Below are 144179 nucleotides of genomic sequence, written 5' to 3'. Positions count from 1 at the left end.
AATTAGTCTTTTTTTTTTGTAATGTTCAAGTTCAACTTCTTTCTTACCCTTAGAATTGATTCGTCATCTTTCTCATAAGGTTCAAGAATAGGTTTTTTAATAGCCTTACCATTATGAAGAGTCGTGACTAATTTGACTTGATTAATGTGTTGGCTTTTTGAGCTACCCGTACTAGAGTTTTATTGTCCTTAGGGAATTGTTGTTATTGAGAATTTGCAAGAGTATTATCTTTCAAATATATTATTATTTGAGCATTTTGAGTATCAATTGACTCTTGCTCTTCAATAAATGTATGCAGTGTTTCCTTAAGTTTTCTTAGATAAAGTAAGTGTATTAACCAAAAGAACAAAACAACAGCATAAGGTAAGGCCCACAAAGCTTGGATAGGCAAACAAAACCCACTTAACCAAAAAAAAACATGAAATAAAAGGGTCATACACGAGAGAAAGTGTAACAACCTAAAATTTCCATGTAACTTTTATATTTCTAATCAGAATGTCAAAGTATAATGGGGTAAATTATTTTTTTATACAATTTATCTAACAATACATTCCATTATTGATCACATTTGGTTTACCAGATTTACAACAGAGTTTTTTTTTCCGGTAAGTTGACGTATGTATTAAAAGAAGAAGATACAAACATTATAAGGGGCATACCCCAGATTTACAATGATAACAGAAACATAAAACAACAGATGGCTACAGGCTAGCCACCGACCATAAAACTGAAACTCCACTAGATTCGTTAGGGAAACCAATACAACCAGCTAACTAACAAATTAAGAATCTATGGTATTCACCCTCCAAGCTCGTTGGATCCTTTTGTTTTCATTTGTTGGTACGACATTCCTCATCAAATCAAGCTTATCACGAATGATACATTCGATTTGATTAAAGACCAAATTCGAAGTTCTAGACATTCCAGCAAAGATCCTTGCATTCAGTTCTTGCCATACATGATACACTGTAGCTGCAAAACTCAGTTTACGAGAAAAATTGACGAAACTCTTGTCATGCCAAGAGACAGTGGCCCATCGAATCCATTCATCCCAGCCTTTTGTCATTCTTGGAATGTCGCATTAGTATAGGAGCATTCAAAGAACAAGTGGTTGTTATCCTCATTGTTGCGTAGACAGAGTGAGCATCTATTGGGACCATGTATACCAAACCGATGAAGTTTATCTTGTGTTGTGAGTTTCTGTTGGACAGCCATTCATAGAAGAAATGAATGTCGTGGAACAGCATTCTTGAACCACACAATGTCATGCCATTCAACCATCTGACGATGACGTCTTAGTTGTTCCCAAGCTACTTTGATCGAGAATTTGTGATTTGGCGAATCCAACCAAACTATCTCATCCTTTTGCCCCATCTTAGGATTAGAATTGGAAGGAATAGCTTCTATAATGGGGTGCCAGCCAATAGCTTGGGTGGTAGGAGTTTTCCATTCTGAGTTATGAATTAGCACATTCACCTTCGCGTTCTTGGCCATACCTGAATCATAGATGAATCTTTCCCCGTAAGAATCCGCGAGTGGGCTGTGAGGATGCCAATTGTCAAACCATAGAGAGGTTGTCATTCCATCTCCTATGATGTACTTCATCTTCGGCCATGCTAAGGATCTGAGCTTTAGAATCTTTCCCCAAGCCCAAGAGCAATTTTGTGGCGTCTTGATTGTCCAGAAATTCCTACCTCGCAGCAGATTGGATCTGATCCAAGTAGACCATATTGAGCCATCTGAGTCATTGCACAGGTTCCAAATGTGTTTCAATAAAGCAATCTTGTTCCATTCTGTTATCTTTTTTATTCCTAGCCCCCTCTCCTTTTTTGGAAGACATACTGATCCCAAGCCACTTTAGCCCCAGTAGTTCTCATATCTGAACCTGACCAAAGAAAGGATTAGACTCCCATCCATAAGAATCCACAGGGATAAAAAGATTCTAGCTGGGAGAATCAAAGTTGTTTTGCCATCCTTAGTTGGTCCATATCAGACTGCTTTTATCTCAGGACGGCGAATCAGTGATAACATTCTTTTGTCTCAGGAACTAATGAAAGGCTATCATAAATCTACGGGACCTGCTCGTTGTGCTATGAAAGTTGATCTGATGAAGGCTTATGACTCGGTGCGGTGGGATTTCGTTGACGCCATGTTAATAAAAATGGGATTCCCTAGAACAGTCATTGATTGGATCATGGTTTGTGTTACATCATGTCAATTCTCTATCAACGTCAATGGTGAGCTTGCAGGTTACTTTCAAGGGGGAAGAGGGCTGAGACAAGGGGATCCATTGTCGCCATATTTGTTTGTCCTATGTATGGAAATCCTTTCGGGGCTATTCTGCAAGATGAGTGCCAACCAAGAATTCAAGTTCCACTGGAGATGCAAGAAGGACAAAATTTCTCATCTTTGTTTTGCTGACGACTTGATGATTTTTAGCAACGGGGATGTAAAGTCAATTCGTATGATCAGAACGGTGCTCACAAAGTTTCAAGACCTATCAGGTCTGTATCCAAATCCAAACAAAAGTGACATCTTCTTGAGCGGTGTGTTAAATGCTGAGAAGGAGCAAATTATTCATATTCTTGGGTTTAGAGAGGGGGAGCTCCCTATGAAATATTTGGGAGTACCTCTTCTCTCATCCAGACTAAAGGCTGTTTATTGTAAGGGCCTTGTGGATCGAATCACCTCTAAAGTTCGACATTGGACTTGTCGAACACTCTCGTATGCAGGACGGGTACAACTGATTAATTCAGTCTTATTTTCCATACAGGTCTACTGGGCATCTCTCTTTCTCTTACCTGGGCAAGTAATTAAAAATGTGGAGCAAATTATGAAATCCTTTCTTTGGTCAGGTTCAGATATGAGAACTACTGGGGCTAAAGTGGCTTGGGATCAGGTATGTCTTCCAAAAAAAGAGGGGGGGCTAGGAATAAAACGGATAACAGAATGGAACAAGATTGCTTTGTTGAAACACATTTGGAACCTGTGCAATGACTCAGATGGCTCAATATGGTCTACTTGGATCAGATCCAATCTTTTGCGAGGTAGGAATTTCTGGACAATCAAGACACCACAGAATTGCTCTTGGGCTTGGGGAAAGATTCTAAAGCTGAGATCCTTAGCATGGCCGAAGATGAAGTACATCATAGGAGATGGAATGACAACCTCTCTATGGTTTGACAATTGGCATCCTCACAGCCCACTCGCGGATTCTTACGGGGAAAGATTCATCTATGATTCAGGTATGGCCAAGAACGCGAAGGTGAATGTGCTAATTCATAACTCAGAATGGAAAACTCCTACCACCCAAGCTATTGGCTGGCACCCCATTATAGAAGCTATTCCTTCCAATTCTAATCCTAAAATGGGGCAAAAGGATGAGATAGTTTGGTTGGATTCACCAAATCACAGATTCTCGATCAAAGTAGCTTGGGAACAACTAAGACATCATCGTCAGATGGTTGAATGGCATGACATTGTGTGGTTCAAGAATGCTGTTCCAAGACATTCATTTCTTCTATGGATGGCTGTCCAACAGAAACTCACAACTCAAGATAAACTTCATCGGTTTGGTATACATGGTCCCAATAGATGCTCGCTCTGTCTCCGCAACAATGAGGATCACAACCACTTGTTCTTTGAATGCTCCTATACTAAAGCGATCTGGTGGGATGTTTGTGACAGATGCGACATTCCAAGAATGACAAAAGGCTGGGATGAATGGATTCGATGGGCCACTCTCTCTTGGCATGGCAAGAGTTTCGTCAATTTTTCTCGTAAACTGAGTTTTGCAGCTACAGTGTATCATGTATGGCAAGAACGGAATGCAAGGATCTTTGCTGGAATGTCTAGAACTTCGAATTTGGTCTTTAATCAAATCGAATGTATCATTCGTGATAAGCTTGATTTGATGAGGAATGTCGCACCAACAAATGAAAACAAAAGGATCCAACGAGCTTGGAGGGTGAATACCATAGATTCTTAATTTGTTAGTTAGCTGGTTGTATTGGTTTCCCTAACGAATCCAGTGAGGTTTCAGTGTTATGGTCGGTGGCTAGCTTGTAGCCATCTGTTGTTTTATGTTTCTGTTATCATTGTAAATCTGGGGTATGCCCCTTATAATGTTTGTATCTTCTTCTTTTAATACATACGTCAACTTACCAAAAAAAAATAAGAATCCACAGGGTTGACTCCCATCCATCACCACTACTCACTGTATTAGACCATAATGCCTCACGTAAGGAAGCATTATTGTCTCCGTAAATAATTGAAGTATTGAAACAGATATTGGTAGCTAATATAGTGACAGAAACATGAATAGCCTGGTCTGACATTCCGAAAACATCCGCCTTCACCGAATCAGCATTCCAACAAACCCAAATACGACCACGACAAGAAAAATCATAATTATACAACACGGACCAAGAACACAGAAGAAGTTGAGAAACATCATCTTTATTCTTGTCTTTAACTCGAGTTTCAACCAAACCAAAAAGAGCTATCCTCTCTTGATAGATGAGCCGACGCAATGCTGAATGCTTTATAGGATCATTCAAACCTCTAACATTCCAACATCCAATAATCATAGGAAAATAGAGAGGAGTACAAATAGCAACACAAAGATTACCTAGACGTGCCTCTCGGAGAGGAGCCAGATTTCTTATTCTTCTTTGAAGAGGCTTTTAAACCCTTTTTCTTTCTCTCTAGAGAGTCTTTAGCCTTAATAGCTAACTGATTAACAGTTTCCCTTTCGGTGGAATTCAGGGTTTGAGGAGTTGTCAGGATCGTTGACGTCAACTCCTTATCGGTTCATTCCCCATCTGTATCACCTCCCATTGCGTCCATATCTTGATCTAAAGCAGTACTTGTAGCCTCTTGTTCCTATTTCATGTCTTCTCGTAAACTCTTCAAGATAAGAGGAGAGGAAGGATTTTCATCTTCATAACAATCAGCATTGCGCACATCTGATGCCGCATGATCATTCATATTACAATCAGACATATGTATACCAGATGTTGAACAACCATTCTCATTACAATTACCCACTTTAGATGCCAAGGGATCATTCTCCCCACTCACAGAACCCTTCTTTTGTTTACCAACTACCTGCCATTGAAACTGATTCTGCTTATTATCCGCATATTTATTATCCGCATATTTAGAGTTCATAGCTCCTATATTCCTCTTACCCTCTGCCACCACTTTAAGATTATCAATGTTATTAGTAGCACATAGTGCTGTGGTGTGTCCAAAGACATTGCAATTACTACACTTCGATGGTATTCATTCGTACTCAGCTGAAATTGTTATGAATAACCCATTTGGACAGCGAAGGTCATATTCCTTAACCAGCATCTTCCAAGCATCTATCTCAACGCAAACTCTTGCGTAACTAAGCCTTTTACGTAACAATGTAGTATGATCCGCATGAAGGGGGACTCCAATAGCACTCGGTACACAGCTCAACCCCTTAATAGTCCAATACTCGAGAGGGACATTATACAGCCTAATGGTCCTTTTCAAATTTATAGAAAGGATTAATGATAATGCCTATAAAGTGGATCTACCAAGTGAGAATGGTGTTAGTGCAACATTCAATGTCGCTGATCTTTCTTTGTTTGATGTAGGTGATGATTCGAGGTTGAACCTTTTGAGGAGAGAGGGGATGATGCGATCCAAGTACCCAAGGATCCATTAGAGGTTCTGGCTGGTCTAGTTACAAGGCTTAGAGCTAAGAGGTTTAAAGAAGTTTTCAATGGACTTCTTCAAGATACGTGGACTAAGGTGGACTTAAAGAGGATATTGAATAATGAGGAGCAAGCCGTGATTCATGTTCAAGACGGGCTTGTTGGTGGAACCAAGACCATTACACAAGGATTAGAAGTAGAAGACTAGTTTCGGTCAATTTGACCTTTCATTACCTTTTTTTTTAAAATCATAAATGGAGCTACAAAACTAATTTTGAGGGGATTTCAATTTGTATAAAAACTAGACTTCTATACCTTTCCAACGATATATGGCATGCCTTCTAATTTTTTAATACGAGAGAGAAACATCCATTTGAAGTTGGGTTCGCGAATTCCATTCAATTTCACTACGGTTCGCATCACCCAACTCTCACTACGACTTACAATATCAATCAATAAAGCCTCTATTTAAGATGAACTATTATCTTCATATATGATTAAGGCATTGAATAATTATTAGTGTCCAAACATAGTGGCAAAAACATGAATAATCTAATCTGATTAACCCATCATATCCATCTTAACCACATCATCATCCCAACATACCCAAATTCGACCATGGTATGAGTAATCAAGAGGAAGCCTTAGTACATTTAATCCATGTGCAAGAGAGGCCCAATCCACCCTTATTTGGGTAATGAAATTTTGAGAACAAGGCTACCAATTTTGTATCAGTTTCAGACATCCTTGTTATGTCATGTTTTCATGTGTTTTTTCGATTCCTAACTAGCTTTGGATTTTCTATTATGTGTGGGAACATTAATTATTTCCTTTAAATATTAGAATTTATTATTTTTATTTTATTTTTTTGTCAAGTGAGGAGAAAAAACAGTAAAGGAAATAAAGGAATTCAATATGACTTAGGAAAAACATGTGATGGCAAAGTTTCCTTGTTGTGCAAAGAGAATAATTCAACAACTTAATTGTGTTTCATAGGAAGGATACCAAGAGGTGGCAAAGAGGAACATTAAAGGCAGCATCATTTTCCTTCCAAAAGAACATTAAAGGCCTCTTTAGAATCCTATTCTAACTTGCAAACCAAAGGGAAGACAACTTCTCCTTTAGTTCCTAGGATTATTGGGCAACATTATAGGCTATAAATAAGTCTTGTATTATACTTACAATGTTTTTTTTCTTCTTAGGACTTATAGGCTTTACTTTTATTTTGTTAGCTACAGCCCAAGGCTTTTTTTTTTTTGCTTAATTAATACTCTGTTTTCTGCTAGGATTCAAGGCTTGTTTGGATTAGGGTTTGGGCTTACTAGTAAAGGTTTTGGGTGATTTTTTGTAAGTGGATCAATTAAACCTGCAGAAGTAAATCCATTAGGGTTAATTTCTTAGAACTATTTAAACACTTGTAAGCCTAAATTTTGAGACCTTTGATGAATAATACCTCTAAACTTTTTAGTTTTAACAAATGAGAGAGATTCTTGTATTCTTTGGTTCTTGAACGAACTTCATCTGACATATCAAAGATTAACTCCCTTGGACGGGTTTCTATTGTGTCACACTCCTATTAGACCTCTTTTGACTTTTCAGGATTAGATATCAATCTTAATTATAGGTTGCATGACCACATGATCACAAAGTCTGCAACACTAATCATTCTCATCATTCTTAGAGCCATTATTTCTTTTAACAACTTTCTGCCATTGAAATTGATTTTGCTTGTTATCCAAAGAGATAGTTCTAACAACTTTTTCTTACTAGTCTCTTCCACCATTGAAAGTTTATCAACTTTATTATTAGGGCATATTGTTGTGGTGTGTCCAATGATGTTGTAACTATTACATTTGGAAGAAAGCCATTCATAATCAATTGAAATGTTTATGAGAGTTCCATTTGGACAATGTAAATCATAGTCCTTAACTAGCATCTCCGAGGCATCTATCTCGACACAAACACTTGTATAGTTCAGACTTTTAATTGATAGGGTATTAAGGTTAGCATGAAGAGGAACCCTGATTAGTACTTAAAAGTGCATTTTTATCAAGGTTTTATATCATCATTTTGCACTTGAAGTATCAATAACTCCTTAACTAAAGCATGTTTTATAATAACAGATCTAATAATATAAGATACCTTTAATTTATGGTAAATGTTCATCTTAAATGCAGGCCTATCACATAAATGAAAGAATTGATTGATGAGTTGAAGTACTGAAATTGAAAGGACAAAGAGATGGCTAAACTTAGAAAAGAGATGTTGGTGTAGTTCAAACTGGAACATTGTTTGGTAATCGGGTCATATCTGGAGCTATAGATCTCGGATTTAGGTCTAATTTATATGGATGGAAAGGTAAGACATAGACCTACAACTTTCATGGGGAGCCCAAGATTTAAAAAGGCCGTTTTCAAGTCCAAATTGTAGCAACAACAAAGAAGTCTGAATCTGTCCTGCAGCCCAGACACTGTTCAGTGTTCAGCCCATATCTCCAGTTCTAGAAGTCCAAATGATCTCAAATTTTTACCCTGGAAAGATAAGACAATTTTCTAGAACTTTCATGATTGAAGTCTGTTCATATTATGACGTTATCAATGACATTTTTGGCAGACAAAAAGATAAGAATTTTTTTTTTTGGTAAGTTGACGTATGTATTAAAAGAAGAAGATACAAACATTATAAGGGGCATACCCCAGATTTACAATGATAACAGAAACATAAAACAACAGATGGCTACAAGCTAGCCATCGACCATAACACTGAAACCTCACTGGATTCGTTAGGGAAACCAATACAACCAGCTAACTAACAAATTAAAAATCTATGGTATTCACCCTCCAAGCTCGTTGGATCCTTTTGTTTTCATTTGTTGGTGCGACATTCCTCATCAAATCAAGCTTATCACGAATGATACATTCGATTTGATTAAAGACCAAATTCGAAGTTCTAGACATTCCAGCAAAGATCCTTGCATTCCGTTCTTGCCATACATGATACACTGTAGCTGCGAAACTCAGTTTACGAGAAAAATTGACGAAACTCTTGCCATGCCAAGAGACAGTGGCCCATCGAATCCATTCATCCCAGCCTTTTGTCATTCTTGGAATGTCGCATCTGTCACAAACATCCCACCAGATCGCTTTAGTATAGGAGCATTCAAAGAACAAGTGGTTGTGATCCTCATTGTTGCGGAGACAGAGCGAGCATCTATTGGGACCATGTATACCAAACCGATGAAGTTTATCTTGAGTTGTGAGTTTCTGTTGGACAGCCATCCATAGAAGAAATGAATGTCTTGGAACAGCATTCTTGAACCACACAATGTCATGCCATTCAACCATCTGACGATGACGTCTTAGTTGTTCCCAAGCTACTTTGATCGAGAATCTGTGATTTGGTGAATCCAACCAAACTATCTCATCCTTTTGCTCCATTTTAGGATTAGAATTGGAAGGAATAGCTTCTATAATGGGGTGCCAGCCAATAGCTTGGGTGGTAGGAGTTTTCCATTCTGAGTTATGAATTAGCACATTCACCTTCGCGTTCTTGGCCATACCTGAATCATAGATGAATCTTTCCCCGTAAGAATCCGCGAGTGGGCTGTGAGGATGCCAATTGTCAAACCAGAGAGAGGTTGTCATTCCATCTCCTATGATGTACTTCATCTTCGGCCATTCTAAAGATCTGAGCTTTAGAATCTTTCCCCAAGCCCAAGAGCAATTCTGTGGTGTCTTGATTGTCCAGAAATTCCTACCTCGCAACAGATTGGATCTGATCCAAGTAGACCATATTGAGCCATCTGAGTCATTGCACAGGTTCCAAATGTGTTTCAAAAAAGCAATCTTGTTCCATTCTGTTATCCGTTTTATTCCTAGCCCCCCCTCCTTTTTTGGAAGACATACCTGATCCCAAGCCACTTTAGCCCCAGTAGTTCTCATATCTGAACCTGACCAAAGAAATGATTTCATAATTTGCTCCACATTTTTAATTACTTGCCCAGGTAAGAGAAAGAGAGATGCCCAATAGACTTGTATGGAAAATAAGACTGAATTAATCAGTTGTACCCGTCCTGCATACGAGAGTGTTCGACAAGTCCAATGTCGAACTTTAGAGGTGATTCGATCCACGAGGCCCTTACAATAAACAGCCTTTAGTCTGGATGAGAGAAGAGGTACTCCCAAATATTTCATAGGGAGCTCCCCCTCTCTAAACCCAAGAATATGAATAATTTGCTCCTTCTCAGCATTTAAAACACCGCTCAAGAAGATGTCACTTTTGTTTGGATTTGGATACAGACCTGATAGGTCTTGAAACTTTGTGAGCACCGTTCTGATCATACGAATTGACTTTACATCCCCGTTGCTAAAAATCATCAAGTCGTCAGCAAAACAAAGATGAGAAATTTTGTCCTTCTTGCATCTCCAGTGGAACTTGAATTCTTGGTTGGCACTCATCTTGCCGAATAGCCCCGAAAGGATTTCCATACATAGGACAAACAAATATGGCGACAATGGATCCCCTTGTCTCAGCCCTCTTCCCCCTTGAAAGTAACCTGCAAGCTCACCATTGACGTTGATAGAGAATTGACATGATGTAACACAAACCATGATCCAATCAATGACTGTTCTAGGGAATCCCATTTTTATTAACATGGCGTCAACGAAATCCCACCGCACCGAGTCATAAGCCTTCATCAGATCAACTTTCATAGCACAACGAGCAGGTCCCGTAGATTTATGATAGCCTTTCATTAGTTCCTGAGACAAAAGAATGTTATCACTGATTCGCCGTCCTGAGATAAAAGCAGTCTGATATGGACCAACTAAGGATGGCAAAACAACTTTGATTCTCCCAGCTAGAATCTTAGCGATGCATTTGTACACTGTATTGCAGCAAGATATAGGACGAAAATCAGTCAACCTTGTAGGATTAGCAACTTTAGGAATAAGAGAAATGGATGTAGCATTCATTTCTTTAAGCATTCTACGAGTCTGAAAGAAGGATCTAACAGCGTTGATTACATCTTCCCCAACTATGTGCCACATTCTTTTGAAGAAACCTGCGTTAAAGCCATCCGGACCAGGGGCTTTGTTGTTCTTCAAACTAAACATAGCATGCTTAATCTCCTCCCTTGTTACATCTTGTGCGAGTAGATGCTGTTGCGTTGAAGACAGTTTCAAGTTAATTGCCGAGTCCATCACTTCCTCGTTCAGAACCCTAGGCATCTGATCCACTCCTAACACACGATGGAAGTATGCAATTACTTCTGATTTGACTGCCTCGTGTCCTTCGACAACCTCTCCATCCTCCCTTGTAAGTGATAGAAGCTTATTTCTATTCTGTCTTCCATTTACTGATTTGTGAAAGTAGCTAGTATTCTGATCCCCCAAGCTAAGCCATTGTATCCTTGCCTTCTGTTTGAAAAAACTCTCTTCAGCCCTGACGGTAGAAGCGTATAGACGAACAACATCCCTTTCTCGCATGCGCAAAATTGGATTCTCATGCGCTGTATGCAGAGCCTGTTGAGCTCTATCCATTTTGTTTTTTGCATCTTTAACTCTATCTGAAATGTTAGAGAAGTGAGCCATATTGAAAAGTTTCAATTCCTGCTTTAGCTTTCTTAATTTGCAACACAGCTGATACATTGGACAACCCCCCGAATTCTGATCCCATACCTTCTTCACCAAGGGCATGAACTCGTCATGATCCATCCACATATCGAAGAATCTGAATGGTTTCTTTATGTTCTGATCATTGCCAATAACCTTTACCACCATAGGAGAATGGTCTGACATACCCGAAGGCAAAAATCTCGCTTCCGATAATGGAAAGTTCAGATTCCACTTCTCATTAACAAGTACTCTATCTAGTTTCCGCATGATCAGATTCTCAGGACATTGGTTCGACCAAGTATAATGCATTCCTGAATACCGAAGATCATCTACTTTCGCTTCTCGAATACATGTATCCAATCTGTCCATGGTACCAGCCCACGTAGTAGACCCTCCTAACCTGTCCGACTGGTTGCGGATAGCATTAAAGTCACCCATAAGAATCCACGGGGTTGACTCCCATCCATCACTACGACTCACTATATCAGCCCATAATGTCTCACGTAAGGAAGCATTGTTGTCTCCATAAATAATTGAAGTATTGAAACTGATTTTGGTAGCTAATATAGTGACAGAAACATGAATAGCCTGGTCTGACATTCCAACAACATCCACCTTCACCGTATCAGCATTCCAACAAACCCAAATACGACCACGACAAGAGAAATCATAATTATACAAGAAGGACCAAGAACGCAGAAGAAGTTTAGAAACATTATCTTTATTCTTGTCTTTAACTCGAGTTTCAACCAAACCAAAAAAAGCTATCCTCTCTTGATGGATGAGTCTACGCAATTCTGAATGCTTTATAGGATCATTCAAACCTCTAATATTCCAACATCCAATAATCATAGGAAAATAGAGAGGAGTACAAACAACAACAAAAAGATAAGAATTGTCACCAAGTCAAGATGTGGCCACCCATTCATCAATTAGTCAACAAATCAATAGATCTGAATTTTGGCCTATAAAAGGAGGCATTTGCCATGTCTTTAGGCATCTTGGTGTTCAGATCAAGATCATGCTCTTGCTCTCTCTTTTGTAATACTTAAGTTTTGTTTATATTAATCACTTGTTTATGCCTTTCATTTCCTTTTCTTTACTTAGTTAACTTCTTTCTAATTTATGTTCTTATCTTGTTTGTTTATGTTTCTTTCTTTCATTATATGTAGCTAAGTTAATTATGTCAAGGTGAAAAGGGTACACTAATGGTGTAAGAATAAGTATAATATAAACTTAATATGGACTTTAATGTTGGATACTAACATGCTTTGTATTTGTTATCTTGTTCACTTTTAATGCTTTGCTTGTTAAATGGTTAATCTAGATTTATATTGTATAACACTTGGTTCAACAAATACTTGGCACTTTCATAGCCCATATTGTATGGTATAACCGACACCTGAGCTATGAAAGGAACTTGATTTGTTGTTAACATAAGTTATAATCATGAATGCCTGACAACATTTACAAGTATTAGCATTATTCGAATAAGATAACTAATGTAATCATGTTAACAATTTATAATCTGATTGAAACCTCCTTGTGTGTGGTTTCCAATTGAATAATAAGAGTTTATACTATACTTGTTTGAAATACCATTTGTGTATCCTCTAACCTTGAAATTTGTTGTTATCATTGTTTAATCCTTACGTTAATCTTCCATCTCAAAGTTCTCATCAACTTCTTCTTCTTCTTCTTCTTCTTTATTATTATCATTATTAATAGTATTATTGGTATTATTATTATTATTATTACTACTACTATTACTATTACCATTACTATTACTACTACTACTACTACTACTACTACTACTGTTGTTGTTGTAGTTGTTGTTGTTACTATTATTGTTGTATTATTGTTGCTTATAATTTATACAAGTAACCTCCCTGTGGTTCGACCCCGGTCTTGCCGGGTTATTTATTACTTCGGCACTCCTGCACTTGGGAAAAGATATCAATCTTTTGGTCGTGTCAAACCCCATGAGTTCTAGCTACACTCCAAAAGAACATTATAAAGCTAACCCAACTAGAACTTTAGACAAGTCATCTTTAGAAATTTGCATCTTTGGTTGCGAACGTTTCATCACCAAATGTTTGTTTACCACATGACACGAAGCTCTATCCAAAACAACATTAGATCAACTAAGTCAAAATTGAAGAGGAAAAGGCTGTTATTTGACGATAAAATATCTGATAACCTAAATGAGCTCTAAATTCTGTTTGCAATAGAGTTAACTACTAGAAATGGTAGTTTTTTACCCACAAAATGACCAGCTAGAGTGGATTGCCAAAGTTCACAACCTTCTTCAAACATATCTAGAGAAGGAGCTACTTTCACACGACCAGATTCTAGAGAAAGGGGGGAGTGTAAGTTTCGGTTGGTATGCATCTCAATGCCATCTTTAATGTCATAAACCTTAGCACATTTAAATACATCTTTAGAAAACTACTTTAATGCCATGCTGGACATTTATGTCTAGTGGACGAAGAGGTGGAATAGGCTTAACAATCAAAGGAGGCAACCTATTATCCATTGTTGGTATGGACCCTAAGAGATATGTCCCTTTCAAAGTAGAGAATGTTTTCCCTGATTTGGCTAACTAACTCTGTTGATTTTCATTTGTGTTACTTAAAATGGTAAAAGTAAATATATTAGTATGCATATCAGGTTGTTGTTCTGAAACTTGCTTTCTTAGTAAACCATTCACACGTCTAGCATTAAATGCTTGCCCCTGATTTACCCTAACTGCCCTAAAAGGAATCTTCAGTCCCATGTCTTCCTCTAACCCATCAACATTTGCAGAACCCATCAACTGAATCAAGCCTTCAGTATTAGCCTTCTTTTCATCAGAAAACTAAGAGAGCTTCATATTATGGCTATGCAACATTTCCTGGAGCTCCATCCTCAAGTTATGTCCAGTTTCAACATCTCAATGTTTCTTAAATTTAGACTTAACCATCGGGACTTCCATAGCTCTTGGCTAGGAATTGAACCAAACTCGATCGTCTCCTATTATACCACGGGAATCTTTGTTTCTGATCGTGTTGGTGACACCATTTTGACATTCGAAGTTTGGGGATGCAACAATAGTAGTGTAGTTGCTTGAATAACCAAGTCCGCATCCATATTAACCATCTCTCCCCTCTTAACATCATTTACCTGATTTTCTTCTAATTGTCTCATTTGAACATCCCACATCTACAACTATATTGACCATCTCTCCCCACATAATATCACTCACTTCCTTTGTTGCAATAGAAGAACTCAAAGATCCTTGCATGAAAACCATGCGAAAGAAGAACCAAAGTTTGAAGAAACTAAAACTAAGGATGTCTTGAACGTAGAAAATTACCTAATCTTGTACAAAACAAAGTTAAATCATAATCAGATGAAAAAAAAACCACATCTAATCATGAAGGAAGAAGGAAAAAAAAGGAGTTTTTGAAATAGACAAGCGTATTGATTCAACATACTCTCCGAATGTACAAAAATAGATTAATTTCACTGACATTAAGTTCCAAGTTTCAAATTAGAAAAATTATGGTGTTCCTAAAAGGGTGGTTGTGAAGATTGGGCATTATTGATATTGCTCTTTGAATTGAAATTTGGATGATTCCTCCAACCAAGAGTGTACATTTGCGAGTATGGATTAAGATTAGGCCTTTGAAAACTATTTAAAGTATTGGCTTGTTCATGGAGACATTCTTTGAAATATGACAAAGTTGGATAATCATTGGTTGAGTGTTCATTAGTTTCATAAATTTGACACATAATTTCTTGAAAATATTTTAATTGACCACTCTTTTTCAATTCTAGTACTTCGACTTTTCTAACTAAAAAGCTTAATTTAGCTTGAAGGTCATAATCATCCATGAGGTTATACATGCCTCCATTTACTGTAAAGGGTTTAGTTTTACTTGATGCCTCACAAGTCCTTAAGGTCTCTTCATTTTAGCGTTTTCAGATTGCTTCATCAGGGTCTTTATCTTCAAGAGTTTCATTGCACATGAATTCCACTATTTGCCTAGTTTTTTAGGTGTTATACCTTCAAAGAAGTGTAAGATTAATCTCCATGTTTCAAAACCATGGTGAGGACAAAGTATTAAGCAAGTCTTTATACCCATCCCAATATTTATAAGATGTTTCTCCTAGTTTTTTAGTGAAGGTGGTGGTTTGTCTTTTGAAAGAGTTTGTTGGGTGAGAGTATAAAAACTTTTTAAAAATTATTGTTGCATTTCATCCCAAACTCGAATAAATCCTAACCTCAGATTTTATAACCATGTTTTAGCTTTACTTTAATTTGTAAAGTAAATTTAATTTGTAGCCATGCTACAAATTATATAACATCCCCATTTCTTGGACGAACACACCAATCATGAAAAGGGAAAAACATGGTGAATTTTTTTTTTCCAAATTCATACAAAGCTTACCAAAATTTCTATTGAAATTTCAACAGATACATAATAATACAGTTTATGTTTAGACATTTGATTTAAAGGATGCTACTACAACTCAAGTCATATAGTTCATTAGTCGCCCATATCGGAATTGACTAATCAAGTTCGTTGTAATGCTGATATCAATGTAATTGATTGATATCATTGACTATTTCTACCCGAAATAGTCAATCAACTTTTTCATAAGACCTTGGAATATTTTCGAGTATGTCGATGTCAAAAGTTATTGACATCATTAGCTTAACATCAGAAATAGCCAATCAAGTTTCATATCGCCAATATCGATGTCAATAATCGATATCATTAACTATTCTTACCCCGAATAGTTAATCAAGTTTAATATTTTTTATTTTTAGGGGTGATCATGTCGATATTAGTAAACCTTACTAACATCATTAGCTTCCATACCCAGGACCGGCTAATCAAGTTCGAGAAGCAATCATCAATGAAATCCATTAATATAACTCATGTTCTTAATCAAATCAATTACCCAAATCCATTTTTATTTCTCAATTATTTTTCTTTATCTTTTCTCTTCATGGCTTCACCCATATATGTAAAATCCAAGAATTGAACAAATTATCAAAATCATTGCTATGTAAAAAGAATAGGTATAGATCACCTATGTAGAAGCTCTGCTCGCTCTACCTTGTTGTTGTTTTACCCCTCATGTGGTCCCTCCTTGAGGAAATTCAGATTTCAACTCAAATTTGATTGAATATTTTAGTTTCTCCTTCCTTGCATGCAACCGACCCTCTCCTCATCTTTCCCTCACAATTTCTTCACTTGTTTCCTTACTAATTCCTTTGACAAAGAGTGTTCTCTCTACTTAGTAGTTTAAAGTTTGTAGTCCTAACAATTTGGTGTTTTTCTCTTAATTTGCTGGTGGAAAATTGATACGATCCGGGCAATAAAAAAACAATCAGATTTGGATTCTGACGTAAAATGTGCAACTGTCTAGTTTCACGGTAACAATCATAATTCTCAATCTGACCATTTGATCGGGCTAGAATTTGATGTGGAGTCTCCTGACATGTTGTCATCCCTTAGATTAAACTTGCAGGTCAATCGAAGGTTGGGAAGGCACCAAAATACTGGTCATCAAAGGCTGTAAGAATTTTGTTATTTACTTCTTTTTCACTTGTGGACTTCATATTTGGCTAAAAATCTTTTCCTACAAGGATGTGGCAGCTGGTTTTAGGAATGTTCTAGTCTTGCAAGGATATTTAATGGGCAACAACATAGTTTCCATGTGTAGTATGGACTTCACATTAATCTGGGAATCCTTATGGTATATGAAAACAATTATTCTATCTTTATTATAGTAGAAATTCATAATTAAATAAGTTTTCAAGTAAGCTAAGCATACTTTACAAATAAGGAAACTAAAGACAAGGTAACTTTAGATGTGATTCTCCTATTTTATATGGGACTTCTAAAGGGCAGCAAATTTGATCCTATCATATTTAGGATATTAAATTTGAATTTATTATTGTTATTATTATTTTATTCCTGGTTTAGGGTTTATTTATATTATTTGGGTTTAATTGTGAGTGGGCATCATATAAGTCCACATAAGGGGTCCATTATGGTTTGTTTCAGTCTAGAGTTAGTATAAATAAAGTCATAACCACACATGTAAGTTAGACAATTCAGATTAATAAAACTTCTTGTTTGTCGCAATTTGTGTGTGTGTGTGTGTGTTGGTGAGATAATCTCCCTTCCTTGGTTCTCTAAAGAACTTAAAAACAACTTATCAAAGAAAAACTGACTTCGTGGCGTTGTTCTTATACTTCTTATTCACGAATTAATATTCGTTGAGTGGGGGTTTCCGTTACCAATAGTGTTGGTGCCTAAGTACAAGTTATCTTTGTGTCACACTCTTATCAAACCTAATTTACTTGGCTTTCCAGAAATTGATGTCTTTGCATGTGATTTGCTTGACCGTGTGTTCAAGAGATTCGCATCATTTTGTAAATTGAGTGATATTATATCAAATAAATCAATATATGACCCTTTACACGAGAAACGTTGACTTTCGGTATAATCCCCGCACACAATTGCGCTATTAGGACTAAAAGTGGTAAGAAACTCTTATGAAAACTTTATTGTAATTATGAACAGAAATCTCCAAATAAGTAGTCTAAGACCCAAAATAATTCAAGTAAATTATATGGTATGTAAAATTCGGATTTTGGCGTGAAATTACTAACTGTTCAATTTTACAATATCGAACTTATCTCCCAATCCAACCGTTGAATCGGGCTTAAATATTATGTGGGGTCTTAAGAAATACTATTTTACCTTGGGTTAGGATTTGAGGTCAATAAGAGTTCGGGACGATCTTGAAAGTAAAGACACAGTGTTGGGTCAGTGCAATAAACCAAAATTGGGGGGATAAGTTGGGGTATAATAGTAATTGACCCAGAAAATCTAATGTAACTATGGTAGATGCTACTATTCATGCTGGATAATAGCTAAAAAGAGAGGAAGGGGCTTCTCTTCAAAAATCATTTGAGAAATCCTTTTAAATTGTGAGATTGAAGCTTGCAAGTAGGTTTGTGAGGAAATAAACAAATTTAGGTTGAAATTAGAAAGCTTGGTCAGAGGAGAGGAACTGAAGGGAAAAGTATGGGTGATTGATGCAACCATATTATTCAATAGTTTCACCCACATTTAACTAGTGTTTTGCCTATGTTTTATATATAAAATGCCTTGATATTTTTTGTTTTATGTTTTGAAGGCACTTTTGGATGAAAGATGCAAAAAGGAGTAAATTGGAGATAATTGGCAGATTTGACCTTCAGTCGATGTTTTGTGCAGAGCGTGAGCTCTAGAGGTTGAAATGAAGTGATTCCAGTGGAATTAAAAAGGTAACATCCATACCTTTCTGGACATCTAAGGCAAGAAAATAAAATAAGGAAGAGCATGGAAATCGCAGCCTTCAAAGTCAAATCTCGCAATCTGCCAGTGTTGACCTTTGGCCATTCCAACTTGAATATCTGGAGCTACATAAGTCCAATTGATGCAAACTCAATTTTGTTGGATTCATGACTCAAAGTTATATAAACGCTCAAAATTCCAGCCAAAAACGATGTCATATGAGGGAGATATGATTTTTTAAAGATGACATCTGAATTCTGCCAGCAAACAGGTTTCGTGAAGAAACGAGTCCAAATTACGTTCCGAAGCATCTAAACCGATATCCAAGTTTTTATTTCAACAATTTAGCTCCTCTAAGTCAAAGCTTGAAGATTTCATGCAAGGCTATTTCTTTTTTTTTAGGAAAATAGTTATTGAAGTACTTAAATGTAAACAGTCTACTTAATGGAGGACTATTTTGTAAAATAGAGACCTAGGGTTTCCTAGGATATAAAAAGAATGAGAGAAGAGAAGTGGGGCAGCCAGCCAAGGAGAGAAAAATGCCCCCTTCCTATAAGAAACCCTAAATTATGCATTCTTCCTTCTTTTTGATTAGTTGTTCAACAAACATGCAAGGCTAAACACTTTTTCTTGGTTGCAAGGACACGGAAACCTTCGGATTTCAAGAACTGTGAGATTTATTTTACCTTTTCTTTTCAGTTTATATGATGAATATGTTTGTTCTCCTATGCTTATTTTTCCTATGATTGTTTATTTTAATTGCTAGAGCGGACTCTAAATTATTATTGTAGACAATCTATTGTTAAGTTTGATATCAAAACCGGAGTTGTGGTATATGAACTTGTGAAGCAACTGAGTTTAATAATTGTGGCGGATCTACGTTATTAATCTTAGGGAGAACATTCAATCAAATCAAACATAGACTGCGGACAGTTATGTTTTCTTGATTAATCAACTTATCTAGTTCTTAAGGCTGCCATTGAATTAAATTACTAGTGCAGACACTGTGGTTGTTTGATGGTTAGGGCTAGTTATACGGCGGATCCGTTAACTAACCAATGTTAAGAAGAGATAAATATTCAGAATATAAATTGATGTTTCGTTTCCATAATCAGTTCTGATTTCTGTAGGTGGATGTGTGCTTGTGACCAAGGTTTGTTCTCTTGATAATTTTCTGATTTTATTAAATTTAGTTTGATAGTTTTCTGTTTTCTTTTGCTTTAGCCTAGATAACGTCCAACCCCCCCCCCAAATTGCATATCATCTAGCATAAAAATCTGACTTGAATCTTCCTCGTGGGATCGACCCCTTGCTTGCTCTATACTATCTTGTGTGTTGTGTTTGAAGCTAGGGTAATTAATTGTGCGACCGCGACATCGCAACAAATTTTGTTGCCGTTGCCGGGGAAGTAATTTTAGTTGATTCTTGTGCTATTATTTTTATTTGCTGTGATTGTTATTTCTTTTTCTGAAAAAAAAAAAAAAACAGAATTTTTGTTTGCTGCGGTACTGTTCATTACGGCAGCGGTACTGTTCAAAACATATTTTTTGGTGGAATTAGGTATCGGCCATTTGTTTCCTGAAGGGAAACGACGTTCTAACCAGGACTAGTGGTAAACCACTAGCCCCACCCTATCGAGGCCAAATTCCGCTGTTTTCTAGGGTTTTTAGGCAGTTTTTGTTTTCTACCATAGGATTTTCGTACAATTTGCATTGTTTTCGATCTCTTGTGTGGTTGGTTTATTTTGAGTTTTCTTGATGATTTATGCCAGTAACCCGTTCTACTAATCAAAGTCAAGTGCATTTGGATCTCGAAATAGAAAAAACTTTACGCAGGTTACGAAAGGAAGCTCGCCTTAACACCATGGCTATTGCACGACAACAAACACTCAAGGAGCTTGCTGCTCCTAACGTGGAAAATCAGCCATTGTGCATAAACATCGACAATAATGTAAACTTTGAGCTCAAATCTGGTTTTATACATTTGCTACCAACTTTCAATGGTCTTGCAGGAGAAGATCCTCATACTCATCTCAAGGAATTCCATATGGTTTGCGTTGGCATGAAACCGAATGGAGTTGATGAAGAACAGGTTAAGTTGAAAGCTTTCCCTTTCTCTTTAAAAGGGGCAGCAAAGGTATGGCTTTTCTCCATTCTCCCAGGTTCAATTGGAACGTGAAATGGCATGAAGAAGATCTTCCTTGAGAAGTATTTCCTAGCATCTCGAGTTGCCAACATAAGGAAAGAAATATGTGGGATTCGACAATCTCATGGAGAGACACTTTTCGAGTATTGGGAAAGATTTGAGCAACTGTGCATTCAATGCCCTCATCATCAAATACCCGATCAGCTGCTCATTCAATATTTCTATGAAGGATTGATGCCTACTGACCTTAGTATCATTGATGCTGCAAGTGGAGGGGCATTGGTAGATAAGACACCCGAGGCAGCACGCCAATTGATCTCAAACATAGCAGCCAACTCGAAACAGTTTGGCACTCGTGGAGACTTCACAAATAAACGAGTAAATGAGATAAGTATTTCTAACCTTGAGAATAAAGTTAATGATCTTACTTCTTTTGTGCGTTCTTTGGCTTGTGGCAATGTACAACAGGTGAAAGTTTGTATCATATGCTCCTTACAAGGACATCCTTCAGATATGTGCCCAACAATGCAAGAAGATTACATTGAACAAGCTAATGCAGTTGATGGAGCATTCAATGGACAACCTCAGCGTAAGTATGATCCTTTTTCCCACACGTACAATCCTGGATGGAGAGATTATCCCAACCTACGGTATGGGAACCAGCCTCAACAAGGCAATCAAGGCCGACAATTCCATCCCCATGGATTTCAGCCCCAACAGAATTATCAAGCAAGACAACCCCCTCCATTCACAAACTCCAATGTTATGGGGTCGTCATCCAGTGATGATCTTCGTGAGATGATGAAAACTTTGGCTTCTAACACTGTGACCTTGCAACAAAATGTCATGTCTTTTCAACAGGAAACAAGGTCAAGTATTCACAACTTGGAGAAGCAAATGGGGCAAGTAGCTTCAAGTGTGGGGAAATTGGAAGCACAAATGAATGGAAAATTGCCCTCCCAAGCATTGAATCCAAAAGAGAATGTTAGTGCGATCATGCTGCGAAGTGGGAAAGAACTTGAAGAGAAAAGGTCGAAACAAATTGAGATGGAGGAAGAAGAAGAGATAGAAACTGAATTGAGTACAAAAAAGAAACATCTTTCTCCTTCACAAATTGAAACCACGACCAACACTCTAAAGGTAAGTTCTCAATCAATGACTTCCAGTTTTAAAACAATTCCACCCTTTCCTGTGAGTTCTTCTAGGTCAAAGAAAGAGGACAAAGAAAAAGAGATTTTAGAGGTTTTCAAGAAAGTAGAACTCAACATTCCTTTGCTTGATGCTATCAAGCAAATTCCCAAGTATGCAAAATTCTTGAAGGAGTTGTGTACTACCAAGAGAGCTTTCAAACTGAAAGGTCATGAAACGGTAAGTATGGGTGAAGTTGTATCTGCCGTTGTTCAAAATAATCTGCCTTTGAAACAAAAAGACCCAGGTGCGTTTACTATCCCATGTGTTATTGGTAATGCTAGTTTTAAAAGAGCTTTATGCGATTTAGGTGCATCCATTAGTGTTATGCCCAAACATGTTTATGATTCTCTTAGTCTTGAGCCTTTGAATAAAACTAGCATTGTAATACAACTTGCGGATCGTAGTTTTGTTTACCCACTTGGTGTGATAGAAGATGTCCTAGTTAAGATTGATAGCTTGGTCATTCCATGCGACTTTTATATTCTTGATATGGAACATGATTCTTGTGATTCATCAAACAACACTCCTATATTGTTTGGGAGACCATTCTTGAAAACTGCCAATACAAGGATAGATTGTGGTAAGGATACTTTGTCTATGGAAGTAGGAGATGAAAAGATTGAATTTAATTTTCATGATGCAATGAAATATCCTTATAGCAATGTTTATTCTATCACATGTTATGACCAAGTTGATAAGTGTGTGCAGCAAGTTTGTGATTTTGATAGTGAGGATGGATTAAGCGTAGCTTTGAGCTATGGCTATGATTTTACCAAGATAGAAGAGATGGACAGGTATATATGTGTTCCCCAAAACATGCATGAATCAGCATTGGCTTTGCAAGCTTTGCAAATTGTTCCCCATGATGCAGGAGTCATTCACCCCATCATAGACAATGAATGGGTGGCGCCTATCCTTTTGGTGCCCAAAAAGATTGGAATTACATTGGAACAAATACGAAATGATACTTATGAGAATGCTAGGATTTACAAAGAAAAGACTAAGAATCTTCATGACCGAATGCTTACAAGAAAGGAGTTTCATGTTGGAGAGAAAGTCCTTCTTTATCATTCGCGTTTGAAACTTTTTCCTGGAAAATTGTGCTCTTGTTGGATTGGACCCTTTGTTGTTTCTAATGTTTTTCCTTATGGTGCAGTTGAAATTACAAGTTTAGAAACCAACAAAGTACTCAAGGTCAATGGGCATCGGTTGAAACCTTTCTATGAAGGTTGGACGGTAGAACTCACCGCTTCTATAGAGTTAGCTGAACCAATCTATGAAGAATGAGCATGCCAGATGTTAAGCCAATGACATAAAACAAAAGCGCTTACTGGGAGGCAACCTAGCACACAAAAAAAAAAAAAACAGATTTGCTTTCTTTTTCCCTTGTCTTTTATTTTTCACATTTTACTTTATTTTTATCATTCTCCAATATTCCTTTTCTTTTATTTCAACATTGAGGACAATGTTATATTTTAAGTGTGGGGGTATTGGGAGAATGTTGGTTTTCTAATTTTGGTTTTCTTTGTTATTTTTCAAAATAAAAAAAAATTATGTTTGATCTTTTGAACTCCCATTGGTTTTTGAGAATATGAGTATTATGTATGAGAATTAGTTAAGATAGATGAAGATATAAATCGAACGAAGGAGTGTGCATGCAAGTTTTAAGGTTTAATTGGTTTAGGGATTGACTTTGAGAATATGTCATGTTGACTTTATAGTGTTATACCAATGCAAGCTTTTGAGCCTTCAACATTATATTCTTTGATTGTGCTTTCTTTCAATGATATGTATCTTTAGAACTTGTTTCATATCTTGTTGAGATTACATTCATATTACATACATACATAAAGATGATAAAGGCATTAGGAATTTTAACCACTTGAGCCAAAAAGCCAACCTAAAGCATATTATCCTTAGTAAACCCCTTTTGAGCTTGTTTATCTTTTCTTTGCTTTATCCATGTATAAGCCTTAACTTTATATATGTTTTCCTTTTCCCTTGGCCAAGGATTAGTAGAGCATATACTAGTGATATTTCATGGAATTATGGTTGGAAATTATGTGAAAAGAAAGAAGAAGTGATGGTTGATGAAAAGATGGGCAAAGTTGCCAAAGGTAAAAAAAAAAAAAAAAACAGAAAAAAGAAAAAGAAAAGAAAAGGAAAAAGAAAAAAATGTTCCTTTATGTTCTTAAGATTTTATATTGAAAAAGCTTGAAATCAAAAGAAGTTAAGCATTGGTGATTAAAGATGGAAAATTTATGTGCTTTGATGGAATATCTTGTTTGAAATATCATTTTTCAGAATGTTCTACTTTCTTTGGTTTGAACCTTTTTCTTTTACTCTCTTTTACCTCACCTTTACCTTATCCCCATTACAACCAGAAAATAAGACCTTTTGATTCATGCATTGTTTGCAATATGTTATTAATGGAGATGAGATTGAAGAGCAAGCTTATAGTAGAACATATTCATTGATTGAATTTTAGAGATTTAAACACATAAGCCCTAAACACGTGAGTGTTGGAGTGTATATCAATGAGAGGACCTATCACTTTGGCATGGCATAGATTTCATTTAAATCCCGACGATTAATTAAGTTTTGAAGTTTGCATGTAAATAAATTCATGAAAATTTATACTCTTTATCCTTCTTAATTGTGTTCTTGTTTATAATGCATATATTCTTGGATATTGATGGGAGATTAGAAGATTAGTTATAGTGATTTCATTTAATTTAACTTCAATTTGGTTTTACCTATCCTTTCTCGAGGACGAGCAAGAGGTAAGTGTGGGAGTATTTGTTGCAACCATATTATTCAATAGTTTCACCCACATTTAACTAGTGTTTTGCCTATGTTTTATATATAAAATGCCTTGATATTCTTTGTTTTATGTTTTGAAGGCACTTTTGGATGAAAGATGCAAAAAGGAGTAAATTGGAGATAATTGGCAGATTTGACCTTCAGTCGATGTTTTGTGCAGATCGTGAGCTCTAGAGGTTGAAATGAAGTGATTCCAGTGGAATTAAAAAGGTAACATCCATACCTTTCTGGACATCTAAGCCAAGAAAATAAAATACGGAAGAGCATGGAAATCGCAGCCTTCAAAGTCAAATCTCGCAATCTGCCAGTGTTGACCTTCGGCTATTCGAACTTGAATATCTGGAGCTACAGAAGTCCAATTGATGCAAAATCAATTTTGTTGGATTCATGACTCAAAGTTATATAAACGCTCAAAATTCTAGCCAAAAAAGATGTCATATGAGGGAGATATGATTTTTCAAAGATGACATCTGAATTCTGCCAGCAAACAGGTTTCGTGAAGAAACGAGTCCAAATTACGTTCCGAAGCATCTAAACCGATATCCAAGTTTTTATTTCAGCAATTTAGCTCCTCTAAGTCAGAGCTTGAAGATTTCATGCAAGGCTATTTCTTTTTTTTTAGGAAAATAGTTATTGAAGTACTTAAATGTAAACAGTCTACTTAATGGAGGACTATTTTGTAAAATAGAGACCTAGGGTTTCCTAGGATATAAAAAGAATGAGAGAAGAGAAGTAGGGCAGCCAGCCAAGGAGAGAAAAACGCCCCCTTCCTCTAAGAAACCCTAAATTATGCATTCTTCCTTCTTTTTGATTAGTTGTTCAACAAACATGCAAGGCTAAACACTTTTTCTTGGTTGCAAGGACACGGAAACCTTCGGATTTCAAGAACTGTGAGATTTATTTTACCTTTTCTTTTCAGTTTATATGATGAATATGTTTGTTCTCCTATGCTTATTTTTCCTATGATTGTTTATTTTAATTGCTAGAGCGGACTCTAAGTTATTATTGTAGACAATCTATTGTTAAGTTTGATATCAAAACCGGAGTTGTGGTATATGAACTTGTGAAGCAACTGAGTTTAATAATTGTGGCGGATCTACGTTATTAATCTTAGGGAGAACATTCAATCAAATCAAACATAGACTGCGGACAGTTATGTTTTCTTGATTAATCAACTTATCTAGTTCTTAAGGCTGCCATTGAATTAAATTACTAGTTCGGACACTGTGGTTGTTTGATGGTTAGGGCTAGTTATACGGCGGATCCGTTAACTAACCAATGTTAAGAAGAGATAAATATTCAGAATATAAATTGATGTTTCGTTTCCATGATCAGTTCTGATTTATGTAGGTGGATGTGTGCTTGTGACCAAGGTTTGTTCTCTTGATAATTTTCTGATTTTATTAAATTTAGTTTGATAGTTTTCTGTTTTCTTTTGCTTTAGCCTAGATAACGTCCAACCCCCCCCCCCAAATTGCATATCATCTAGCATAAAAATCTGACTTGAATCTTCCTCGTGGGATCGACCCCTTGCTTGCTCTATACTATCTTGTGTGTTGTGTTTGAAGCTAGGGTAATTAATTTGTGCGACCGCGACATCGCAACAGTGATGAAGAGGAAGAACCATAGTTTTGAAACCCGGACCGGCTCGACGAGTCTTCCCGGCCTGGCCGACCCGGGCCTGGGACCGGTCTGGGTCTAAGTAAAAACCAGTCAGGGAGTTGACCCGGCAAAACTCGGTTGACCCAGAACCTGGGCGATCATGGTAAACCCGGCTGAGACCCGACCCTTTTTTTATATATATATACAGAGACATTAAACTACATCGTTTTGGCCTTTTAAAAAGCCAAAACGATGAAGACGAATAACATAATCACATAGAGAAAACCATAATGAACCGTTTCAACAAATGCACGATTACCAAAATTAGAAAGGAATTTGAAGTATCAACACCAAGGTTTTTTTTTTGTTAACATAAGTTATAATCATGAGTGCCTGACAACATTTACAAATATTACTATTATTCGAATAAGATAACTAATGTAATCATGTTAACAATTTATAATATGATTGGAACCTCCTTTGTGTGTGGTTTTCAATTGAATAATAAGAGTTTATACTATACTTATTTAAAATACCATTAGTGGATGCTCCTATACTAAAGCGATCTGGTGGGATGTTTGTGACAGATGCGACATTCCAAGAATGGCAAAAGGCTGGGATGAATGGATTCGATGGGCCACTGTCTCTTGGCATGGCAAGAGTTTTGTCAATTCTTGGAATCTGAGTTTTGCAGCTACAGTGTATCATGTATGGCAAGAACGGAATGCAAGGATCTTTGCTGGAATGTCTAGAACTTCGAATTTGGTCTTTAATCAAATCGAATGTATCATTCGTGATAAGCTTGATTTGATGAGGAATGTCGCACCAACAAATGAAAACAAAAGGATCCAACGAGCTTGGAGGGTGAATACCATAGATTCTTAATTTGTTAGTTATCTGGTTGTATTGGTTTCCCTAACGAATCTAGTGGGGTTTCAGTTTTATGGTCGGTGGCTAGCCTATAGCCATCTGTTGTTTTATGTTTCTGTTATCATTGTAAATCTGGGGTATGCCCCTTATAATGTTTGTATCTTCTTCTTTTAATACATACGTCAACTTACCAAAAAAAAAAAAAACCATTAGTGGATCCTCTAACCTTGACATTTGTTGTTATCATTGTTTAATCCTAACGTTAATCTTCCATCTCAAAGTTCTCATCAACTTCTTCTTCTTCTTCATCTTTATTATTATCATTATTAATAGTATTATTGGTATTATTATTATTATTACTACTATAACTATTACTATTACTATTACTATTATTACTACTACTACTAGTATTGTTGTTGTTGTTGTTGTTGTTGTTGTTGTTGTTGTTGTTGTTACTGTTGTTGTTTTATTGTTGTTGTTTATAATTTATACAATTAACCTCCCTATGGTTCGACCTCGGTCTTGCCGAGTTATTTATTACTTCGACACTCCTGTACTTAGAAGAAGACATTAATCTTTTGGTCGTGTCAACTGACGACCCTATATTCTATAGCCTGAAGTGTATAATTGGATTGTCAATGATATTGCAGAATTTCATAAGGAATCATCTTGAAGTACAACGTCCCCATTTTAGCGAATTGCTTATAAATGCATAGCTACTGCTTTGCATTTTGTGTCCAATTCATGATAATTGATGCACATTGCATTTTTTTTTGGGCTGACCCGGGTCAACCCATTTTACCCGTGACCCGATCATTAGACCGGGTCAATTACCGGGTCGGGTTTCAAAACTATGGAAAGAACAATTGAAGAAGAAATTGGTAAGAACTTTTCAATTTGAATTGGAAATAGTTAATAAAAGTGTTCTTTAGTTTTTCACTTTGATTTCATAGTTAGTAAAATACTGATTAAAGGTGCAGACTGGCGTAATACTGGACACATTTTTTATGTTACTGTAACAAGTGAGTTTGGACATATGGATGGCAAAACTAGGTTTTGTCTCCTGCTTGAAAGTTATAACCAAATGTTTTAGCTTTCCATATCGATAAACCACGCTAAAAAATCAAGTTTTGAAACTTTAGTTACGATTAAAACAACAAAAAATGTTTGAGTCTAGGTGGACTAAACCTACTAGTAGTAATCAATCTCTAATCTTTACTTGGAATTTGTTGTTGATTGAGGGTTCTAACATTTTGATTGATAAGAATAATTATGAACATGGGAAATGTGTATGGATAAGGAATTTTAAGGATTTTTCTTACTAATGGTTTGAATGAAAATGATGATTGAATGAGAATTGAAATGAAATGTTGATGTTGGTTGCATTATTGATGATAAATGTATTCTTGGTGGTACAAAGGAGGATGAGGGGATAAGACGATAGTAAGGAGAAGCAACACATGTATAAGATTGAGGTGGGTGCTTGATACGTTATCTTTTTAGAATTAATACAATTTTAATTTATAAAATTGAGAATTTCTATGTTATGATGTAATTGTGAATTGATATTGTATTTGATGAGATTGTGTACTAATGTTCTTGTGAATGGAATTCGATATGAAGAGATTGTGTGCTAATGTGATTATGAATTGAATTGGATACAATGAAAACTCTGTATTAATCTGATTGTGAGTTTAAATTGGATACGATGAGACAATGGATGTAGATTGCTTTGGCATGGTAAATGTTTGGAATGGGATGAGATTGTGCATAAAAAATTTGATGAAATAGTTAAATTAGGTAGATTCCCACCTTCATCTAATTCTATTAAATTCTTAAAGTACTCTTTTATAGTAATGCTATCCGAATTCAGTTGCTTAATTTCTTTATGAATTGTAAAGAACGTTGAGATTAGCTTTGGTTAATGATATCCATGCTAGACGAAGCTAAGCATCCATGTTTAACTTTGGCTAATGACATTCATGTTGGATAGCCGAGAATAAGCATTGAAGATTAGTTTTGGGTAATGATATCCATGTTGGATAGCCAAGTGTAAAGGATGACGTTAACTCCGATTAATGGGGTCTGTACTAGAATCACCAATAATGAGTTTTGCGAACAATCTCTTGAAAGCATTTATTGATACAATGAAATAAAGAGTATAGTATGTTATTTACAATGAAATAAATGAGTTTGCTAGATTTATTAGCATCCACGAGGGGATGATCAGATTATACTTAATGGCCATAGTATCAATGACTAAGGATGAGAAAGGAATGATACTTAGTGATCGTAGTATCAATGACTAAGAATGAGAAAGGAATGATACTTAGTGATTGTAGTATCGGTGACTAAAGACAAAATATAAATTCATAGTTGATGATCAAATATCAATATCTATGAATATGAAAACTTTTGATGTTTAGTTGCCCAAAAGAACAATGAACATGGAAGCAATGATGCAAACCTCATGATCACGTGGTCACACAAAAGACATCAATTCCTGAAAAAGCCAAGTAAATCAAGTTTCATAGGAGTGTGACACAAAGATAACTTATACCTAGGCACTAGTACTATTGAAAAGGAAAACCCCCACCCAACAAATATTGATTCGCGAACGAGAAGTATAAGGATGACGCCAGGAAGCCAATTATTCTTCGATAAGTCGTTCTCAGTTCTTTAAAGAACCAAGGAAGGAAGATTATTTCACCAACACACAACAAGTATGGAAAATAAGAAGTTTTATTAATCTGAATTGCGTAACCTTACATGTCTGGTTATGTCCTTATTTATAGTGACTCCAAACTAAAATAAACTCTAATGGACCTTGTATCATTTTTTATCCCTTTAGCGCTAAACTGAAGCTCTTCATTCTTCACGTTCTTTATTTATTTCTTTACAAACCATTGTAAGTCATTCAGCCTCGCGCTCTTTATCTAACATCATAAAAGCATTATGAACATAAATATTTGAAACTCGAAACCTCGATTTCTCCTCCCTGCTCATAGTGAATCTCCTCCAATCAGCCCCACTAATCTGTTGCCTATTCCTATATCATCTTTCATCTTCTTTGCCTCTGAAGAACTATCATCATGTCCCCCAACATTATGCAAATTTCCCCTTTGGCTGAATTGACCCCTAGTTCTATTCCCAAAATCCTTTTGGTTTCTAGGTTGCCGAAAACCTTCCTGATGGCCTATGATCTCATCCCCAAAACCACCATCACAATATCATCAACGTCTTCCTCATAATCAGCCCACCTTGGCCTTTCGGCCCTATTGCCACTATTTGCTTTCGGTTCACCCCAACCTTCCTCACGTCTTGGGTGCATGTACCAGCCTCGTTGTCGCGTCTCTCCATCCTATCAAGTCTATCACTCACATTCCCTATCACAAAATTCATCCTCTCCATCATCTGCGTCATGGCTTTCATTTGGAACTTAAGTTCTCCCTCGGGACGAGGTGGTTTGTTGTTTTGATCGTACATGATAGTACCTGTAAAAAATTGTTTAGTGGTAAAAGAAAATATCCTCACGTCGCTCATGTTTCGCTCAAACACTCTTAATATCCTTACACCTCTTGTCTCACCTTCTTGCAGTTCTTGCAAAACTGAAACCAACACCAAATAGAACAAACTTAGCAGCAAAATCCAAATATGCATATATGACTTAAGAAGCAATAAAAATGGCAACGCATATGTGATAAATGCATAACTTATTCCCTCTCTTCAAGATCATTCATCCTTGAATCACTAGCAAGTTGAATGGACAATTCCTTAGCCTCATTTTGAAGCCTTTGGAGTTCTTTTCTTGCCAACAATCATCGCCAACAAACTTTCCAGAGAAGAAAACCCTAAATTAGAGAGAGAGAGAGAGAGAGGAAAGAGAGAGAGTATGGTGCTGTCGGAGCTACATCTACTCCGTCCACCGTTGGATTGTTCTCATTTCTGACTATGTTGTTCCTTCCAACCTTCTGTCAACATTGACCGAACAGATTTGGTATCCAATCAACGAGGTAAGAGATATTGATCTCGCAATATTTCTACTATTCTGCATTTTCAGTTCTGGAACTATGGAGAAGTGGTGAAGTTGGAGCATAGTGAATGGATTTTCTTTATGATTTCTCTTATGGCTGTCATAGACATGAAGGCCTTTGCCATATGTGAAGATTAAATCACAGTTCTTTGGAAAAGTTTCATTTTTCTTGCTAGTTTCAGAGTGGTTTGTCGTAGCTTGATCTCCTTTGTTCACCGTTGGATCGTTACCATTTTTTAGTATGTTGTTCTTCGGAACCTACTCTACATCTTGACCTAACGGATTATTGTTACAATCAGTGTGTTGGGAGATATTGGCCTCGTAATTCTGTAATTCTCTTATTCCTTCATGAACTAATCTGCATCTTGTTGTTTATGAGTTAGGTTGCTGTTATTTCTGAGCTTAGGTTGCTTCTTGGCCTCAGTTTATCTTATTAGAATTTTGCTCTCTCTAGTATTTGTATGCTACCATAATGTCTCTATGTTCTTTTGTGGAAAATGTTCCAATGGTGAGCTCTAACATTGAACAACACAATCAAGTTAAGTCTGGACATACATTAAGATTAGAACTGCAAGATATGTTGAATAGCCATGGGATGAGGATTTCTCAGTTTCAGGCTGATTCTGATGCTAGTAAAGAGAAACACTCTACTGTCCAAGCTTCTAATGTTGTTCCAGAAATGAACCATGTGTTGGGTTCTAAAGTTGATGAGGTGAAGGTAGGGTCTCATCAACAAGAACAACTAAAACTTAGACCCAAATTGAATTTTTTTAAATGCTTTGAAGGGTTCTGATGTTGATGACAATGAGGGTAGCAAGACCCTTGGCATTAGTTCAGTCCGTAATCTGCACTTTGCTCCCCTTACTATGACTGATGGTCGTGTGACAGTAGCTCTTCCACTTGATGTGTTTGAAGATGGCTGCGAATTTTGGAAATCCACCCTAGTTGGTCATTTTGTGGGGCAGAAATTACCGTATCCCGTGGTTAATTCTATTGCCAAAAGAATATGGAGCTCCTACGGTCTATCAGAAGTTTTGTCTTCGGATAATGGCTTGAGAATGAACAAGTGTTTTCATATTAAGTAAGACATTGAATCAAGCAATCTCTATACCAAAACTAAGGTTTGTGCATAAAAATTCAAGATTATAACATTACCTAAATGATTTTTAAAATTTCTTTGCAATAATAAAACATTCATGAAGAAAATGAAAAGATAGACATTAAGATTCATTCATATCTTAAAGAACTCACCTAAACCACCATCATCCTTGATTTGGATCGAAGAAGAAGATTAGCCAACCATGATTATATATAATAACACTTTAATAAACATAAAATAACTTGAATCAAACTGAAATAATGAGTTTGACAAGCTAAAGAACCGAAATCTATAAAGAAAATTCGGACACAAATCTGACTCTAACTTTGGACAGCAATTCAACCCTCTTAAAAGCCTCCTTTGGAGATGGCTATTGAAACATATTTATAGGCCATTCTGTTAGCTTTCCAGATCATTAATGAACAGCTCATTTGGACATCTGAGTCAAAAGTTATGGGCAAAACACCAAAAGGTGTTCTTGAAAATCAAATCAGGCCAGCTTGGAGAACACTTTGGTGCACGTTTTTCTTCCTCCTTTGTGAGCTGTGTCTTTCTTCTTTTTGACCCAAAATAATGTGACAATGTCCCCTCCAGCTTTCCATCCATGTGCTTGCCCTCTTGGGTCAATGAATTACCCAAAATAAATCAAATGTTATTTGTTGTGTGGACATGTAAGATCATAGATTGTGCTTGGGCTGATTTGGAGGCTGATTTAAGGCTGAATTGGGGCTGATTTTAAATATCAAATTAGGATACAAATGTACCTATTATTTGGGCTAGGATAGACATTGAAACCTTGAGTGTTTGATGGTTGAAGTTTGCACATAACATAAGGCAAGTTTGGGCTTGAAATAGATCATATGATATTCTTTTCTAGAATTGGAATAGAATTGATTTTTTGGGCAAATTTGGAGCACTTATTTGAACCAAGATTTGCTTCAATCTTCAACTAAATTTCTCTTCAATTCTTTGTTCCGAATTCCGACTTTGAATTTTCTGAAATAATTCATTTAAGCTCCAAAAACCTATCGAAACATTAAAAGAAACTTCATTACTAAAAAGCACATCAATTATTATAAAAAAACCCAAATAAAAACAATAAATACATATGTAAAATAAAACACTTAATGATACTTTTGATGCACAATCACACCCCCCAACTTAGATTTTGCTAGTACTCAAGCAAAACAAACATAAAACTGTTGAATTAAAAAAATAATAATAACTGTAATTAGGCTCGGCTCATCAAACTTGAAGGACCTATCATGCAAACATTGGTATCTTTAACTTAGTGTACACAATAGTAAATAAAGAAAAATAAGCATACTCACATTCTCTAAATCAAACATCCATACAAAATTCCAAATTCAATCATATTTATCATGCAACCAACATAATTGATTTACGTGAAAACTCAACTTGCAATCTTCCCTTCTCACTACTACAAACAAGGTAGCAAACTAGAGAAATATCTGTAAATAATTTTTTTCCTTTTTTTTTCTCTTTATTTTTAAGATATTATTTATTCTTTTTCTTTAAGTGGTCAATTCCCTTTTGACGCAAATACAAACATTTGTGATGAATGCACCCAGTTACTCATAAAGTCACAAACTTAAAGTGCTTTGCATACTCGTATTTCAAGTTGCCGTTTGACGTAAAGATAAACATTTGTGATGAATACCCCTAGTTATTGAGCAACTCAAAACATTGGAGTAGATAGAACTTTGTACACATTTATTTATTTATTTGTGTAATAATTATTACTCTATTTACTTAAACCTTGTTTAGGACTAGATCAAAATGGATGATCACAAGTAAAGCATCACACTCATCTTTCATGCATAATCACACAACTCACACAATTTTTACAAGGAAAGATGTACTTCAATATTCTTTAAAAAGGTATGCTATATCTTGCTTTATAAGATATGATCTATCCCAAATTAAAGCATGAAATGTTCAACACAATAATGAATCTAAAAAAGTAATGTTGATCCGAAACATGTCTCATTCACATACGAATGCAAGTTTTTTTTTTTTCAAATAAGCATGGTCATCTCAAGCATTCAACATAATCAAATATCTAAAATTAAGTTTTACATTATCCTCAATGTCAAAAAAAAGAGAGAAGAAAAGTATAAAGATTAGAAAACTGTTACTCCCCTTTTGTTTTCAAGGATGAATGTTTGATTGAATTGGACATGAGCTGACTTCTTGCTTGATTTTTTTTCATGCATATCACAACTAAAAGAAAACATTGATTTTTTTTTTTGAAAAATAGAGGACCTCACACCCCCCAACTTAAAATAATGCATTGTCCTTAATGCATGAACAAGAAATTATAAGAGATGGAAGAAAGAAAGAAAAACGAAAAAAATGAAAAAAATGAAAATGAAAAAAAATAAAAATAAAAATAAAAACTCATTACATCTAATACAACAATGGTATTGGATCTTCAAGATCCAATGTCTCAACTTCAGCCATAAAGTTTTCAAGATAAGGTTTCAATCGATGACCTACTTTGAAAACATTTCCATTCTTAGGATTTTCTACCTCAAATGCAGCATGCTCAGAGATGGATTTAATCATAAATGGACCATTCCATTTTGTCCTCAACTTCCTAGGAAAGAGATGTAATCGTGAATTATACAAGAGAACCTTTTGACTAACATAAAAGGATTTTCTAAGAATATGTTTATCATGTAAGATTTTCATCTGATGTTTTGAAATTTTTGCATTTTCAAATGCATCATTTCTCAGCTCATCTAATTCATCCAATTGAAGCTTTCTATTTTTGCCAACCTCGTTTTCATTGTCATTGAATTGCCGGATGGCCCAATATGCACGGTGCTCAATCTCAACAGGGAGATGACAAGGCTTTCCATAAACTAGCCTATAAGAAGACATTCCTAAAGAGGTCTTGTAAGCAGTGCGATATGCCCACAAAGCATCAACTAGTCGTAGGGACCGATCTTTACGGTTTGGATTGACTGTTTTCTCTAGAATGTTCTTTATCTCTCTATTTGCCAACTCAGCTTGGCCACTAGTTTGTGGATGATAGGGGGTACTCACCTTGTGAATTACACCATATTTTCTCATTAAAATCCCAACGGGCTTGTTACAAAAATGCTTACCCCCATCACTAATCATAGCCCGGGGCATGCTAAAACGAGAGAAAATATTTTCTTTCAAGAATTTGACCACAACTCGATGGTCATTGGTTCGAGATGCAATGGCCTCCACCCATTTAGACACATAATCAACAGCTACAAGGATGAATTGGTAACCAAATGAACTTGGAAAAGGTCCCATGAAATCAATCCCCCAACAATCAAATATTTCCAAAACAAGAATGGGGTTTAGGGGCATCATGTTACGCCTAGTAAGGTTACCTAGTCATTGGCATCGGTCACATGCAACACAGAAGGCATGGACATCTTTGAACATGGTGGGCCAATAAAAACCACACTGCAAGATCTTGGCAGTGGTTTTCTTGGAAGAGAAATACCAACCACGGGCTAATGCATGACAAAAATTAATAACACTTGGAATTTCATGATCAGAGATGCACCGCTAACAATTTGATCAGGGCAGTATTTAAATAGGTTAGGGTCATCCCAAAAAAAGGTACGCACGTTGCGCAAGAATTTTTGTTTGTCAAGTTTAGACCAATGAGAAGGAATCTGACATGTGGCTAGGTAATTTGCTATGTTAGCATACCATGGAGAGCCAATGTAGGAAACAGTACCTGCACAAAATAAATTTTCATCAGCAAAGAATTCATTTATTGGAGATTCATCAATTATGGTCTCATAGCTTGAAAGACGGGACAAATGATCTGCCACTACATTCTCTACTCCCTTTTTATCTCGAATTTCAAGGTTAAACTCTTGGAGTAGGAGGATCCATCGAATCAAACATGGCTTGGCATCTTGTTTTGTGAGCAAGTATTTCAATGCTGCATGATCAGTGAAAACAATAACAAGAGATCCAACCAAATAAGACCTAAACTTGTCTAATGCAAAGACCACAACAAAGAGTTCTTTTTTAGTTGTAGTGTAATTCAATTAAGCATCATTCAAAGTCTTGCTAGCATAATAAATAACATGAGGCTTCTTATCTTTTATTTGTCCTAAAACAGCCCCTACCACAAAATCACTAGCATCACACATCAGTTCAAATGGTAAAGACCAATCAGGAGCTTGCATGATTGGTGCAGTGGTCAACAACCCTTTAAGCTTTTCAAAAGCTTCTTGACATTTTGATGTCCAATCAAATTGAACATCTTGTGACAACAAGTTACACAATGGTTTGGCAATGATACTAAAAGAATGAATGAATCCTCGGTAAAAACCAGCGTGTCCTAAAAAGGATCTCACATCTTTCACAGCCCTAGGGGTAGGTAATTTTTGAATGACTTCAACCTTTGACTTATCTACCTCTATCCCTTTTGAAGAGACAATGTGACCTAAGACAATGCCATGTGTCACCATAAAATGACACTTCTCCCAATTGAGTACAAGATTGCTCTCTTCACACCTTTCAAGAACTTTTTCTAAATGCATTAGACACAACTCATAAGAATCCCCATAAACTAAAAAATCATCCATGAAAACTTCCAAAAAATTTTCCACCATTTCACTAAAGATACTCATCATACACCTTTGAAAAGTGGCTGGTGCATTACACAAGCCAAAAGGCATTCTTCTATAAGCATAGGTACCAAAAGGACAAGTGAAAGTGGTTTTTTCTTGGTCTTCTAAAGAAATCTCAATTTGATTGTAACCTGAGTATCCATCAAGAAAACAATAAAAAGCTCTTCCGGCTACTCTTTCAAGCACTTGGTCTAAAAATGGAAGTGGAAAATGGTCCTTCCTAGTCACCATGTTCAACTTACGATAATCAATGCACATACGCCATCCAGTTTGGATTCTAGTTGGTACAGCTCATTATTTTCATTCTTCACTACCGTGACTCCAGATTTTTTAGGGACAACTTGGGTTGGACTAACCCATTTTGAGTTTGCAATGGGGTAAATGATACCTGCATCAAGTAGCTTAAGCACTTCACCTCTTACTACTTCCTTCATGTTTGGGTTCAATCGTCTTTGCATTTGCCTCACAGATTTAGCCTCTTCTTCAAGATAGATTCTATGTGTACATAAAAGAGGGCTAATTCCTTTCAAGTCAGTAATAGTCCACCCAATTGCTTTCTTGTGTTTTCTCACCACTCTCAAAAGTTCTTGTTCCTGCTCTATGCTAAGTTTTGATGAAATCACAATAGGATATGATTCATCTTCCCCTAGAAATGCATACTTAAGATCACTCGGTAAAGGCTTCCTTTCTGGTTTATAAGGTTGGACAAGAGATGCCTCAACTTTCACTTGCGGTGAAATCAAAGGCTCAAACGATGGGGTCCATTGACCTATTGACATAATAGACATTGGATCTAGATAAGTCTCGAGTTCTCTTACTTCCTCATCAACACATTCCAAAGAACAAAATCTTTCATCATGAATTAAAGTTCTCTCCAATGGATCCTTGATCCACTCTTTCTCAAAGTGTTCTTGACAAACTGTTTGGATCAAATCTACCTCTCTAATGTCCTCATGTTCACCAATTTGTTTAGAGACATTGAATATGTTCATCTCCACAGTTATGTTCCCAAAAGACAATTTCATCACCCCATTCCTACAGTTCATTAAAGCATTGGATGTAGCTAGGAAAGGTCTACCTAAGATGACTGGGATAGGAGCATTAGAACCTTGAATTGGTGCGGTGTCTAACACTACAAAATCAACAGGAAAGTAGAATTTATCTACTTGGACCAACACATCCTCAACAATACCCCTGGGAATCTTGATTGACCTATCAGCTAATTGAAGGGTGATTCGAGTAGGCTTGATTTCTCCTAAACCTAACTGTTCGTAAACAGTGTAGGGTATCAAATTCACACTTGCTCCTAAATCCAACAAAGCTTGGTCTATCTTATGATTTCCAATAATGCATGAAATGGTAGGACAACCAGGATCTTTGTATTTGGGACGGGTCTTAAACTGGATGATGGAACTAGCATGTTCAGTTAGAAAGGCTCTTTCTTTCACATTCAATCTCCTTTTGACTGTGCATAAGTCCTTGAGGAACTTTGCATAAGAGGGGACTTGTTTAATTGCATCAAGGAGTGGAATGTTGACTTTCACTTGTTTGAACAATTCATAGATTTCTGAGTTCATAAGATCATGTTTAGGTTTCCCTAACCTTTGTGGAAATGGTGCTCTAAGAACAAATTCTAAATCACTCACTTTGACTCCAATTTTGCTTGAATCATCTCCTTTCTCACTCATCTCTTTCTCATTTATCTCACCTTCTTTGTCACTCAAGCTCTCATTTGTCACTTGTGTTTTGATTTCCTCTTCACTTTCCCTAGATTCCTCCTCCACAATACTTCTACGAATCCCAAAACCTTAGTGATGGCTTGGAATTGTTCATGGTTTGAAGGTTCACTAGATGAGGATTCACTTATGTGTAGGTGACCTTTAGGATTTGGCATTGGTTGAGCTGGGATCTTTCCCTTCTCTTGAATGCTTAGTGATTAAGTCAACTTGGTTAGTTGACTTCGAATGTCATCTAAGGTCCTATTGGTCTGGTCTTGAAATTTGTAAGCTTGGTTGTTGATTCCTCCTTGTGTTTGCATGAATTGTTGAAGAGTATCCTTTAGGGATCTCTTATGAGGTGGTTGGTATGTATTATGTGTGGGAGCATGAAATGGTTGGGGTGGAGGTTGAAATGTTTGAGGTACTGAAGGGCCCTCATTTCTCCATCCAAAATTAGGGTGGTTCCTCCATCCAGGATTGTAGGTCTTAGAGTAGGGATTGCCTACTTGGTTTGAAAATGGCTTTCTAACATTACTTGAATCAGGAGTTTGGCCATATAGCACTTCCTTGAAGGCTGGAATGGTAGGACACTCAGTTGTCCTATGCCTTTTACTATCACAAACAACACAACTTTCCTCTTGTTGTTCACTCATGACATGCACTTTTTTAATCTCAAGAGACTCTACTTTCCTAGCCAATGAGGCTAATCTAGCATTGAGGTCATCACTCTCTTTCAATTGGAACTTCCCACTTGAATGAGAAATGGAGTTTCTAGACTCAACATGAAGTGGGAGAGAAGTCTCCCATTGCTTTGTGTTTTCAGCCAATTGATCAAAGAAATCAAAGGCTTTGTCATAAAACTCACCATTACACATGGTTGACACTAGCTTTTTTAAATCTGCGGTAAGAGAGTCGTAAAAGAAACTCACTAACCTCCACATCTCAAAACCATGGTGGGGGCATGCATTTAACAAGTCTTTCAACCTTTCTCAAGCTTGGTGAAAAATTCATCATTTGACGTTGTAAGGCTGCCGTCCTATGAGTGGGGAAGTATTTTTTCAAAAATTCAGCTTGCATTTCTCTCCATGTACCTATAGACCTAGGACGCAAGGAGTTTAGCCAAAGCTTGGCTTTATCCTTTAGAGAGAATGGGAACAATTTAAGCCGAATGGTTTCCTCGGTGCATGTTCTATCAATAAAAGTATTACATACCTCTTCAAAGTCCTTAATATGTATGTATGGATTTTCAGAATCCATACCGTGAAATGTGAGAAGAAGTTGAATCATGCCCGGTTTCAAATTGAAAGCTTGTTGGTTAAGAGGCAAGATAATACACAAAGGTGTACTTTGTCTAGCTGGGTGAAGATACTCCCTAAGAGTTCGAAAATTAGGTTGATCATTGAATTGTGGAGGTCCATTACCTTGAACACTCCCTTCACCCTCTACATCTTCAACATTAGTCATGATAAAAAATAATATAACAATTATATGAATATGAAAGAAAAAGAGAAAGAAGATTGCAAATAAAAGTAAATGAAACGTAAAAGTTAAAGTAATAGCAAAAAAATAAAAATATAACAAATTCAGAAATTCACACTCCAACTAATAAGCAATAATAACAACAATAAACATTAAAAGATAATTATAACAAGCATGAATAAAAAGGCGATAATACCGGCCAAGCACTTCAAACAATAAATATAAGAAAAATAACAACAATAAACAACAAAATAAAATTAAATGAACAAAAGGCGGTAATTTCAGCCAAGCACTTCAGACAATAAATATAAGAAAAATAATAACAACAAAATAAAATAAAATAAACAAGAGGCGGTAAAACCAGCCTTATAATATGAACAATAAATATTAGAAACTAATTAGAATAGACAATAAAAGAAAAATGGTTGAACCAACCAAAATCCAACAATTAATAGTCCAGTCCACAGTCCAATATCCAAAAAGTTGAGGTCAAATTTTTTTTTTAGGCGGTAAAACCAACCATTTGATTTTTTTTTATATGTATTTTTTTTTGTTTTCCAATAATCAAATATAAATTTGTTACCTTTGCTTGCTAGGTCCCCGGCAATGGTGCCAAAATTGCTTGACCGCTTTTTATGATCGGCTTGTTTTAACTCGCAAGTGCACGAGTGTGCGATGTAGCAATTAACTCGGTAAGATCGAGGTCATATCCACATAGAGCTAGATCTAGAAATTAAGCTAGGTAACAAAAAAAACTCAAAAGAAATTAAATTAACAATAACTTGGTTGAAAATGATTGATGAATTTGTTTTCAAAGATGAAAAAGTGTAAATAGATTTTAAATGACAAGAAAAAGTAAGTCTTGGTCCAAATCAATTTTAATGGTGATGTATTGGTGATTCCTTCAACATATGTAAGATAACTCAACCTAATATCAATGATGATGATATTAGATCGGAAGATATTACAATGAAGTTTAAAAAGATGAAGATTGATTATTGCTTGAGAATGAACAAATGTTTTCATATTAAGTAAGACATTGAATCAAGCAATCTCTATACCAAAACTAAGGTTTGTGCATAAAAATTTAAGATTATAACATTACCTAAATGATTTCTAAAATTTCTTTGCAATAATAAAACATTGATGAAGAAAATAAAAAGATAGACATTAAGATTCATTCATATCTTAAAGAACTCACCTCAACCACCATCATCCTTGATTTGGATCCAAGAAGAAGATTAGGCAACCATGATTATATATATTAACACTTTAATAAATATAAAATAACTTGAATCAAACTGAAATAATGAGTTTTACAAGCTAAAGAACCGAAATCTATAAAGAAGAACACAACACAATTTCAGCAAAAATTCGGACACAAATCTGACTCTAACTTTGGACAGCAATTCGACCCTCTTAGAAGCCTCCTTTGAAGATGGCTATTAGAGACATATTTATAGGCCATTCTATTATCTTTCCAGATCATTAATGAACAGTTCATTTGGACATCTGAGTCAAAAGTTATGGGCAAAACACCGAAAGGCGTTCTTGAAAATCAAATCAGGCCAGCTTGGAGAACACTTTGGTGCACGTTTTTCTTCCTCCTTTGTGAGCTGTGTCTTTCTTCTTTTTGACCCAAAATAATGTGACAATGTCCCCTCCAGCTTTCCATCCATGTGCTTGCCCTCTTGGATCAATGAATTACCCAAATAAATCAAATGTTATTTGTTGTGTGGACATGTAGGATCATGGATTGTGTTTGGGCTGATTTGGGGCCGAATTTAAGCATAAAATAAGGATACAAATGTACCTATTATTTGGGCTAAGATTGAGATTGAAACCTTGAGTGTTTGATGGTTGAAGTTTGCACACAACATAAGGCATGTTTGGGCTTGAAATAGATCATATGATATTCTTTTCTAGAATTGGAATAGAATTGATTTTTGGGGCAAATTTGAAGCACTTATTTGAACCAAGATTTGCTTCAATCTTCAACTAAATTTCTCTTCAATTCTTTGTTTCGAATTCCGACATTGAATTTTCTGAAATAATTCATTTAAGCTCCAAAAACCTATCGAAACATTAAAACATTCTGAAAACATCCACCTTCACCGTATCAGCATTCTAACAAACCCAAATACGACCACGACAAGAGAAATCATAATTATACAAGAAGGACAAAGAACACAGAAGAAGTTGAGAAACATTATCTTTATTCTTGTCTTTAACTCGAGTTTCAACCAAACCAAAACGAGCTATCCTCTCTTGATGGATGAGTCGACGCAATGCTGAATGCTTTATAGGATCATTCAAACCTCTAACATTCTAGCATCCAATAATCATAGGAAAATAGAGAGGAGTACAAACAGCAACACAAAGATTACCTTGACGTGCCTCCCGGAGAGGAGCCAGATTTCTTATTCTTCGTTGAAGAGGCTTTTGAACCCTTTGTCTTTTTCTCTAGAGAGTCTTTAGCCTTAATAGCTAACTGATTAACAGTTTCCCTTTCAGTGGACTTCAGGGTTTGAGGAGTTGTCAGGATCGTTGACGTCAACTCCTTATCGGTTCGTTCCCCATCTGTATCACCTCCCATTGCGTCCATATCTTGATCTAAAGTAGTACTTGTAGCCCCTTGCTCCTGTTTCATGTCTTCTCGTAAACTCTTCAAGACAAGAGAAGAGGAAGGATTTTCCTCTTCATAACAATCAGCATTGCGCACATCTGATGCCGCATGATCATTCATAGTACAATCACACATATGTATACCAGATGTTGAACAACCATTCTCATTACAATTACCCACTTTAGATGCCAAGGGATCATTCTCCCCCCTCACAGAACCTTTATTTCGTTTACCAACTACCTGCTACTGAAACTGATTCTGCTTGTTATCCGCAGATTTAGAGTTCATAGCTCCTATATTCCTCTTACCCTCTGCCACCACTTTAAGATTATCAATCAGCATTGCGCTCTTTTTATTTATTTATTTTGGACTAATCAAAATGACATCATTTTGAACCAAAACTACATGTTTTGGCAAAAACACACCATTTGGACACTCTGAAGCGTACTGTCCAAGCCCTTAACACCTGAAATATTTAACATCTTGAGTACATTATGGTTAAGAGTCAGATTTACCTTTGAAACTCATAGAGGTTTCAATCTTAGCTTTAGGTGGTTCGTGTTTAGTAGGGACAAAAGGCTTTGCTTGGGTAGCCCCCTCTCTCTTCTGATTCAGCCTCTATGCTGATGAAGATGAAGCCAAATTAGTCTAAGAAATCAATGCATTATCTTCATCTTCATAAGCACACTTAGACTAATTTGGCTTCATCTTTCAGAAGCATAGAGGCTGAATCAGAAGAAAGGGAGGGATATGGACCATATCCTCCAACTTCTCTATTTGAGTACATTATGGGGGCCTCTTCTCTTTATTTGCCTCTCCATCTTTGTTGCCATATGGACCAAATCCTCTAACTCCATGTAATGTTGTAAGTCGTGACCTTTCATATCCTCAATTATATTGGCTCGAATCACCATGATCTCCATTTCCTTGTAATACTAATCCACTAACTTAGAACCTTGATTCAGACTTTGTAATTTTAGATACAAATCCCTATAATAATGGTTAGGCACAAATTGTCTCTTCATCAACACTTTCATCACCTCCCACCACTAATGGCCTTTCTCCATTCCTTCTCCTACCAATCACATTTTGATCCTACCAAATCAAAGTGTAATCTTTAAATTTAATGGCTACCAATTTCACCTTCCTTACCTTCAAATAGTTATAACAATAAAAAATCCAATCCACTTTTTTCTCCCACTCCAAATATACCTCAAGATCAATTTTATCTTGAAAATCAAGGTATTTTTAGTTTTACAGCATCCAAATCACCATCTATGTTATTTCCTTTAAAGTTACAAAAGGTTCCCTTTTGACTGAATTGGACCCTAGTTGTATTCCCAAATCCATTTGGTTTCTAGGTTGTCAATAACCTCCCTTATGGCATATTGTCTCATCCTCAAAACCATCATCAAAACATTGGCCTTTCTGTTATGCTGCCATTCTTCGATTTCAGATCAGCCTTAACGTTCCTCACATCTTGATACGATACAAGTAAGGTCACATTCAGATTTTTGCATAAAAAATCCTATTGTCCAGTTTTACAGTATTGCGTATAACTCCAAATCCAAATGTTGGATCAAGCTGAAATTTGACATGAAGATTCCAGAGGTATTGGCCTATGTTGGGGTAGAGTTTCGATGCATTTGAGTTTAGGAAAAACATGCGATATAGGTCAGATCAGGCTGTACAAATTTTGTTATTTACTTTCTTTTGACTTGTGAACTTTCTATTTGACAATGATTCTTTTTCTACAAGGATGTAACAACTTGATATGGGAGTCTCCTAGTTTTGCAAAGATCTTTAATGGGCTGCAATATAGTTTCCAAGTGTGGCAAGGATTCATAAATATTTTAGAATTCTTTTCTTATAAGGATTCCTTATTCATCCTAACTACAGCAAGGAAAGAAGACTTCAAAATTAATTCTACCTTTAGATAAATTTCCTAGTCTATTTGGGACTTCATAATCATGAAAAATCTAATTCTAGAATATTTAGGATAGTAATTTTCGGATTTTTATTATTTTCTTCTTAGTCTTTGGGTTATTATTACTTATTTGGGTTAATTGTAAGTGGGTCTCATATAAGTCCACCTAAGGGGGGTCCATTAGGGTTTATTTAAGTCTAGAGTTAGTATAAATAAAGGCATAACCAAACATTTAAGTTAGAGAATTCAGATTAATAAAACTACTTGTTTACCGCACTTGTTCTATGTTGGTGGAATAATCTCCCTCCCTTGATTCTCTAAAGAATTGAAAAATGACTTATGGAAGAACAACTGACTTCGTGGTGTCATCCTTATATTTCCCGTTTGCGAATCAATATTGGTTGGGTGGGGATTTCCATTTCTAATAGCACTGGTGTCTAGGTACAAGTTATCTTTGTGCCACACTCCTATAAAACCTGATTTACTTGGATTTTTGGGAATTTGGTGTCTTTACGTGTGGGTTGCTTGACTGCGTGCTCAAGAGGTTTGCATCACATCTTGGGTACTTGTATTAGCTTCAATACCACATTTCTCCACCTTCTCAACAACACACATTTCCAATTACAAAATTCACCTTCTCTATCTTCTTCACCAAGAACACTGCGTGGAAAGGATTATAATCCACCATTATTGCGATGTCGCGGTCGCACAAGTTAATTACCCTAGCTTAAAACACACAAGATAGTACAGAGCAAGTAAGGGGTCGATACCACGAGAAAAGTTTGGTTAAGATTTTTATGTTATACGTTATGCAATTAGGGGGGTTTGATTTGTAATGATCTAAACTATGAAAAAAATTAAACTAGCAAACAAAATTAATTAAAACTAAAATTTATCAAGAAAACAAACCTTGGTCGCAAGCACACATTCACCTACAGAAATCAGAACTGATCCTTGAAATGAAACTCCAGTTTATATTCTGAATTTTTTTTATCTTTTCTTAATGTTAATTAGTTAAGAGATCTACTTTAAAACTAATCCTCACCAACAAACATTCACAGTGTCTACACTAATGATTTAATCCAATGGCAACCTTAAGATCTAGATAAATTCATTAATCTTAACAACCAAGCTGTCTGCAGCTTGTGTTGCTTTGATCGATTGTTCCCCCTAAGATTTCATCCAATAACGTAGTTCCGTCACAATTATCAAGCTTAGTTGCTTCATAAGTTTATATACCACAACTCTGGTTTTGATATCAAACTTAGCAATAAAATTGTTCACAATAATAACTTAGAGTCTGCTCTAGCAATTAAGATAAACGAAAACAAGCATACTCATTCATAATACAAACTGAAAATAAATGGAAGAATAAATCTCACAGTTCTTGAAATCGGAAGGTTTTTGCGTACTTGCAACCAAGAAAACAAGTTTGGCCTTGCATATCTATTGAACAACTAACACTAAAGATGGAAGAATACATGATTTCTGGTTTGCAGAGGGGAAGTTTATGTTTCTTCTCTTATGGTTGCCACTTCTCTTTCTTTTGTTCTACTGCACTCTCTTTCCCTCTCTCTTCGCTCTATATATTTTCTATTCAAATGATGCCTCTATTTATAGGCTTCAATGGCAGCTCCTCCTGCACTTATCAACAATGGTGGCTATCTTTTGTCAATGGTTGGTGCAGCTTCTTTTGACAATATTCAGCGACCACTAACAATCCACCATTGTATGACAGAATTCAGCTGTCATCTTTGAAAAATCACATAGCCCTCATATGAAATCTTTTTTGGCTGAAATTTGGAGCGTTGATTGGTCTTTAAATCAAGAATCCAAAAAAACTGAGTTTGCATCAATTGGACTTCTGCAGCTCTAGATATTCAATTTTGAATGGCCAAAGGTCCATATTGGCAAAATGCGAGATTTGACTTTGAAAGCTGCGATTTTCATGCTCTTTTTTTTTCTTGCCTTAAATTTCCAGAAAGGTATGGATGTTAGCTTTTTAATGCAACTAGAATCACTTCATTTCGACCTCTAGAACTCACGCTCTACGCAAAACATCGACTGAACGTCAAACCTATCAATTACCTCCAAATACCTTCAATTTGCATCTTTCATCTAAAAGTGCCTTCAAACATAAAATAATAATAATAATAATAAGGCATTATATATAAATAACATAGGCAAAACAGTAGTTGAATATAGGTGAAACTATCGAATAATATGGTTACATCAAATACCCCCACACTTAACTCTTGCTCGTCCTTGAGAAAGGATAGATAAAATCAAATTAAAAATAACTATGACCAATCTCTTAATCTCCCATCAATATCCAAGAATATATGCATTATAAACAAGAATACAATCAAGAAGGATAAAGAGTATAAATTTTCATAAATTTATTTACATGCTAACTTCAAAACTCAATTAATCGTCGGGATTTAAATGAAATCTTTGGCATGCCAAAGTGATAGATCCTCTCATTAATATACACTCCAACACTCACGTGTTGAGGGCTTATGTGTTTAAATCTCTCAAATTCAATCCATGAATATGATTTACCATAAGCTCGCTCTTCAATCTTATCTTCATTACCACATATTATAAGCAATGCATGAATCAAAAGGTCTTATTTTCTAGTTGTAATGGGGCTAAGGTTAAGGTAAGGGAAAAAAATAAAAGGAAAGGTTCAAACCAAAGAAAGTAGAGCATTTTGAAAATGATATTTCAAACAAGATACTTCATCAAAGCACATAAATTTTCCATCTTTAATCACCAATGCTTAACTTCTTTTGATTTCAAACTCTTTTAACATAAAATCTTAAGAACATAAAGGAACACTTTTTTTCTTGTTTTTCTTTTTTTTTATTCTTTTTTTTTTTCACATTTAGCAACTTTATCCATCTTTTCATCAAGCATCACTTCTTCTTTTTTTTCATATAATTTCGAGTCATAATTCTATGAGATATAACAAGTATATGCTCTATGATGAACTCATTCCTACTCGCATCTCGAGTGAATGGCGAATGTGTGTTGATTATAGAAAGCTAAATCTTGTTATATGCAAAGATCATTTCCCATTACCATTCATGGACCAAATGCTTAAACGTCTGGGAGGTAAGTCTTTTTATTGCTTTCTTGATGGATATAGTGGATACAATCAGATTGTTATTAATCTTGAGGATCAAGAAAAGACTACATTTACATGTCCATTTGGTACATATGCATATAGGAGAATGCTCTTTGGTCTTTGTAATGCACCCGCAACTTTTCAAAGATGCATGATGAGTATTTTTTCTGACTATGTTGAAAGAATAATTGAGGTTTTTATGGATGATTTCACGGTATAAGGTGATTCTTTTGATAAGTGTCTAGAAAATTATACCGTGAATCTTTTGATAAGTGTCTAGAAAATTTATCTTTGATCTTGAAAAGGTGCATTAAAAACTAACCTTGTCTTGAACTATGAAAAGTGTTATTTTATGGTAGAACAAGGAATAGTTCTTGGGCATGATGTGTCTTCACGTGGATTAGAGGTTGATAAAGCTAAAATAGATGTTATTTCATCATTACCTTACCCTTCATGCGTGAGGGAAGTTCGTTCTTTTCTAGGCCATGCAGGTTTCTATCGACGCTTTATCCAAGATTTCTCAAAGATTATAGGACCCTTGAGCAAACTATTAGCCAAAGATGTGGATTTTGTGTTTGATCAAGCATATAAAGATGCTCATAATAAGCTTAAGAGAAGTGTCACATCAGCCCCTATCATCCAACCACCAAACTGGGATGAGCCTTTTGAGATAATGTGTGATGCGAGTGACTATGCAGTAGGCGTTGTGCTTGGGCAAATAATAGGGAAGAATTTGCATGTTATCGCCTATGCTTCTCATATGTTGGACGGAGCACAATGCAATTGTCATACAACTGAAAAAGAACTTTTTGCAGTGCTGTTAGCTTTTAAAAAATTCAGGTCATATCTACTTGGTACAAAAGTCATTATTTTTACTGACCATGTAGCTTTAAGGTATCTTTTGAAGAAAAAGGAATCCAAACCAAGATTGATTAGGTGGATCTTGCTTTTTCAAGAATTTGATCTTGCGATCAAGAATAAAAAAAAGGTGTCGAAAACCATGTGGCTGATCACTTGAGTTGACTTAGGACTGAAGATATACAAACCGAAACAATAAGAGAGACATTCCCCGACGAACAATTATATGTGTTACATTCCTCTACAAGACCATGGTATGCTGATTTGGTGAACTATTTAGTCACCAAAGAATTCTCTCTAGGTTTGTTTACATCCTAAAAAGACAAGTTACGAGCTGATTCTAAATATTATTTTTGGAACACTCCGTACCTGTGGAAATTTTGTGTGGATTGAGTAGTTAGGAGATGTGTACTACAAGATGAATTTCATTTCATTCTCACCTTTTATCATTCTTATTCTTGTGGTGGGCATTTTGGAGTAAAAAGAACGGCCCACAAGGTACTTGAAAGTGGTCTTTATTGGCCTTCTATTTTTAAGGATGCATATCATTTTTGAAAATCATGTGAAAAATGCCAAAGAACAGGTAAAATCACACATAATAATCAAATGTCTTTAACGAATATTCTTGTAAGTGAATTTTTGTATGTTCGGGGTATTGATTTTATGGGTCCATTTCCTTCTTCTTTTGGTAATCTTTATATCCTTCTTGTTGTTGATTATGTGTCAAAATGGATTAAGACGAAAGCCACATGAACTAATGATGCTAAAGTTGTTTTAGATTTTGTCAGACTCACATATTTGATAGGTTTGGAATCCCTAAAGCTATCATTAGTGTTCGTGGCACTCATTTTTGTAATTGTTCAATGGAAGCATTACTCCGCAAATACCATGTGACTCATCGAACTTTCACAGCATACCATTCTCAAATGAATGGTCAAGCTAAAATTTCAAATCAAAAAATCAAGTCCATTTTAGAGAAGATAGTGCAACCTAACCGGCGAGATTGGAGTCTACGATTTGATGATGCACTTTGGGCTTATCGGACTACTTACAAATCACATATAGGGATGTCACCTTATAGGATGATAATCATAGGGATTATAATCCATCTCGTAAAGCATTACTCCGCAAACTTGGTGATGTGCATCATGGGGATTATAATCCATCTCGTAAAGCTGAACCTAATCTACAAGAAGATTCAGTTGGCCCAATAAAAAGAGCAAGAGCGAAACAACTGCAAAGGACCTTGACGAGTCAAATTGGAATGAATGAAGCTGCTTCGGAGTTAAAAGCTAGCAATCTCTTCGGAATTGATTCAAAGGTTCTTATTTGCCTACAATTGAAACTTGGACATGAGAAAAGCCCTTGATGGTTCTTTTGATGCTGGGTTACTTGACTTTGGATTGATAATGTAAATAAGTAAAGAAATTGATGTTGTTTACGGTTAGAATTGTAGATGAATTTGAACTCGATTTTGAAGTCATCCATTGCATGTGAAGACAAGACTAATGTAGGTGGATTTAAAGTTCAGAATGTGATGTTTCTAGATTGTCCAACCATGATTGCATTGGACTTTTGCAAGAATTTATAGCCGTTTTAAATTTGATGCATTTATGTTTCAATTAAGATCAGAAAATGTGTGCTACTTAAATTTGTCTAGTTATTTTGTCAAAGTCTAATTTCGGGCTTGACTTCTGTCATGTTGATTTTTCCTAACTATGGAGGGATGTTCCAATTATAAATATAGTATCAGAATTTGTAATAAACATTTTGGCTAAGATTTGAAACTTAATTCAAAGAATTAAGAATTGTTCTTCCAAATTGATTTTGTCAAGAATCCTACCTGACTATCACTCTTCAATCACAAAGAGTGTGGCGTTGAAATCCTAGATTGATCTTTGTGGCGTCTGGATCAACTTATTAAAGTATCATTCTAGTTTATTCTCCAGCTTATTTACCTTGAAATCAATATAATCCAACCTAAACATCGAAAGAAAGACAAACAACCAGACCCATTGACACGACCAAAAGAAAGACAAACAACCAGACCCATTGACACGACCAAAAGATTGATGTCTTCTTTCAAGTGCAGGAGTGTCGAAGTAATAAATAACCCGGCAAGACCGAGGTCGAACCACAGGGAGGTTAATTGTATAAATTATAAGCAACAATAATACAACAACAATAGTAATAATAGTAATAGTAATAGTAATAGTAATAATAATAATACCAATAATACTTGACACGACCAAAAGATTGATGTCTTTTCCCAAGTGCAGGAGTGTCGAAGTAATAAATAACCCGGCAAGACCGGGGTCGAACCACTGGGAGGTTACTTGTATAAATTATAAGCAACAATAATACAACAACAATAGTAACAACAACAACAATAATAATAGTAGTAGTAGTACTAGTAGTACTAGTACTAGTAATAGTAATAGTAATAGTAATAGTAATAGTAGTAGTAGTAGTAGTAGTAGTAGTAGTAGTAGTAGTAATAATAATAATACCAATAATACTATTAATAATGATAATAATAAAGATGCAGAAGAAGAAGTTGATGAGAACTTTTAGATAGAAGATTAACGTAAGGATTAAACAATGATAACAACAAATGTCAAGGTTAGAGGATCCACTAATGGTACTTCAAACAAGTATAGTATAAACTCTTATTATTCAATTGGAAACCACACACAAAGGAGGTTCCAATCAGATTATAAATTGTTAACATGATTACATTAGTTATCTTATTCGAATAATGCTAATACTTGTAAATGTTGTCAGGCATTCATGATTATAACTTATGTTAACAACAAATCAAATTCCTTTCATAGCTCAGGTGTCGGTTATACCATACAGTATGGGCTATGAAAGTGCCAAGTATTTGTTGTACCAAGTGTTATACAACATAAATCTAGATTAACCATTTAACAAGCAAAGTATTAAAAGTGAACAAGATAACAAATATATAGCATGTTAGTATCCAACATTAAGGTCCATGTGAAGTTTATATTATACTTATTCTTACACCATTAGTGTACCCTTTTCACCTTGAGATAATTAACCTAGCTAGACATAATGAAAGAAAGAAACATGAATAAACAAGATAAGAACATAAATGAAAGGCATAAACTTGATATTAATGAAAGCAAAACATAAGCAATACAAAGAGAGAAAGCAAGAGCATGATCTTGATCTGAACACCAAGATGCCTAAATACTTGGCAAATGCCTCCTTTTATAGGCCAAAATTCAGAACTATTGATTTGTTGACTAATTGATGAGTGGGTGGCCACATCTTGTCTTGGTGACAATTCTTATCTTCTTGTCTGCTAAAAATGTCATTGATGATGTCATAATTTGAACAAACTTAAATCATGAAAGTTCTAGGAAATTGTCTCATCTTTTCAGGGTAAAAATTTGAGATCATTTGAACTTCTAGAACTCGAGATATGGGCTGAACATTGAACAGTATCTGGGGTGCAGGACAGATTCAGACTTCTTCTTGTACATTCAGTGATATGGTTGAACGTTTTCTTAAGATTTTTATGGATGATTTTTCTGTTTTTGGTGATTCATTTGATGATTGTTTGACTAACTTAGAAAAGGTTTTGAGTAGGTGTGAAGAGAAGAATCTTGTACCGAATTGGGAAAAATGTCACTTTAAGGTAACAGACGACATTGTACTTGGTCACACTGTTTCATCAAAAGGAATTGAGGTTGACAAATCTAAAATTGAGTTAATTGCTAACTTGCCAACACCAAAATCTATTATAGATGTTAGATCATTCTTAAGACATGTTGGTTTTTATAGAACGTTCATCAAAGATTTTAGCGTAATATCTAAGCCCTTGAGTAACCTTCTAACAAAGGATAATATCTTTGAATGGACTGAACATTGTGAAGAAGCCTTTGTTAAACTTAAAAACCTGCTTACTTCTGCTCCGGTCATTCAACCTCCTGATTGGTCTTTACCTTTTGAAATAATGTGTGACGCTAGTGACTACACCGTGGGTGCTGTCTTGGGACAAAGAAAAGATAAGAAACCTTATGTGATTTACTATGCAAGTAAAACTTTAAATAGTGCTCAAATGAATTACACCACCACTGAAAAAGAATTACTTGCAGTAGTATTTGCATGTGAAAAATTCAGGTCTTATCATGTTGGCTCACATGTTATTGTTTTTAGTGATCATGCAGCGTTGAAATATCTTCTTTCTAAGAAAGATTCTAAGGCTAGATTGGTACGGTGGATTTTGTTACTTCAAGAATTTGATATCACAATCAAAGACAAGAAAGGCACCGAAAATGTTGTCGCCGATCATTTGTCAAGATTGACAACAGATTCAAAATTTGACATCGCACCAATTGATGACTACTTTCTTGATGAATCTTTATTTTCTGTCTCTACGATGCCTTGGTTTACTAATATTGTTAATTTTCTTGTTTCAGGACAATTGCTAGCTCATTGGAGTACCCAAGACAAAAGAAAGTTCTTGAACGAAGTGAAGAACTTTTATTGGGATGACCCTTATTTATTCAAATATTGTCCTGATCAAATATTTCGAAGATGCATTCCTGACAATGAGGTAAGTAGTGTCATTAAATTTTATCATTTTGAGGCATGTGGGGGCCATTTCTCATCAAGAAAGACAACTGCAAAAATCTTACAATGCGGATTTTACTGGCCCACCATGTTCAAGGACTCACATGCATTCTGCAAGATTTGTGAAAATTGTCAAAAGTTGGGATCTATTTCAAAACGTCACATGATGCCTTTAAATCCTATTCTTGTCATTGAGATCTTTGACTGTTGGGGTATAGATTTCATAGGTCCATTTCCTTCATCATTTGGTTTCATGTACATATTAGTCGCAGTAGATTATGTTTCAAAATGGATAGAGGCAATTCCAAGTTGAAACAATGATCACAAAACAGTGATAAAATTCTTGAAAGAAAATATTTTGAGTCGATTTGGAATCCCTCGAGCCATGATAAGTGATGGTGGAATACATTTCTGCAACAAGCCATTTGAGTCTTTAATGAAGAAATATGGAATCACTCACAAAGTTGCCACCCCTTATCACCCTCAGACTAGTGGACAGGTAGAGCTTGCTAACAGGGAGATCAAATAAATCTTGCAAAAAACAGTGAACCTTAATAGGAAAGACTGGTCTTTAAGACTTAATGATGCACTTTGGGCTTATCGAACTGCTTATAAAACATCATTAGGTATGTCACCTTATAGACTAGTCTATGAAAAACCTTGTCACTTGCCTGTGGAACATGAACATAAAGCTTATTGGGCTATTAAAGCTTTTAATTCAAACCTTGATGATGCTGATCAACTGCGAAAATTACAAATAAATGAGCTTGAGGAAATAAGAAATGATGCATATGAAAATTGAAGAATTCATAAAGCAAGAATCAAAGAGTTTCATGACAAGAAAATATTAAGAAAAACATTCAATGTTGGTCAAAAAGTCTTGCTTTATAATTCTCGACTCAATTTATTTCCTGGAAAACTAAGATCAAGATGGAGTAGTCCTTTCATTGTGAAACATGTGTATCCATATGGGGCCTGTGATATCGAGAATCCAAAGAATGGCAATGTTTTCAAGGTAAATGGACATCGTTTGAAAGTCTACTTGACAATTTTTCAGTTGAAAATGACTCTATTGAATTGAGTGATCCTGTATATAAAGATTGATTCATTTTCTCAGATTGTTTTGTGTTTCGTTTTGCTAGTCTCTCTCACCCCGGTCAGTGTAGCGGATAACGGTACTCCGTGACTTAAGTCGGTTCTTTCAGTTTCCCATAGTAACTGATATCTGTATATATTTGTGCAATTCTTTGCTTTTTCTCTCTTCTTTGAATCTCTTCTCCAATTCTCATTTGAAAATGGACACCACTCTTGAAAAATTGAAAAAGTACTTTCCCGCTCTGCCTCAGAATGCGATTACAAAAATTTACCGTGCTAGGTGTGCAAGATTGAAGTTGTTAATGAATCATGGAATTCCTGAAGATATTCGCTGGCTGATTGAAGCAAAGGTCCGATTATCATGTGAGTCCTCCAATTCTTTCATTTCACACATGCCTGGAACAAGTAAAAGCACTTTTACAAAGAAACGTCGTGCAAAACGACTGAAAGTCTATAACCGATGTGCCAAATGGACTTGTAATGCAACATGTCATTCTTTAGTAATGGTATCTATAAACCGTGAAGATAAAATACAATTCATTAAGGATGGGCTGAGTAAGGGGTCTTTAGATAATCTTTTGTTGACCCTTGAGATGCATCCTAGTGGAGATGTGCATCGTGCGATTCATGATTTATGACACCATTTTCATAAAGAACATGATAGACTTAGTCTTGGAAATCTAACTAAAAAAGACCTTGTTTGCCAGTTTTTTAAAAAAAATGGATGAGAAGCCTATCCTCGACCCATAGAAGGCGTTTAAGCCGTTCTTGGACGTAAAACCAAGGGAAGATGTGAGCCACAATCACAACTACCTGTACATACACATGCTTTTTCAAAATAAATAAATAAAGAGAGAGAGTGTGTGTGAGACTCCAGCTGGCCTACATATAGGTGGTATGATTGCATCTTCAATTTCTCATCTATAAAATCTTCTCTTCCTTCCCCTCATTTCTACTCAACCCCTACATTAGATAGATATAAAAGCGTGTAGAAATGGCAGGTTCCTCAAGTTATCACATAAAAAATATTTGTGTTTTCGGTGGATCCAGTCCTAGAAAGGAAATAGCTTTTTTTAGAAGCAGCAAATCATCTTGGTCAGGTACTAGCTGAGAGAAAGATTCATTTAATGTATGGGGGAGGTAGCCTTGGGTTAATGGGGGGTGTGGCAATAGCTGCATTTTTAGGAGGTAGTCAAGTTTTGGGGGTCGTCCCCGAAGCTTTAACAAAAGGGGACATCATTGGAAGAACAATTGGAGAGGAACTACAGGTCTCCACAATGTTTGATCGAATGAATACAATGTTTAACCATGTTGATGCCTTCATTGCCTTACCAGGTGGTCTGGGCACATTGGAAGAGATCTTTCATATTTCCTCTTGGGCCCAACTTCACATTCACCATAAACCTATAGGTTTGCTCAATGTTAATGGTTTTTATGATAATTTGTTGTCTTTTCTTGATCAAGCTGTGGAACAGGAATTTCTAACATCTTCGGCACGACAAATCATAATCTCTGCTGCTACTGTTGAACAATTGATCGACAAACTACAATCTTTCACCCCTGTAATTGATCCTTCCATGAGTCGCATAAATTGGTCAGCTAAGGAAAGCCGTAAAAAGCTTAGATTGGATTTGAGCCTTCGTTTGTGAATTCTTGTGTCTTTTGGTTTTATTTCTAGCATAATATTTTGTTCTATTATTTCTTATATTTGTTTAAGTGTGTTTCAGGTTTGTCAGTATTCGTTGTTTCAGGTTATGTCTTCTATACTCTATCTTTCTATCTTAGGACATTGAGGACAATGTCTCGTTTTGATTGGGGGGAGAGAGTAGTAGTATTTAAAAAAAAAAAAACTAACCAACTAACTATTTTTGTTTTTAAAAACCATTTGGCAAAATTGTTATTACTGGGATGACAGAGTAAGGGGGAATTTTCTTGACTCTTGAGACGCATCTTAGTAAACATTTTCTAATGGTTATTTGCAATATTCATAACAAGGCCTATTAGAATACTTCTTGAAATATTCAGGTTTACAAACTCTCGCATTGTTATCACTTAATTCTGCTCATATACTCATTTAACAAGTATTCTTAAACCTTCATTTTCACACACACTTTAACATATGATTGTGGGTTGCGCATTGAATTATTATATTATTTATGTTCTTTTGTTAAAGGTAACAACTAAGGGATAGGGATAGTGTATAATTTTCAAAAAAAAAGAGAAAAAAATGATGATAATAAAAACGTAGATAAGTTTGGTTTCGTAGCCTCCCTAACCTAAGAAATTAAGCCCGAAGGGGTGTTTTAACATCTAATACCCTAAAGTCAACTGACTTGGGAGCTATTGGCCCAAAGCTTGTTACATTTTTTTTTTGGTAAGTTGACGTATGTATTAAAAGAAGAAGATACAAACATTATAAGGGGCATACCCCAGATTTACAATGATAACAGAAACATAAAACAACAGATTGCTACAAGCTAGCCACCGACCATAACACTGAAACCTCACTGGATTCGTTAGGGAAACCAATACAACCAACTAACTAACAAATTAAGAATCTATGGTATTCACCCTCCAAGCTCGTTGGATCCTTTTGTTTTCATTTGTTGGTGCGACATTCCTCATCAAATCAAGCTTATCACGAATGATACATTCGATTTGATTAAAGACCAAATTCGACGTTCTAGACATTCCAGCAAAGATCCTTGCATTCCGTTCTTGCCATACATGATACACTGTAGCTGCAAAACTCAGTTTACGAGAAAAATTGACGAAACTCTTGCCATGCCAAGAGACAGTGGCCCATCGAATCCATTCATCCCAGCCTTTTGTCATTCTTGGAATGTCGCATCTGTCACAAACATCCCACCAGATCGCTTTAGTATAGGAGCATTCAAAGAACAAGTGGTTGTGATCCTCATTGTTGCGGAGGCAGAGCGAGCATCTATTGGGACCATGTATACCAAACCGATGAAGTTTATCTTGAGTTGTGAGTTTCTGTTGGACAGCCATCCATAGAAGAAATGAATGTCTTGGAACAGCATTCTTGAACCACACAATGTCATGCCATTCAACCATCTGACGATGACATCTTAGTTGTTCCCAAGCTACTTTGATCGAGAATCTGTGATTTGGTGAATCCAACCAAACTATCTCATCCTTTTGCCCCATTTTAGGATTAGAATTGGAAGGAATAGCTTCTATAATGGGGTGCCAGCCAATAGCTTGGGTGGTAGGAGTTTTCCATTCTGAGTTATGAATTAGCACATTCACCTTCGCGTTCTTGGCCATACCTGAATCATAGATGAATCTTTCCCCGTAAGAATCCGCGAGTGGGCTGTGAGGATGCCAATTGTCAAACCATAGAGAGGTTGTCATTTTTTTTTTTTGGTAAGTTGACGTATGTATTAAAAGAAGAAGATACAAACATTATAAGGGGCATACCCCAGATTTACAATGATAACAGAAACATAAAACAACAGATGGCTACAAGCTAGCCACCGACCATAACACTGAAACCTCACTGGATTCGTTAGGGAAACCAATACAACCAGCTAACTAACAAATTAAGAATCTATGGTATTCACCCTCCAAGCTCGTTGGATCCTTTTGTTTTCATTTGTTGGTGCGAGAGAGGTTGTCATTCCATCTCCTATGATGTACTTCATCTTCGGCCATGCTAAGGATCTCAGCTTTAGAATCTTTCCCCAAGCCCAAGAGCAATTCTGTGGTGTCTTGATTGTCCAGAAATTCCTACCTCGCAACAGATTGGATCTGATCCAAGTAGACCATATTGAGCCATCTGAGTCATTGCACAGGTTCCAAATGTGTTTCAACAAAGCAATCTTGTTCCATTCTGTTATCCGTTTTATTCCTAGCCCCCCCTCCTTTTTTGGAAGACATACCTGATCCCAAGCCACTTTAGCCCCAGTAGTTCTCATATCTGAACCTGACCAAAGAAAGGATTTCATAATTTGCTCCACATTTTTAATTACTTGCCCAGGTAAGAGAAAGAGAGATGCCCAATAGACTTGTATGGAAAATAAGACTGAATTAATCAGTTGTACCCGTCCTGCATACGAGAGTGTTCGACAAGTCCAATGTCGAACTTTAGAGGTGATTTGATCCACGAGGCCCTTACAATAAACAGCCTTTAGTCTGGATGAGAGAAGAGGTACTCCCAAATATTTCATAGGGAGCTCCCCCTCTCTAAACCCAAGAATATGAATAATTTGCTCCTTCTCAGCATTTAACACACCGCTCAAGAAGATGTCACTTTTGTTTGGATTTGGATACAGACCTGATAGGTCTTGAAACTTTGTGAGCACCGTTCTGATCATACGAATTGACTTTAAGGAGAAAAGCTTAAGGGAATCAAACATTGCACTATCTACGTATCAGTATCTGCAACCCGAGTTACTAAGCTCGTAGGGGTGTCTCAACACCTAATGCCCTAAGATCAACTGGTCTGGGAGTCATTAGCCGAAAGCTCGTTACATGGGTTAAAGATGCATTGTGTTTTAAGTTATATGTATAGATATTAAAAAAAAAGTAAAATAAAATAAAATAATCTCAACCCAAGGAAGTTAACCTTAAACATTAGAACAAAATATTGTTTTCTTCCAATAAAAGCCCCATCATCTATGTTTCATACATTGAGCACATAACAAGGAAGGTTTATTAATATTTTGTTTAAGAGATATTGAGCAGATATATAAAATGTAATGAGAGTTTGTTTATCTGAATAGATTAATGGAAGTTGAATGATGAACGCCTTGCTTTGTGGAATTTGCAAATTGTTTTTCTATTTTAACGCTTTAATTACTAGGGACTAGTAATAAGCTAATTGGGGGTGTGATTAGTACTTAAAAGTGTATTTTTATTAAGGTTTTATAACATCATTTTGCACTTGAAGTATCAATAACTCCTTAACTAAAGCATGCTTTATAATAACATATCTAATTATATAAGATACCTTTAATTTATGGTAAATGTTCATCTTAAATGCAGGCCTATCACATAAATGAAAGAATTGATTGATGAGGTGAAGTACTGAAATTGAAAGGACAAAGAGATGGCCAACTTAGAAAAGAGATGCTGGTGCAGTCCAAATTGGAACACTGTTCGGTAATTGGGTCATATCTGGAGCTGTAGATCTTAGATTTAGGTCCATTTTATATGGATGGAAAGATAACACATAGGCCTACAACTTTCATGTGGAGTCCAAGATTTAACAAGGCCGTTTTCAAGTCCAAATTATAGCAACAAAGAAGAAATCTGAATCTGTCCTGCAGCCCAGAAACTGTTCAGTGTTCAGCCCATATCTCTAGTTCTAAAAGTCCAAATGATCTCAAATTTTTACCCTGGAAAGATGAGACAATTTCCTAGAACTTTCATGATTGAACTCTGTTAAAATTATGATGTTATCAATGACGTTTTTGGCAGACAAGAAGATAAGAATTGTCACCAAGTCAAGATGTGGCCACCCATTCATTTTTTTTTGGTAAGTTGATGTATGTATTAAAAGAAGAAGATACAAACATTATAAGGGGTATACCCCAGATTTACAATGATAACAGAAACATAAAACAACAGATGGCTACAGGCTAGCCACCGACCATAAAACTGAAACCTCACTAGATTCGTTAGGGAAACCAATACAACCAGCTAACTAACAAATTAAGAATCTATGGTATTCACCCTCCAATCTCGTTGGATCCTTTTGTTTTCATTTGTTGGTACGACATTCCTCATCAAATCAAGCTTATCACGAATGATACATTCGATTTGATTAAAGACCAAATTCGAAGTTCTAGACATTCCAACAAAGATCCTTGCATTTCGTTCTTGCCATACATGATACACTGTAGCTGCAAAACTCAGTTTCTGTTGGACAGCCATCCATAGAAGAAATGAATGTCTTGGAACAGCATTCTTGAACCACACAATGTCATGCCATTCAACCATCTGACGATGACGTCTTAGTTGTTCCTAAGCTACTTTGATCGAGAATCTGTGATTTGGCTAATCCAACCAAACTATCTCATCCTTTTGCCCCATCTTAGGATTAGAACTGGAAGGAATAGCTTCTATAATGGGGTGCCAGCCAATAGCTTGGGTGGTAGGAGTTTTCCATTCTGAGTTATGAATTAGCACATTCACCTTCGCGTTCTTGGCCATACCTGAATCATAGATGAATCTTTCCCCATAAGAATCCGCGAGTGGGCTGTGAGGATGCCAATTGTCAAACCATAGAGAGGTTGTCATTCCATCTCCTATGATGTACTTCATCTTCGGCCATGCTAAGGATCTGAGCTTTAGAATCTTTCCCCAAGCCCAAGAGCAATTCTGTGGCGTCTTGATTGTCCAGAAATTCCTACCTCGCAACAAATTGGATCTGATCCAAGTAGACCATATTGAGCCATCTGAGTCATTGCACAGGTTCCAAATGTGTTTCAACAAAGCAATCTTGTTCCATTATGTTATCCTTTTTATTCCTAGCCCCCTCTCCTTTTTTGGAAGACATACCTGATCCCAAGCCACTTTAGCCCAAGTAGTTCTCATATCTGAACCTGACCAAAGAAAGGATTTCATAATTTGGCCTATAAATCAATAGTCATGTATTTAGCCCATTCATCAATTAGTCAACAAATCAATAGTTCTGAATTTTGGCCTATAAAAGGAGGCATTTGCCATGTATTTAGCCATCTTGATGTTTAGATCAGGATCATGCTCTTGCTTTCTCTCTTTGTATTTTTTTAATGTTTAAGTTTTGCTTTCATTAATATCTAGTTTATGCCTTTCATTTCCTTTTCTTTACTTAGTTAACTTCTTTCTCATTTATGTTCTTATCTTGTATATTTATGTTTCTTTCTTTCATTATGTTTAACTAAGTTAATTATGTCAAGGTGAAAAGGGTACACTAATGGTGTAAGAATAAGTATAATATAAACTTAACATGAACCTTAATGTTGGATACTAACATGCTTTGTATTTGTTATCTTGTTCACTTTTAATACTTTGCTTGTTAAATGGTTAATCTAGATTTATGTTGTATAACACTTGGTACAAGAAATACTTGGCACTTTAGTAGCCCATACTGTATGGTATAACCGACACTTGATCTATGAAAGGAACTTGATTTGTTGTTAACATAAGTTATAATCATGAATGCCTGACAACATTTACAAGTATTAGCATTATTCGAATAAGATAACTAATGTAATCATGTTAACAATTTATAATTTGATTGGAACCTCCTTGTGTGTGGTTTCCAATTGAATAATAAGAGTTTAAACTATATTTGTTTGAAATACCATTAGTGGATCCTCTAACCTTGACATTTGTTATTATCATTGTTTAATCCTTACGTTAATATTTCATCTCAGAGTTCTCATCAACTTCTTCTTCTTCATCTTTATTATTATCATTAAAAATAGTATTATTGGTAGTATTATTATTATTAGTACTACTACTACTAGGATTATTATTATTATTATTATTATTATTATTATTATTATTATTGTCATTGTTGTTATTGTTACTATTCTTGTTGTATTCTTGTTGTTTATAATTTATACAATTAACCTCCCTGTGGTCCGACCCCGGTCTTTCCGGGTTATTTATTACTTCGACACTCCTACACTTGGGAAAAGACATCAATCTTTTGGTCGTGTCACCAGGTATTAGTATACTATATATTTAATTTGAGGTCATTCTGATATCGTTAGTTTTTAATTTCAATTATAGTGCTTTAAAATTCTAGAACATGTTAGATTTGCGTCTGATCATACACAGGTTTCTCTACTATTTTTTTTTATCAAATCACTTTGTTTCTATTATATTGGGTTTATTTAAGAGTCAAATAAGTGTCTTCATTAATTTTCATTTCTGTTTTATTTCCCGTCTTCATTTTGTCCATAATTTTCGTATGAATTTGCATTGCGACTCGCAAAATTATAATCGTACTTTTGTTTTGCTTGTTTTTAGTATATTTATTGATTTAGTCAACATTCATAATTTGAATGCATTGCAAAAGCTTCTGACTTTCATTAATTGGATTTTCAGTTTTGAAAGAACCGAAAGAAAGCAAGTTGTGAGGTAAAAAGCGTAATGAGTTTATTAAAGTGAATAGCCTAATTTTGAGTGAAACACAAGTGATGTAAGGAATTGTTTTTTATACCACTAACCAATTTTTGCAGGTATGATTTTGTCAAAATAGTATACACCGCCCACTCCCGAGGATGATGGAAAGTTCTAAATTCAAACCTTGGTGAAGAAGATGGAGAAGGTGAATTTTGTAATTGGAAATGTGTGTTGTTGAGAAGGTGGAGAAGTGTGGTAATGAAGCTTGATGTGTTGTGAATGATTTGAAAATCGGCAACAATGAATATGATGAAAATGGATGAAGGAATTTTTGCGGAAACAACAAGAAACGAAAATTTTAGAAGGATATAACCTGATTAATGGAGCCAAGCTGTGATACCAAATGATGCGAACCTTGTGATCACATTGTCACGTAACCCACACGCAAAGACACTAATTCCTGAAAAGCCAAGTAAATCAGGCTTGATGGGAGGGTGACAGAAAGATAACTTGTACCTAGGCACCAACACTATTGGAAACGGAGACCCCCACCCAACGAATATTGATTCGGGAACAAGAAGTATAAGGATGACACCACGAAGACAGATGTTCTTCGATAAGTCATTTTCAGTTCTTTAGAGAACCAAGGAAGGGTTTTAAAACAATTACACCCTTTCCTGTGAGTTCTTCTAAGAGGAGAGAGAGAGAGAGAGAAAAGAGAGAAAGAGAGAGAGTGGTGCTGTCGGAGCTACATCTACTCCGTCCACCGTTGGATTATTCTCATTTTTGACTATGTTGTTCCTTCCAACCTTCTCTCAACATTGACCGAACGGATTTGTTATCCAATCAACGAGGTAAGAGATATTGATCTCGCAATATTTCTACTATTCTGCATTTTCAGTTCTGGAACTATAGAGAAGTGGTGAAATTGCAGCATATTGCATGGGTTTTCTTCATGATTTCTGTTATGGTTGTCATAGATATGAAGGCCTTTGCCATATGTGAAGATTAAATCACAGTTCTTTGGAAAAGTTTCATTTTTCTTGCTAGTTTCAGAGTGGTTTGTCGTAGCTTGATCTCCTTTGTTCACTGTTGGATCGTTACCATATTTGAGTATGTTGTTCTTCGGAACCTACTCTACGTCTTGACCGAACGGATTTTTGTTACAATCAGTGTGCTGGGAGATATTGGCCTCGTAATTCTGTTATTTCTGAGCTTAGGTTGCTTCTTGGACTCAGTTTATCTTATTAGAATTTTGCTCTCTCTAATATTTGTATGCTACCATAATGTCTCTATGTTCTTCTGTGGAAAATGTTCCAATGGTTAGCTCTCACATTGAACAACACAATCAATTTAAGTCTGGACATACATTAAGATTAGAACTGCAAGATATGTTGAATAGCCATGGGATGAGGATTTCTCAGTTTCAAGCTGATTCTGATGCTAGTATAGAGAAACACTCTACTGCCCAAGCTTCTAATGTTGTTCCAGAAATGAACCATGTGTTGGGTTCTAAAGTTGATGAGGTGAAGGTAGGGTCTCATCAACAAGAACAACTAAAACCTAGACCCAAATTGAATTTTTTAAATGCTTTGAAGGGTTCTGATGTTGATGACAATGAGGGTAGCAAGACCCTTGGCATTAGTTCAGTCCGTAATCTGCACTTTGCTCCCCCTACTATGACTGATGGTCGTGTGACAGTAGCTCCTCCACTTGATGTGTTTGAAGATGGATGTGAATTTTGGAAATCCACCCTAGTTGGTCATTTTGTGGGGCAGAAATTACCGTATCCCGTGGTTAATTCTATTGCCAAAAGAATATGGAGCTCCTACGGTCTATCAGAAGTTTTGTCTTCGGATAATGGCTTCTTCATCTTCACCTTTGATTCGGTTGATCATGCCACTAATGTGCTGGAAAGAGCCCCATGGCACATGGCAAACAGGCCTTTGGTGCTTAAACGTTGGCAACCGAACATGCAATTTTTGAAAGATGATTTGGCAAGAGTTTCGGTATGGGTTAGGCTGTATAATGTCCCTCTCGAGTATTGGACTATTAAGGGGTTGAGCTGTGTAGCGAGTGCTATTGGAGTCCCCCTTCATGCGGATCATACGACATTGTTGCGTAAAAGGCTTAGTTACACAAGAGTTTGCGTTGAGATAGATGCTTCGAAGACGTTGGTTAAGGAATATGATCTTCGCTGTCCAAATGGGTTATTCATAACAATTTCAGCTGAATACGAATGGATACCGTCGAAGTGCAGTAATTGCAATGTCTTTGGACACACCACAACGCTATGTGCTACTAATAACATTGATAATCTTAAAGTGGTGGCAGAGGGTAAGAGGAATCTAGGAGCTATGACCTCTAAATCTGCGGATAACAAGCCGAATCAGTTTCAGTGGCAGGTCGTTGGTAAACAAAACAAGGGTTCTGTGAGTGGGGAGAATGCTCCCTTGGCATCTAAAGTGGGTAATTGTGATGAGAATGGTTGTTCAACATCCGGTATACATATGCCTGATTGTAATATGAATGATCATGCGACATCAGATGTGTGCAATGCTGGTTGTCATGAAGATGAAAATCCTTCCTCTCCTCTTGTCTTGAAGAGTTTACGAGAAGACATGAAACAGGAGCAAGGGGCTGCAAGTACTGCTTTAGATCAAGATATGGACGCAATGGGAGGTGATACAGATGGGGAACCAACCGAGATCATGACAACCCCTCAAACCCTGAATTCCACCGAAAGGGAAACTGTTAATCAGTTAGCTATTAAGGCTAGAGACTCTCTAGAGAAAAAGAAAAGGGGTTCAAGAGCCTCTTCAAAGAAGAATCAGAAATCTGGCTCCTCTCCAGGAGGCACGTCAAGGTAATCTTTGTGTTGCTGTTTGTACTCCTCTCTATTTTCCTATGATTATTGGATGTTGGAATATTAGAGGTTTGAATGATCCTATAAAGCATTCAGAATTGCGTAGACTCATCCATCAAGAGAGGATAGCTTTTTTTGGTTTGGTTGAAACTCGAGTTAAAGACAAGAATAAAGATAATGTTTCTAAACTTCTTCTGCATTCTTGGTCCTTCTTGTATAATTATGATTTCTCTTGTCGTGGTCGTATTTGGGTTTGTTGGAATGCTGATACGGTGAAGGTGGATGTTGTTGGAATGTCAGACCAGGCTATTCATGTTTCTGTCACTATATTAGCTACCAAAATCAGTTTCAATACTTCAATTATTTATGGAGACAATAATGCTTCCTTACGTGAGGCATTATGGTCTGATATAGTGAGTCGTAGTGATGGATGGGAGTCAACCCCGTGGATTCTTATGGGTGACTTTAATGCTATCCGCAACCAGTCGGACAGGTTAGGAGGGTCTACTACGTGGGCTGGTACTATGGACAGATTGGATACATGTATTCGAGAAGCGAAAGTAGATGACCTTCGGTATTCAGGTATGCATTATACTTGGTCGAACCAATGTCCCGAGAATCTGATTATGCGGAAACTAGATAGAGTGCTTGTCAATGAGAAGTGGAATCTGAACTTTCCATTATCGGAAGCGAGATTTTTGCCTTCGAGTATGTCAGACCATTCTCTCATGGTGGTAAAGGTTATTGGCAATGATCAGAACGTAAAGAAACCATTCAGATTCTTTGATATGTGGATGGATCATGACGAGTTCATGCCCTTGGTGAAGAAGGTATGGGATCAGAATTCGGGGGGTTGTCCAATGTATCAGCTGTGTTGCAAACTAAGAAAGCTAAAGCAGGAATTGAAACTTTTCAATATGGCTCACTTCTCCAACATTTCAGATAGAGTTAAAGATGCAAAAAACGAAATGGATAAGGTTCAACAAGCTCTGCATACAGCGCATGACAATCCAATTTTGTGCATGCGAGAAAGGGATGCTGTTCGTAAATACGCTTCTACCGTCAGGGCTGAAGAGAGTTTTTTCAAACAGAAGGCAAGGATACAATGGCTTAGCTTGGGGGATCAGAATACTAGCTACTTTCACAAATCAGTAAATGGAAGACAGAATAGAAATAAGCTTCTATCACTTACAAGGGAGGATGGAGAGGTTGTCGAAGGACACGAGGCAGTGAAATCAGAAGTAATTGCATACTTCCATCGTGTGTTAGGAGTGGATCAGATGCCTAGGGTTCTGAACGAGGAAGTGATGGACTTGTCGAACACTCTCGTATGCAGGACGGGTACAACTGATTAATTCAGTCTTATTTTCCATACAGGTCTACTGGGCATCTCTCTTTCTCTTACCTGGGCAAGTAATTAAAAATGTGGAGCAAATTATGAAATCCTTTCTTTGGTCAGGTTCAGATATGAGAACTACTGGGGCTAAAGTGGCTTGGGATCAGGTATGTCTTCCAAAAAAGGAGGGGGGGCTAGGAATAAAACGGATAACAGAATGGAACAAGATTGCTTTGTTGAAACACATTTGGAACCTGTGCAATGACTCAGATGGCTCAATATGGTCTACTTGGATCAGATCCAATCTGTTGCGAGGTAGGAATTTCTGGACAATCAAGACGCCACAGAATTGCTCTTGGGCTTGGGGAAAGATTCTAAAGCTCAGATCCTTAGCATGGCCAAAGATGAAGTACATCATAGGAGATGGAATGACAACCTCTCTATGGTTTGACAATTGGCATCCTCATAGCCCACTCGCGGATTCTTACGAGGAAAGATTCATCTATGATTCAGGTATGGCCAAGAACGCGAAGGTTAATGTGCTAATTCATAACTCAGAATGGAAAACTCCTACCACCCAAGCTATTGGCTGGCACCCCATTATAGAAGCTATTCCTTCCAATTCTAATCCTAAAATGGGGCAAAAGGATGAGATAGTTTGGTTGGATTCGCCAAATCACAGATTCTCGATCAAAGTAGCTTGGGAACAACTAAGACGTCATCATCAGATGGTTGAATGGCATGACATTGTGTGGTTCAAGAATGCTGTTCCAAGACATTCATTTCTTCTATGGATGGCTGTCCAACAGAAACTCACAACTCAAGATAAACTTCATCGGTTTGGTATACATGGTCCCAATAGATGCTCGCTCTGCCTCCGCAACAATGAGAATCACAACCACTTGTTCTTTGAATGCTCCTATACTAAAGCGATCTGGTGGGATGTTTGTGACAGATGCGACATTGCAAGAATGACAAAAGGCTGGGATGAATGGATTCGATGGGCCACTGTCTCTTGGCATCGCAAGAGTTTCGTCAATTTTTCTCGTAAACTGAGTTTTGCAGCTACAGTGTATCATGTATGGCAAGAACGGAATGCAAGGATCTTTGCTGGAATGTCTAGAACTTCGAATTTGGTCTTTAATCAAATCGAATGTATCATTCGTGATAAGCTTGATTTGATGAGGAATGTCGCACCAACAAATGAAAACAAAAGGATCCAACGAGCTTGGAGGGTGAATACCATAGATTCTTAATTTGTTAGTTAGCTGCTTGTATTGGTTCCCCTAACGAATCTAGTGAGGTTTCAGTTTTATGGTCGGTGGCTAGCCTGTAGCCATATGTTGTTTTATGTTTCTGTTATCATTGTAAATCTGGGGTATGCCCCTTATAATGTTTGTATCTTCTTCTTTTAATACATACGTCAACTTACCAAAAAAAAAGAGAACCAAGGAAGGGAGATTATCCCACCAACTTACAATAAGTGCAGCAAAGAAGTTTATTGGTCTAAAAATTGCGTAGCCTTACATGTTTGGTTATGCCGTTATTTATACTAACTCTAGATTTAAAGAAACCCTAATGGACCCCTCTTAGATGGACTTATATGAAGCCCACTTACAATTGACCTAAATAAGTAATAATAACCCAAAAACTAAGAAAAAAATAATAAAAATCAGAAAATTACCATCCTAAATATGCTAGAATCAGATTTGTCACCATTAAGAAGTCCTACATAAACTAGGAAAAATCTGATTTGAAAAATTTGTGTTGCTGCCCCCTTTCCTTTGATGTCCTTGAATAGCTTGGATTTCCTTGTTTAACTTGGACAAATAAGAAAACAAATTCCGTCCTTTGTTGCTGATTTAATTACTTTCCTTCCTATGTTAGGAAAAAGCATTAAATAGTCCTCCCCTCTTTAGGAATAAGATATGGCCAACTTCCTTACTTAATTAGGAGAATAAATTGCTAATTTTTTTTTTATCATTGTAGCATTAGGAAATAAAAACAAGCCTAACAAGGCTGGTATTGGGCCGGACATATCAACCCCTTGTTCCACACGAATTGGGCTCTTCTTGGACCTAAACTAGATGAATTAAAGGTTGTCCTTCATGCTCCTTAAATGTCCCAAGCCCCTCTAGGTCCATCTTGCTCCATAAGTTCTGAACAAGCCCATTCAATGCTTCTTTAAGCTTCTTTGCCCTAGCTCTTGTGATTGGCCCAATTGGCACCTCCAATGGGTCGTTGGCATGATTACACTTAGTGTTGGGGTGATCCGCATCAGGACTTTAACAAAACAAAATATTGATTTTTTTACCTAGTTTGTTGCAGACACAAAGAAGAAGAAGAAGAAGAAGATTGACACAAACACCAAAAACTTAAAGAAACACTAGGAAAATAAAATTTTTAGAAAGATATGACCTGTACAAGGAGTCTAGCTTTAATACGAACTGATGTGAACCTCATGATCACGTGGTCACACAACCCACAATCACGATTATGATCTGATCCTGGAAAGCCAAAATAGGTATCATAGAAGTGTGATACAATGGAAACTTGTCCCAAGACACCAATACTATTGAAATAAAGTCAAATGATGCCACATAACTAGTTAATTCTCGATAAGTTAGATTCAGTTCGTTCAAGAACCAAAAAATGCAACAATCTGATACGATTCGGGCAATGAAAAAACAATTAAATTCAGATTCTGACATAAAATACACAACTATCCAGTTTCATAGCAATAGTTATAATTGTCAATCAAACCATTAGATCGGCTAAAAGTTTACGTGAAGTCTCCAGACATGTTGTCCAACCTTGGGTTAAACTTTCAGGTCAATTAAAGTTCGGGAAGGCATCACATTACCAGTCAATAGAGGCTGCACGAATTTTGTTATTTACTTCTTTTTGACTTGTGGACTTCCTATTTGGCTAGAATTATTTTCCTACAAGGATGTGGTAGCTAGTTTTGAAAATCTCCTAGCTCTACAAGGATCTTTAATGGGCTGCAATATAGTTTCCAAGTGTGGCATAAAAATTTCATAAATTTTTCAGAATTCTTTTCTTATAAGAATTCCTTATTCATCCTACCTACAACAAGGAAAGAAGATTTCAGAATTATTTATACCTTTAGATTCGACTCTATTAGCTTATATGAGAGATCATATCATATTTAGGATATTAAATTCATATTTATTATTGTTATTATTATTTTGTTCTTAGTTTAGGGTTTATTTATATTATTTAGGTTTAATTGTAAGTTGGCATCATATAAAGTCCATATAATTTTAGGGTTTATTCTAATTTGGAGTCAGTATAAATAAGGGCATAACCAAGCATGTAAGGTTACGCAATTTAGATTTATAAAACTTCTTGTTTGCCGCACTTGTTGTGTGTTGGTGGGATAATCTCCCTTCCTTGGTTCTCTAAAGAAATGAAAAGTCAAAGAACAATTGTGATACGATCCGGGTAATGAAAAAACAATTAAATTCAGATTTTGACGTAAAATGCACAACTGTCTAGTTTCACAGCAATAGTTATAATTCTCAATCCGACTGTTAGATCAGGCTGAAATTTTTCATAGAGTCTCCACACATGTTTTGCCTACCTTGGGTTCAAATTGTAGGTTAATTGAAGTTTGAAAAGACATTGCAATACTGGTCAACAGAGCCTGTATGAATTTTGTTATTTACTTGCTATTTGGCTAGGATTCTTTTCCTGCAAGGATGTGACAACTTGTTTTGAGAATCTCCTAATTCTACAAAGGATCTTTAACTGGCTGCAATATAGTTTCCAAGTGGAGCAATGATTCACAAATGTTTCATAAATCCTTTTCGTACAATGTTTCCTTATTCATCCTAGCTACAATAAGAAAAGAAGACTTCAAAATTAATTCTATCTTCAAATCAGATTTTCTAGTTTATTTGGAACTTCTTAAGTGTGAAAAATCTGATTCTAGCATATTTAGGATAATAATTTTCAGATTTTTATTATTTTTAATATTTTCTTCATGGTCTTTGGGTTGTTATTACTTATTTGGGTCAATTGTAACTAAGCCTCATATAAGTTCACCTAAAGGGGCTCCATTAAGATTTGTGTAAACACTAAAAAAAAAAACACAGAAGAGAAGTAAAGCTGAAATGACTCCACCATCGCTTCTGATTTCTGAATTGACAGCGACACAGTTTCTAGATGTCGATCTGAATCGACATCGACACAGTTTAGCTGGTGATTTCTGAATCGGCAACGAAAAAGTTTTGGCTATCGATTTTTGAATCGGCAACGACATAGTTTTGGGCTGCCGATTTCTAAATCCGCAGCGAAAAACTTTGGGCTAGTGATTTCTGAATTAGTCGTGACACAGTTTTTGGATGCTAATGTATGAATTGACAGCGGCACAAATGGCTGTCGATTTCTGAATCGGCAGCGACGATGTAAGACCTAACAAAAATTAGAGTTGGACCAGCCTATCCTAGGGGAGAATGGGAATAGAAACCAGCCTAAGATAACCTAAAAGGAGTGGGTAAGGAAAACCTTGGTCCCAAACACCCCAGCACACTCTAGGGGCTATAAATACAAGGAGATAAAAAGGGTGGCTACCCACTTTTCCCAAAACGAGCTGGATGCTCTTGCCCCCTTCCCAAAGAGCTCAACACCTTTGTTGTATGTGACTCAAGCGTGTGAGAGAGAAGGGAGAGCTTGACAGGAGGCTGGAAAACTACAAACATGAAGGGAGTAGAGGCTTAAAATCAGTGGGAAACTGACAGAAGGAGGAGAAAACCGAAAGGAAGGAAGAGTAAGAAGCAAATTAGGAGCAAAAGGGGAGAAATGTTGTCAAACACGTCCCAAAAAATACTAAATCTGTGAGGTATGAACCATGTCCTTCTCCACCTGTTCTTAAGGCCTTGAAATCGAAAGGAAGAAGAAAACTATGGATGCAAGGATCTTTGCTGGAATGTCTAGAACTTCGAATTTGGTCTTTAATCAAATCGAATGTATCATTCGTGATAAGCTTGATTTGATGAGGAATGTCGCACCAACAAATGAAAACAAAAGGATCCAACGAGCTTGGAGGGTGAATACCATAGATTCTTAATTTGTTAGTTAGCTGGTTGTATTGGTTTCCCTAACGAATCCAGTGAGGTTTCAGTGTTATGGTCGGTGGCTAGCTTGTAGCCATCTGTTGTTTTATGTTTCTGTTATCATTGTAAATCTGGGGTATGCCCCTTATAATGTTTGTATCTTCTTCTTTTAATACATACGTCAACTTACCAAAAAAAAAAAAAAAGAATTTTACTCCAATTGTTATGAGCTAAAAGGAGGGACAAAAAACGAGGCTGAATATGGGACCTAATTCCAGAATATTAAACAAAATAAAATTGCAAATTTGAATGCACAAACTTGTAAAGTTGGCCGACCTTGGTGAGGGCTGGAGAAAATAGGGATTAAAGGAATAAAATGCATAAATGACAACCTTATAAGAGATCATGCGAAACCGAAATAGAATTATACTTTTGTTAATGGTGTGGTTCAACATGGTTGGTTGATTTAGTTATATGAAAATATGTTGATAATAAATCTTAAAGAAACATGCTGCAGTTGAAACAGAGATTGCCCCTTGACAACGCATTGATTTTGTTGTGTGATGAATGGATTTGTATAACTTGAGCTAGTAGTTAGAAGAACCTAAATCAAATATGCATGTTGAGATTTGATGGTGCACTGTTCATGCTTTTGTGATACGAATTGGAGTATGACTATTGTTGTTATGTGTACAAGTTTTTGACAAGAAAGTGATACAAAGGAGAAAAGCCTAGCGTAAGCTTTACGCTTGGCTAAAAGGAAGAAGTCGAATAAAAAACGATTTTGTCGCTGCTGCTGATTTGTGAATCAGCAGTGACAAATCAGCAGCAGCGACAGGGGTTGCGGTGATGATTTCTAAGTCAGCAGTGACTCAATTCTTTATGCGAATCCTAGCGTAATTTAATGGAATTCGTGACCCCAAGATCAATCTAACCCAAGTTTGTTAAGATTTGAATGAGCTTATCATAATGGAAGACTTGCTCCAAGGCAAAAAGACTATAAACCAACTCGATCACAACGCCTACACCTGGAGACGAGCAAAAGAAGTATAAATTCACAACAAAGAATGGTCAATTCTTTGAAGAGTTGAAAGTTCAATCACGAACCACGATTGAGCAACCAAAATTCAGCTACAATGCTGAAAAATCATCAAAAGTCTACCCTAAAATTATTCCTAAAAAGTATTTAAACTCCAAGCCAAAACCCTAGTTTCTCTAATAGGTCTCACATAAGCCTAATTTAAATAATATTAACCTAAGCTAAAATTAGCCTAAACTAATTAAAATAAACAAGTTTAAGACCCAAATAAAATGTCTCCTCTTAAAATAAATGAAGTTTGATAGCCTAACTAATTAAATAAGACAAGTTTATTGTTTTCACATTCTGTCTAGCAGCAGCAAAAGTCCAACTTAAAATGGATGGTTCTCTCTCATCTTAATGAATTAGGTGCGCCATAAACCATTGGAAAGGTATGGAAGTCTAGTTTTCGGCTCAACTGGAATCACATCAAAATTCTATATGTAGCTTCAGTTATGACCCAAAGAGTAACAAAATGTCAAACCCTTGTGTAATGGTCTTGGTTCCACCAACAAAACCCTCTTGAACATGAATCAAATTAATAAAGGCTTGCTCTTTATTATTACAAATCCTCTTGATGTCCACCTTAGCCCATGTATCTTAAAGAAGTCCATTGAAAGCTTATTTGAACTTCTTAGCCCTAAGCCTAGTAACTGGACCAACTGGAACCTCCAATGGATCCTTTGATGGTTGGATCACATTATCCCCTCTCTCCTCAAAAGGATTCGACCTCAAATCATCACCTACATCAAACAAAGAAAGATAAAAAAAAACATTGAATGTAACACTAACACCATACTCACCTGGTAGATCCACTTTGTAAGCATTATCATTAATCCTTTCTATGATTTGATAAGGACCATCTCCTCGAGGCATCAACTTTGTTCTTTTTTGTTCAGGAAACCTTTCCTTCCTCATACGCACCCGAACCCAATCACCTGGTTCAAATCTCACCAATTTTCATCCCTTATTGGCTTTGTTTGCATATTGTTCATTCTTCTTTTTGATTTGTTGCCAAATCTTTGCATGGAGATCTTTCACCATCTGTGCTTTTTTGATTACCATCAAGACTAACCCTTCCATCAACAGGTAAAGGAATCAAATCTAATGGTGTCAAAGGGTTCAAACCATACACAATCTCAAATGTTGAATAATCAGTAGTAGAATGCACACTACGATTATATGCAAATTCAATGAATGGCAAACAATCTTCCTAATTTTTAAGATTCTTTTGAATGATAGCCCTTAACAATTCAATCAAAGTCCGGTTAACAACTTCAGTTTGGCCATCTGTTTGTGGATGTCAAGTAGTAGAATATAAAAGTTTAGTTCCTAACTTACCCCACAAAACCTTCTAAAAGTAACCCAAAAATTTAACATCTCGATCGGATACAATGATTCTAGGAAGACTATGTAGCCGAATGACCTCTATAAAGAATAGGTCAGCTATATTTGTTGCATCATTGGTTTAATGACAAGCAATGAAATGTGCCATCTTAGAAAATCTATCAATAACAACAAATATAGAATCTCTCCCTTTCCTAGACCTAGGTAGACCCAAAATGAAATCCATAGAAATATCAACCCAAGGTTCCTTAGGAACAGGCAAAGGTGTGTATAGTCCATGAGGCATTATCCTACACTTAGCTTGTCTACATGTTATGCATCTATCACATATTCTTTGCACATATCTTTTCATATTAGGCCAATAAAAGTGCTCATACAAAACCTCTAAAGTTTTAGTAATTCCAAATTGCCCAATTAAACCTCTCCAATGTGCTTCCCGCACAAGCAATTCACGTAAAGAACAATTAGGCACACATAATTTATTTTCCTTAAATAAAAATCCATCATGCCTAAAATATTTATCCTTGGCCGAAACCTTACATGTGTCATATATAGCACCAAAATCATGATCATCAAGATACAACTCCTTAATATACTCAAATCCTGGCAATTTAGTATTAAGAGTATTAAGAAGAACATACCTTCGCGACAAGGCATCAGAGACCACATTTTCCTAACCTTGTATTTAATCACGTATGGAAAAGTTTCAATAAACTCAACCCACTTAGCATGTCTCCTACTTAACTTACCTTGAACCTTCAAATGTTTCAATGATTGGTGATCAGTATGTATGACAAACTCTCAGGGCCACATATAATGTTGTCAAGTCTCCAAAGCCCTCACTACTACATACAACTCTTTATCATAAATGGGATAATTAAGAGTTGCACCATTGAGTTTCTCACTAAAATAAGCAATGGGCCGTTTTTCTTGGATTAGAATAACACCAATACCTATTCCTGAAGCATCACATTCAATCTCAAAAGCTTTATTAAAATCAGGTAAAGATAGTAAAGGTGTCGAAATCAACTTTGATTTTAAAAAGCTAAAAGCATTTTCTTGTTCTTCTCCCCACTTGAAACCCATGACTTTCTTAACAATTTCAGTCAATGGAGAGGCTATCGTACTAAAGTCTTTAACAAATCTCATATAAAAACTATCCAAACCATGAAAACTCATAATGTTTGTTATGGATTTTGGTGTAGGCCATTCTTGAATAGCCTTAACCTTAGCTTCATCCATCTCTATACCCTTTGCGAGTCTGTCCGAAATATGAACGAAACTGAATACTTGAATAAAAATAGAAAGAAAAATATGCAAAACGATGAAACAACACCCAAATATGTTGGATATGATGAAAATAAACTGCAAGAAATGAAAACAACAGAAAGAAAGCGAATTTCTAAAGTTGAAGAAAAATAGACTAGTTTACGACGAGCTAAGTCCGAATCTGGAACCTGAAGTAAATGATGTCCAATTGAGTTAACATTTTAGATATAGTGCGATATCAACCCAAATAGATAGAATATAAAGTTTGAGCAATTTATGATAAGGTTTGATATATAAACGGAAAAACATTATGAATCAGACCTCATTAGACCCGAATTTGAAACCCAAAGCAAATGGTATCCAATTGACCTAAAAATCAATATGTGGTGCGCTTAGGACCCCAGTAATGAGAGTCTCATATTTGACCTAATTCTGAGTGATTTGATTCCCTTGTTTAGTTTTCTGCGACAGAAACCAATAAATGTCCTTTTGAACACTTTTTTTGTTCTTTTTTCTTTTCTTTTATTTTATTTTTATGCAACTGATATATTTTGGACAGAAACCAAATGAAATAACTATATATATATATATATATATATATATATATATATATATATATATATATATATATGTTGCAAAATCAAGAAGAAGAAGAAATTGGACACTAAGGAATTTTTTTGCGGAAACAACAAGAAATGAAAAATTTCAGAAGGATATAACCTGATTAATGGAGCCAAGCTCTGATACCAAATGATGCGAACCTCGTGATCACACGGTCACGCAACTCACATGCAAAGACACCAATTCCCAGAAAGCCAAGTAAATCAGGTTTGATAGGAGTGTGACACAAAGATAATTTGTACCTAGACACTAACACTGTTAGAAATGGAGACCCCCACCCAACGAATATTGATTCGTGAAGCAGAAGTATAAGAATAATGCCACGAAGACAGTTGTTCCTCGGTAAGTCGTTTTCAGTCCTTTAGAGAACCAAGGAAGGGAGATTATCTCATTAACACACAATAAGTGCAGCAAAGAAGTTTATTAATTTGAAAATTATGTACCTTACATGTCTGGTTATGCCTTTATTTATACTAACTCTACACTTAAATAAGCCTTAATGGACCCCCCCCTTAGGTGGACTTATATGAAGCCCACTTACAATTGACTCAAACAAGTAATAATAACCCAAAGATTAAGAAGAAAATAATAAAAGTCTGAAAATTACCATCCTAAATATGCTAGAATCAGATTTGTCACCATTAAGAAGTTCCAAATAGACTAGAAAATCTAATCTGAAGGTAGAATTTATTTTGAAGTCTTCTTTCCTTTTTGTAGCTAGGATGAATAAGGAATCCTCGTAAGAAAAGGATTCTGAAATAATTATGAATCCTTGCCACACTTGGAAACGATGTTGCAGCCCATTAAAGATCTTTGTAGAATTATAGATTTCCAAAATAAGCTGCCACATCCTTTTAGGAAAAGAATCATAGCCAAATAGGAAGTCCACAAGTTAAAAGGAAGTAAATAACAAAATTCGTACAGCCTCTATTGACCCGTATTGAGATACCTTTCCGAACTCCGATTGACCTAAAATTTTAACCCAAGGTAGTAAAACATGTCAGGAGACTCCATGTAAAATTGCAGCCCGATCCAACAGTCAGATTGAGAATTATGATTGTTTCTGTAAAACTGGATAGTTGCACTTTTTACATCAAAATCCGAATTTGACCTTGCCTGGATCATATCAACGATCGGACTGAGAATTATGACTGTTGCCGTAAAACTGGATAGTTGCAATTTTTTCATCAAAATCCGAATTTGACCTTGCCTGGATCATATCATTTCATCAAAGTAAACGACTACAAACTTACCAATAAAAGCACGCAACACATGATTCATCAATCTTATAAAAGTACTAGGTGCATTAGTAAGTCCAGAAGGCATAACCAACCACTCATACAAACCATATTTAGTTTTAAAAGAAGTTTTCCATTCATTCCCTTCTTTCATCCTAATTTGATGATAACCACTTTTCAAATCAATTTTTGAAAACAATTCAGAACCATGTAATTCATCCAACATATCATCTAATCTAGGAATGAGATGTCGATACTTTACAATGATGTTATTGATAGCTCAACAATCCACACACATTCGCCAAGTTTTATCCTTTTTTGGAACAAGAAACACGGGAACTGCACAAGTACTCATGCTCTCTCGAATGTATCCTTTCGACATCAACTCCCCCACTTGCCTTTGAAGCTCCTTAGTTTCTTCAAAATTGCTCCTATAAGTCGACCTATTTGGTATAGATGCTCTTGGAACAAAGTCAATTTGATGCTCAATACCTCTAATTAGTGGCAAACCACTAGGAATGTCATCTAGAAAGACATCCTCAAATTCTTGCAAAAGAACTTTAACAACACTAGGAACACAAGAATCTAAATTGTCTCTAAGTTAAAGAATGCCTCTTTATACACAAGTAAAATCGTAGGCAAGTCAGAAAGATATGTGCATGTTTAAGATCATTAGATTTTGCAAAAACAATTAAGGTGTTTTCCCACTTTTTCTACACACTTTGTTTTTTCTCACCCTTTCTTTCTTCTCTCCACTCATTTTCTCTCCACTCTCGGCCTTCCTTTGATTTTTTTGTTCTTGGTCATGACCCTCCCCTAATGTCCTAAGGGCTGAAACTTTGTTCCTTTTTTTTTCAACTCATGGGTCACTTTCTTTTCTCTCTTCCTCACATCCTCACCATGTTGTTCAATTTGTTTTTCCATTTTAGCCGAATCTTTTTGTTCCTCCACTTTGGCCGAAACCTGTTGCTTTTCCTCATAGCCCTTCTTCAATTGAATTTGATCTTCATATATTTGCTTTGGTGAGAGTGGGGCAAGTGTATAAATCCTTCCATCCTTCTCAAAGGAATACCTGTTCTTAAACCCATCATGCTTGGCTTTTCTATCAAATTGCCAAGGCCTCCCTAGTAACAGATGAGTAGCATGCATAGGCACAACATCACATAACACTTCATCCTTATATTTGCCTACTGAAAAAGAAATCATCACCTATCTATTCACCCTAACAACACCACATTCATTCAACCATTGAAGCTGATGAGGCCTCTCATGCTTTACGGTATTCAATCCAACTTTTTAACCAAAGTAACACTAGTAACATTAGTACAACTACCATTATCAATCATCATACTACATACCTTATCGTTGATTAGGCATCTAGTATGGAAAATGTTCTCCCTTTGTTGCTCCATATCATCCTCCTTAGTCTGAACACTAAGCGAGCGACCTTCTAATCACCAAAACTTTTTCACCAACAACATACTCTAAATCATTAGCATCCTCAAGTGGTGGCACATCACAATTAGACTCTTCACTAGTGGACACAATCTCTCTATCATCCCTTAGAATCTTAACTCGACGATTTGCACACTCTGAAGCATAGTGTCCTAATCCCTGACACTTAAAACACTTTATATCACGATTACGCTTCGGTTGGACTTCTCCCTTAAGTTTTTTTATCATTAGCCAAAACTTGCTTCTTCATGGAGGTAGGTTCGGTATTTTTGGAAGTCACCAATGGCTCTGTTGGTGCACTACCCTCTCTCCTATAATTCATTCTCCAACATGAAGAAGACCCTGTATAAGCTCCAGATCGTGTATTACCCTTCCTTTCCAATTGTACTTCAACCTTAATGGCTAAGTGTACTAACTCCTCCAAATCAACATATGATTGCTACTCCACAACATTAGTTATGTCTCTATTCAAGCCATTCAAAAACCTAGACATAGTAACTTCCTTATCTTCATTAACACTAGCCCTAATCATAGCCATTTCTAATTCTTTATGATTCTCCTCCACACTCTTATTACCCTGTGTAATCATTTGTAAACGATTAAACAACTCCCGATAATAGTGTTTAGGAATATACCTCTTCTTCATTATTGTCTTCAACTGCTCGCATGTGCTAACTGGTCTTTCTCTATTCCTTCTTCTTTCTACCACCAATCTCTCCCACCAAACCATGGCATGGTCAGTTAAACTCCACTACAGCTAACTTAACGTTTTTCTATTCCAAGTACCTATGAATGTAAAAAATCATCTCTACCTTTCTCTCTTATTTTAAGTAAGCTTCAGGGTCAGTTTTTCCCTTAAATGCTGTGATTTTCAACTTAATACTACCTAAATTTCGATCAACATCTCCCAAATCATCAAAATTCCTCATATGCCCAGAATCCCTATCGAGTTGAATTTTACCCCTCCTTGGCCGAGCCTCATACAAGTCATTCCTATGTGTACGGAACTCACGACCACGGTTAAAATCATCTTCGGCTCGTTCTGTAGAGTTTCTAGCAACACTCTCATTCTTCCTAACTTCTCTACCCTTTTCCCCAAGCCCACTTTCAACCTTAGTCCCAATTTTTTAAACATACTCATCATCTCTCCAAACATGAACTCCATCCATCTTTGCATTTTAGATAGCCCATCTTCTGGAACTCCTCTCTTTTTCGGTGACACACTGCTAGAAAACATTATCTCCTTTTGTTTTATACCTGCACAAAATTGTCAGCAATAAAAAATAATAATAATACCTTGCACACTCGTGTTTCACATAAAAATGTTGGCTTTTCACTCTAATATGATCACCACGCCTCTCTTTGTTTTTTTTTCACTCAAATTACCTTTCTTTTAGTTCTTAAGATCACTTAGCAACAATTTCAGAAAACAACCAACTACGCAGTGAATTTATAAATGCAATATAGACTCAAGAAGCAAAGAATTATGAAACTAACAAAACGAAACTCGATAACAAATTCACGAATAACAATTCAAATTTACAAATAATATGATGATTTGAAGACATGAAATAAAAAAAACAGAAAATAGCTAAACAATTACGAATTATTAAGAACTAAGGATTTAATTCAAGAAAATTCTAGAAACTCAAGAAATTAATTAAACTACCCAAATTTTAAGAAACACAATCAAGACTACTAAAAGATTCACGAATCAAGACTAACCAATTGCCCAATGATCAAGGTTTCTTCAAGCATGTATTCAGCTAAAACTCAAAAAAGTGATTTTCTCTTTCTTTTTTATTTGTGCGGAAGCAATCAAGATTTCAAGATCAACCCTATATATATATATATATATATATATATATATATATATATCGGCAAGAACAAAACAAATTAAGAACTTAGGTGTGTATACTGATTTTGATTAAGAAAATATCAAAAGAATACTAGCTTATGATTAAGTGTTCAACAAATCAATAAGAAGTAAGATCCCTATTTTTTTATATATATAGGTGGCCGAATCTATCAAGAAACAATAAAGACTCAAATTGAAGGATATAACCTATGATTAGATCTACTCTGATACCAACTTATGCGAACCCTTACAGAATTTAATGGAATTCGCAACCCCAAGATCAATCTAATCCAAGTTTGTTGAGATTTGAATGAGCTTATCACAATGGAAGACTTGCTTCAAGGCAACAAGACTATAAACCAACTCGATCACAACGTCTACACCTGTAGATGAGCAAAAGAAATAGAAATTCACAACAAAGAATGGTCAGTTCTTTGAAGAGTTGAAAGTTCAATCAGGAACCAAGATTGAACAACCAAAAGTCGGCTACAATGCTGAAATATCATCAAAAGTCTGCCCCAAAATTATACATAAAGAGTATTTAAACTCCAAGCCAAAACCCTAGTTTCTCTAATGGGTCTCATATAAGCCCAATTTAAATAATAATCAACCCAAGCTAAAACTAGCCCAAACTAATTAAAATAAACAAGTTTAAAACCCAAATAAAATGTCTCCTCTCAAAATAAATAAAGTTTGATAGCCCAACTAATTAAATAAGACAAGTTCGTTGTTTCCGCATTCTGTCTGGCAGCAAAAAAAGCCTAACTTAAAATGGATAGTTCTCTTATCTTAATGAATTAGGAGTGCCATATACCATTGGAAAGGTATGGAAGTCTAGTTTCCATCTCAACTAGAATCACATCAAAATTCTATACGTAGCTTCAGTTATAACAAGAAGAGTAACGAAAGGTCAAATTGTCCAAATCTAGTCATCTTCTCCCAATCCTTGTGTAATCAAGGCTTTTTCTTTATTATTATAAATCCTCTTGAAGTCCACTTTAGCCCATGTATCTTGAAGAAGTCCATTGAAAGCTTTTTTGAACTTCTTAGCCCTAAGCCTAGTAACTAGACCAACTGGAACCTCCAATGGATCCTTTGATGGTTGGATTGCATCAATTCTCGTCAACAATTTCTGTGTCAGCAGTGAGTTAGTCTCGCTACCGAATTGAGTTATCTGCAGTGAATCAGTTTTCGCTGCCGAATTCTGGTGTCTGCGGTGAATTTGCTTTCGTTGTTGAATTGTGTTGTCCATAGCAAATTTGCTTTCACTGTTGAATTGTGTGGCCTGCAACAAACCAGTTTTCACTGCCGAATTGTGTTGTTTGCGGCGTAACAGGTGTTCGCTACTGAATTGTGTATTGCGCAACGAATCAGGTGTTCGTTGCCGAAATTGTATTGTCCACAACGAAACAGGTTTTCACTGCCGAATTTGTGTTGTCCGCAGTGAAACAGGTTTTCGCTGCCGAATTGTGTTGTCCGCAGCGAATCAAGTGTTCACTGCTGAATTGTGTTGTCCGCAGGGAATCAGGTGTTTGCTACTGAATTTGTGTTGTCTGTAGTGAATCAGGTGTTCACTATCAAAAGTGTGTTGGTTGCAACGAATGAGCATTAGCTGCCGAAGTTGTATTGGTTGCAGTGAATGAGCATTTGCTACCGAAGTTGTGTTGTCTGCAGCGAATCAGCGTTTGTTGCTGAAGTTGTGTTGTCTGGAGCGAAAGTGTGATTCGCTGCCGAAATCGAGTTGCCGGTAGGGAAATTAGCATTCACTGCCAAAAGCATGTTGGCCGCAACGAAGTAGCATTTGCTACCAAAATTGAGGTGCTTGCAGCGAACCAGTTTTTGCTGCCAAAAAGTGTGGCTGGCAACAAATCAGTTTTCGCTGCTGAAGTGTGAGGCCTATAGTGAACCAATTTTGGCTATTATGTTGCAGTGAATGTTAAGTTGTTATGAATCATTTGAATGAGCAATTCAAAGGATATTACCATGTTGTGGTGAGTGCATAAACCACCTCTGGAATGTTTGATTGGTTGATGATTAGGTTCGGCTAATAGCATCCGAAGGGATGACCGGGACAAATGATTCAACTCTCAAATGGCCAAGAAATCAAGTTTAATAGGAGTGTGACACAATGCAAATATATCCTAAGGCACCAACGTTATTGGAATAAGAAACCCCCCACAATGAATACCAATTCGCGAACAAGAACTATAAGGAAGACTCCACAAGGTCAGTTATACTTTGATAAGTTAATTCATTCTTTGTTCTAGTAAAGAACATGTGTTGATTCATGCAAAACATAAGTTTATTTCATATATTCATTGCTGTTGAAAATTTCAGCTTAAAAAACCTTATATAATGGGTCAACTTGTAACTCTAATGGACCCAAAACTTGTGGACCAATATTTACCCATTTACAATAAACCCAAAGTATGTTAACTAAGCTCAAACATGAAGAAAATAATAAAAATAGCAAATCTGACACAAACTAAAGTGGATGTACCAAATTAAACAAAATAACCTAAGATAGATAATTTTTCTAGTTTAAATAATGTCATGAATGAAATTTCCATCCTAGAAACACTAAGATCTTTTGATAGAATGATATGATCCAGGCAATGAAAAAACAATCAGATTCAGATTTTGATGTAAAATGCGCAAATATCCAATTTCACAGCAACAATCATAATTCCCAATTCAATGGTTGGATCGGGATGAAATTTTATGTGGAGTCTCTTGACATGTTGTCCTATCCTAGGTTCAAGTTAGCCGGAATTCAGGAAGGCATCGCAATACTAGTCCATAGTGGTTGTACGAATTTTGTTATTTACTTATTTTTTTTTGGTAAGTTGATGTATGTATTAAAAGAAGAAGATACAAACATTATAAGGGGCATACCCCAGATTTACAATGATAACATAAACATAAAACAACAGATGGCTACAGGCTAGCCACCGACCACAAAACTGAAACCTCACTAGATTCGTTTGGGAAACCAATACAACCAGCTAACTAACAAATTAAGAAACTATGGTATTCACCCTCCAAGCTCGTTGGATCCTTTTGTTTTCATTTGTTGGTACGACATTCCTCATCAAATCAAGCTTATCACGAATGATACATTCGATTTGATTAAAGACCAAATTCGAAGTTCTAGACATTCCAACAAAGATCCTTGCATTCCGTTCTTGCCATACATGATACACTGTAGCTGCAAAACTCAGTTTACGAGAAAAATTGACGAAACTCTTGCGATGCCAAGAGACAGTGGCCCATCGAATCCATTCATCCCAGCCTTTTGTCATTCTTGCAATGTCGCATCTGTCACAAACATCCCACCAGATCGCTTTAGTATAGGAGCATTCAAGGAACAAGTGGTTGTGATCCTCATTGTTGCGGAGACAGAGCGAGCATCTATTGGGACCATGTATACCAAACCGATGAAGTTTATCTTGAGTTGTGAGTTTCTGTTGGACAGCCTTCCATAGAAGAAATGAATGTCTTGGAACAGCATTCTTGAACCACACAATGTCATGCCATTCAACCACCTGACGATGACGTCTTAGTTGTTCGCAAGCTACTTTGATCGAGAATCTGTGATTTGGCGAATCCAACCAAACTATCTCATCCTTTTGCCCCATCTTAGGATTAGAATTGGAAGGAATAGCTTCTATAATGGGGTGCCAGCCAATAGCTTGGGTGGTAGGAGTTTTCCATTCTGAGTTATGAATTAGCACATTAACCTTCGCGTTCTTGGCCATACCTGAATCATAGATGAATCTTTCCCCGTAAGAATCCGCGAGTGGGCTGTGAGGATGCCAATTGTCAAACCATAGAGAGGTTGTCATTCCATCTCCTATGATGTACTTCATCTTCAGCCATGCTAAGGATCTGATCTTTAGAATCTTTCCCCAAGCCCAAGAACAATTCTGAGGCGTCTTGATTGTCCAGAAATTCCTACCTCGTAACAGATTGGATCTGATCCAAGTAGACCATATTGAGCCATCTGAGTCATTGCACAGATTTCAAATGTGTTTCAACACAGCAATCTTGTTCCATTCTGTTATCCTTTTTATACCTAGCCCCCCCTCCTTTTTTGGAAGATATACCTGATCCCAAGCCACTTTAGCCCCAGTAGTTCTCATATCTGAACTTGACCAAAGAAAGGATTTCATAATTTGCTCCACATTTTTAATTACTTGCCCAGGTAAGAGAAAGAGAGATGCCCAATAGACCTGTATGGAAAATAAGACTGAATTAATCAGTTGTACCCGTCCGGCATACGAGAGTGTCCTACAAGTCCAATGTCGAACTTTAGAGGTGATTCGATCCACGAGGCCCTTACAATAAACAACCTTTAGTCTGGACGAGAGAAGAGGTACTCCCAAATATTTCATAGGGAGCTCCCCCTCTCTAAACCCAAGAATATTAATAATTTGTTCCCTCTCAGCATATAACACACCGCTCAAGAAGATGTCACTTTTGTTTGGATTTGGATACAGACCTGATAGGTCTTGAAACTTTGTGAGCACAGATCTGATCATACAAATTGAGTTTACATCCCCGTTGCATCTCCAGTGGAACTTGAATTCTTGGTTGGCACTCATCTTGCAGAATAGCCCCGAAAGGATTACCATACATAGGACAAACAAATATGGGGACAATGGATCCCCTTATCTCAGCCCTCTTCCCCCTTGAAAGTAACCTGCAAGCTCACCATTGACGTTGATAGAGAATTGACATGATGTAATACAAACCATGATCCAATCAATTACTGTTCTAGGGAATCCCATTTTTATTAACATAGCGTCAACAAAATCCCACCGCATCGAGTCATAAGCCTTCATCAGATCAACTTTCATAGCACAACGAGCAGGTCCCGTGGATTTATGATAGCCTTTCATTAGTTCCTGAGACAAAAGAATGTTATCACTGATTCTCCGTCCTGAGATAAAAGCAGTCTGATATGGACCAACTAAGGATGGCAAAACAACTTTGATTCTCTCAGCTAGAATCTTAGCGATGCATTTGTACACTGTATTGCAGCAAGATATAGGACGAAAATCTGTCAACCTTGTGGGATTAGCAACTTTAGGAATAAGGGAAATGGATGTAGCATTCATTTCTTTAAGCATTCTACAAGTATGAAAGAAGGATCTAACAGCGTTGATTACATCTTCCCCAACTATGTGCCATATTTTTTTGAAGAAACCTGCGTTAAAGCCATCCGGACCAGGGGCTTTGTTGTTCTTCAAACTAAACATAGCATGCTTAATCTCCTCCATTGTTACATCTTGTGCGAGTAGATAATGTTGCGTTGAAGACAGTTTCAAGTTAATTGCCGATTCCATTACTTCCTCGTTCAGAACCCTAGGCATCTGATCCACTCCTAACACACGATGGAAGTATGCAATTACTTCTGATTTGACTGCCTCGTGTCCTTCGACAACCTCTCCATCCTCCCTTGTAAGTGATATAAGCTTATTTCTATTTTGTCTTCCATTTACTGATTTGTGAAAGTAGCTAGTATTCTGATCCCCCAAGCTAAGCCATTGTATCCTTGCCTTCTATTTGAAAAAACTCTCTTCAGCCCTGACGGTAGAGGCGTATTTACGAACAGCATCCCTTTCTCGCATGCACAAAAGTGGATTCTCATGCGCTGTATGCAGAGCCTGTTGAGCCTTATCCATTTTGTTTTTTGCATCTTTAACTCTATCTGAAATGTTGGAGAAGTGAGCCATATTGAAACGTTTCAATTCCTGCTTTGGCTTTCTTAGTTTGCAACACAGCTGATACATTGGACAACCCCCCAAATTCTGATCCCATACCTTATTCACCAAGGGCATGAACTCGTCGTGATCCATCCACATATCGAAGAATCTGAATGGTTTCTTTATGTTCTGATCATTGCCAATAACCTTTACCACCATAGGAGAATGGTCTGACATACCCGAAGGCAAAAATCTTGCTTCCGATAAGAGGAAGTTCAGATTCCACTTCTCATTGACAAGCACTCTATCTAGTTTCCGCATAATCAGATTCTCAGGACATTGGTTCGACCAAGTATAATGCATACCTGAATACCGAAGATCATCTACTTTCGCTTCTCGAATACATGTATCCAATCTGTCCATAGTACCAGCCCACGTAGTAGACCCTCCTGACCTGTCCGAAGTCGGTTGCGGATAGCATTAAAGTCACCCATAAGAATCCACGGGGTTGACTCCCATCCATCACTACGATTCACTATATCAGACCATAATGCCTCACGTAAGGAAGCATTATTGTCTCCATAAATAATTGAAGTATTGAAACTGATTTTGGTAGCTAATATAGTGACAGAAACATGAATAGCCTGGTCTGACATTCCAAAAACATCCACCTTCACCGTATCAGCATTCCAACAAACCCAAATACGACCACGACAAGAGAAATCATAATTATACAAGAAGGACCAAAAACGCAGAAGAAGTTGAGAAACATTATCTTTATTCTTGTCTTTAACTCGAGTTTCAACCAGACCAAAAAGAGCAATCCTCTCTTGATGGATAAGCCGACGCAATTCTGAATGCTTTATAGGATCATTCAAACCTCTAATATTCCAACATCCAATAATCATAGGAAAATAGAGAGGAGTACGAACAACAACACAAAGATTACCTTGACGTGCCTCCTGGAGAGGATCTAGATTTCTTATTCTTCTTTGAAGAGGCTTTTGAACCCTTTTTCTTTTTCTCTAGAGAGTCTCTAGCCTTAATAGCTAACTGATTAACAGTTTCCCTTTCGGTGGAATTCAGGGTTTGAGGGGTTGTCAGGATCGTTGACGTTAACTCCTTATCGGTTGGTTCCCCATCTGTATCACCTCCCATTGCGTCCATATCTTGATCTAAAGCAGTACTTGCAGCCCCTTGCTCTTGTTTCATGTCTTCTCGTAAACTCTTCAAGACAAGAGGAGAGGAAGGATTTCCATCTTCATGACAAGCAGCATTGCGCACATCTGATGCCGCATGATCATTCATATTACAATCAAACATATGTATACCAGATGTTGACCAACCATTCTCATTACAATTACCCATTTTAGATGCCAAGGGAGCATTCTCCCTACTCACAGAACCCTTGTTTCGTTTACCAACTACCTGCCACTGAAACTGATTCTGCTTGTTATCCGCAGATTTAGAGTTCATAGCTCCTAGATTCCTCTTACCCTCTGCCACCACTTTAAGATTATCAATGTTCTTAGTAGCCCATAGCGCTGTGGTGTGTCCAAAGACATTGCAATTACTGCACTTCGACGGTATCCATTCATACTCAGCTGAAATTGTTATGAATAACCCATTTGGACAGCGAAGATCATATTCCTTAACCAACGTCTTCGAAGCATCTATCTCAATGCAAACTCTTGCGTAACTAAGCCTTTTACGCAACAATGTCGTATGATCCGCATGAAGGGGGACTCCAATAACACTCGCTACACAACTCAGCCCCTTAATAGTCCAATACTCGAAAGGGACATTATACAGCCTAACCCATACCGGAACTCTGGCCAAATCATCTTTCAAAAATTGCATGTTCGGTTGCCAACGTTTAAGCACTAAAGGCCTGTTTGCCATGTGCCATGGGGCTCTTTCCAGCATTTTAGTGGCATGATCGACAGAATCAAAGGTGAAGATGAAGAAACCATTATCCGAAGACAAAACTTCTGATAAACCGTAGGAGCTCCATATTCTTTTGGCAATAGAATTAACCACGGGACACGGTAATTTCTGCCCCACAAAATGACCAACTAGGGTGGATTTTCAAAATTCGCAGCCATCTTCAAACACATCAAGTGGAGGAGCTACTGTCACACGACCATCAGTCATAGTAGGGGGAGCAAAGTGTAGATTACGCACTGAACTAATGCCAAGGGTCTTGCTACCCTCATTGTCATCAACATCAGAACCCTTCAAAGCATTTAAAAAATTCAATTTGGGTCTAAGTTTTAGTTGTTCTTGTTGATGAGACCATATCTTCACCTCATTAACTTTAAAACCCAACACATGGTTCATTTCTGGAACAACATTAGAAGCTTGGACAGTAGAGTGTTTCTCTCTACTAACATCAGAATCAACTTGAAACTGAGAAATCCTCATCCCATGGCTATTCAACATATCTTGCAGTTCTAATCTTAATGTATGTCCAGACTTAACTTGATTGTGTTGTTCAATGTTAGAGCTAACCATTGAAACATTTTCCGCAGAAGAATATAGAGACATTATGGTAGCATACAAATACTAGAGAGAACAAAATTCTAAGAAGATAAACTGAGTCCAAGAAGCAACCTAAGCTCAGAAATAACAGCAACCTAACTCATAAACAACAAGATGCAGATTAGTTCATGAAGGAAGAAGAGAATTACAGAATTACGAGTCCAATATCTCCCAGCACACTGATTGTAACAATAATCCGTTCGGTCAAGACGTAGAGTAGGTTCCGAAGAACAACATACTCAAATATGGTAACGATCCAACGGTGAACAAAGGAGATCAAGCTACGACAAACCACTATGAAACTAGCAAGAAAAATGAAACTTTTCCAAAGAACTGTGAGTTAATATTCACATATGGTAAAGGCCTTCATGTCTATGACACCCATAAGAGAAATCATGAAGAAAATCCATTCACTATGCTGCAACTTCACCACTTCTCCATAGTTCCAGAACTGAAAATGCAAAATAGTAGAAATATTGCGAGATCAATATCTCTTAACTCGTTGATTGGATAACAAATCTGTTCGGTCAATGTTGAGAGAAGGTTGGAAGGAACAACATAGTCAGAAATGAGAACAATCCAACGGTGGACGGAGTAGATGTAGCTTTGACAGCACCACACTCTCTCTCTTTCTCTCTTTTCTCTCTCTCTCTCTAGTTTCTGTTTATTAGGTTCTGGTTAAAGACACCTATGATGTTTACTATAGCCTCTTTATTTACTTATTTTTAACTTGTGGACTTTCTATTTGGTTAGAATTCTTTTTTTACAAGGATGTGGTAGCTAATTTTAGGAATTTACTAGTCTTACAAAGATATTTAATGGGCGATAACATAGTTTCCATGTTTAGTATGGATTCCATATTAATGTAGAATCCTTAAGGTGTATGGAAACAATTAGTCTATTAGTAGGAATCTATCATTAAATAAGTTTTCAAGACAGGTAAGAATACTTTGCAAAAAAGTAAACTAAAAAGGAGGCAACTTCAGATTTGATTCTCTTAGCTTATATGGAACTTTTAAAGGGTAGCAAATATGATCCTTTCATATTTAGGATATTAAATTCAGATTTATTATTGTTATCATTATTTTCTTCTTAGTTTAGGGTTTATTTATATTATTTAGGTTTAATTGTAAGTGGGCATCATAGAAGTCCACTTAAGGGATGAATTAGAGTTTGTTTCAGTCTAGAGTCAGTATAAATAAAAGTTAATTTCTTATATTCTTGATTTTTTTTTAAATTAGGGTTCATATGAAAATTTGGGGATTGTGAGAAAAGTAGTAAATATGATGGAATTGAGGTAGAATAGTATAAAAATAGTGAATGTAAGTAGTAGTTCAGAAAGAAATTGAATAATTTTGAAGAAAATAACTTGTAATTAAGGATGAGGAAATATAGGAATGAGGTTTTGATTGTTTTATATTTGAGAAATGATGTTCTGTATCTTATTTGAAGTATTCAAAATATGAACAAATGAAGAAACATCATAAGAATGTGAAAATAAGGAATAAATAAATGGTAGGAATAGTTCATAGGAGAATTCTTTAAGTGAGTTAAAAGAAGAAAATTGATTAAAACTATATGTTGAAAATGAGGTGACAAATGAATGAAAATTTTGGTATAAACCCCAATTAAATAAAAGATATTGTGTGCTTCAAATTTAGGCACGTAAGAGAAATAATAATGGATTAATAATGTAGTGCAATCTGATTGATTCAAGAGTTGTACCGGGAATACTTAGTAATTATAATTATGCATGTTTAAAAGATGGATGCATGTTAATATAATAATTAGTTCAATATTAATCTTTTGAGTTTATAATTGTTTATAGTTAATGTTTTATTTATTGATGATGTAAGGTTGAGAAAATACAATGAAGTATAGTTATGTGAAATATTATAAGATGAGATGGGATATGATTCAGGATGGTTGGATCAAAGTGGAAGTTTTGAATATTGTGATTGAATGAAGTCTAGTTGATAACTTGGTAACATTAGAAAACAAAGAAAACTCTGCTGAAATTTTTTTTAAAAAAATCTCATAATCTTAGACATATTATTCAATACTTGACATTAGTAAAGAAATGTTTGAGATTTCATGACATTATAATTTGAGCGTTACATTTTGGTATCAAAGCTTGGTTAAGGTTCAGGAGACCATCACTAATGTAAAATAATATTGTTTTAGGATGGTACGTACATGGCAAGAAGTCAGGGCTGACTCGTCACCAGCGAAGGACGAGCGTCTAGTTGAGACAGGAAATAGAGGACTAAAGGGAGATCCTCTGGTAGATACGACATCTTTTGTGCTAGCTATGTCAGTGCAATCTGGACAGAAAGAGTCATCAGGACTTCGAGATGAGCGGGGGGGGTATTTAATGGAGATGGGATGGGGACTCAGCCCCTACCAACAGTAGCTCATGCAGTAGCACCAGCAGCACCCCCTATGGCAGCACCTCCACTATACCTAGATCCAGCTTATTTTGTGTAGTTGGTTCATGCAGTGATGACAGAGATGTCGGGACTATTGAGTACTACCCCCAGGGATACTGTGGTCAATTTAGTTCGATGGGTAAAGAGTTTGAGGGAATTAGGCTGTGAAGCATTTATGGGAGAGGAGGATGCTGAGATAGCTGGCTGATGGTTACGAAAAATAGAGAGGTCTATGGATCGGATAGTAGTACCAGCAGAGCTTCTATTGGATTGTCCTACTCAGCTGTTATCAGACAGAGCCCAGACATGGTGGGATATTATTAAAGAGAGACGGGCTGCTAAGACGCTTAGATGGAGGGATTTCAGGATAGAGTTTGAGAACCAGTATTATTCCCGTTAGCATCGGAAGATCAAGGAATAGGAGTTCTTGACTCTTACATAGGGAGATATGACAATATTGGAATATGAGAGGTGGTTTCAGGACCTCTCTATATTTGCTTCTGTTTATTTACTGATTGAGCAGTATCGGATCGAGAGATTCCGAGATGGACTTCGATAAGAGCTGAAGATGGGATTGGCTGCTTTACAGTTGTCGACAATAAGCGATTTTATAGTGGCCGCTCAGTCTCCAGAGGCTGTGGCAGCTGTAGGGTAGCGGGAAGGTGATGGACAGGGTACTATGGGAGCAGAAAAGTGTAGGAGCCTGCATCATTTACAAGGAGACCTCCTTTTCCAAAAAAAAAGGAAAAAAAGGACATTTTGGTCAATTCAGAAAGAAGGGGGAATCTTGGATCAGGGGGTACATCGAGTAGACCTATGTAGAGCTCACACGGAGAGCGCTCACACCTATAGACTAGTTTACTAGGAGGAGTCACAGAGGGCTCCAGGATGATTTCTTATCCCTTGTGTATGAGATGCGAGCATAGACATCCTGGTGATTGTTCAGCTACATAGATGGAGGGATTGTCCCTATCTAGATGTTGTATGTTATCATTGTGGAGAGCCTGGACATCGTAAGAGGGAGTGTCCTTAGAGGATTATGGGGCAGGCGCAAAGACAAGATTTTTCAGTACAGAGTCAATAGCAGTCTATGACCATGGACAGGCCAGGTAGACCTGTCCAGTTTGGGACTAGTGCCGTTTGAGGCCGACCTCGAGTACAAGGAGGGGGAGTTCAAGGGAGAGTTTTCCGTTTGACTCAAGAAGATATGCGAGCTGCCACTGATGTTGTTGTAGGTACGTTACTGTTAGAATCTCAGCATGTATATACATTGATTGATCCTGGTGCTACCCATTCCTTTGTAGCTAGAAAATGGGAAGATAAATTGAAAGTGCAACATATGAGAGTGGAAAAAGGGGTAGTAATTGGTACACCTCTAGGGGAAACTGTACTTATTGAGTATGTTTACAAGGGTTGTCGGGTAAGAATAAGAGATGTTGAAATGAGGGTAGATTTATTACCACTAGACTTGTATGATTTTGAGATGATCTTGGGAATGGATTGGCTAGTAACTTACAGAGCCCAAATAGATTGTTTTACTAAAACGGTAGCTCTTCAGGATGAGGGTGGTAAGAGGGTAGAGTTTAGATGACAGAGAAACGTCATACCAAATAGTATAATTTCAGCTATGACAGCTAGGAAACTATTAAGTAAAGGATGTACAACTTATCTTGCCTATGTAGTAGATTTGGAAAAGAAAGAAATAGAGTAGGATAAAATACCTGTAGTGAGGGAGTTTCTAGATATATTTCCAAAGGAATTACCCGGGTTACCACTTGAGAGAGAAGTAGAAGTTTCGATAGAAACATTGTGTAACAACCCGGCTTTTCAAGCCCAAAACAACAGTAAATATGATATATATATATATATATATATATATATATATATATATATATATATATATACCTGACACATATGGTGCCGGTAATCAGCGAACCTGATCCCTCACATCATCAAAATACAATCCATACAATCAATATTTCATTTAAAAGTGAATCTTACATAAACACATAATAATATGGTTGCATGATTAGAAGTTCATATTAAAAATATACATGCATAGACATGAGTTTGCATTCCTATCCTACTAATAGCCATTACGAATTTAAACAAAAGGATCTAATAAAAGTTATACATTCAGTACATTGATTCATACAAAATACATTATGATTTAGAATGCATGTACATGATTCCTTGCAAAAGTAGGTTCCCGTGTATTGGGTTTCCTAGACATCTCGTTGGTGTGACGTCCCTGCTGCAGTACAAAACATTTAATAGAATGCAATTACTTAATAATAATAATAATGGTAACTAAATGGTCTGGCAGTCAAATGAAGCATTAACATTTATAATTTCTTCATGTAATTGGTATAAACAGCTTGTAATACATATAGATGCACCAATTTTTGCAATCAACCATAATCTTAAACCCGGCTATCCTCTTAAGGCATCATTTGCTGAGGTTAACCGTTCACTCACCCCGGTCATCCATTTCAGATGCCATTAGCCAAAGCTAATCAGTTGTTCGTCTCGGTCATCCATTCGGATGCCATTAGCCGAAGCTAATCATTCATTTGTCTCGGCCATCCATTCGGATGCCATTAGCCAAAGCTAATCAGTTGTTCGTCCCGGGCATCCATTCGGATTCCATTAGTCGAAGCTAATCATTCATTTGTCCCGGCCATCCATTCGGATGCCATTAGCCGAAGCTAATCAGTCATTCGTCCCGGTCATCCGTTTGGATGCCATTAGCCGAAGCTAATCAATCATTCGTCCCAGTCATCTATTCGGATTCCATTAGCCGAAGCTAATTAACCATTTGTCAACATTTAAGCGTTCGATAATCTAATATCTGTTCTAACGCAATATGGTAATTCATGATAAAGTATTTCATTATTCAACATATGAAAAAGGATGGTGCAAGTCACCTACCTGCTCCACCTGTGAGTTGTTCTTGTCTTGACGATGGTCCCATCTCGACCGCACCACCTAAGACATTAATGGTTACAAATCAGTACATTTGTATTCCAGCCCTCGTTTTCCTTTCCCTCTAGGCAGCTGTCCAATCTTCTCTCAAGGTCTCATCTTTCCCTCACACATTCACAAAGCACTCCCTACTAGTTTGGTTTAGGTTTCTGTTGTGAAAGAGGAAGGGAAGAACGACATACAGCTGCTATTTGGGAAGAGGATGGGTCTCCTCTCTCTCCTCCTTGTATTTATACTCCTCATCAAATGAGGTGGGTTGTTTGGGGGTTGGTTTAGATGTGTTCTTATCCTTGTTCTGGTCTATCTAAAACCGGTTTTACCCCTCCCTCCTAGCTCCTTAATTTAATTTTTCCGATCCAGAAATCGGCGACGAAAACTGCGTCGCTGCCGATCCAGAAATCGGCAGCCAAAACTGCGTCGCTGCCGATGTAGAAATCGGCAGCGAAAACTGCGTCGCTGCCGATCCAGAAATCGGCAGCCAAAATTGATGCGCTGCAGTTGCAAAATTCGGCACCGAAAACTGCGTCGCTGCAGAGGCAGAATTCGGCAGCGAAAACTGCATCTCTGCCGATCAAGAAATCAGCAGCGAAAACTGCTTCGCTGCTGATGCAGAAATCGGCAGCGAAAATGCAGAAATCAGCAGCGAAAACTAAATCATCAATTTTATATATATTTCTTTTGGGTGTTTACATTCTCCCCCCTTAATATGAATTTCGTCCTCGAAATTGAAGAGGTTTCATACTCCATACCTGGTAGTTCAAATAAATTGGGGTACTTTTTCCTCATCTCAGCCTCCCTCTCCCAAGTTTCCTCTTCTTTTTGAGCATTTCGCCATAAGATTCTGACGATGGGGATCTTTTTGCTCCGTAGCTCCTTCACTTCCTGATCTAGTATCCTTATGGGCCTCAATTCCAGTGTTAAGTCTTCCTTGACTTCTATTAGAACCTGGGGTAGAACTCGAGCGGGGTCAACGTCAGCCTTCCTTAACAAGGAGACATGGAACACATCATGGACCTTGGCTAACTGTGGGGGCAAGTCCACTTTGTAGGCTACTGGTGCTACTCACTATAAGATTTTGAAGGGTCTGATGAAGCGGGGAGTTAACTTCCCTTTCAATCCAAACTGCAACATGTTCTTCCATGGGGCTACCTTCAGGAACACCTGGTCCCCCGTATTGAACTCGAGAGGTCTTCTCCTCACATCAACATACTTCTTCTGTCTATCTTGTGCGGCTTTGATGTGATCCCTAATAGTTCTCACTTTCTCTATGGTGACTTGGACCAGCTTCGCGCCATATAACTTCCGGTCCCCAATTTCCTCCCAACATAAAGGAGTTCTGCACCTCCTACCATACAAGGCTTCATTTGAGGCCATCCTTATTGTGGCTTGTTGACTATTGTTATACATGAACTCCACCAATGCCATGTGTTCCTCCCAGTTTCCTCCAAATTCTAGCACACAGGCCCGTAATAGGTCTTCCAAGACTGGATGACTCTTTCTGATTGGCCATCCGTTTGAGGATGAAAAGTAGTGCTCATGTCCAATCCTGTCCCCAAGGCATGTTGTATGCTCAACCAAAGTCGAGAGGTGAACCTAGGATCTCGATCCGATACAATGGACACCGAAATCCCATGAAGCCGTACCACCTCATTTATGTAGATCTTGGCAAGCTTGTCCACCGAGTCGGTCATCTTTATAGGCAAGAATAGTGCGGATTTCATCAACCTATCTATGATGACCCATATCGCGTCATTTCCTTTCCTCTATTTGGGAAATCCTGACACGAAATCCATGTTGATCATCTCCCATTTTCATTCTGGAATTTGTAATGGTTGTAATGGTCTCGCAGGCCTTTGGTGTTCAACCTTGACTTGTTGACATATCCCACATTTAAACACATACTCAGCTATTTCCCTTTTCATATTAGGCCACCAATAGAGGTGTTTCAGGTCTCGATACATCATAGTGCTGCCAGGATGTATGGAGAACTTGGACTCATGTGCTTCTTGTAGAACCATTCATTTGACTGTTTCGTCATTAGGCACGTACAATTGTTGTCCCATCATCAAGGATCCCTCATCCACTACTCGGAATTTCATTTCTACCACGGCCTCCACATTCTTCCTAATCTTGGACCCCTTCTTGTCATGGAATTGGGCATGTAGTATTTGTTCCCGATATGTTGGTCGCACCAATAATTGGGCTACTAACCCACCTCCGGCATTAATGTCCAAATCTGCACCCATCTCTTTCAATTCTGCCAATTGCCGCTCCTTTCCCAATGTTAACCTTCCCAGGGTGGCTTTATTTTTGCGACTGAGGGCATCTGCCACCATGTTTGCTTCCCCCGGGTGGTATTCTATGGTGTAGTTATAATCCTTAATGAGCTCTATCCACTTTCTTTGTCGCATGTTCAACTCCTTTTGCGACATCAGATACTTCAAGCTCTTATGATCCGTAAAAATTTAGGTTCGAGACCCATACAAATAGTGTCTCCATATCTTTGTGTCTCCATATCTTTTTTTTTGGTAAGTTGACGTATGTATTAAAAGAAGAAGATACAAACATTATAAGGGGCATACCCCAGATTTACAATGATAACAAAAACATAAAACAACAGATGGCTACAGGCTAGACACCGAACATAAAACTGAAACCTCACTAGATTCGTTGGGAAACCAATACAACCAGCTAACTATCAAATTAAGAATCTATGTTATTCACCCTCCAAGCTCTTTGGATCCTTTTGTTTTCATTTGTTGGTAGGACATTCCTCATCAAATCAAGCTTATCACGAATGATACATTTGATTTGATTAAAGACCAAATTCGAAGTTCTAGACATTCCAGCAAAGATCCTTGCATTCCGTTCTTGCCATACATGATACACTATAGCTGCGAAACTCAGTTTACGAGAAAAATTGACAAAACTCTTGCCATGCCAAGAGACAATGGCCCATTGAATCCATTCATCCCAGCCTTTTGTCATTCTTGGAATGTCGCATCTGTCACAAACATCCCACCAGATCGCTTTAGTATAGGAGCATTCAAAGAATAAGTGGTTGTGATCCTCATTGTTGCGGAGACAGAGTGAGCATATACCAAACCGATGAAGTTTATCTTGAGTTGTGAGTTTTTGTTGGACAGCCATCCATAGAAGAAACGAATGTCTTGGAATAGCATTCTTGAACCACACAATGTCATGCCATTCAACCATCTGACGATGAAGTCTTAGTTGCTCCTAAGCTACTTTGACCGAGAATCTGTGATTTGGCGAATCCAACCACACTATTTCATCCTTTTGCCCCATCTTAGGATTAGAATGGGAAGGAATAACTTCTATAATGGGGTGCCAGCCAATAGCTTAGGTGGTAGGAATTTTCCATTCTAAGTTATGAATTAGCACATTCACCTTCGCGTTCTTTTCCATACCTGAATCATAGATGAATCTTTCCCCGTAAGAATCCACGAGTGGGCTGTGAGGATGCCAATTGTCAAACCATAGAGAGGTTGTCATTCCATCTCCTATGATGTACTTCATCTTCGGCCATGCTAAGGATTTGAGCTTTAGAATCTTTCCCCAAGCCCAAGAGCAATTCTCTGGCGTGTTGATTGTCCAGAAATTCCTACCTCGCAACAGATTGGATCTAATCCAAATAGACTAGATTGAGCCATCTGAGTCATTGCACAGGTTCCAAATGTGTTTCAACAAAGCAATCTTGTTCCATTCTGTTATCTTTTTTATTGCTAGCCCCCCCTCCTTTTTTAGAAGACATACCTGATCCCAAGCCACTTTAGCCCCAGTAGTTCTCATATCTGAACTTGACCAAAGAAAGGATTTCATAATTTGATCCATATTTTTAATTACTTGCCCAGGTAAGAGGAAGAGAGATGCCCAATAGACCTGTATGGAAAATAAGACCGAATTCATCAGTTGTACCTGTCCTGCATACGAGAGTGTTCTACAAGTCCAATGTCGAACTTTAGAGGTGATTCGATCCACGAGGCCCTTACAATAAACAGCCTTTAGTCTGGACGAGAGAAGAGGTACTCCCAAATATTTCATAGGGAGCTCCCCCTCTTTAAACCCAAGAATATGAATAATTTGTTCCCTCTCAGCATTTAACACACCGCTCAAGAAGATGTCACTTTTGTTTGGATTTGGATATAGACCTGATAAATCTTGAAACTTTGTGAGCACAGTTCTGATCATACGAATTGAGTTTACATCCCCTTTGCTAAAAATCATCAAGTCGTCAGCAAAACAAAGATCAGAAATTTTGTCCTTCTTGCATCTCCAGTGGAACTTGAATTCTTGGTTGGCACTCATCTTGCAGAATAGCCCCGAAAGGATTTCCACACATAGGACAAACAAATATAGGGACAGTGGATCCCCTTGTCTCAGCCCTCTTCCCCCTTGAAAGTAACCTGCAAGCTCACCATTGACGTTGATAGAGAATTGACATGATGTAATACAAACCATGATCCAATCAATGATTGTTCTAGGAAATCCCATTTTTATTAACATAGCGTCAATAAAATCCCATCGCACCGAGTCATAAGCCTTCATCAGATCAACTTTCGTAGCATAACGAGCAGGTCCCGTAGATTTATGATAGCCTTTCATTAGTTCTTGAGACAGAAGAATGTTGTCGCTGATTCTCTGTCCTGAGACAAAAGCAGTCTGATACGGACCTACTAAGGATGGCAAAACAATGCATATGTACACTGTATTACAGCAAGATATAGGATGAAAATTTGTCAACCTCGTAGGATTAGCAACTTTAGGAATAAGGGAAATGGATGTAGCATTCATTTCTTTAAGCATTCTACGAGTCTAAAAGGAGCGAACAACATTGATTACATCTTCCCCAACTATGTGCCACATTCTTTTGAAGAAACCTGCGTTAAAGCCATTCAGACCAGGGGCTTTGTTGTTCTTCAAACTAAATATAACATGCTTAATCTCCTCCCTTGTTACATCTTGTGCGAGTACATGCTATTGCGTTGAAGACAGTTTCAAGTTAATTGTCGATTCCACCACTTCCTCGTTCAGAACCCTAGGCATCTGATCCACTCCTAACACACGATGGAAGTATGCAATTACTTCTGATTTGACTGCCTCGTGTCCTTCAACAACCTCTCCATCCTCCCTTGTAAGTGATAGAAGCTTATTTCTATTCTGTCTTTCATTTACTGATTTGTGAAAGTAGCTAGTATTCTAATCCCTCAAGCTAAGCCATTGTATCCTTGCCTTCTGTTTGAAAAAAACTCTCTTCAGCCCTGATGGTAGAAGCATATTTACGAACAACATCCCTTTCTCGCATGCACAACGTTGGATTCTCATGTGCTGTATGCAGAGCCTGTTGAGCCTTATCCATTTCGTTTTTTACATCTTTAACTCTGCTTGAAATGTTGGAGAAGTGAGTCATATTGAAAAGTTTCAATTCCTGCTTTAGCTTTCTTAGTTTGCAACACAGCTGATACATTGGACAACCCCCCGAATTCTGATCCCAAACCTTCTTCACTAAGGGCATGAACTCGTCATGATCCATCCACATATCGAAGAATCTAAATGGTTTCTTTATGTTCTAATCATTGCCAATAACCTTTACCACCATAGGAGAATGGTCTGACATACCCGAAGGCAAAAATCTCGCTTCCGACAATGGGAAGTTCATATTCCACTTCTCATTGACAAGCACTCTATCTAGTTTCTGCATAATCAGATTCTTAGGACATTGATTCGACCAAGTATAATGCACACCTGAATACCGAAGATCATTTACTTTTGCTTCTCGAATACATGTATCCAATTTGTCCATAGGACCAGCCCACGTAGTAGACCCTCCTAACCTGTCCGACTGGTTGCGGATAGCATTAAAGTCACCCATAAGAATCCACGGGGTTAACTCCCATCCATCACTACGACTCACTATATCAAACCATAATGCCTCACATAAGGAAGCATTATTGTCTCCGTAAATAATTGAAGTATTGAAACAGATATTGGTAGCTAATATAGTGACAGAAACATGAATAGCCTGGTCTGACATTCCGAAAACATCCACCTTTACCGTATCAGCATTCCAACAAACCAAAATACGACCACGACAAGAGAAATCATAATTATACAAGAAGGACCAAAAACGCAGAAGAAGTTGAGAAACATTATCTTTATTCTTGTCTTTAACTCGAGTTTCAACCAAACCAAAAAGAGATGTCCTCTCTTGATGGATGAGCCGACGCAATGCTGAATGCTTTATAGGATCATTCAAACCTCTAACATTCCAACATCCAATAATCATAGGAAAATAGAGAGGAGTACAAACAACAACACAAAGAATACCTTGAGGTGCCTCCCGGAGAGGAGCCAGATTTCTTATTCTTCTTTGAAGAGGCTTTTGAACCCTTTTTCTTTTTCTCTAGAGGGTCTCTAGCCTTAATAGCTAACTGATTAACAATTTCCCTTTCAGTGGAATTCAGGGTTTGAGGAGTTGTCAGGATCATTGATTTCAACTGCTTATCGATTCGTCCCTCATCTGTATCACCTCCCATTGCGTGCATATCTTGATCTAAAGCAGTACTTGTAGCCCCTTGCTCCTGTTTCATGTCTTCTCGTAAACTCTTCAAGACAAGAGGAGAGGAATGATTTTCATCTTCATAACAATCAGCATTGCGCACATCTGATGCCGCATGATCATTCATATTACAATCAGACATATATATACCAGATGTTGAACAACCATTCTTATTACAATTACCCACTTTAGATGCCACTCACAGAACCCTTATTTCGTTTAACAACTACCTGCCATTAAAACTGATTCTGCTTGTTATCCGCAGTTTTAGAGTTCATAGCTCCTATATTCCTCTTACCCTCTACCACCACTTTAAGATTATCAATGTTATTAGTAGCACATAGCGCTGTGGTGTGTCCAAAGACATTGCAATTACTACACTTCGACGGTATCCATTCGTACTCAGTTGAAATTGTTATGAATAACCCATTTGGACAGCGAAGGTCATATTCCTTAACCAGCGTCTTCGAAGCATCTGTCTCAATACAAACTCTTGCGTCTTTAACTGTCTAGATGCACCGGGTAGTTCACCTCATGAGTCTCCATATCCTCAAGGCAAATACTACACCAACCAACTCCAGGTCGTGCACCGAGTAGTTCACCTCATGAGTCTTTAACTGTCTTGATGCATAGGCGATCACCTTCCCATGTTGCATCAGAACACACCCCAATCCCTTCCCCAAAGCATCACTATATACCACAAAACCCTCGGTCCTTGAGGGAAGGGTTAACACTGGAGTAGTGGTGAGCCTCCTCTTCAATTCTTGGAAGCTTTTCTCACATTTTTCCGACCACACCCATTTCTTATTCTTCCTAGTTAGCTGCGTCAAAGGGGTTGCAATCAGGGAAAAACCTTCGATAAACCTCTGATAATATCCTGTAAGTCCCAAGAAGCTACGTATTTCGGTGATCGAAGTCCGTCTTTCCCATTTCAAGACTGCTTCGACTTTTTGGGGCTCTACAAAAACACCTTCGGCTGCAATGACGTGTCCCAGAATTGTCACCCTCTTCAGCCAAAATTCACATTTACTCAGTTTTGCATATAATTGGTGATTTCTCAAGGTTTGCCTCAAGTGTTCTTCATGCTCCTCGAAAGAATTCGAGTACACCAGTATATCATCAATGAATACCACCACAAACTTATCAAGGTATGGTTGGAAAACCCGATTCATCAAGTCCATGAAAAGGGCTGGGGCGTTCGTCAACCCAAACGGTAGCACCAAAAATTCATAGTGTCTGTAACGAGTTCTAAATACGGTCTTTGCTACATCCGCTTCTTTAACCTTTATCTGATAGTACCCTGATCTCAGATCTATCTTCGAAAATGCCCTTGCTCCCTTTAATTGATCAAACAAATCATCTATCTGAGGTAACATATACTTTTTTTTCATTTTTTTTTGTTCAATTGTCGATAGTCAATACAAAGTCTATGCATTCCATCTTTCTTTCTTACAAATAGGACCGATGCTCCCCAAGGAGAATTACTGGGCCGTATGAACCCTTTGTCTAACAATTCTTGTAGTTGAGTCTTTAACTCGTTCAGTTCTGCCAGAGTCATCCGGTACGGTTGTTGGGCTATGGGTGGGACTCTAGGAAAAGTGTCTATGGACACCTCTACCTCTCGCTCCGGGGGTAGTCCCGGTAGTTCTTCGGGAAACACATCTGGGAATTCCTTCACCACAGGAATATCCTTCAGTCGTGGACCTTCATCATCAAAGTTTAAGATGTATGCGAGGTATCCCATACATCCCTTTCTTAAAAGTTTTTGGGTTGTTACCACCGATATTAAAGGAATCGGTTTGAGAATTCTCTCTCCTTCAAAAATCATTCTCTCGCCTTTAGGGGTTTGGAAAGTAACAGTTTTAGCATAACAATCTATTAGAGCCTTGTACTTACTCAACCAATTCATGCCTAGGATTATGTCAAAATCATGCAGCTCTAGGGGAATCAAGTCTACTTCTATTTCATACCCAGATAAACTAACCCCCACATCCACATATACAATATTTGTTTCAACCATGTTTCCCATTGGAGTTCCAATTAAGAATCCCTTCTCTACTATTTCTACTCCCTTTTCCAGTTTAATGACAATTCTCTTAGCAATGAATGAGTGGGTGGTGCCCGGATCAAACAACACATGCACATTAAAACTATTCATTAGTAGTGTATGTACCACCACATCCGATGCAGCCCTGACCTCCTCCTGTGTCAGGTGGAAGACCCTTCCCAGGATCCGATCATTTTGTGCCCTCGGTCTCCCTCGACTGGAGTTTGCTCCTGATTGAGAAGATCTCACTGGCCTATTCACGGTGACTGACTGTTGGTGGCTCTGACTGGGTTGCCTATAGCTTTGTACCTGTCCAGTATTCCTTTTAGGGCAGTCCCTCCATCTATGACCTTCTCCTCTGCACACAAAGCATTGCCCAGGGGAAACTGAGCAGTCCCTAGGATGTTTTTGTCCATATTTTATAGTCAACACCCTTGCGGTCACTTGTCCCTGTTGAAGAGTTTTCCCTCAAGTGCGACTGTCCAACCATCACTCTCCCACTTGACTGTTGGTGGGGCGGTAACATCAAACTCCCTTTTTTCCTGTATTGCTCAAACACCCCACCTCTCTTTTTACCTATACCCTGATGTCCCCCTTGGCTTTCTCCAATACAAACCTCTAGAGCTTGGGCAGCTCTAATAAACTCTCTCACAGATTTAAACCGTAAGGCGATCAATCCTTGTCTCAAATCCTGTCGCAAACCATCTCTCAACTTCTCAATCATATGTTCCTCTGTTGGCACATAGTGTGGGGCGAACAATGAGAGATCATGGAACCTCCTTTTGTACTCCAATACCGACATATCACCCTATCTTAATGCCAAGAACTCTTGTTCTTTCACCTTGCGATGGTACCTGGAATAAAAGTGATTCTCAAACTCTGTCTTGAAATCACTCCAAGTTAGTGTCTCGGTTGCACGCCTCAGCTGAACTGTTTCCCACCATGTCATGGCCCTATCAGACAGTAACTGGGTTGCATAATTTACCCTCAAACCATCGGGTATACTTATTTGAATCATGGTCTTTTCTACCTTCCTAATCCATCTTCCAGCTATCTCTGCATCTTGTTCCCCCATATATGGTTCACAACCCATTTCCCTCATACTCTTGACTAGTTGCACCAATGGCACCACGTTATCCGTGGTCATGCTAGTCATAGGGACTGCCTGTGGAATCTGCGTGGTGGGAGTTGTTTGTGTCGCTGTACCAGCCATGCCCTCCATCACTACTTTTATTATTTGTACAAAGAGTCCCGCGTCTACATATTGTGGGGGCACACTAGTTGGAATAGTTGATGGTTGAGCGTCTAATCTTTCTTGCTGCTCTACTACAACTGCGGGTACTCCCTCTGTCTGGTTAGGCCTCCCGCCTTCCCCTACTACTGCAGCTTCCCCCTGCAAGGTTTCAGGTGGTATTATCGGAGCATGAGATGATGTATCATCCAAGGGATCTTCGTCTTGCCAACCTTGGGCACCTTGGTTCCCGCCCCTCCTTTCTAAGGAGGGCGGCTCAGTTCGTGTCCCTTGTCGGGTGCGTACCATCCTGAAATTCACCACAGCAATACAATTATCAGTGATCCTCAGGATCCAGACCAGGTGCTCTGATACCAACTATAACAACCCGGCTTTTCAAGCCCAAAACAACAGTAAATATTATATATATATATACTTGACACACATGGTGCCGGTAATCAGCGAACCTGATCCCTCACATCATCAAAATACAATCCATACAATCAACATTTCATTTAAAAGTGAATCTTATATAAACACATAATAATATGGTTGCATGATTAGAAGTTCATATTAAAAATATACATACATAGACATGAGTTTGCATTCCTATCCTACTAATAGTCATTACGAATTTAAACAAAAGGATCTAATAAAAGTTATATATTCAGTACATTGATTCATACAAAATACATTGTGATTTAGAATGCATGTATATGATTCCTTGCAAAAGTAGGTTCCCGTGTATTGGGTTTCCTAGACATCTCGTTGGTGTGACGTCCCTGCTGCAGTACAAAACATTTAAGAGAATGCAATTACTTAATAATAATAATAATGGTAACTAAACGGTCTGGCAGTCAAATGAAGCATTAACATTTATAATTTCTTCATGTAATTGGTATAAACAGCTTGTAATACATATAGATGCACCAATTTTTGCAATCAACCATAATCTTAAACCCGGCTATCCTCTTAAGGCATCATTTGCTGAGGTTAACCGTTCACTCACCCCGGTCATCCATTCGGATGCCATTAGCCGAAGCTAATCATTCATTTGTCTCGACCATCTATTCGGATGCCATTAGCCAAAGCTAATCAGTTGTTCGTCCCGGGCATCCATTCGGATTCCATTAGTCGAAGCTAATCATTCATTTGTCCCGGGCATCCATTCGGATGTCATTAGCCAAAGCTAATCAGTCATTCGTCCCGGTCATCCGTTCGGATCCCATTAGCCGAAGCTAATCAATCATTCGTCCCAGTCATCCATTCGGATGCCATTAGCCAAAGCTAATTAACCATTTGTCAACATTTAAGCGTTCGATAATCTAATATTTGTTCTAACGCAATATGGTAATATTCATGATAAAGTATTTCATTATTCAACATATGAAAAAGGAAGGTGCAAGTCACCTACCTGCTCCACCTGTGGGTTGTTCTTGTCTTGACGATGGTCCAATGCCGACCGCACCACCTAAGACATCAATGGTCACAAATCAGTACATTTGTATTTTTGAATCACATTCGTCACCACATTTATTTCAAGAGTTCATATGTTCACATTCAAGTGTTCGACATTTTACACCATCATACCATGAAATTGTTACTAGTTCGCTGTTGGCAGCTAATTCGGCAGCGACAACTGTTTCATTGCCGGCATCCAGTTTGACAGCGAAAACTATTTCGCTGCTGGTGCCACAATTTCAACAGCAAATGCTAACTCGTAGCAGACAACTTAATTTCAACAGCGAATCACAATTTCGTTGCAGCCCACTCATCTTCGGTAGCGATTTGCTGCAGACAACTCCACTTTCACAGCGAATCGCAAGTTCGCTACAGAACGCCACTCGGCAGTGAATTGTTAATTCGCTGCAAATGACACAGTTTCGGCAGCGAATCTATGATTGGCTACAGAAGACTCAGTTTCGACAGCGAATCACAAATTCGCTGCAAACCACTCAGTTTCGGCAGCGAATGCTAATTCGCTGCAGCCAACACAGTTTCGGCAGCGAATCACAATTTCACAGCACAACACACAATTCGGCAGCGAATGCTAATTTGCTGGAGAAGACTCAGTTTCGGCAGCGAATCATAGATTCGCTGCAAACAACTTAGTTCAGGCAGGGAATGCTAATTCGCTGCAGCCGACACAGTTTCGACAGCGAATCATAGTTTCGCTGCACAACACACAATTCGGCAGCGAATGCTAATTCCCTGTAGAAGACTTAGTTTCGGCAGCGAATCATAATTTTGCTGCACAACACACAATCCGGCAGCGAATGCTAATTTGCTGCAGCCACCACAGTTTTGGCAGCGAATCACAAATTCGCTGCAGACAACTCAGTTTCGGCAGCGAATGCTAATTCGCTGCAGCCGACACAGTTTCAGCAGCGAATCACAGTTTCGCTGCACAACACACAATTCGGCATGAACACACACCACATATGCTGTAACAACCCCAACATATACACTGTCACTAAGTTCCAGCAGAACACACACATCGAAACCATCAATTTCAGCACATAATCCTTCAACGAAACCCCAGAAGAACACACATTGAAAACCATCAATTACAACATATAATCTTTCAAATAATTCCAGCAGAACACACACATGCATGCTGGCCAACCCCATAGTTAAAGCCAGCCCTCTACCATGATTTGTTATTTCCATTTTATTCATTTTTCTTTGTTAGATGTTCTGAAATTAGCTTCATCTCATTTCTGTTTCCTTGTCCTCCTAGTTAATTTCAGTTTCCTTCACAGCTAGCTTAGGTCTTAGGTTAATTTTCTTAGGGTTTTCTTCTTCATTTTCGTTTCTGGTCTTAAGGAGAAGAGGAAGGGAGTTTCATGACCCATACCTTTTGAATCAAACTAAGTTTGAGAAAGGTTTGACACTATTCTTTCTTTTCTCCTGCTAGTTCTCCTCTCTTTTTTTCCTCTCACATTTTCCAGCCCTCGTTTTCCTTTCCCTCAAAGCAGTTGTCCAATCTTCTCTCAAGGTCTCATCTTTCCCTCACACATTCACAAAGCACTCCCTACTGGTTTGGTTTAGGTTTCTGTTGTGAAAGAGGAAGGGAAGAATGACATGCAGCTGCTGTTTGGGAAGAGGATGGATCATCCTCTCTCTCCTCCTTGTATTTATATTCCCCATCAAATGAGGTGGGTTGTTTGGGGGTTGGTTTAGATGTGCTCTTATCCTTGTTTTGGTCTATCTAAAACCGGTTTTACCCCTCCCTCCCAACTCCTTAAGTTAATTTTTTCGATCCAGAAATCGGCAGCGAAAACTGCGTCGCTGCCGATGCAGAAATCAGTAGCCAAAACTGCGTCTCTGCCGATGCAGAAATTGACAGCGAAAACTGATTCACTGCAGATGCAGAAATCGGCAGCGAAAACTGCGTCGCTGTCGATCCAGAAATCGACAGCGAAAACTGCGTTGCTGCAGATCAAGAAATTGGCAGCGAAAACTGCTTCGCTGCTGATGCAGAAATCGGCAACAAAAACTGATTCACTGTAGATGCAGAAATCGGCAGCGAAAACTGCGTCGCTGTCGATCAAGAAATTGGCAGCGAAAACTAAATCATCAATTCTATATATATATATAGTTTACACATTGCCTGGAACTACACCAGTAGCTCAGGGTTTATTCGCCCTAGTGTTTCACCTTGGGGGGCTCCTATGCTGTTTGCTAAAAAGAAAGATGGAACATTATGACTTTCTATAGATTATAGACAACTCAATAAAGTGACTATAAAAAATAAGTACCCCCCCTTCCATGAATTGATGATTTGTTTGATCAGTTAAAAGGGGCGTGTATATTTTTAAAAATAGATTTAAGGTTAGGGTATCATTAGGTGACGATAAAAAAGAAAGATATGCAGAAAACAACTTTTAGAACTCGCTATGGGCATTATGAATTTGTGGTGATGCCTTTTGGATTAACTAATGCCCCCACGATATTGATGGATTTGATGAATCGGGTTTTTCGATCTTATCTGGATAAGTTTGTAGTGGTGTTTATTGATGATATACTAATATATTCTTCATCACAAATGGAACATGCATATCATTTGAGAGAAGTGTTAGAGACCTTGAGGCGAAATAAGTTGTATCCGAAGCTAAGTGTGAATTTTGGCTAAACGAAGTGGTATTTTTGGGTCATGTGATATCGGAGAAGGGTATCAATGTGGATCCGAAAAAGATAGAAGCAGTATTGAAATGGGAAAGACCTATGAATGTGATTGAAATTCGTAGTTTTCTAGGCTTAGCTGGATATTATAGAAGATTTATAGAAGGATTTTCCACAATAGCCTCTCCAATGACTCGACTAACTTGGAAGGAAGTTAAGTTTGAATGGTCAAAAGATTGTGAAGCAAGTTTCCAAGAGTTAAAATCCAGGCTAACTTCAGCCCTAGTATTGGCGTTACCAAAAGGACAGGAGGGATTTGTTATGTATAGCGATGCTTCCAGTAAGGGTTTGGGTTGTGTACTTATGCAGCACGGAAGGGTAATCGTTTATGCATCTAGACAATTGAAACCACATGAGGTGAACTATCCAATATATGATTTAGAGCTGGCAGTTGTGGTGTTTGCTTTGAGGATATGGAGACATTATTTGTATGGGGTACAGGTACAGATTTTTACATATCACAAAAGTTTAAAATGTTTGATGTCACAAAAAGAATTGAATATGTGACAGAGGAGATGGATGGAGTTGATCAAAGATTATAATTGTATTATTGACTATCACCCGAGGAAAGCAAATGTGGTGGTAGATGCTTTGAGTCGGAAGAATAAAGCTTTTATTGGTGGTTTGCTAGTGCGAGGTGATAGAGAACTCTTGGAACTAGATAGGCTAAATGTGCATTTGGATATGACTTCAGGAGGAATGTTACTGGCAAAGTTAGTGCTATAGTCTGACATGAGAGAAAAGATCTGAAAAGCTCAAGGGAAAAGATCTCAAAGTGATGAAAGAAATGAATAATGTAAAAGTCGGCCAAGACTCTTTATTTCGAGTGTCAAATGATGGGCTCGTAGTGATGGGAAAAAGAATATATTTACCTAATATTGAAGTTTTAAAAGGTGAAGTCTTAAAAGAAACTCATGAGTCTAAATTGGCGATCCATCCAAGGAGCACGAAAATGTATAACATTTTGAAGGAGAGTTAGTAGTGGCCAAAAATGACGAGGGAGATAGCTAAATATGTGGCCAACCGTGCCATATGTTAGCAGGTGAAAGTGGAGCATCAACGACTGACTAGAGAATTACAATCTCTTCCGATTCCAGAATGGAAATCGAAGAATATCACTATGGATTTTGTATATGGGTTACCAAAAAGCAGGAAAGGACATGATGCCATATGGGTGGATTGTGGATAGACTGACAAAGTCTTCTTCGTTTTTGCCTATAAAGATGGGGGGTTCAGTTGAAAAACTAACTCAATTATATATTAAAGAGGTGGTGAGATTGCATGGTGTACCAGTTTCTATAGTATCCGATAGGGATCCTCTATTTACACTAAGGTTATGGCCGTGTATACAACGGGCTTTGGGTACCAGATTGAATCTAAGCACAACTTTTCATCCACAGACTGATGGGCAATATGAAAGGACAAAACAGATTTTAGAAGATTTTTTGTGGTCTTGTATACTAGAGTTTAGAGGTCAATGGGAGGATCATTTGCCATTAGTAGAATTTACTTATAACAATAGTTATCAATCTACTATAAAACAATGTAGCTTACCTTAGGTAGGGCGTATTTTGGGTGCTAATACCTTCCCTTTACGCAACCAGTCCTAGTACCCGATTTCTGAGAGCAGTTAGGGTTCCTAGTGACCAAAATACTAGGTGGCGACTCCCATTCCATTTTTTCACTGATAAAAGACAAGAATTCTTTGTCTCCCTATATTTGCTAGATAGATAATACAATTATGAGAGTGAATGTTTTTTCACCGCGACGCCGTATAAGTGCGACAAAATGACGACTCCACTGGGGCCTTGTGGACTAAGCTTTGTTTTTGTCTGATAATTGTTTTGTTTGGTTTGCGTGTTTTCTATTAATAAGCTTATTTATTTATTTTCTTACATGCTTTAATTTATGTACATATATGTTCAAGTATTGTATAGAAATGTCTTATGCATCACATACTTTAATTTTTGGAAAGCACACACAAGCTTCTAAGTTAGGTAGGGGATTAGCGATATGCCCTATGATTATTGGTCAGAGTTCAGATGCGTGAAACACCCAACTTGTATTTGAGTGTTTGCTTGGTAATGGTGGGCATGCGTGCCTTAATTGTTCCTTGCAACGCCCCCACACTGTCTTTACGTAGATCGACACTAGGCAGATATGAGACCCTTTTGAGAATAGATAGTCAACCTACCCTTTGTCTCACTTAGTGAATAGAACCTGTCCTTAGGTTGTGTTTTACCTTTTGTTTTGCATCAGAGTAAACCTTTCCTGAAGCATCTTGAACTCAAGACTTGTAGTTGACACAATGGTCGTTACTCAGTAAATTTTTGTTGTAGAGCAAGAATCAAAATTCTTGTATCATTATGCAAGGGTTACGACTATGTGTCAACCCTGGAAGGGCGAGCTCATCATATAGGAACATACTCATACATTTATCATACATGTTGTCAGGTTGAAACATAGGTCCCCCACCCAAGATTTGATACACCTGAAAGATGGAAAATGAAGAAAGAGCTCAATTCGAGACCTATTATCAAAATGAAATTGAGAGCATCAAAGGTGAAGTAGCTAGACTTACAAATCTGCTTGAACAAATGTTGAGCTCCAAGAATGGAAAAGGGATTTCTGCACAACCTACAGTGAAAACACCATCAATCCACGTCCCTCACACATCTCAGAACTTAGAGGCAGACTCAACAACTGGGAATCATTTTGTCCCTTTCGCCGTTGTCTATCCAAGTCAAGATCAGATCACCGTGAGTCTAGCAAAGAAAGGACATTCTGACAATAGGTTTTCCAATCCCACGGGCCATGATAAATGGGTTGCCAAGGAAGAAAGATTGAGAGTAGTTAAAGGAAATAGCCTGATTCACCATGTGATAGCAGCGGAAATTTGTTTAGTTCCAAATATTGTGGTGCCGAAGGAGTTTAGAGTGCCGGACTTCATCAAGTATACCAGATTAGAATGTCCATACACCCATCTCCGATCATACTACAACAAGATGGCTGAAATGATCCATAACGATAGGATGCTGATATGCTTTTTCCAAGATAGTCTTACTGGATCTGCTTTGAGCTGGTTCATGAGACTAGACAATATTAAGATCAAGACATGGTAGACGTCTTCTTGAAGCAGTATAAATTTAATCTGGAAATTGCTCCTGACAGAACCATCCTAATGGCTATGGAGAAGAAAAACCAAGAGTCGAAATGGCTATGTGAGGGCATATGTGCAAAGATGGCGAGATAAGGCAACATATGTTCAACCTCCACTAATAGATATAGAAATGGTGATGTTGTTTGCCAACACCTTTCAATCCCCTTATTATGAGCATTTAATAGGAAGCTCACCTCAACATTTCCATGAAGATGTGAGGATTGCTGAAAGAATTGAACAAGCTATGAAGAAGGGAAAGATTGAAGGTTCTGTCATGGATTCTAGAACAATGATGAGAGATGACTCTGAAGGTTGATGAACAAGAGGCAAGTTGAGTGTGTGAAAGGTGATGTCATTGGCTATATTGTCCCTTGAACATCTTTAAAATGACAAGTGATCGAAAATGCTTGGCAAAAAACAAATATTGCCAGAAAAGCTAATCCAAGAATGGCGATGAATTGTCAATCATATTGTTATGGAATTTTGCAATTTTGCATTTTGTTTTGGGATCACATCTCATTTTTCTAACAAAACATGTCTTTTTATTTGTCTCTTTGTTGTTTCGAAATAACGAGATGTTTCTTTCAAAGTTTATTTTGGCAAAATATTTTGATCGAACTCCAACATGCAATTAAGGCTAATCAATCCTAAAAGATTACATGTATTTTGATTGCAGAAATGACTTGATGCTTGTTAAAATCATATGGGGTGACTAAACAAATTTTGAGCTCACACATGAAACTAAATCACCCACCATATAGCTAAGTTTTAGCAGTATGCATAATGACATGTAATGGATTCAGTAGTTATGGATGCAATCAAGGTTCTTGCAAGTCCAAATCATTACACTAGACGAGGTCAAAATTTATCGGTTCACACCGATCTTGCTTGAAATGAGAAAAGGCCATCTTTGTTTTATTCTTTCACAATACTGGAAATATATCATTTGCAATCCCATTTTGAGCCTAAAAGAATATTCTTTTCAAAAGAAACCCTGACCAAGATCACACCCCACATTGGGGGCAAATAAGAGAATTTTTTTTTAAGACTAAAGTGAATCAATGGTAAAAATAAGGCTAAGAACAAAAGTCCAATGTTTGAGAGAGAGCTAAAAGAAAGAAAACCTAGATTGGGGGCATGTTAGAAAACTGTGAGAAAGGCTATGTGAAAGCCATAAAAAAAAAATACTAAGATACAAACATGACTTTTGTCATCCATGATAAAGCTCCTGATGTTATTAGATGATTAAGATTGGTTATTCATAAAAGAAAAAGCTGGATTTGTATTATGATCTATGTTAAGAGAATTCTGATATTTGAGGTTAATAAGGGTATATGTCACTTTCTCTACAAAGACAACAAGAGAAAGAGAAATGATGAATAGTTGATGTTGATCCTAGATTTTTGAAGCCCTCAAACACCTTTTGAGCTTGTAAAATTCCTTTCTTTCATAGCCATAAACCATAGCCTACATTACGTGCTTTTAAAAGCCCTTTTTGATCAAGTAAGCGATTTGAACTAATAAATGACACTCTTAAAGCTTGAAGAGCTTTTCCATAAGATTCGTGGCTTCATGGATTAAGCTATTTGTTATTATGCATGTGATAAAATAAGTGCTAAAAAACAATCTTTCTCGATAAAGCCTCAAGTTTTGATTTGAACATTTTGTTTATTGAAATTCACAGAAGGTCACCTCATCACAGACCATCAAATGATATACCATTGATCAAAGATTAAAACTGACATAAAGAACTATGGGAAATGCCATTTTATTCTTGCAACGGGTCAATTTCTATTTTTCAAAATACAAGACAATCAAAGGATTACATTGAATAACATGTGTTGGATCTTTGATCGAAGAAACTTGACTTTAAAAAAAATTACTTTTAAAAAAAATTAAAATGACATCTCTAATTTCATTTCAACAATTAGACTTTGAATATACATGATCTTTGAAATATGAGAGTTGATTCCCCAACAAGAAAGATTGTCAAACAAGAAGAGCATCAATCGAGTTTGTAAAATCCTTGACAGAAGTGACATTAATACTTCTCAACACTTTTTGAAAACTTGAGCAGCCAGGGGCAATACAGTGGACCGTGAAAAGGAAAAACAAGCAGTATTCAGATAAGTTAGGGGGTAATAAAAAAATGATTAAACAATGAATAGGTGAACTAAGGACAATGTGGTTCAAAGAAAGATAATTCAGATCATACTGGAGGTAAGTCGATGGCTGATTAGCAATCTAAGATGAGGACGACACCAGAAAACCTCTTGATGAGTGCTGGTAGGATGTAGACAGCTAATCAAAGAACAATTCTCTAGAGAATCCAAGAGATGAACGATTTGTTAAGCTCCTTCATGACGAATCAAGCAACACCACACTTGGGGGCATTATCAAGCTTGATAAAAAGTGAAACCAGTAATCATCAAAGACAATCTAAGATAGGCGCTACATTTACAGTGGAGTGGATGACTAGCTGATGTGCCGTAAATGATTCGAAAATCGACAACAATGAATCTGATGAAAATGGATGAAGGATGGGTCTGGTTGTGTTGTCTTTCTTTTGGTGTTTAGGCTGGATTATAGTGATTTCAAGGTAAATAAGATAGATGATAGATTAGAATGATACTTTGATAAGTCGATCTAGAGGCCACAAAGATCAATCTAGGATTTCGACGCCACACTCTTTGTGATTGAAGAGTGATAAGTCAGGTAGGGTTCTTCACAAAATCAATCTGGAAGAACAACTCTTAATTCTGTGAATTAAGTTTCAAATCTTGGCCAAAAGTCCTTTATTACATATTCTGATACTATATTTATAATTGGAACATCCCTCCAAAGTTAGGAAAAATTCAACATGGCAGAAGTCAAGCCCAAAAAACAGACTTTGACAAATTAACTAGCACATGTTTTTTGACCTTTCTAGCATAAACAGACCAAATTTAAAACAACCATATCTTCTTACACAAAAGTCCAATGCAGTCATGGTTGGACAATCTAGAAAGAGCACGTTCTGAACTTGAAATCCATCTAGATTAGTCTTGTTTTCACATGCAATGGATGACTTCAAATTCGAGTTCAAATTCATTTGTTGTTCTGACCATAAACAACATCAATTCCTTCACTTATTTGCATATCAACCCAAATTCAAGTAACCTAGCATCAAAAGAACCATTAAGGGCTTTTCCCATCTCCAAGTTCCAATTGTAGGCAAATAAACATCCTCGAACCAATTTCAAACTGATTGTTAATTTTTATCTCCGACGCAGCTTCAATTATTCCAATTTGACTCGTCAAGGTCCTTTGCAGTTGTTTCGCTCTCGCTCTTGTCATTGGACCATCTAAATCTTCTTGCATATTAGATTTAGCTTTACAAGATGGATTATAATTCCCATCATGCACATTACTAGCACATGAATGGGCCAGTACATGGAAAGAGCAAAGAAGGCTTTGGATGGCAAATAAAGGCACCCTATGACGATTGAGCATCAAAGAGGGTGGGCTATATTTTTAAATCAGGTAAGGATGCATGCATGTCATCTAACCTGAAAGCATTGCACACATATTTTTATTCATTACAGGAAAATCATCAAAGAAGTCCAGTCCAGCAAGATTAAAAGAAAAGGAAAAGGAAAAAGAAAAAGAAAAAGAAAAAAGAATCATTGAGCTGATAAGAACATAGAATCATGGTTGTGACCCTGGAACGGGAAGAAGATGAGATGAACCCTATTGTTAGGAAAATCTCAAAGAAATAAGAAGATCAACCTTGTCATCATGAGGAGTTTTCAGGTCAACCCTGCAATCAGGAAGCACCAAGTTTTCCTACCTTGTCATTGAGAAAAACCCAGTTAATTTCAGTCATCAGGAAGGACAAATGCCAACCCTGCGATTAGGAAGGACAGATGTCAATCCTGCAAAATCATAAAAATCAAAAAAGAAAGAAAGCATCAAGTGAAAAGTTTAATCAAACCTTATCATCAAGAAGAAAAATGAGAAGAACCTTACCATTAGGAAATTCGCAAAATAAAAGAAGAAAGTTCAAACCCTTCCATCAGGAAGAACACACAGATTTTGGTTCTAGTTAAAAGGGATCGCCAGATGGGATCTCAGTTTAGCCCAACCACACAGAGTTTGGTTCTGGTTAAAGGGGATCGCTAGATGAGATCTTAGTTTAGCCCAACTGCATAGATTTTGGTTCTAGTTAAAGGGGATCTCAGTTTAGCCCAACCACATAGATTTTGGTTATAGATTGCCAGATGGAATCTTAGGTAAACCCAACCAAAAAGGCAGGTCGCCCTTGAAAATAGACTAGGATGAACATGCATGGGTAGGTCGCCCGTGAAAATAGACTAGTGTGAGTGTGCGGGCAGGTCGCTCGTGAAAATCGACTGTGTGAGTGTGTGGGCTGGTCACCCCTGAAAATAGATCAAGATGAACATGTGTGGGCAGGTCACCCGTGAAAATAGACTAGTGTGAATATATGGGCTAGTCGCCCCTGAAAATAGACCACTATGAGCATCTGTGGGTAGGTCGCCCGTAAAAATAGACCAAAGTGAGCATGTGTGGGTAGGTCGCCCTTGAAAATAGATCAGGGTGAACATGTATAGGCAGGTCACCCATGAAAATAGACTAATGTGAGTGTGTGGGAAGGTCCCCGTGAAAATAGATCAGTGTGAGTGTGTGGGCTCGTCACCCTTGAAAATAGACCACTTTGAGTATGTGTGGGCAAGTCGCCCATGAAAACAGATTGTGTGAGTGGTGGGCCGGTCACCCCTGAAAATGGACCAGGATTAACATGTGTGGGCAGGTCGCTCGTGAAAATAGACTAGTGTGACTGTGTAAGCTAGTTGCCCCTGAAAATAGACCACTTTGAGAATGTGTGAGCATGTCGCTTGTGAAAATAGATTAGTGTGAGTATGTGTGGGCAAGTCGCCCGTGAAAGGAGACCAATTTTCTTCAGAAGGGGCAGGACGCCCAAAATAATGAGATCATTTTCTTTTTCTTTTTCTTTACAAGCTTACTATGCAAGACATTGATGATGTTTTGCTTCGTTAGCATTGTAAAGAGGGGGCATCTGTTGTTACTCATTTTTGGCTTCCCACACAAAATGAAAAACAAATATAAAAAAATACATTTAAAAAAATATATATTCGGAAGGAATCCAAAAAATAATAGGAGTGTGAAAATGTTGCTGGAATGCCCATAAAATAGCTAGAAATTGATTAAAGAGGTTCAAAAATACAAGAATTAAAATTTGACAATATATTTTTAACTAGTGAGAGCGTTGTTGACAAGGAAAATTCATTTTTGAGGAAGAAAAGTCCAAGATCAGATGTTTATGGATTCAACTAAATTTTATCTAAGGTTTAAATGAATTTAGGGAGGGTTTGATTGCAAGAAAAATTGATTTTTAAGTCAAATTAGGCTTTTATTGGAAGAAATTAAAGTTCTGGGGTCCAATTATAATTTTGAAGAGTTGATCTGGCCAAATCAGGGGCTTAATTGCATAATTATTAAAGTTTGATGGCCAATTAAGGACTTAATTAAAACAATCCGAAACCAAGGATCAAACCAGAAAAGACACTAAAATCAAGGGATCCAATTACAATCTATCCAGGGGCTTGATTATGAAATTGTAAAAACTTCCAAGGACTAAATAAAAAATATTCATTTGAATTTTGAAAAGGTGTTGTTTCCTTAAAGCACTATTCATTGTCTCCTTCAAGAAACCGTTTTCAGCAGTAAAAGGCAATGCAGGCGTTAGCAGTGGAGCCGCTTCAATCAGGGGGCATGTCTCATGCCACCATGATGTACGCCGGCCGTTACTTTGTTGACCGTAAACGTCTGCATCCTTTGGCTATAAAAGCAAGAGGAAGGATCGAGCAGAGAAGGGGGAGCAAAGCGGGGAAAACATAGAGAGAAAGAAAAAAAAAGGAAAGCATGAACATAAGAACATAGGAGAACAGAGAAAGGAAAGAAAATCTAAGAGAGAAAGAGAGGGAGAGGAGTGTCTAGAACTTCGAATTTGGTCTTTAATCAAATCGAATGTATCATTCGTGATAAGCTTGATTTGATGAGGAATGTCGCACCAACAAATGAAAACAAAAGGATCCACCGAGCTTGGAGGGTGAATACCATAGATTCTTAATTTGTTAGTTAGCTGGTTGTATTGGTTTCCCTAACGAATCCAGTGAGGTTTCAGTGTTATGGTCGGTGGCTAGCTTGTAGCCATCTGTTGTTTTATGTTTCTGTTATCATTGTAAATCTGGGGTATGCCCCTTATAATGTTTGTATCTTCTTCTTTTAATACATACGTCAACTTACCAAAAAAAAAGAGAGGGAGAGGAGTGAATGAAGCATAAGAGAAGGCAGAAGGAAGAAGAAAATAGAGAGAAGCCGAAGCAGCATCCTCGCATACCACCGCCCATCTTCCTTTCGCCGCCACTAGTGGGACCGCTAGCACCAACAACACCTCCTTGAAGCCACTGCATAGAGACAAGAACACTGTTGATAGGGGAAACAAAAAACAGAGGAAACATACAGCATAACGAAGTAGAGGAGAGAAGAAAGAGAAGCAATGTCTACCACCACAGCCGGCTGTCGCAACAACAATGCCACCGTGAGCCACCAGCACCGTGAATAACAGCGCCCTCATTCCAGGTAATGCTTTCCCCTTTTCCGTCCCCTCTTCTCTATTGTTTTCCTTTGCATGCAGAACATGAGCAATTCACGTTCTGCAGCATGGAAATATAATTAGCTAGTTACTGTGGTGCACACAGTAACCAGCTAATTATAATTCCCTGGTTATTATGCTCAGCACAGTAACCAGTTCCCTCGGGCTGGATAACCGAACCCACATTGCTAGGTTGAGTCTAGCCCTGTAAAAAGTAGGTCTGATTTCATTTTGGGCTGATTGCGGCCTAGTTTCCTTTTGGGCCAAGTTCGGCCCAGTAAAAAAAATCCAAAAAAACATGTCGGAAAATTTGTGATTTTTCCGTGTATTTCTCTACTGAATTTTGCTTAATATTAGTTTGTATTTTTATACCGTAAAGATACAAATCTAGTATTAAGATACCCGTTTTTCATCAAGACATTGAAAAAATTTTAAAAAATGTGTTTTTATGCATATGGCCAAGTCTCTCTCGAAAAAAAATCATATTGTATTTTCATACAACAAAGAAAATTTCAAAAATATGTATTAAGCATGCATTTTGGCTTTAATAACCAGTTTATTAAAGTCACGAGAACGAGGCCAATATTTCAAAAATTCCAAAAAAATTATTTTGTTTTCTTTTAGTATATGAGATTACGACCTTATACGTAAGACATATTCCATATATTAAATTCTTTTGTTGACGTTAGAATGGTTAGGTTTTACCCAATAAGATAATGATCTCTTTACCGAGGAGGACTTTTCTTAAACCATTGACGGTCCTACAACTAGAAAACACGACAGGTCCTTAGATTTTATCAGACAATAAAACAATGCAGCTTACCTTAGGTAGGGCGTATTTGGGGTGCTAATACATTCCCTTTACACAACTAGTCCCCGTATCCGATTTCTGAGACCAGTTAGGGTTTCTAGTGACCAAAATACTAGGCGGCGAATCCCATTCCAATTTTTCACTAATAAAAGACAAGAATTTCTTGTCTCTCCATATTTTCCAGATAGATAATACAATTATGAGAGTGGATGTTTATTCGCCGCAACGCCGCACACGTGCAACACAAGCTATGAGCTTTTTTAGTTTAGGGGTTTTTTGGTCAGTTTTGTATGTGGATCAGTTTAGCCCACTAGGGTAGATCCATTAGGGTTAATATAATTTGTGATTAGGACCCCCGTCAACACAATATAAAGTTTTAGCTGATTCTGAGTTGATTTGATATATGGACGTGAAACGACCCATTTAAAACCTGAATTTAAAAGTTCGGCCCAATGATGTCCAAATGACTTGGAACTTGATATTTAGTGTGATTTCACACTAGAGAATCAGAATATAAATTTTGAGTTAATTATGATAAGTTTTGATATGCTGCCGCGAAACAGATGTCAAGACTTGTCTTAACCCAAATAACATTTTCTGATTGCTTCCTCTCTTTTTTTTACTCTAATTAGAACATAAAAAACCACATAATAACAAGAATAAACACAAGAAAGAAATCAAATACTGACCATAAACAAAAAGAAGACAAACAAGGAGAAACCAACGCGAAACAAAAAGAAGACAAAATCAAGAAGGATATAACCTGATTTGGGAGCCTAGCTCTGATACCAACTGATGTGAATCTCTTGATCATGTACTCAAACAACCCTAAATGAAGATGATATTTCCCCAAGAAAGTGGAGAATCAGGTTTGAAAAGTTTTATACAATGAAAACCTGTCCCAAGGTACCAACACTATTGGAATTGAAACGAATGATGACACAAGGTTAGTTATACCTTGATAAATCAGATTTGATCTTTGTCCCGATAAAAATAACGTGTTGCGTCACACAAAACACAAGTTTATTTCATAAATTCAGCATTCAAAAAACTTATATAATGTTTCAAATAACCCTAATGGATCCCATATATGAGCTGATTTGAGCTCACTTACAAATTTGACCCAAATAAATAATAATAAACCAAAGACTAAGAAGAAAATAATAAAAATAGATTAGGGAATTTGATCTGAACGTGGAATTGATTTTGAAGTCTTCTTGATACCATCAAAGTAAGGCCAGATTCGGATTTTATCGTAAAATTTCTTGCTATCCAGTTTTATGCTTTTAAGCATAACCGGAAATCCAATCGTTAGATCAAGTTGAACTTGACCTGAAGATCCTGGAGGTGTTGTTCTATGTTCAGGTAAAGTGACCAAAAAATCAGACCAAAAATACACTTTAAATAAACTGGCCTTATTTGGATTGTATCAGTTCTTGCCCTATTGTGCTTAGTTTTCTTGTTTTACATAGACGATTAATGAAGAAAATCTCCCTCTTTTATACATGTCAATTTAGTTTCCTTCCTAGACTAGGAGAATCCTATACTAGGAAAATCATTAATTAATCCTTCCTAGTTTAGAAAATCAGATCTGGCAGCCCCCTAACATCCTTTATTGACTGGGAAACTTCCTCCTTTATTTATAAATATTCTCCTAAATCAAAGGTAAAATAATGAATGAAATTTCCTTGAATTTTCAGAGAATATTTTGTTGATTTAAGTCCTTGTAGAATTAGGAAATCAATCCCAAACAAATTTGATCTGATCCTAATATCTTAATTAACCCAAGCCAACTTTGAACCTAATATAGCCCCAACTCATTTTCATTAATAGGGACCAAATCAGATCCAAAATACACTCTAAATAAACTTTCTTTGCTGCCCAAAAACATCCTATGCATAGCCTGTCTTGATCTAACCGAATTACCCACCAAAAGATTGGGCCAAACCCATCATCCTTAAGAACCTCAATCTGACCGAATGCATCCCTAAGTAAAGACCCATCATGAAAACCCAAGGCTGAACCATGTCAACAACTAAACTCAAACACATAACCGAATGCCTATTATAAGGAATCCAAAGCTGAACCTGAATAGTTTCAAAAGGTAGCTGCCCAAGTTGTTTCCAAGTTGTAGTATGATTCTGATCCCCCATTTATGTTTTTGTTTCTTATTTTGAAAGGAAAGTAATTGCTAGTACTAATTCACTTACTTTTCCGCCTCTTAGGATCCTCCTAATACTATGAAATACAATGGAAGTTGCTGGAATAATCTCCTTGCATAATTAGGAAGCTTTGTTGCCTCTTTGTTTCCTAAGTCATCTTAGATTTTTTTTTTGGTTGTGTTTTCTCCTCACTTGACAAGGAAATAAACAAAAAAATCCTAGTATTTAAATGAAATAATTAATGTTCTCATAGATAATAGGAAGTCCAAAACTAATTAAGAATTCGCAAAACACATAGAAACATCATAAACACAAGAATGGCTAAAAATTTGGAAAATTGGCAACCTTATTGCCAAAATCTTATGACCCAAATAAGGTTGGATTGAGCCCCTCTTGCACATGGATAAGATGTACTAAGGCCTCCTCTTGATACTCCAATGGACCCTTCAAATCTAAATTGGTTGAAACCTTCAAAATCAAAGTATTCAATGCCTTTGTCTTGGATAGAGTCATTGGCCCATTTGAGACATGTAATGGGTCCTTACTAGTCTTTAAATGGGAGGGGGGGGGAGGAACAAGAATTGACTTTGGTTTTTTTAAAAGAGAAATTATTAATTGCACATGTTTTGGCTTTACCTGACTTTTCGAAAGCATTTGAAATAGAATGTGATGCATCTAGAATAGGAATACGTGTTGTTCAGACAAGCAACTACTTTTCCATGCTGCATTAGAACACAACCCAGTCCTTTTCTTGAGGCATCACTGTAAACTACTAAGCCTTCTATTCTGGATGGAAGAATTAGTACGGGGGTAGTAGTAAGCCTTCTCTTCAATTCTTGAAAGCTCTTATCGCATCATTTGACCACTCCCATCTTATGTTCTTTCTAGTGAGTCGTGTCAATAGATTTGCTATTGTTGAAAACCCTTCGATAAATCTTCTATAATACCCTGTCAATCCGAGAAAACTACGAATTTCAGTTACCATAGTAGACCTTTCCCATCTCAAAACTGCTTCCACTTTCTAAGGGTCCACAAAAATGCCCTTTGAAGACACTACATGCCCCAAAAAGATAACTTCTTTTAACTAAAAGTCACATTTATCCAACTTGGCATACAACTGACGGCTCCTCAAAGTCTGTAATGTCTGTCTCAAGTGCTGTTCATGCTCCTCATAGGATTTGGAGTAAACCAAGATGTCATCGATGAATACGACAACAAACTTATCAAGGTATGATTGGAATACTCGGTTCATTAAATCCATAAAAAGTGTGGAGCATTAGTTAATCCAAAGGGTAGCCCCAATAACTCGAAGTGTCTATAGCGAGTTCTGAAGGCAGTTTTCGGTACATCTTGCCCTTTGATTCGCATCTGGTAGTATCCTGATCTTAAATCAATCTTTGAGAATACTTTGGCACCTTTCAACTAATCGAACAAATCATCTATCCGTGGAAGTGGATATCTATTCTTTACTGTCACTTTATTCAGCTGACGGTAATCTATGCAAAGCCTCAACGTTCCATCTTTCTTCTTCACAAATAATACGGGTGCCCCTAAAAGTGAGTTGTTTGGTCATATGAACCCTTTGTCTAAAAGCTCCTGCAATTGAATTTTCAACTCATCCAATTCTTTTGGGGCCATTCTATATGGTGGTTGGGCTATAGGAGACACCTCAGGCAATATATCTATGGTGACTTCAACTTCTCTTTCTGGGGGTAGTCCTAGCAATTCTTCCAGAAATACGTTCGGAAATTCCCTCACAATTGGAATGTCAGACAATCCTATTTTACTCTTTTTTCAAATTTATCACATAGGCAAGGTATGCTGTACAACCTTTCTTAAGTAGTTTTCTCGCAACCATACCCGAGATTATATTTGTAAAATTGGAAATTCTCTCCCCTTTAAAGACCATTGTTTCACCCTTAGCCCTTTGGAAGGTTACTGTTTTTGTAAAGCAGTCTAGACAAGCTTTATTTTTGCCCAACCAATTCATACCTAGAATTATATCAAAATCTGTAACAGTCCTGCCTATACGCCTCAATCAATGTTAAAAGATCCAAACATATCCTCTTTATTTGAGGGTGAAATTTTTTTTTTTTAAATTCGGCAGAGTTTTATTTGCATTTAGGACATCCCAAGTTATCAATTACTATCAATTTACTTAATCAACTCATCATCACGAGGTCCCATAATTTCGGACCTTATATCAAACCTCATAATTCCACACAATATATATATATCCTACAAGTAAGATCAATATGAACATAGTCCAAACATCATATCATAAAATTTAAAAGAAAAGGAATACTAACATGCAAAGAAAGTATTTACAACATAATAAGTGTTCCTAAATATTTCAAAAGGGTTAGTTACAAGATAACTAAAATACTAAATGCTAAGCTGAACTTTTATAAATACATCAAGGTTTACACAAAAGTATATTACATAAACACGTTAATTCCCTTTTGTTTAAATTAAATATTTACATAAACTTCACAAAGTAGAGTCCTAAACTAATGATCTTCCTGGATGTTTGATGAACCTGCTACATAAATAAATATACCATTATATTGATAAAGAATATATGTATGCTCATGTAATCAATACGAATGAAATATTAACTTTCTATCGAACCATAAGAATTCTAACAGAGAACTTATATTTTACTTGTAAATCTTTTAAACCCAATTAACACTCATTTGTATATTCTTAATTGAATAATCTTATTTACTTGCATGAATTGGGTGACCTTGCAAGGTCTAATCTTGTAATCCATTTCCCGGCAATCCTATCACGGATGCCATTAGTCGAAGCAAATCTTGTAGTTCCCGGCAATCCTATAATGGATGCCATTAGCCGAAGCTAATCTTGCTAATCTTGTAATTCATATCCCGACAATCCTATCACGGATGTCATTAGCTGAAGCTAATATTGTATTTACGCTAGATTTTATTCACATTGAACACAACATTTATTGTAATTGCATTCACCAGAAGAATTTTAAATTATATAAGTGCAAATAGGAGGAAAATCACGCACCTGCTTCGCCTGTCTCGCGACCTCCCTTAGCAGAAGATCCAATCCTAGTTGCTCCTCCTGAATCACATGGAAGTTTTTTTTTTGTTGCGATTCCTTCAAGCTGATATTATAGAGAATTCATATTCATCCATTATTCATATGTTACTTTCTATGCATGTTCATTTCCTCATAATAACATACATACATATATCATGTATATTTTCAGAGTTAGTATCTCAATGTGTAAGTGTTCATATGACTCAATTCTTTTATATTCTTATTTATAGTATTCATGTGAAAGTCTACTGTTATTGTCTAACTTTGAACTGTTACTGTCCAATTTCCAACTGTTACTGTCTAATTTTGAACTGTTACTGTCTAATTTCCAACTATTACTGTCTGACTTTGAACCGTTACTATCTGACTTTGAACTGTTACTGTCCAATTTCCAATCGTTACTTTCTAACTTTGAACTGTTACTGTCCAATTTCCAATTGTTACTGTCTGAACACTCATCAGATTTTTAACTACATCTAAAGTTCTAAAACTCTATTTTAAATGAGATTGATCTCGTTAGAAAGCTAAGACACGAGGCTACCAGTTCTCTAAAGGAAGGAGAACCCAGTTTTGCCTCCAAGATAGTCAAAATTGCTCATCAACTAATCACTCATATTGCCCTACATAATCAGTCACGATTCATTTTCGGTTGGTAACCCATAACTGGAGTTCTACATCTCCAAATTGAGCAAAACCAGTTTTCTTCGTTAGCTAACATTCAAATCTACAATTTCTATAAGGAATCCAATCCTATTCCCTCATTCTCCTATCTGAAATCTCATCGAAAGTTAGGAGACAAGTTTGTCCAGTGTTGTCTCCCCCCTCCCCTTCATACAATACTTTCATAAACTACATACCACACACATGAATTAACTTAATTTCAACAATAAGTACTTTTTCTTCAATTTATGTCTAAGAACCCTAACCTATGATTCAATATCAAGGCATCAATTCTTTATCGAATTTAAAAAATAAATTTTTTTAAGATCATATTTAGAATACCTTACCCAGTACAAATTAAGATCTTGATCTTCAACCAGTTTAAGATTTTCAACTCCCTCCTTTCTTTTCTTCTTGTTCGTTTTCTTGGTAATCCTTTGCTCTCAAGTGTTTATCCTTATGGTTCCTACATAATTTTTTTTTGGTGAGGAGAGAGTATTTATACTCTATATTTTCCCTTATTTGCATTTAGGCCCCCCTTTTCCTTTAAGTGTATTTTTCTCTTCAATTAAATCCAACCCTCAACAGTACCGAGTTTATTATAATATCTCGAATTATTTCACCCAGATATTCATATTCAAAAATTTCTGAATTCTTGTTTTTTATTTAACCATATGTATGAATTTCTTCACTTTTATTTATTTATTTTTTCTTGGGGTTTACAAAATCACTTAATTTTTAAGGCATCAATTCATTATCGAATTTAAAATGAATTTTTAAGATCATGTTTAGAACACCTTACTGGTACGAATTAAGATTTTGATCTTCAACCAGTTGAAGATTTTTAACTCCCTCCTTTCTTTTCTTCTTGTTCAATTTCTTGGTAATCTCTTGGTCTCAAGTGTTTATCCCATCTATAAACCCTTAATCTTGGATGGGTTATTGAAATTTTAGTGTTTCTCTCTTGATTTCGCAAGAATGGTTTAAAACTCTATATTTTCTCTCCTTATGGTTCCTGCAGATTTTTGGTGAGGAGAGAGTACTTATACTCTATATTTTCCCTTATTTGCATTTAGACTGTAACAACCATAATTTTTCTATTAGTTTATCCATTAATCTTCCCCCAATAAAGGGTAGATGGAGCAAATTTTTTTTTATTTTACTTGTCGAAATTTTGTTACAAATTTCAGCAGAGTCTCCTCTATACCGGGAGATCCCAAGTTATCGACAATGCCCTGCACGCATTTAGCATTTAGAATCACATCTCATCCACAATCACATCAATGTTTAATACAATCAACTGCATAATTCATTCCAGATTATGCTCAGGACCATATTCATTCCCAAACTCCATCTTACATCACACGCACGAGTTAATAATTAAAATAGCCAAATTCGAGCACGAAGATTGCATATGTATATATATATATATATATATATATATATATATATATAACACAACACAGTTTAATGTTCTAAGTCTAGTACATTCTAATATCCCAAGCATAGGTTGAAACATTTGATATTTTAGAAACAAAATATTACGAATATAATATTCTATACAGGTTACATGTTTACTGCATGACAAAATTACACCACAAATCCCTAAGTTCTTAACTTATACAAAAAGGGATCAAAGAACTTAAAATATATTCCTGACGTGAATGCGAGGGACCTGCATAAATATAAATTTTCCATATAATTAAAAACAAATGATTAAAATACAAGCAATTTACAGAAGAAAAATTAAACAGCATATCTATCTACTTAAATCATAAACCCCTTTTAATGGTTATATAAGAATTCTCTTTTTTTTTTTGTTTTCTGTTGACTACTTCCCCCTCCCCCCTCCACATCAGAAAGACTATTGCCAACACCATTGACCTCCATTAGTGTCTTTAGTTGCCCGTCCTGGAACAACTAATCAGTTTCACGAAAATGCCGACACGAACGTAACCGTTTGTGTCATTAACTATTTTTTTTAAAAACTAAAATAGTTAATCATTGTTCCATATTACCTTGGGAGGTTCTCAGGTATGCCAATGTCAAAAATTCTTGACATCATTAGCTTTCACCTCGGAAAGCTAATCAAGTCTATAAATTTTGCTGATATCGACGTCACCCGCCGATATCATTAACTATTCTGAAACTGAATAGTTAATCAAGTTGATAAATTTTGCCGATATCGACGTCACCCGCCGATATCATTAACTATTCTAAAACCAAATAGTTAATCAAGTTCATAAATTTTACCGATATCAACATCACCCGCTGATATCATTAACTATTCTGAAACCGAATAGTTAATCAAGTTTATATTTCTCCTTTCACGTACCGGTAATGCCGATGTTATCCAGCTTGGTTAACATCATCAGCCTCCCATATCAGGGACAAGCAAATCAAATTCGAGAAACAGTCATTACCAAAATTCGTTGTTACTCCAAAAGAACCCATAAATTAAATCTAGTCATCTGTTTCATTTTATTTTATTTTTCATCATTTAACCTTTCCTTCCTCCCCCCCCCCCTCTTTTCTTTTCCTCATCAATAAGCACCAAATTTTTATAGTTCAAAAGTTAGTTAAAATAATTACTAACTAGAGGAGATATAGGTACCAAGTACCTACCTGCTGTAGACGCTCGACTTGCGTTCCCCTGTGGTTGCTGTAATCCTCCCACTGTTCCTACTGAAACCACAAACACCCATCTTTATTCCATATTAGTCCACATATCGCACGCAACAACAACAATGGAAATAATTTTCATTTCTCTTTTACCAAATCTTTTCTTTCTCACTTACATTCCTCATTATTATCCTTTAACTTTTCAGCTCATTTGTAGTCCAAGTGGACATCATAAATTCAATTTTGATTACCGTTTATTCTTTTGAAGATCAGGACACACTTTATGAAGGGCAAGAAAAAAAATTCTACCCTTAAGATGGCTAAATTTCACCATTTTATCAACTTAGCCGAATCTGCCAACAGGGGTGGCAGCTTGACCTCTCCTCAGTTTTTTATTTGTACCTGGAGTTCTAGGACTCCAAATTAGACGGGGTCAGATTCGTTGAAAAGCTAACACTTCCAGCTACAACTTCTATGTGGGGACCCTCCCTAAATTCTGTAGTTTTCAGGCCCAAAATCCCCCCAGGAAACACGACAGCGAACCTGCCCTATTTTGCTAATGGAGAAAGTATCTCCATTTCATCTTAAATCCCTGCTTCTTCATCAGTCACAGCCATGCCTTCCCTTTATTCATGGCATTCTCGTCTCATTTTATGTCCTCTTAAGGTCACTTGTACCAAATTAATTAATTAAGCACATCATACGTTCTCATTCCCCTTCTGCAGTATCCAGCAGAGAACGTGCCCAAGGGAACCAAGAGTTCCCTTCCTCTCTTTTATGCACTCATTTCTTCTTCTTCTTTAAGGCACTTAGATTATTCTAATCCATTAAACCTCACTCATTTCTGCATTTTCCCAACATTTTATGTTAAAGAACCCTAATTCCCAATTCAAGAAAAGCATAAACTTCTAATCAAATTGAAGTTGATTTCATAAAAATTGGAATTAGAACTCCTTACTTGGATGGAAATATAAGCCCTTCACTTTTCTTCTTGTTAATTCTTCCACCCGATTGTGTTCCTCCATTTAATAATTCCAAGGCTTATTTGGGTTTACTAATTTTAAGTGTTTACTCCTAGTTTTGATGAAGGAAAAATCTGAAATTCTCCTCCCCTCCTTATTCTTATTATCAGTCGGCCATGGATGAGAGAAGGGATGGGTATTTATAGTTCCATCTCTTGTTAATTCCATTTTGGCCCCATCTTTCACCTTTTTATTTTATATTATAACAACATTTTGAATTATTATAAACCCCCCTCTTTGTATATTTTATTCTTGGGCTTCACATTCTTCCCTCCTAATAAAAATTTCATCCCCGAAATTTAAACTGCATACCTGACTCAAGGAATAGGTGGGGGTATTTTTCCTTAATCTCTGGTTCTCTCTCCCACTTTTCTTCCTCAATTTGTGAGTTCCTCCACAACACTCTGACTGGTGATAATACTCTCTTATTCCTCAATGTTTTTTTCACTCCAATCCATGATCTTGACTGGCCTGGTTTCGAGTGTCAAGTCTTCTTTTACTTCTATGGGAACTGGAGGTAACACTCGAGAAGGATCCACTTCCGCCTTCCATAATAATGATACATGAAATATATTGTGAATCTTCTCTAGGTGTGCTGGTAGCTTCAAGCGGTAAGCAACCAGCCCTATACTAGCTATCACCTCAAATGGGCCAATGTACCTCGGAGCAAGCTTTCCTTTCATTCCAAACCGAATGATGCCCTTCCACGGTGCCACCTTTAAGAATACTCTATCCCCTATTTGGAATTCTAAAGGTCTCCTCCGGTTATCTGAATAACTCTTCTGTCTATCTTAGGCTTCCTTCATTCTTTGCCTGATAACCCTTACTTTATCAGTTGTTATTTGTACCATTTCAGGACCCAGGAGTTTCCTTTCTCCAATTTCATCCCAGCATATCGGAGTGCGACATTTTCTCCCATAAAGGGCTTCATATGGAGCCATCCCGACAATAGCTTGGTAACTATTATTATACGTGAACTCTACCAACGGTAACAAGTCTTCCCAGTTTCCCCCAAACTCTAGCACACATGACCTTATAAGGTCTTCAAGTGTTTGGATAGTTCTTTTAGATTGGCCATCTGTCTGGGGGTGGAATGTCGTGCTCAGGTTCACCTTGGTTCCCAAAGCTCGTTATAAGCATAGCCATAACCTCGAGGTAAATTTCGGGTCTCGATCTAACACCATTGATAGGGGCACTCCGTGTAGTCTAATCACTTCGTTCACATATAATTTGGCTAACTTGTCTACGGGGTCCGTCATTTTGATGGGCAAGAACAGAGTCGACTTTGTCAGTCGATCTACCACTACCCATATAGCATCATTGCCCTTTTTCCCCTTCGGCAATCCGGTTACGAAGTCCAAGGCTATATTTTCCTATTTCCATTTTGGAATTGGTAGTGGTTGTAATTCTCCTGCCGGCCTTTGATGTTCTATCTTCACCTGTTGACATATCCCACATCTTGACACATATTCCGCTATCTCCTTCTTCATATTTGGCCATCAGTAATACTCCCTGAGATCCCTATACATCTTGGTGCTCCCAGGATGGGTTGCAAACCAAGATTCATGAGCTTCCTTCAATATCTCACCCTTTAAGGTCTTATTCCAAGCACGTAAACTCGTTTTCCCATCTCCACCAACCCTCCTGGCAACACTTGAAGGAATAACTCTTTGCCTTGCTTTATCTTTTCCTTGATTTTTCTTACACCCTCGTCCGCCAACTGAACTTCTAGAACTTTATCCCGTAACACCGATCTGATCTTCATATGAGCTAGTAGTGACCCTTCAGGACCCACACTTAATTGTATTCCCATCCTTTTTAATTCCCTCATATTTTCTTGTTCTGAAGTTTCTGTATCACCCATCACTGCTTTCCCTTTTCAACTTAATGCATCCGCCACTACATTGGCTTTGCCAGGATGGTAATCAATTATGCAATCATAGTCCTTTATCAATTCCACCCACCTCCTCTGTCGCATGTTTAATTCCTTTTGCGACATTAAATACTTCAAACTTTTATGGCCGGTGAAAATCTGCACTTGTGTTCCATACAAGTAATGTCTCCATACTCGTAAGGCAAATACTACTGCTGCAAGTTCCAAGTCATGGACTAGATAATTCACTTCATGCGGCTTTAGCTGTCTGGAAGCATATGCGATCACCTTCCCATGCTGCATCAATACGCATCCCAAACCCTTGCTTTAGGCATCACTGTAAACAATGAACCCTTCTTTTCTAGAAGGAAGGGCCAAAACGGGGGCTGATGTAAGCCTTCTTTTCAACTCCTGGAAACTCTCCTTACATTCCTTTGACCAATTAAACCTTACCTCTTTACGAGTCCACTTGGTCAGAGGCGATGCTATTGTAGAAAATCCTTCAATAAACCTCCTATAATACCCTGCGAGGCCCAAGAAACTTTGAATTTCGGTCACATTTGTGGGCTTCTCCCACTTTATAACTGCCTCTACTTTTCTTGGATCCACACATATTCCTCCAGCTGAGATAACATGTCCCAAAAATATCACCTCTTTGAACCAGAACTCACATTTATCCAATTTCGCATACAACTTATTTTCTCTCAATATTTCTAACACCTTCCTCAAGTGCTTCTCGTGCTCCAGATAAGAGCTCGAATATACCAGTATATCATCAATAAACACTACCACACATTTATCCAAATAAAACTAGAACACTCGATTCATTAGATCCATAAATAATGTAGGGGCATTAGTTAACCCAAATGGCATTACTAAGAATTCATAATGGCCATAGCGAGTTCTAAAGGCAGTCTTCTGTATGTCATGTTCTCTGATTCTTAATTGATGATACCCCGATCTCAGATCTATCTTCGAGAATACTCTCGCACCCTTCAACTGATCAAACAGGTCATCTATCCATGGTAGCAGATACTTGTTCTTTACCGTCACTTTGTTTAGTTGACGATAATCGATACATAACCTGAATGTACCATCCTTCTTCTTTACAAATAACACCGGGGCTCCCCAAGGTGAATTGCTCGACCGTATGAATCCTTTGTCCAACAACTCCTGAAGCTGGATCTTCAATTTGGCTAGTTCTATAGGGGCCATTCTATAAGGGGACTGTGCTATAGGGTTGACTCCTGGAAGAGTCTCAATGGAAACCTCAATTTCCTTGATTGGAGGTAGTCCTAGTAATTCCTCTGGAAACACGTCTGGAAATTCTTTTACAATAGGGATATTTGTTAATTCTATGCTTCCCTTTAATTCTCTCACATGAGACAACCAGGCAGGGTATCCCTTTCTAATCAGTTTTTCGGCCGTCATGACCGAGATTATGGAGTTTGGAATTACCCTTCTCTCTCCCCTGAATACTACCTTTTTTCCACTCACATCTTGGAGGTTTACAGTCTTTGTGAAACAATCTACTCGTGCTCTATGTCTACTCAACCAATCCATTCCCAGTATCAAGTCAAAATCATCTAATGCTAAAGGCATGAGATCTGCCCTTAGCTCTACCCCCTCAATGTTTAGTATCACTCCCTTGTATACCTCATCAATGTTTATATTTTTCCCTAAAGGTGTACTAACTACCATTCCCACATTCAATCTACTTGGTAACACATTTAAATTTCTAGTAATTCGGTGGGACACAAAAGAATGACTGGCCCCAGGATCAATTAAAGCATAAACTTGTATTAAACTTAATTGTAGTGTACCTGCTAAGACATCTGGCATTGCCCCCATATCTTCCTGGATCATGTGGTATATCCTGCCCCGAGTCCTTTCCTCTTGGAATCTAGGTCGGCCTTTGTTAGCACTTGTCCCTGACTGAGTAGGTCATATAGGCCGATCAACTGTCACTGAATGTTGCTAGCTTTGGGTAGCCATCCCCTGTCCCTGTACTCCTTCAGTGACTCTATGTAGACATTCTTTCTTTCTATGACCCGTTTCCCCACAATGGAAACAACCTCTTCCCAAATACTGGCAGTCCCTCCATTGATGCCCTTCCCCTCTACAAATATAGCATCTTCCTAGTGTAGCTGAACAATCCCCGGGGTGTTTCTGATTACATCTCATGCATATCGGGTAGATAATGCTCCATAGAACCCCCTATAACACTTGCCTCTTGGTGAGTCTGACCTCCCTCAGATCCCCCAACATTAACTCGTCTAACTCCTCTTGAACTCCCACCATGAACAAAACTCCCCCCTTTTTTCGGTAATGGCCCGAATGATGACCCACTCTTTCCTTTCTTCGGAGGAGGATTCCTCCCTATAGGAAGTGTAAAATCCCTTCTTTTGAATCCCATGGTCTGACTCTGTTCACTTGTTGGCCTTGGTGTGTCATTCATTACTCTTTCTATACCCTGAGCAGCTCGCACTAACTCTCGAATCGACTGAAACTGCATAGCCACCAAAATTAATTTCAGCTCCTGCCTGAGTCCATCCCGAAACTGTTCCACTCGATGATGCTCAGTGGAAAGATGGGTGGTGGCAAAGATAGATAAATCCTGGAACCTCCTTTCATACTCCAAGACAGTCATATTCCCCTATTTCAGATTCAGGAACTCCTGCTCTTTTTCTTTTCAGTGCTGCCAGGAGTAATACCGTTCCTCGAATTCTTCTCGAAAGTTTCTCCACCTCAAATCTTCTCCTGCCCTTCTTTCTCTAATGGTCTCCCACCAGGAGTGGGCACTCTCTGTTAACAGCTGGGTCACACAATCTACTCGGGTTTCCTCTGGCACCTGCATCTGATCTATAACCCTTTCTACCTTCCTTAACCAATGCCCTGCTACTTCGGTGTCTTCTACCCCTAAATAGGTCATGCTACCCATTTCTCGCATGCCTTTCACCCATTGAACCAGGGTGATTACTCTTTCCGCCTGAGGAGTAGAATTGGATGCACTTGCAGCCATCCCTGCTGCTACTGCCTTGACCAATTTCTCGAGAAATGTGGGGTCCGAATAGGGATTCGGGGTGACCGTTGATGTCACTGGCAGTGGCCTGTCTTCTGATCCTTGGCCACCCAGTGTTTCAGCTGGCGACACTTTTGTCCGAGAAGTGACAGGGTCATCCTGATGTCCCCCTGAATCTCCCCTCTCTGAATGGGCAGACGCCACAGATTGATGGGAGGCAGTGCCCATTAATGGGTCCCTTTCGGTTTCATCCCTATAAAGTGAGTCATACTCTCTTCCTTGCATATGGGACGGAACAGCCCTTGCCGCTTACCGTGTACGAGCCATCCTGCAACATTTTTTTTTTCAAAATCACATTAGTATTTCAATCCCTGAAACTGCAACAAAATGGGGTAGATTAGTTTATTCGTTAATCTTCCCCCTATAAAGGGTAAATGGAGCAATTTTTTTTTAATTTTACTTGCCGAAATTTCTAACAAAATTTCGGCAGAGTCTCCTCTATACAGGGAGATCCCAAGTTATCGACAATGTACCCTGCACGCATTTAGAATCACATCTCATCCACAATCACATCCATGTTTAGTACAATCAACTGCATAATTCATTCCAGATTATGCTCAGGACCATATTCATTCCCAAACTCCATCTTACATCACACGCACGAGTTAATAATTAAAATAGCCAGATTCGAGCACGAAGATTGCATATGTGTATATATATATATATATATATATAACACAACACAGTTTAATGTTCTAAGTCTAGTACATTCTAATATCCCAAGCATAGGTTGATACATTTAATATTTCAAAAACAAAATATTACGAATATAATATTCTATACAGGTTACATGTTTACTGCATGACAAAATTACACCACAAATCCCTAAGTTCTTAACTTATACAAAAAGGGATCAAAGAACTTAAAATCTATTCCTGACGTGAATGGGAGGGACCTGCAAAAATATAAATTTTCCATATAATTAAAAACAAATGATTAAAATACAAGCAATTTATAGAAGAAAAATTAAACAGCATATCTATCTACTTAAATCATAAACCCCTTTTAATGGTTATATAAGAATTCTCTTTTTTTTTGTTTCTCCCCCCCTCCACATCAGAAAGACTATTGCCAACACTATTGACCTCCATTAGTGTCTTTAGTTGCCCGTCCTGGAACAACTAATCAGTTTCACGAAAATGCTGACACGAACGTAACCGTTGGTGTCATTAACTATTTTTTTTATAAACTAAAATAGCTAATCATTGTTCCATATTACCTTGAGAGGTTCTCAGGTATGCCGATGTCAAAAATTCTTGACATCATTAGCTTTCACCTCGGAAAGCTAATCAAGTCTATAAATTTTGCCGATATTGACGTCACCCGCCGATATCATTAACTATTCTGAAACTGAATAGTTAATCAAGTTTATAAATTTTATCGATATCGATGTCACTTGCCGATATCATTAACTATTCTGAAACCGAATAGTTAATCAAGTTTATATTTCTCCTTTCACGTACCGGTAATGCCGATGTTATCCAGCTTGGTTAACATCATCAGCCTCCCATATCAGGGACAAACAAATCAAATTCGAGAAGCAGTCATTACCAAAATTCGTTGTTACTCCAAAAGAACCCATAAATTAAATCTAGTCCTTCGTTTTGTTTTATTTTATTTTTCATCATTTAACCTTTCCTTCCTTCCCCTCCCCCTCTTTTCTTTTCCTCATCAATAAGCACCGAATCTTTATAGTTCAAAAGTTAGTTAACATAATTACTAACTAGAGGAGATATAGGTATGAAGTACCTACCTGCTGTAGACGCTCGACTTGCGTTCCCCTATGGTTGCTGTACTCCTCCCGCGGTTCCTCCTGAAACCACAAACACCCATAATTATTCCATATTAGTCCACATATCACACGCAACAGCAACAATGTAAATAATATTCATTTCTCTTTTACCAAATCTTTTCTTTCTCACTTACATTCCTCATTATTATCCTTTAACTTTTCAGCTCATTTGTAGTCCAAGTGGACGTCATAAATTCAATTTTGATTACCGTTTATTCTTTTTGAAGATCAGGACACACTTTATGAAGGGTAAGAAAAAAAATTCTACCCTTAAGATGGCTAAATTTCGCCGTTTTATCAACTTGGCCGAATCTACCAATAGGGGTGGCAGCTTGCCTCTCCTCACTTTTTTATTTGTATCTGGAGTTCTAGGACTCCAAATTAGGCGGGGTCAGATTCGTTGGAAAGCTAACACTTTCGGTTACAACTTCTATGGGGGACCCTCCCTAAATTCTATAGTTTTCAGGTCCAAAATCCCCCCAGGAAACACGGCAGCGAACCTGCCCTGTTTTGCTAATGGAGAAAGTATCTCCATTTCATCTTAAATCCCTGCTTCTTCATTAGTCACAACATTTTGAATTATTATAAACCCCCCCCTTTTTGTATATTTTATTCTCGGGCTTCACGTAGACCCCCTTTTCCTTTAAGTGTATTATTCTCTTCAATTAAATCCAACTCTTAACAGTACCAGGTTTATTATAATGTCTCAAATTATTTCACCCGGAAATTCATATTCAAAAATTTCAAAATTCCTGTTTTTATTTAACCATATGCATGAATTTCTTCACTTTTATTTATTTATTTTTCCCCGGGGTTTACACGTTGAAATCGTGAGGGCACATAGACTACGTCACACTCAGAAATCATTGATGAAAACTAAGTCGATGCAGACACAGAAATCATCACCGGAACCTAGTTGTACCGCTTACGGTGAAATCTTGAGGGCACATAAACTACTGCAGACTAAAAAATCATTGAAAAAAACTAAGTCGGTGCAAACACAGAAATCATCGCCGGAACCAAGTTCTATGGCTGACGATGAAATCTTCACAGCACATATACTACTACATAATCATAAATCATTGACGAAAATTGGGTCGTTGCAGACCCGGAAATCATCACTGGAAACTAGTTCTGCGGCTGACATTGAAATCATGACTTCATATAGACTACAACAGAATTAGAAATCATTGACGAAAATTGCGTCGCTCCATTCCTTGAAATCATCACCAGAACATAGTTTTACGGGTGACGTTGAAATCTTCAACACACATAGAATACTGCAGAAACATAAATCATTGACAAAAACTGAGTTGATGCAGACCCACAAATCATCAATAGAAACCAGTTATACAATTGACGCTGAAACCTACAATGCACACAGACTATTGAAGAATCAGAAATTAGTGACGAAAACGGAGTCGCTGCAGACCTAAAAATCATCACCGAAAACCAGTTCTACAGCTGATGCTGAAATCTTCACGGCACTTAGACTACTGCAGAATCAGAAATCATTGACAAAAATTGAGTCGATGCAGACCCACAAATCATCACTAGAAACCAGTTGTACAATTGATGCTAAAATCTACAATGCATGTCTATTGCAGAATCAGAAATCAGAAATCATTAATGAAAATTGAGTCGCTGCAGACCTATAAATAATCACCAGAACCTAGTTCTATGGCTTACGCTGAAATCATGAGGGCACATAGACTACTGCAGACTCAGAAATTATTGATGAAAACTAAGTCGGTGAAAACGCAAAAATCATCACCGAAACCCAGTTCTACGGCTGATGATGAAATCTTCAGCGCACATAGACTACTGCAGAATCAGTAATCATTAACGAAATTGAGTCGCTGCAGACCCAGAAACCACTTCTATAGCCTACGTTGAATCTTCACGGCATATAGAATACTGCACCATCACAAATCATTGACGAAAGCTGAGTCGCTGCTGACCCAGAAATCATCACCTAAACCCAGTTCTACAGTTTACGCTGAAATCGCGAGGGCACATAGACGCTTGCAGACTTAGAAATCATTAATGAAAACTAAGTCGGTGCAGACGCAGAAATCAACACTAGAAACCAGTTTTATGGCTTACGCTGAAATCTTTACAACACATAAACTACTGGAGAATTAGAAATCATTGATGAAAATTGAGTCACTGCTAAACTAGAAATCATCACCAGAACCAATTTCTACGGCTGACGCTGAAATCTTCATGACACACAAACTACTACAGGTAATCATTAACGAAACTAAGTCGGTACAGACCCGGAAATCATCACCAGAACCCAGTTTTACGGCTTACGCTGAAATTGTGAGGGCACATAGACTACTACAGACTCATAAATAATTAAGGAAAACTAAGTCGGTGTAGACGCAAAAATTGTCACCGGAACCCAGTTCTACGGCTGACACTAAAATCTTCAGTACACGTAGACTACTACTGAATCAAAAATCCTTGACAAAAATTGAGTCGTTGCACACTTAGAAATCATCACCAGAACCTAGTTATGTGGCTTACGCTGAAATTGTGAGGGCAAATAGACTGCTACAGACTCAGAAATCATTGATGAGGACTAAGTTGGTGCAGACGCAGAAATCATCACCGGAACCCAGTTCTATGGCTGACGCTGAAATCTTCAGCGCACATAGAATACTGCAGAATCAATAATCACTAACGAAACTTAGTCGTTGCAGACCTGGAAATCATCACCGGAAACCACTTCTACACTTGACGTTGAATCTTCAAGGCATATAGACTATTGGAGAATCAGAAATCATGGACAAAAACGGAGTCGCTGTAGACCCAAAAATCATCACCGGAAACTAGTTCTACTGTTGATGCCGAAATCTTCACGGCACTTATACTACTGCATAATCAAAAATCATTGATGAAAACTGAATTGCTACAGACCCATAAATCATCACCGGAATCCAGTTCTACGGTTTACGCTGAAATCGTGAGGGCACATAGACTGCTTGATGTGAACCTCGTGATCACATGGTCACACAACCCACACGCAAAGACACAAATTCTCAGAAAGCCAAGTAAATCAGGTTTGATAGGAGTGTGACACAAAGATAACTTGTACCTAGGCACCAGCACTATTGGAAACTGAGACCCTCACCCATCGAATATTGATTCACGAATGAGAAGTATAAGGATGACTCCACAAAGACAGTTGTTCTTTGATAAGTTGTTTTTCAGTTCTTTAGAGAACCATGGAAGGGAGATTATCTCACCAACATACACACACACGCACACACAAAGTGTGGCAAACAAGAAGTTTTATTAATCTGAATTGTCCGACTTACATGTTTGGTTATGCCTTTATTTATACTAACTCTAGACTTAAATAGACCCTACCCCCCTTAGGTGGACTTATATTAAGCCCACTTATAATTGACCCAAATAAGTAATAATAACCCAAAGATTAAGAAGAAAATAATAAAAATCTGAAATTACCATCTTAAATATGCTAGAATCAAATTTGTCATCGTTAAGAAGTCCCAAATAGACTAGGAAATCTGATTTGAAGGTAGAATTTATTCTGAAGTCTTCTTTCCTTTTTGTAGTTAAGATGAATAATGAATCCTTGTAAGAAAAGGATTATGAAATAATTATGAATCCTTGCCACACTTGGAAACTATGTTGCAGCCCATTAAAGATCTTTGTAGAATTAGTAGAGTTCCAAAATAAGCTACCACATCCTTTTAGGAATAGAATCCTAGCCAAATTGGAAGTCCACAAGTTAAAAGGAAGTAAATAACAAAATTCAAATAGCCTCTGTTGACTCGTGTTTAGATACCTTCCCAAACTCCGATTGCCTTGAAAAATTAAACCAAGGTATGCAAACATATCAAGAGACTCCACATAAAATTTCAGCTCAGTTCATTGGTCAGATTGAGAATTATGACTGTTGCCGTAAAACTGGATAGTTGCACATTTTGCGTCAAAATGCTCTGATACCAAATGATGCGAATTAGTTTTCATCAATGATTTCTGATTCTGCAATAGTCTACGCACCTTGAAGATTTCAACGTCAGCTGTAAAACAAGGTTTCGATGATGATTTATGGGTCGACGTCAACTAAGTTTTCGTCAATTATTTCTGATTTTACAGTAGTCTATGTGTGCTGAAGATTTCAGCGTCAGCCGTAGAAATGGGTTCTACTGATGATTTTTGGTAGGCAGCGACGTAGTTTTCATCAATAATTTCTGATTCTGCAATACTCTATATGTCCTGAAGATTTCAGTTCAGCTTTAGAACAGGGTTCTTGTGAGGATTTCTGGGTCTGCAGGGAATCAGTTTTTGTCAATCATTTTTTATTTTGCAGTAGTCTATGTGCGCTGAAGATTTCAGCGTCAGCCGTAGAACTGGGTTCCGGTGATGATATTTCATCCACAACGACTTAGTTTTTGTCAATTATTTCTAATTCTGCAGTTCTCTATGCACCCTAAAGATTTCAGCGTCAGCCATAGAACTGGTTTTCGGTGATGATTTCTGGGTCTGTAGCGAATTAGTTTTCATCAATGATTTCTGATTCTGCAGTAGTCTATGCGCCATGAAGATTTCAGCGTCAGCCGTAAAACAAGGTTTCGGTGATGATTTATGGGTCGACATCAACTAAGTTTTCGTCAATTATTTCTGATTCTGCAGTATTCTATGCGTGCTAAAGATTTCAGTGTTAGCCGTAGAAATGGGTTCCGATGATGATTTCTGGTAGGCAACGACTTAGTTTTCGTCAATGATTTCTGATTCTACAGTACTGTATGTCCTGAAGATTTCATCTTCAACTTTAGAATTAGGTTTTTGTGAGGATTTATGGGTCTGTAAGGAATCAGTTTTCGTTAATTATTTCTGATTCTACAGTTGTCTATATGCGCTGAAGATTTGAGCGTCAGCCATAGAAATGGGTTCCAGTGATGATTTCCTGGTCGGCAATGACCAAGTTTTCATCAATGATTTCTCATTCTGTAGTAGTCTATACGCGCTGAATATTCCAGCGTCAGCGGTCGAACTGGGTTCTTGTGATGATTTTTGCGTCTGCATCGACTTCGTTTTTGTCAATGATTTATGATTCTACAATAGTCTAAGCGTCCAGAAGATTTTAACGTCAGCCGTAGAACTGGTTTCTGGTGATAATTTCTGGGTCTGTAGCGACACAGTTTTTGTTAATGATTTCTGATTCTGCAGTAGTCTACGAGGCCTGAAGATTTCAGCGTCAGCCCTAGAACGGGGTTCTGGTGATGATTTCTGGGTCGGCAACGACTAAGTTTTTGTCAATGATCTCTAATTATGCAGTAGTCTATGTGAGTTGAAGATTTCAGCGTCAGCCTTAGAACTGGGTTCTGGTGATGATTTCTGGTTGGCAGCGACCTAGTTTTTGTCAATGATTTTTAATTCTGCAGTACTGTGTGTGTCCTGAAGATTTCAGCATCAGCTTTAGAACTGGGTTCTTGTGAAGATTTCTAGGTCACAGTGAATCAGTTTCCTTCAATCGTTTCTGATTCTGTAATAGTCTATGTGCACTGAAGATTTCTGGGTCACAGCGAATCAGTTTTCTTCAATCATTTCTGATTCTGTAATAGTCTATGTGCACTGAAGATTTCAGTGTCAGCCTTAGAACTGGGTTCCGGTGATGATTTCTGTGTCTGTAGTGAATGAGTTTTCGTCAATCATTTCTGATTTTATAGTAGTCGTAGAATAGGGTTCCTGTGATGATTTCTGGGTCGGCAACAACTAAGTTTTGATCAATGATCTCTGATTCTGCAGTATTCTATGCGAGCTAAGATTTCAGCGTCAATTATAGAACTGGGTTACGATGATGATTTCTAGGAGGTAGTGACCTAGTTTTCATCAATAATTTCTAATTCTACAATACTCAATGTGTTCTGAAAATTTCAGCTTCAGCTTTAGAATGGGTTCTTGTGAGGATTTTTGGGTCTGCAGTGAATCGGTTTTTGTTAATCATTTCTAATTCTGCAGTAGTTTACGTGCGCTGAAGATTTTAGCCTCAGCCGTAGAATTGGGTTCCGGTGATGATATTTGGTCTGCAGCAACTCAGTTTTTGTCAATGATTTCTGATTTTGCAGTTCACTATGCGCCCTAAAGATTTCAGCGTCAGCCGTAGAATTGGTTTCCGGTGATGATTTCTAGGTCTTTAGTGAATTAGTTTTCGTCAATGATCTCTGATTCTGCAGTAGTCTATGCGAGCTGAAGATTTCAGCATCAGCAGTAGAACTAGGTTACGGTGTTGATTTCTGGTATGCAACGACCTAGTTTTTGTCAATGATTTCTGATTCTGCAGTACTCAATGTGTCCTGAAAATTTCAGCTTCAGCTTTAGAACTGGGTTCCTATGAGGATTTCTGGGTCTGCAGCAAATCAGTTTTCGTCAATGATTTCTGATTCTGCAGTAGTCTATGTGCACTGAAGATTTGAGCGTCAACCTTAGAACTGGGTTCCGGTGATGATTTCTGTGTCTGTAGTTGATTGTGCATCAAAAGTATCATTAAGTCTCTTATTTTATATATGTATTTATTATTTTTATTTGGGTTTTTTATAATAATTGATGTGCTTTTTAGTAATGAAGTTTCTTTTAATGTTTCGATAGGTTTTTGGAGCTTAAATGAATTATTTCAGAAAATTCAATGTCGGAATTCGAAACAAAGAATTGAAGAGAAATTTAGTTGAAGATTGAAGCAAATCTTGGTTCAAATAAATGCTCCAAATTTGCCCCAAAAATCAATTCTAGTCCAATTCTAGAAAAGAATATCATATGATCTATTTCAAGCCCAAACATGCCTTATGTTGTGTGCAAACTTCAACCATCAAACACTCAAGGTTTCAATGTCAATCTTAGCCCAAATAATAGGTACATTTGTATCCTTATTTGATGCTTAAATTCAGCCCCAAATCAGCCTCCAAATCAGCCCAAACACAATCCATGATCCTACATGTCCACACAACAAATAACATTTGATTTATTTGGGTAATTCATTGATCCAAGAGGGCAAGCACATGGATGGAAAGCTGGAGGGGACATTGTGATATTATTTTGGGTCAAAAGAAGAAAGAGACAACTCATAAAGGAGGAAGAAAAACGTGCACCAAAGTGTTCTCCAAGCTGGCCTGGTTTGATTTTCCAGAACACCTTTCTGTGTTTTGCCCATAACGTTTGACTCAGATGTCCAAATGAGCTGTTCTTTAATGATCTGGAAAGCTAACAGAATGGCCTATAAATATGTCTCTAATAGTCATCTCCAAAAGAGGCTTCTAGGAGGGTCGAATTGCTGTCCAAAATTAGAGTCAGATTTGTGTCCGAATTTTTACTGCAATTGTGTTGTGTTCTTCTTTATAGATTTCGGTTCTTTAGATTGTAAAACTTATTATTTCAGTTTGATTTAAGTTATTTCATATTTATTAAAGTTTTATTACATATAATCATGGTTGGCTAATCTCCTTCTTGGATCCAAATCAAGGATGATGGTGGTTGAGGTGAGTTCTTTAAGATATGAATGAATCTTAATGTCTATCTTTTTATTTTCTTCATGAATGTTTATTATTGCAAAGAAATTTTAGAAATCATTTAGGTAATGTTATAATCTTGAATTTTTATGCACAAACCTTAGTTTTGGTATAGAGATTGCTTGATTCAATGTCTTACTTAATATGAAAGTACTTGTTCATTCTTAAGCAATAATCAATCTTCATCTTTTTAAACTTCATTGTAATATCTTCCGATCTAATATCACCATCGTTGATATTAGATTGAGTTATCTTATATATGTTGAAGGAATCACCAATATATCACTATTAAAATTGATTTGGACCAAGAATTACTTTTTCTTGTCATTCAAAATCTATTTACACTTTTTCATCTTTGAAAACAAATCCATCAATTATTTTCAACCAAGTTATTCTTAATTTAATTTCTCTTGAGTTTTTTTTGTTACCTAGCTTAATTTCCATATCTAGCTCTCTGTGGATATGACCTCGATCTTACCGAGTTAATTGCTACATCGCACACTCGTGCACTTGCGAGTTAAAACAAGCCGAACATAAAAAGCGGTCAAGCAGTAGTGAATAAGTTTTCGTCAATGATTTCTGATTCTGCAGTAGTCTACGAGCCCTGAAGATTTCAGCGTCAGCCGTAGAACGAGGTTCCTGTGATGATTTCTTGGTCGGCAACGACTAAGTTTTGATCAATGATCTCTGATTCTGCAGTAGTCCATGCGAGGTGAAGATTTCAGCGTCAACCATAGAACTGGGTTACGATGATGATTTCTGGTAGGCAGCGACCTAGTTTTTGTCAATGATTTCTAATTCTACAGTACTTATTGTGTCCTGAAAATTTCAGCTTCATCTTTAGAATGGGTTCTTGTGAGGATTTCTGGGTCTGCAGCGAATCAGTTTTTGTTAATCATTTCTGATTCTGCAGTAGTTTACGTGCGCTAAAGATTTCAGCCTCAGCCGTAGAACTGTGTTCCAGTGATGATATTTGGTCTGCAGTAACTTAGTTTTTGTCAATGATTTCTGATTCTGCAGTTCTCTATGCGCCCTAAAGATTTCAGCGTCAGCCGTAGAAGTGGTTTCCGGTGATGATTTCTAGGTCTGTAGGGAATTAGTTTTCGTCAATGATTTCTGATTCTGCAGTAGTCTATGAGCCTTGAAGATTTCAGCGTCAGCCGTAGAACGGGGATATATTGATGATTTCTGAGAGGCATCGAGTTAGTTTTTGTCAATGATTTCTAATTCTCCAGTACTCTATGCGCCTTGAAGATTTCAGCGTC

The sequence above is a fragment of the Populus nigra genome, chromosome 12, assembly GCF_951802175.1.
Source record: "Populus nigra chromosome 12, ddPopNigr1.1, whole genome shotgun sequence".
Classification (NCBI taxonomy): domain Eukaryota; kingdom Viridiplantae; phylum Streptophyta; class Magnoliopsida; order Malpighiales; family Salicaceae; genus Populus; species Populus nigra.
This window is presented reverse-complemented; position numbering follows the sequence as displayed.